This window comes from Bufo bufo, chromosome 6 (genome assembly GCF_905171765.1).
Source record: "Bufo bufo chromosome 6, aBufBuf1.1, whole genome shotgun sequence".
Lineage (NCBI taxonomy): Eukaryota > Metazoa > Chordata > Amphibia > Anura > Bufonidae > Bufo > Bufo bufo.
This window is the reverse complement of record NC_053394.1, coordinates 79,377,168-79,521,346: the sequence shown is the minus strand read 5'-3', so window position 1 is coordinate 79,521,346 and position 144,179 is coordinate 79,377,168. Positions and strand designations below refer to the sequence as shown.

Sequence of the window (144,179 nt, the reverse complement as noted above, 5' to 3'; positions counted from 1 at the left end):
CACCGGATCAGGGTGGAATTCAGGGCATACCTGCTGCTTTGCCACATTAAACTAGCTGCACTGAGGAGCTTATTTTACCTCTGTATGGACAGCCACTCGTGTCTGGGACCCATCTGCCTGCACAAACCACAGTAAAGTGTCCTAATTCATATCTTACATTTTGTGTATTACTGGTGCTTTATTACGGGTTATGAGAGACTTATGTTATTTACCATTGAAAATCCCTTCGGCTAGCCTGAAAAATAGTAACAGTGGCTTCATATCAACACCTAATAATTGATTGACACCCATTTTACATTTTATAGTTTGAATCTCCAGCATACAGTATCTTAATCTGCTCTACCATCTAGTGGCCAAAGCGCATAATTATATATTACCTCCCTTCAGGTTGCTACACAAAGTTGTCATATAAAGCATTGCACCTGCAGTATCCTGACTTTTGCTTGCTCACACTAAGCCTTCAGTGTTACTTTCATGCAACACATTTATTCTTGGTGGCCTAAATTCAGCTTTTCAACAGTTCCAACACTGCATTCTGTTAAGAATATCAATAACTACTTGCTAAGATGTGGTCAAGAAGACATAAAACCATCCAACTTCAGACATACCCAGTCCATCCACATTGACTAGAACCAATATGAATCCTTATGGCTCTTCTGGACAAGAGACTAGACCGCTTTCATAGTTCCATCAAGTCAGCCATTTCACAAATTACTGAAGTCATGCAGAGTTGGAAAACTGGAATTGTTCAGTACGATACAGACATAGCAATTACCTCCAATGCCACCGCATGTCATAATTCCACCTTTGGCCAGCTCTTGGACGAAATTGATGATGTGGAAACCAGAGCTGCAGGAGCATCTTTAATTTTGTTGGGATCCCACAGTCTATCCAGCTACAGGACTTAGTATAATATTTGACTTAAGATCTACAGCCCTTGGTCTCTACTTCCCTAAGGACCCAGTCCCCATTGAAAGAGCTTATCATTTAGACAAAAAAGTATCAAAGAAAAATGAATCACCACGTCTATCCATTGCCAAGTACCTTCAATGTCAAACAAAGAAAAACATTTTTCAGGCCTTCCACCAGCACCGTGTCATCACAGTCAGGCCTCGCCATGTTCTGATATTCTAAGGCTCTTCCAAAGTTGTTTTCCACCATTTGCAAATATTATTTTGACCTTAACATGAGGTTTGAACTGAAGTACCCTGCCCAATTCCAGATGACTGAAAATGGTCAGGTCACAGTGTACCCTGACCCTGAAGCTGCTAGAGCCCATTTCTTGCCAAATGAACCAAGCAGATAGAAAGGGCCTCTCTGGTTTCTTAAGAATTTCGCTACCTTAAGGTGCCCCTGCTATCAGCAGACTGTTGTTACCCAAATATCATTATTTACTGCTTTTTTTTTTGTCGTTTTCTCCCTTCAAGCTGTTGCTCACCCCCTTCCCTTGAAAACCTGCAGACGATCACCTTAATCTTCTTTCTTTTACTGGCCTGCTCACAGGGATGGGACATGTTGGATCTCAACCCATTTTAATCCTGCTGACCTGACCCTCCTTCACTGGAGTACTATAGGTTGAGTACCCAACCTTCTATCGGTGAGAGTCCACCATGCAGGATCCCCACGGATCAGCTGCTTGAAAAGACACCTGCACTCACAGTAGCGCTGGGATCTTTTAACAGCTTAGCCTAGGCCATGTGATGTCACACTCATTGGTCACATGGCATAGGAGCCGCTCTGCCCATTGAAATAAATGGTGCTGTGCTGCAATAACAAACACAGCCGCTATACAATGTACGGCACTGTGCTTAATGCACTAAGAGAAGGCCACAGCGCTGTTCCGAGATCAGGTGCCATCTCAAAAAGCTGATCAGTGGGTGTCCCAGGTGTCAGACACCCACCAATCAGATACCGATGACCTATCAAGAGGGTAGATCATCAGTATAAAAGTCTCGAAAAACTCATTTAATCTTAGTAAAGGTTGTGCTTTTTACATAATTTCCAAATCTGATCTGGTCCCAGAATTGTACTTTAAGTGGCAAACTCAGTGACTAACATACCTTATGGTGCAAATTATTGAAATGCCTTCAAAACTGTATGCACCAACTAATGTACTGTAAATCGATTTCCTGCACACCTGCAAATGGACACTAAAGTCTGGGGTAATTTTACTCTTTTACCTAGTTCAAACATCCTTTAATGGTAACATTCCTGAGACATTTACATTTATTTCAACCTCTGCCCATACATTTGTGCCTCAAACATGAGCACACTTAAGGGGGTTGTGCAGGCCATACATATTTATGACCTATCATCAGGATAGGTCATCATTATCTGATAGATGGACATCCTACACCCTCCCCCACCGATCAGCTGATTGCAGAGGAGGCAGCACTCCATGCAAGAGCTGCTTCCTGTTCATTAAACTATGTGTCGTCTCCTCTGGAACTGTGGCATAATCTAATTACAAGTACTGGCTCCATTCATGTGAGTGGAGTGAGTATGTGTCATTGCAATGCACCGCCGAAACTTTAAAGATGTTTGATTATTGTGTGTATCAATATGTATGGCCTCCACAACCATTCTTTCGCAAATTCATCTGGTGTGGAAAAAAATCTGGAACTGGATTAGATTTTTTTTAACAACACAAGCTGGCTTTACAATATATCTATAAATGCACACATCCTTCAGGACTGTCTGAATAACTATCTACCTGCACACCATCTCAATAGAATAAGCCCTATGCTCCCCCATAGTTCTCTTCAGACTATTACATCTTCCTGAGTACCATAAAAGACAATCCATTACTTTTATCCCCATGGCAAATATGGTCATTATCAGACATGGCCATATTTTTTCACCAAGGTTTCCTACTGCCATGCCCCTCAGGATTTCAGGGAGGTAAAACCCACCCTATTTTCCATAGATTAGCACTACAGGGCATATCAAGAGTAAAGGATCTAGTGTATTTCCTCTCATTTTCTGAAGCCTGTGCCAGATATGATTTCATACACCTGCATTTCTGTCAGTACGCACAAGCCCAAAGTTACCCAGCAAATGTGTTGAGCGAATCAAAGCATCCGAAGTGGAATTCGATCTAAAGTTTAGGAAAAATTTAATTCACAACAAATCCTAATTCCTCGCGCTTCAAATATTTTTTTCCCTAAAATGGTGGCTACACGTGTTACAGAGGTTTGCCATTAGTTATTGGAATGAACCACACAAATCTTTCCACCCACTTGACCCAAATTCATCATAGCTAATACGTTCATTTAGGAAAAAAAAATCTGGCGGTATTACCAGACTGAACGCTCCACCATATGGATCCAAATTCATCCTTCCTATCTACTATTTTCTGTTATGTAAAATGTTATTCTGCGTCACTCTAAGGGTCCATTCACTCGTCCGTAAGTGTTTTGCGGATCCACAGAGCCACAGATCCGTAAAACACGGACACCAGCAATGTGCATTCCGCATTTTGCGGACCTCACATCGCCGGCACTTAATAGAAAATGCCTATTCTTGTCCGCAATTGCGGACAAGAATAGGACATGTTCTATATTTTTCGGGAACGGAACTGTGGACCCGGAAGTGTGGATCCGCAATTCCAGATCCGGGCAGCACATCGTGCAGCCCCATAGAAATGAATGGGTCCGCAATTCCGTTCCGCAAAATGCGGAACGAAATTGCGGAAGTGTGAATGGACCCTAACAGCCACGACAAATTTTAAACAAATTCTACATCACTGTGCAGTGCAACTAAATTTACAAAGTGAAAGTAAGCTGCAAACTGGCTGTCCGCACGGCATTATGGGTGATCTTGTGTTCCCAGGCTTCTTACTTTCACTTTGTAAAATGTGGGCCGAACTTGCTGGATGGATCAAACATGGCAGATGGATTATTGCCATACGGGAGGAGTGTTGTGGTTATTGGAATGAACCAAACAAATCACTCCACTAATACATTCTTTACTCAGTGTTTGGCCAGTGTTTTGCTTCAGTATTTGAACAGAATTTGTAAGACAAAAGCAGGAGTGGGTCCAACACACAGATGAGATGCAAATAATTCCATTACATTTTATCTATGTTTTTTACCCACTACTGTTTTTAGCTTAGAATTACTGACAAAATACTGAACAGAAGAACAGAAACATAAACAGTGATGTTAACCCAGCCTTACTACCACTGCTGCTGCCCCCCCCCCTCTTCCCACTCTCTCATGGGGCCGCTTTTGTCAAGGTTACTGCCACTGCTGTTGATACCCTCCCCACTCTGTCATGGGGCCACTACTGCCACTGCTGCTGCCACCTTCCCCGCTCTGTCATGGTGCCACTACTTGAATCTTGGGGCACTGCTCGGTTAAGTCCACAGTGATAAATTAGACATGACGCTTTTATTGACCTGTAATACTGTCACACAGTAATTCCACATCTAACAGACGGGATTTGCTATGAATCTTGGTTCCCTGCACAGTGATGTAGACAGTGATAAATTACAACTACCTGTAATACTGACGGCACAGTACCTACAGAATGGATTAACTATGAATGTGGATGGACTAGAATGTAATGCACACGGTGATACCCTCTCCATGCACTGTCCCTGCAGTTTAAGTTCCAAGCCTTCACACTGAGATTGGGCCACAAAGTGGGATGAATAGGATTAAGCAGAGTGCCCTGGGTATACCAGATTTATCACGATTCATGCAGAATTAATTTGGAATGAATCGAATTTCGGCAAATTGTCCGAATCAAATTTTTAAAAACTTTGCTCATCTCTAGCTGGGATACATGAGGGAGAAGGACTTGGATGACAATTGTTGTCACAGACTTGTTACTCTGACTGAACCTCATAAGCAAATTTTGGTTTTCCACTTCCTCCATAAACACATAAGTTATGAAGTGCTTGGTTGGGGTCTGAGATGGTGAGTCTTTTATAACCCAGAACTTACTCCTGATCTGATTCTTCAAAGCTCTTTCTAAAACTTTTAAATTCATTCCATCCATCATCTACTGAAAGATGCGTCTGAAAATAGCATGCAGATATTATATTTCCCTACTATGGAATTTTAACATGGAAAATGTACCAACTTTTGCTTATTACAGGGGTAGAACAGACATAGCTGACATATACCATTGCTTGTTGGCCTGCTTAACAACTTAGTCCTTTTGGAACAGGATTTTAGTATTGCGCGCATACGTCTTAACATTTTCCCTAACACCTAGCCAAGTTCTTTTAAGGCCATGTGCCAGACACCAACTCTCCTATGCCTTATATACACAAATAGTTTATGTTATGTATTTCCACTGCTGCTCGTAAAACTATCCTGCCAACCTGTTTGGGCCCAGATATCCCATCCCTTCATCTGTTTTTTGAGAAGATGGCCTTCTTTCCAAAATTGGAGGGGGTGAATACTTCTTTGCAAAAAGAAGCTAAGGTTTAAAAATTAAAAGTTAAAATACATTTTTTCTAAATCATCAAAGATACGTAGCTGTCTGTTATTCAAATCTTTCCTGCTCATATTAACTCCAAAATATGAGAATGCTTCCGCCCCACAATCTGATTCATGGAGCATTCCTTGTTTGATGGAGACCCAGTCCAGTCGATTGGTATATTCAACTTTTTCAAGTTTTCTCATTTTTGATAAGTACATTTTTTATTTTGTTCATTTGGGGTGATTTTGGCCCGTGTATCCTCTCCTCCCTTCATTTCTCCCTCCCTTTCTCCATCATAACTCTCAGATGAACCGACCCTAAGAGACTTAATATTCCACTTGTGGTGGTTATCATAAGGGCTAGAAAAGACTGCCCCCTTCTTTGGCATCCACAGTACTGTGAACTAATCTGTTTGAAACTTGTAGATGGTTCTCTCCTGGCAGACCCTAACTCAGAACCATCAAGGGCATGGTGCAGTTTGCTGCCATCTTACTAATGGATTCCCCTTGACATAGTGAAGAGCCTTCACTGCTGCACCTGATGAGGCAACAGAGATCTCCTCTTGACTGTTTTCCTCTACCTTATACACGCCAACTGCTTTTTTTCTGTTTGTTGTGCTAATACATGACTGGTTAAAAAAGAACATGCAAGTCAATTAAAACATGTTGGTAAAAAAAGAAAAACATTATAAAAATTAGGCTACAATCTGTAAATGGGCCATTGTATCCCCCATGGATTCTTCTTGTAGAACTTGTCTAAAAGATTAGAGATTCTTATTTCATTTGCTCCGTGAAGGTCAATACATTGTCTATATGTCAGAATGCACTTCTGCATTACTATGAATTTCTCAAAGGGAAATATCCTCCTTCCTCCACATTGTGGCAATTATGTTTTCCTTTTACCTTGAAGAGATATTTTTTAACCATCAGCTGCTAATTCAAAAGTCTGCATGCTGTTGTCATTTTTGCAAAAATGATAGTTTCACATGATTTTACTTATATTTCTCCTATTGCTATGAAAGTGTAGGACTCACAATGAAAACAGTTAAGTACTTGCTTTATTGTTCAAAAATTTAAAATTTTCAGGAATTATTTTGTGCAATTTTCAATTATTTGTATTACTTTGCATTAGTTGTATCTTATATTTGGTAAAAATTAAACTAACGATAGAAGAGGAGGACGGCTGCTTCAGTTATTTCCTTGCTGACACTGGATTCTGTGTGTTTTCCATACCCATTCCAGTCAAAAGATGTAAAGTCTCCACACTGTCTGGGGTTTGCTTCTGGGAAGTAACCTCCTCCGATACAGTGCTGCAAATATGTAAAGAACAAATTATACAAACTGCTGTTACAGGAAACCAGAGCATATAGGGTCAGTATGTGTAAAAAACTGGCAAAAAAAAAACCCCACTCAACCCCTCAGCCACAGGACACTGCAGGTGCACGGACACCTGGAGCCAGGAAATACGTAATGGAAGAAGGTGAAGTCCAACACACGGTGTCTCTGTTAAAACATCATCATTTAATAAAGTCAATTTCAAATAATATCACATACCATGAGTACAGTACCACAGGATCGGTCTACACATGTCAAACTAAGCAGTTCATAATCATGATTCTTAAATAATGATGTTTTAAGGCTACTTTCACACTAGCGTTCGGGGCTCCGCTTGTGAGTTCCGTTTGAAGGGTCTCACAAGCGGCCCCGAGCGCATCCGTCCAGCCCTAATGCATTCTGAGTGGATGCGGATCCGCTCAGAATGCATCAGTCTGGCAGCGTTCAGCCTCCGCTCCGCTCAGCAAGCGGACACCTGAACACTGCTTGCAGCGTTCGGGTGTCCGCCTGCCCGTGCGGAGGCAAACGGATCCGTCCAGACTTACAATGTAAGTCAATGGGGACGGATCCGTTTGAAGTTGACACAATATGGCTCAATTTTCAAACGGATCCGTCCCAATCACAATGTAAAGTCTGGACGGATCCGTCTGAACAACTTTCACACTTAGAATTTTTTCTAAACTATAATGCAGACGGATCCGTTCTGAACGCTAGTGTGAAAGTAGCCTAAAAGAGACACCGTGTGCTATACTTCACCTTTTTCCATATAAGAACAGTATGGTTGGACCTTTTGCTGCCTTTCTTTGGTTCTGTAATGGGGAACAGAGGATCATGTGATACCAAATATACAACCCTCTTTTCCTCATACAGTTGGCCTGTATCCGTTGATGCTGTCCTTCCCTCCTTGTCTGTTGTTCTATGAGTACCACAGCTGGAACTCATAATTCAACCAGGGAAGGGAGCCACTGGTGAGTGACATATACTCATACAGTTCATGCAAATGTTTATAAATTGGTATTGTGAGCATCTTTTGTCAGGAATGACATGGCCCTTTCTGCAAACCACAGCCTTTTTGTGGGCTGTCTGTTCCTTATGCAACGATTCAGCACTTCCCCCTTAATGTGTGTTTGGATGACTGATCTGAGTCTGATCATGCATACACAGTTAAAGAATCATCCAGGGCTGATTTTCAGGAGTTAGTGTTTTTCCAACTCTTCTGGTAATCAAGATGTCTTCTTTTTTTTCAAGACATTCCAAGGAAGAAGACCATCTCATTAGAAACAACTTGTGAAAGTGGCTCCCTATTTTTCAAGCCTTGGAATATGGCAAGAGAAAATGCCAAGCCAGATATCCATCCACAGAAAGGTGTTTCAGGGCCTTGACCCTCATCAGTACAGAGTAGGATTCTGGATGGCTTAGTGTGATGCCATGAATGTGGCTTAGGCAGAGTGCTGGATCTCCTTAAAGAGACCAGTCCTGCATGGAGACTTACAGTACTTACTGATGGCGCTAGTGATATGGTTTTCTTCCTTGGGAGATACCTCTTTGAATATACAAATATCTGGCTTGGCATTTTCCTTTGACATTTTCTCAAAGTTTGTTCAGAAGTTGTAATTTGACTCATAGGGAGCCACTTCCACAAAATGGCACTAGTGAGATGGTTCTCTTCCTTGGGAGATACCTCTATGCATATTCCTTCCCCATGGAGCATGGCCAATAAGTCTCTTTACCATGTAGAACTTCCAGTAAGTCTCTATAATAGGGCAAATCTCTTTAAGGAGATCCAGCACCCCACCTAAGCTCCAGGACATTCCAGAAGAGCTTCCATTAACTATGATTCTGGCTGTTGGAATACTATGCACATCATTAAAGCATTATTCCCATTACAAGAAAGGACTCCCTTGAGCTGTTTCTGATTGGATTTGGTGGCCAAAGGTGGGAGAAACTACTTAGATAGACAACCAGGCTACACTACACTTTCTGTAACTCAGATACAAGTGGACAGTGAGCTACACTGTTCCTGTAGCCTGTGAGATGCAGGTCCCAAATCTACAGCAATAAAAGATTAAAGATTTGATCAAGACAAATGAACCATTTATCGAAATTCATTTGTTGCACACATTTACATGTGTTTTTTGACCATATCATAATTTTTATGGATATTTTTTAACTCTAAGCTGTATAAACTTGAATATTTATTGGACTGAAGCATATTATGTGCTTTGTTTATAAAAGGAAGGTGTGGCCTAAGGAGATTAAGTCTTTATATCAAGGTGTGTATAATTGTTAGGAAGCTCTGAAAAGTAAAAAATTGGTAAAAGTCATTTAGAGGCATGCATTATTCTTGAAATTGCTAAGATATTGGGGTATCATCACAGACCCATCAACTTTTGTTGCAAATAGTCAACAGGGTCGCAAGAAACGTGTTAAGAAAAAAATACACAAATTAACTGCTAAATATTTGAGAAGAATCAAACATGAAGCGACCAGGAACACATTATCCTCTAATGCTGTCAGAACTGCAACCTCCCTGGTGACAAGAAGTACAAGATGTTCAGTGCTCAGAGACATGGCTAAGGTAAGGAATCCTGAAACCCGACCTCCACTGAACAAGACACATAATGTCAAGACTGGGCCAAGAAATATCTGAAGACAGATTTTTTAAAGGTTTTTTATGAACTGATCAGATGAGAGTGATTCTTGACTGCGAGAACCATGGCTGGATCAGTAACGGGCACAGAGCTCCACTTCGTCTCAGAAGCCTGCAAGGTGGAGATGGGGTACTGCTATGGGCTGGTATCATTAAAGGGAACCTGGTTTTTAACTGTAAGAATCATCGGCATCCTGAAATAGTTCTCCCCTACCCTAATCATCCTATTTTTTTTTTTTTAAACACCCCCAAGTACATCTTTTACAGTCCACTTTCGCTTTCTTCAAGTAATGTAAATTAAATTCTTACCTCATCACTTCCCATTCCTAACCCCACCTCCCGTTATAAGAATCTAAAAATCCTACCTTCCTCCCGAACTCACGTCCCAAATCCCGCGCATGTGCAGAACCAGTCACCTCACTCACTGATGAAAAAAATCTAGAATATTTGCGATTACGAAAATATAGCACTGTATTCTAGATCTTCACAAATTCTCAAAGTGCCGATATTTGCGATAAAAATTCACGATTAGAATATTCGCAATTCATCTCACACTGATCATATAATGTATACTGCACAGTTGCAAGACTTGGAAGAGAAGGGGTGGAGATGAGCAATCGTAGAGAGTGTGCCTTATTCGTTTGTGGGCATGGCTGCACTCCAAGAGTCAGAGAACGCTGGACTCATCTCTGAAGCATGGAGGAGACAGGACTCATCTAAAGTACATTTACATATACGGCAGGAACATTTATTTTAGGTTTTTCTCTGAACTGATAGTTCGTTCAGAATTGATTTTAATATCATTATTAGTGTATTAAAAAGTATTTATAGAAAAGTGAGTGGATAAATAGGCTTAGAAAGTGCTGACAGATTTCCTTTAAAGATGAGCTAATTGGACCTTTTTGTGTTGAAGATGAACTCAAACTCAACTCCCAAACCTACTGCTAGTTTTTATAAAACACTTTATTCAAGCAGTGGTACAGGAAAAATAAATATCTATTTGTAAACTTTGAGGTGTTAGTTTATTCTTCTCACTCAGATGAAAATCGTTACATAATAATTCCGCACACTAATAGTTGCCCAATAATTATGCACACATAATACTCTCCTAAGAAAGCCATAACCTTACATTTCCTTTCTTAAATATTCAGATCTGAGGTTTATTAACATTTCGGATTCACTGACTACATTGTATTTGTTAAATAATAAATTCATTTAATAATAAAATGAATCCTCAAAAATACAACTTGCCTCATAATTGTGTACACTAGACAATGATTGTGAGTGATTGTTCAATTGAATGATCAGCCCTGTGTAAATGGTACTTAAAGGCGTTGTTCAGCTTTAGAGGTTTTTCTGCCAGTCCCCACCAACCTTACTAGACTTGCAGAGGGAAGCATTCGGTTGTGGCACCTTCGGTCCCCTGCTGCCACATCCACTGCTGCCACGTCTGCCGCATGGGAGACAGGTCTCTGCTGCAGTGGCAGACGTGACCCCCATCACATGTAAGTTTACACTAGGGATCAGAACATGCCAATGGAACGGTGGGGGGCAAAGGACCCAGAACTCATCAGTGGGGAGAAGTTAAGTGTGCTTCCCTAGGAAGGGAGGTGGTGGAGTCTGGCAGAAAAGCCCTCAAAGCTGTACATCCCCTTTAAGTGGCCTGATGCTAAAGATTAAGCTATGTACATACCCTGACCACATAATAATAGAAGATGGTTTATGAAAATGACTGTTGTCCTCAGTATGGGTCTGAGAAGACCTGGAGGGCTGAGATGAACCCTACTTTTTGACAAGTGCTGCTGAAATAAGGACTGAAGCTATCGTTTCTTTTGTTTGCCATAAAAACAGCAAGGCTCAAAATACAGTATATCAAGAGCCTTGAGTGAAACATGAATTGATACTCACGTGTTCTGCATTGCATCCTGTCACCTTCACTCCTGCACACAGAGCCAGGGCAGCTCTTTCATTATTAATAACCCGGAACTGGACATAACCAGCAGTGAACTCCTCTGCAGAGCAATACAGAAAATTAGAAAAATACAGAAAATTTGAAAATTGTGCATCTCCACATAGCTAACTGTCATAATACTGTTCAGTTGGAAATAATCTTACTTCGCCCAAGTGGTGAATAATACAGTTTTGTCTTCTCGGCACTACCGAAATCATACACAACAGGAACAGCCGGTCCATTATTTGTGAGGCAGGCCCCAGCGTTGTACACAACTGGATATATCTGAGAGGAAATCAACTGAATGTTATATTTATAACTCCCATACTGAATATTTGCAAAAATAATATTTCTTGAAGGGATTGTCCACACTTGATCAATGTGTATGTAAGACGACTATATGGCACTTACTATGCCCCTTGATGTCTGAGATTTTTGTGCTGTCCACTTAGACATTCTGTCCATTAAATGGCTGCTGATGGAGGATCGTGTGACCCGGAAAAAACTACTCCAGACACATTATTCAGCATTTTCTATTCAAATACACTGCACCTGCCATCAGCACTTGCACTGCTGGGTGTTTAGTGTGTGTCAGGTGAAGTGTGTCTGAATGGAGGCGGCTGAGTGACGTGTCTGGTCACATGAACCTCCATCAGCGGCCATTTTATGGACAGGACCTCTATGTGGACAGCACGGAAGACTTACAGTACAGACCAAAAGTTTGGACACACCTTCTCATTCAAAGAGTATTCTTTATTTTCATGACTATGAAAATTGTAAATTCACACTGAAGGCATTAAAACTATGAATTAACACATGTGGAATTATATACATAACAAACAAGTGTGAAACAACTGAAAATATGTCATATTCTAGGTTCTTCAAAGTAGCCACCTTTTGCTTTGATTACTGCTTTGCACACTCTTGGCATTCTCTTGATGAGCTTCAAGAGGTAGTCCCCTGAAATGGTTTTCACTTCACAGGTGTGCCCTGTCAGGTTTAATAAGTGGGATTTCTTGCCTTATAAATGGGGTTGGGACCATCAGTTGCGTTGAAGAGAAGTCAGGTGGATACACAGCTGATAGTCCTACTGAATAGACTGTTAGAATTTGTATTATGGCAAGAAAAAAGCAGCTAAGTAAAGAAAAACTAGTGGCCATCATTACTTTAAGAAATGAAGGTCAGTCAGTCAGCCGAAAAATTGGGAAAACTTTGAAAGTAAGGGCTATTTGACCATGAAGGAGAGTGATGGGGTGCTGCGCCAGATGACCTGGCCTCCACAGTCACCGGACCTGAACCCAATCGAGATGGTTTGGGGTGAGCTGGACCGCAGAGTGAAGGCAAAAGGGCCAACAAGTGCTAAGCATCTCTGGGAACACATTCAAGACTGTTGGAAGACCATTTCAGGGGACTACCTCTTGAAGCTCATCAAGAGAATGCCAAGAGTGTGCAAAGCAGTAATCAAAGCAAAAGGTGGCTACTTTGAAGAACCTAGAATATGACATATTTTCAGTTGTTTCACACTTGTTTGTTATGTATATAATTCCACATGTGTTAATTCATAGTTTTGATGCCTTCATAGTCATGAAAATAAAGAAAACTCTTTGAATGAGAAGGTGTGTCCAAACTTTTGGTCTGTACTGTATATAACAAGGGGACATAGCTTATGCAATATAGCAAAAGGCACAGGATAGATAATACAGTAGTACGGTAAGTGATATCTAGTCTTCTTACATACACATTGAACAGTAGCCAGAAAGTGGCCAACCCCTTTAATTGTAATAGTCCACATAGGTTTGTAGTGGCCTCTGGGAAAACCATTCTGTGTACAGATCACAAATAACTTCTGTATGCCACATAGCATCTAAATTTATAGCCATACAGTGTCCACATAATGCCCAAAAAGTTGTATAGTGTCTCAACGAAATACAGTGCTCTCTATAACCTGGTCATGCCTTAGAAAGGATATAGCATCAGGTGTTTTGATGTATACAGTATATAAGATACCATAGCCTGGAAAAGGTTACTAGTGCATCTCAATAAATATCAAAAAGTTAATTGATTTCAGTAATTCAATTCAAATGGTGAAGCTCATATATTCTACAGATTCATTACACACAGAGTAATTTGTTTCAAATGTTTAGTTAGGATACTTTCACATTAGCGTTTTCAATTGCGCTATTGAGCTCCGTCATAGGATCTCAATAGCGGAAGAAAACGCTTCAGTTTTGTCCCCATTCAATGTCAATGGGGACAAAACTGAACTGAACGAAACGGAATGCACCAAAATGCATTCCGTTTCATTTGGTTGCGTCCCCATCGCAGACAGAAGAACGCTGCAGGCAGCATTTTTCTTTCCGTGATGTGGTGCGGAGCATTACGGATCCATCCTGACACACAATGTAAGTCAATGGGGACATATCCGTTTTCTCTGTTACAATCTGACACAATAGAAAACTGATCTGTCCCCCATTGACTTTCAATGGTGTTCAAGACGGATCCGTCATGGCTAAAGAAAACCTAATACTGCCGGATCCATTCATGACGGGTGCATGCAATTGTATTATTGTAACGGAAGCATTTTTGCAGATCCATGACGAATCTGCAAAAAACGCTAGTGTGAAAGTAGCCTTATTTCAATGTTGATGATAATGTCTTACAGCCAGGGTTGAGTGAATTTCCTCGTGCTTCATGGTAACAAATTAAAGTTATTTGTCACAAAGCAAATTTCTTACTGAAATTTGGTGAAGCAGCTGAATCAAAGTTTTCATAACTTTCGCTCATCTCTACATAAGACCAATTCAGAAAAATTATTTATAATACAGAAATGTTGGCCTATTGAAAAGTATGTACAGTATATGCACTTAATACTTGTTCGGGGTTCCATTTGCATGAATTACTGCATCAATGCAGCATGGTATGGAGGCGATAAACCTGTGGCACTGCTGAGGTGTTATGGAAGTCCAGGATCTTGATAATGGCCTTCAGTTCGTCTGCATTGTTGGGTCTGGTGTATCTAATCTTCCTCTTGGCAATACCCAATATATTCTCTATGGCAGGGGTCAGCAACATCCGGCACTCCAGCTGTAGTGAAGCTACAACTCCCACCATGCTTCATTCATCACAGCTGGAGTGCCAAACATTGCTGATCCCTGCTCTATGGGGTATAGGTTAGGTGAGTTTGCTGGCCAAGAAAGCACAGTGATACTGTGGTTATTAAACCTGGATTTGGTACTTTTGGCAGTGTGGGCAGGTGCCAAGCCCTGCTGGAAAATGTAATCAGCATCTTCATAAAGATTGCCAGAAAAGGCAGTCATAAAGTGCTCAAAATCTCCTGGTAGACGGCTGCACAGACTTTGGACTTGATATAACACAGTGGACCAACACCAGCAGATAACATGGCTCCCCAAACCATCACTGAACCTCAAGCAACTTGGATTGCGTGCCTCTCCACTCTTCCTCCAGACTCTGGGACCTTGATTTCCAACTGAAATGCAAAATTTACTTTAATCTGAAAACAGGACTTTGGACCACTGAGCAACGGTCCAGCCCTTTTTCTCCTTAGCCCAGGTAAGATGCTTCTGATGTTGTCTCTGAGTTACTTGACACAAGGAATGTGACAGTTGTAACCCATGTTTTGGATATGTCTGTGTATAGTGACTCTTGAGGCACTGACTCCAGCAGTAGTCCACTCTTTGTAAATCTCCCCCAAATTATATGGCCTCTTCTAGGCAACCCAACTCAACTTTTCATTAATATGCTTGGATACAAAACATTGTGAACAGCCAGCTTCTTTAGCAATTACCTTTTGTGCCTTACCTTCCTTGTGGAGTGTTTCAATGACTTCTGGACAACTATCATGTCAGCAGTCTTCCTCATGATTGTGTAGCCTACTGGACCAAACCATTTAAAGGCTTAGGAAACCTTTTCAAGTGCTTTGTGTTGATTAGCTGATTAGAGTGTAACACCCTGAGTCTACAATATTGAACTTTTTCATAATATTCTAATTTTCTGAGATATTGACTTTTGGGTTTTCATTGGCTTTAAGCCATAATCATTAACATTAAAAGAAATAAACATTTGAAATAGATCACTCTGTGTGTAAGGAATATGTATAATACAGTGAGGAACAGAAGTATTTCAAGTTCTCCCACTTAGAAATCAAGGAGGGGTCTGAAATTCACAGTGTAGGTGCATTCCCACTCTGAGAGACAGAATAAAAAAAAAATTCAGGAAATCACATTGTATGATTTTTAAAGAATTTATTTGTCTTACACTGCCGAACATAAGTATTTGAACACCTGAGAAAATCAGTGTTAATATTTGGTACAGAAGCCTTTGTTCGCAATTACAGAGGTCAAACATTTCCTGTAGTTCTTGACCAGGTTTGCACACACCGACTCCTCCACACAAATCTCCTCTAGATTTGTCAGGTTTCGGGGCTGTCGCTGAGCAACACGGAGTTTCAGCTCCCTCCAAAGATGTTCTATTGGATTTAGGTCTGGAGACTGGCTAGGCCACGCCAGAACCTTGATATGCTTCTTACGGAGCCACTCCTTGGTTATCCTGGCTGTGTGCTTCGGCTCGTTGTCATGTTGGAAGACCCAGCCACGACCCATCTTCAATGCTCTGACTGAGGGAAGGAGTTGTTGCTCAAAATCTCACAATACATGGCCCCATTCATCCTCTCCTTAATACAGTGCAGTCGTCCTGAAAAGCATCCGCAAAGCATGATGTTACCACCCCCATGCTTCACAGTAGGGATGGTGTTCTTGGAATGCAACTCATCCTTCTTTTTCCTCCAAACATGACGAGTGAAGTTTAGACCAAAAAGTTCTACTTTGGTCTCATCTGACCACATGACTTTCTCCAATGCCTCCTCTGGATCATCCAGATGGTCATTGGCAAACTTTAGACGAGCCTGGACATGTGATGACTTGAGCATGAGAACCTTCCGTGCAATGCATGATTTGAAACCATGAAGGCGTAGTGTTCTACCAACAGTGACCTTTGAAACTGTGGTCCCAGCTCTCTTCATGTCATTGACCAGCTCCTCCCTTGTAGTTCTGGGCTAATTCCTCACCTTTCTTATCATCAGTAATACCCTGCGAGGTGAGATCTTGCATGGAGCCCCAGTCCGAGGGAGACTGACAGTAGTTTTTAGCCTCTTCCATTTTCTAACAATTGCTCCAACAGTTGATCTATTTTCACCAAGCTGCTTGGCAAATGCCCCGTAGCCCTTTCCAGCCTTGTGGAGGTCCAAAATGTTGTCTCTGGTGTCTTTTGACAGCTCTTTGGTCTTGCCCATGGTAGTTGGCATCTGACTGAATGTGGGTTGGACAGGTGTCTTTAAAGAGCTCAGACAGGTTCTACTAAGTTAGATTAATGAGTGGAGTAGAGGTGGACTTTTTAAAGGCACAGTAACAGGTCTTTGAGAGCCAGAATTCTTGCGGTTTCTCAGGTGTTCAAATACTTATGTTCAGCAGTGCAAGACAAATACATTCTTTAAAAATCATACAATGTGATTTCCTGTTTTTTTGGGGGGTTTTTTGTGCAAAATCGCAGGGTGTTCAAATACTTCTGATCCTCACTGTATATGAGTTTCACTTTTTGAATTGAATTACTGAAATAAATTAACTTTCACATGATATTCTAATGTATTGAGATGTATAAGCCACCGTAATGTATGAGTTTGGAAGTTACTTACTTTGTACAGCTGGAAGAGGTTACCACCTTCTCTAGAAAAGAAACCATTTTGTGTCCGGTATCTTAGAATAGCACTATATCTCCACCTAAACAAAGGTGTCTTGTTGGGAACGTGCCATATCCCCAAGTCTTTAGCAACAATATCATAATATCCCGGATTCTAGAGGTGAAATTAAAAAGATTGATGGTAACATTTGTAACATTCTGGGAATTGAAAATAAACAGAAAATACTGAACTAATGGACAGTATTCGGTATGGCAGCAAATGTAGACTGGTAATCTAAAAGCTTAGGACGTGGACAACACATTTTCATTTTAAAGGTCCATTCAGACGTCTGTAGTGCATTGCCGGCAACCCCATAGAAATGCCATTCAGACGTCTGTAGTGCATCTCAGGCTATGAGATGAGCGCTGCAATTGGCCAGCGCTACAGCATGGGAGAAAGAGACCCCGGCAGGCTCAACTGGGTGGAGCCTAACTATGAAGCTACCGCAGGCTTTATTTTGGGAGAACGGAGGGGCGCCCAGGTATAACAGTAAGTGCAGGGGGATCCCTGGGCGCCGCTCTCCATGTCTGTATACTTAGTTTAGATTTTCTATTCTAGTGAAAGGTCACTGCAGTGGAGTAGACACCTCAAAAACCAAGAAAGGTCTCTGGCTCCTCCTGCTTCCTCTTCTGCTGCAGTCGCGGCCTCTTCATCCATCTCTGCAGTGACAGTGCCACCTGCCACCCCGCAAACAGAGGATCTGCCAGCAACACCAACACCTGGGTCACCAAGCATCTCCACAATGTCCCATGGAAGCGTTCAGCTCTCCATATCCCAAACATTGGAGAGGAAGAGAAAGTACCCCCCTACCCACCCGCGATCCCTAGCCCTGAATACCAGCATTTCTAAATTACTGGCCTTTGAAATGTGTCATTCCGTCTGGCCAATAGGGATAGTTTTAAAGGCCTTATGGCGGTGGCTGTCCCACAGTATGTCGTGCCCAGCCGCCACTACTTTTCCATGTGAGCCATCCCTTCTCTGCACAACCAAGTAGGGGACAAAATTAGGTGTGCACTGCGCAACGCCATCTGTGGCTGTGGTTTGACGCACATCCCTTGCCTGGCACATGTGCTGAATTTGGTGGTATGGAGATTCCTCAAAAATTACCCCGATATGTCAGAGCTGCTGCATAAAGTATGGGCCGTCTGTGCGCACTTTCGGCGTTCTCACCCTGCTGCTGCTCGCCTGTCAGCGCTGCAGCGTTACTTCGGCCTTCCCGCTCACCGCCTCATATGCGACGTGCCCACAAGGTGGAATTCCACCTTGCACATGCTGGCCAGACTGTGCGAGCAGCAGCAGGCGATAGTGGAGTTTCAGCTGCAGCACGCACGGATGAGTCGCTCGGCGGAACAGCACCACTTCACCACCAATGACTGGGCCTCCATGCGAGACCTGTGTTCCTTGTTGCGCTGTTTCGAGTACTCCACTAACATGGCCAGTGCCGATAACGCCATTTTCAGCGTTACTATCCCACTTCTATGCCTCCTTGAAAAAACGCTACTGGCGATGATGGAAGAGGATGTGGCACAGGAGGAGGAGGAAGAGGGATCATTTCGTAGGGTTTCCGGCCAGTCATTCCCAAGTGGCTCCAAGGGTGGGTTCCTGCACCCACAAACACAAGGTACACAATTTTCCAGCCAGGGCACAGTTCTGGAGGATGAGGAGGAGGAGATGGAGGAGGAGGAACCATGTTCACAGCAGGGTGGCACCCAGACCAGCTCATGGCCATCACTGGTGCATGGATGGGGGGATACAGAGGACACAGACGATACACCTCCCACAGAGGACAGCTTTTCGTTGCCTCTGGGCAGCCTGGCACACATGAGCGATTACATGCTGCAGTGTCTCCGCAACGACCGCCGATTTGCCCACATTCTAACTTGTGCTGATTACTGGGTGGCCACTCTGCTGGATCCCTGATACAAGGACAACGTACCGTCCTTAATTCCATCACTGGAGCGTGATCGTAAGATGCGCGAGTACAAGTGCACGCTGGTAGACACGCTGCTGGTGGCATTCCCACCTGAAAGCGGGGGCACAGTGGAAGCACAAGGCGAAGGCAGAGGACGAGGAAGAGGTCGCCAACACAGCTAGGGCACCACCAGCACCTCAGAAGGCAGGGTCAGCATGGCCGAAATGTAGAAAAGCTTTGTCAGCACGCTACAACAACCAGCACCACCAGCTGATATGGAACGTCTTAGCAGGAGGCAGCATTTCACCAACATGGTGGAGCAGTATGTGTGCACACGCCTACACGTACTGAATGACGGGTCTGCCCCTTTTAACTTCTGGGTCTCCAAATTGGGCACATGGCCTGAGCTTGCCCTTTACGCCTTGGAGGTGCTGGCCTGCCCTGCAGCCAGTGTATTATCTGAACGTGTGTTTAGCACGGCAGGGGGCGTCATCACAGACAAGCGCATGCCGCCTGTCCACAGTTAATGTGGACAAGTTCACGTTCATTAAAATGAACCAGGCATGGATCCCTAAGGACTTGTCCGTACCTTGTCCAGAATAGACATGCATACCGGCACTAACCAGCCATTGTTATACTGCAAGCGCAATTGCTCATGTTTGTATTTTGGATATTTCACACTCTTTTGGAGTGTACCTTAATTTTTAAAAATTCAATTAAAACCAAAAACCTGTGTTGGCTATCTCGTCCTCCTCCACCGCCGCTTCCACCTACTCCGCTACGTCCACCGCCTCCTCAAACTCCTACTCCATATGGAACTCCACCTCATAAATCAATTATTTATTTTTTTTTGTACATGTTTTATTTTATATCATTTCACTTATTTGTCATTTACATTTTCTGGTGAAATTCACCAATTTTTGGGTGTATAGTACCACTGCTATACCTAGTAGGCCGGTTAAAAAAATAATAATAATTGTCATTAACATTTTCGGGTGAAATTCACCACTTTTTGGGTGTATAGTACCACTGCTATACCTAGTAGACAGGTTAAAAAAATAAAAATAAAATTGTCATTAACATTTTCTTGTGAAATTGACCAAATTTTGGGTGTACCACTGCTATACCTAGTAGACAGGTTAAACAATAAAAAAAAAAAGTGTGCTACATTTTATGGTGAAATTCAACAATTTTTGGGTGTGATGTACTACTGCTATAGCTATTAGACCAGTAAAAAAAAAAAAAACATTTGTCAGTTACATTTAATGGTCAAATTCACCAATTTTCGGGTGTAATATACCCCTCCTCTACCTAGTTGACAGCTTAATAAATTTCAATAATTTTTATTTTACATTTTCGGGTGACAATAAACAATTGTTTTCTGTCATAGACCTCTGCTCTACCAGGTAGACAGGTTAATAAATTTCTGTAATTTTTCTGTTACATTCTTGGGTTGACATTATACAATTTTAGACGTGAATAAACCCCTGCTCTGCATAGGTGACAGGGAATAACATTTCTGAAATGCTTCTTTAACCACCTCCCGACCGCCTAACGCACGGATGCGTCCGGAAGGTGGTTGATTCATTCCTCCTGGACGCATCCGTGCGTCATCATGCGAGACGCGAGATTTCCTGTGAACGCGCGCACACAGGCGCGCGCGCTCACAGGATTGGAAGGTAAGCGAGTGGATCTCCAGCCTGCCAGCGGCGATCGTTCGCTGGCAGGCTGGAGATGTGATTTTTTTAACCCCTAACAGGTATATTAGACGCTGTTATGATAACAGCGTCTAATATACCTGCTACCTGGTCCTCTGGTGGTCCCCTTTGTTTGGATCGACCACCAGAGGACACAGGTAGCTCAGTAAAGTAGCACCAAACACCACTACACTACACTACACCCCCCCCTGTCACTTATTAACCCCTTATGAACCACTAATCACCCCTGATCACCCCATATAGACTCCCTGATCACCCCCCTGTCATTGATCACCCCCCTGTCATTGATCACCCCCCTGTAGGGCTCCATTCTGAGGTCCGTATGAATTTTACGGATCCACTGATAGATGGATCGGATCCGCAAAACACATACGGACGTCTGAATGGAGCCTTACAGGGGAGTGATCAATGACGGAGGTGATCACCCCATATAGACTCCCTGATCACCCCCTGTCATTGATCACCCCCCTGTAAGGCTCCATTCAGACGTCCGTATGATTTTTACGGATCCACTGATAGATGGATCGGATCCGCAAAACACATACGGACGTCTGAATGGAGCCTTACAGGGGAGTGATCAATGACGGAGGTGATCACCCCATATAGACTCCCTGATCACCCCCCTGTCATTGATCACCCCCCTGTCATTGATCACCCCCCTGTAAGGCTCCATTCGGACGTCCGTATGATTTTTACGGATCCACTGATACATGGATCGGATCCGCAAAACACATACGGACATCTGAATGGAGCCTTACAGGGGGGTGATCACCCCATATAGACTCCCTGATCACCCCCCTGTCATTGATCACCCCCCTGTCATTGATCACCCACCTGTAAGGCTGCATTCAGATGTCTGTATGATTTTTACGGATCCACTGATACATGGATCGGATCCGCAAAACACATACGGACATCTGAATGGAGCCTTACAGGGGGGTGATCACCCCATATAGACTCCCTGATCACCCCCCTGTCATTGATCACCCCCCTGTCATTGATCACCCCCCTGTAAGGCTGCATTCAGATGTCCGTATGATTTTTACGGATCCACTGATACATGGTTCGGATCCGCAAAACACATACGGACATCTGAATGGAGCCTTATAGGGGGGTGATCAATGACAGGGGGGTGATCACCCCATATAGACTCCCTGATAACCCCCCTGTCATTGATCACCCCCCTGTCATTGATCACCCCCCTGTAAGGCTGCATTCAGATGTCCAAATGATTATTACGGATCCACTGATACATGATGATTTTTTATTTATTTTTTTTCCTTACAAAGTCTCATATTCCACTAACTTGTGACAAAAAATAAAAACTTCCATGAACTCACTATGCCCATCACGAAATACCTTGGGGTGTCTTCTTTCCAAAATGGGGTCACTTGTTATACTGCCCTGGCATTTTAGGGGCCGAATGCGTGAGAAGTGGTTTGAAATCAAAATCTGTAAAAAATGGCCGGTGAAATCCGAAAGGTGCTCTTTGGAATGTGGGCCCCTTTGCCCACCTAGGCTGCAAAAAAGTGTCACACATCTGGTATCCCCGTACTCAGGAGAAGTTGGGCAATGTGTTTTGGGGTGTCTTTTTAAATATACCCATGCTTGGTGAGAGAAATATCTTGGCAAAAGACAACTTTTCCCATTGTTTTATACAAAGTTGGCATTTGACCGAGATATTTATCTCACCCAGCATGGGTATATGTAAAATGACACCCCAAAACACATTGCCCAACTTCTCCTGAGTACGGGGATACCAGATGTGTGACACTTTTTTGCAGCCTAGGTGGGCAAAGGGGCCCATATTCCAAAGAGCACCTTTCGGATTTCACCGGCCATTTTTTACAGATTTTGATTTCAAACTACTTACCACACATTTGGGCCCCTAGAATGCCAGGGCAGTATAACTACCCCACAAGTGACCCCATTTTGGAAAGAAGACACCCCAAGGTATTCGCTGATGGGCATAGTGAGTTCATAGAAGTTTTTACTTTTTGTCACAAGTTAGTGGAATATGAGACTTTGTAAGAAAAAAAAAATCATCATTTTCCGCTAACTTGTGACAAAAAATAAAAAATTCTAGGAACTCGCCATGCCCCTCACGGAATACCTTGGGGTGTCTTCTTTCCAAAATGGGGTCACTTGTGGGGTAGTTATACTGCCCTGGCATTCTAGGGGCCCAAATGTGTGGTAAGAAGTTTGAAATCAAAATGTGTAAAAAATGACCGGTGAAATCCGAAAGGTGCTCTTTGAAATGTGGCCCCCTTTGCCCACCTAGGCTGCAAAAAAGTGTCACACATCTGGTATCCCCGTACTCAGGAGAAGTTGGGCAATGTGTTTTGGGGTGTCTTTTTAAATATACCCATGCTTGGTGAGAGAAATATCTTGGCAAAAGACAACTTTTCCCATTGTTTTATACAAAGTTGGCATTTGACCGAGATATTTATCTCACCCAGCATGGGTATATGTAAAATGACACCCCAAAACACATTGCCCAACTTCTCCTGAGTACGGGGATACCAGATGTGTGACACTTTTTTGCAGCCTAGGTGGGCAAAGGGGCCCATATTCCAAAGAGCACCTTTCGGATTTCACCGGCCATTTTTTACAGATTTTGATTTCAAACTACTTACCACACATTTGGGCCCCTAGAATGCCAGGGCAGTATAACTACCCCACAAGTGACCCCATTTTGGAAAGAAGACACCCCAAGGTATTCGCTGATGGGCAATAGTGAGTTCATAGAAGTTTTTATTTTTTGTCACAAGTTAGTGGAATATGAGACTTTGTAAGAAAAAAAAAATCATCATTTTCCGCTAACTTGTGACAAAAAATAAAAAATTCTAGGAACTCGCCATGCCCCTCACGGAATACCTTGGGGTGTCTTCTTTCCAAAATGGGGTCACTTGTGGGGTAGTTATACTGCCCTGGCATTCTAGGGGCCCAAATGTGTGGTAAGAAGTTTGAAATCAAAATGTGTAAAAAATGACCGGTGAAATCTGAAAGGTGCTCTTTGAAATGTGGGCCCCTTTGCCCACCTAGGCTGCAAAAAAGTGTCACAAATCTGGTATCTCCGTACTCAGGAGAAGTTGGGGAATGTGTTTTGGGGTGTCATTTTACATATACCCATGCTGGGTGAGAGAAATATCTTGGCAAAAGACAACTTTTCCCATTTTTTTATACAAAGTTGGCATTTGACCAAGATATTTATCTCACCCAGCATGGGTATATGTAAAATGACACCCCAAAACACATTGCCCAACTTCTCCTGAGTACAGAGATACCAGATGTGTGACACTTTTTTGCAGCCTAGGTGGGCAAAGGGGCCCATATTCCAAAGAGCACCTTTCGGATTTCACCGGCCATTTTTTACAGATTTTGATTTCAAACTACTTACCACACATTTGGGCCCCTAGAATGCCAGGGCAGTATAACTACCCCACAAGTGACCCCATTTTGGAAAGAAGACACCCCAAGGTATTCGCTGATGGGCATAGTGAGTTCATAGAAGTTTTTATTTTTTGTCACAAGTTAGTGGAATATGAGACTTTGTAAGAAAAAAATAAAATAAAAAAAAATCATAATTTTCCACTAACTTGTGACAAAAAATAAAAAGTTCTATGAACTCACTATGCCCATCAGCGAATACCTTAGGGTGTCTACTTTCCGAAATGGGGTCATTTGTGGGGTGTTTGTACTGTCTGGGCATTGTAGAACCTCAGGAAACATGACAGTTGCTCAGAAAGTCAGAGCTGCTTCAAAAAGCGGAAATTCACATTTTTGTACCATAGTTTGTAAACGCTATAACTTTTACCCTGAGGTGGTTAATGATGCGCTCCACCTCCTTTGATTCAATGCTTAAACTTAAACAAGTTGTACCACATTTAAGCTTCGATACTTTGTCCCACATTTCCGCTAAACTCTTTTGGACAATATTTGCTCCTCAATAGCTTTTCTCACAATTCCACTTGACTCTTTTGGCCCAAATTTGGACTTCTGTAATTTGTCCCACATTTGCGCCTCAATAGCTTTTCCCACATTTCTGCTCGATCCCAAATTATTTTTATACATTTATCTCCCTTAAATTTGGTCTCTTTTTCTCACGCTCACTCTCCGGCCTGGAACACTGATTCCCTGCCACCCGTGATCACCATGGTAGGTGCATAAAGAACATCGAAAGTTGATAGAGCAGATATCAAATTGGATCGTGAACATCACGGGGACGTGCGACATGGTGGGGCAGTAAGTATGCACACGCCTACACGAACTAACTGATAGGGGTCAGTCCCTGCAACTTCTGGGTCTCCAAATTGGGCACATGGCCTGAGCTTGCCCTTTACGCCTTGGAGGTGCTAGCCTGCCCTGCAGCTGGTGTATTGTCTGAACGTGTGTTTAGCACAACTGGAGGGTTATATTTCCCAATGTTTTGGGGTGTACCCCAATTTAAAAAATAAAAATAAATTTTAAACCAAAAAGCAGTGTAGGCTACCTCCTCCTCCTCCACCGCCACTTCCACCTACACCGCCACATCCACCGCCTCCTTAACCTCCTACTCCATATGGACCTGGTCTTCCTAGATCAAGATTATTATTTTTTATTTTTACATATTTTATGTTATTTTAAGTCATTTCCCTATCCACATTTGTTTGCGGAGCACTTGCCATGCTCTTAACCACATTTTGACGACATTTGCAGCCCTCTAGCCCTTTTCATGACATTTTTTCAGCCATTTTAGTGCTCAAAAGTTCGGGTCCCCATTGACTTCAATGGGGTTCGGGTTCGGGGTCAAGTTCGGGTCAAGTTCGGGTACCGAACTAGAAATTTTTTCCGAAGTTCAGCTGAACCCGTCGAACCCGAACATCCAGGTGTCCGCTCAACTCTACACATGATCCGATCCGTGTGAAAGTTAACAGACAGGGACTGTCAACTGAAGGAAGCCCGGGAGCCATAGGGTTGGAATACAGTGTCAGGGAGCAGGTACTATAAGTATGGATATCTTCACAGGTACAGGACATTTAACCCCTTAGGGACCCATGACGTACCGGTACGGCATGGTTCCCGAGTCCTTAAGGACCCATGACGTACCGGTACGTCGTGTATAGTTCAAAATTTTGAGCAGGCACCTCGGCTAAATGCGCGGGGGGGTCCCGTGACCCCCTTCCCCCCCCCGTGTCGGCGATCGCCGCAAACCGCAGGTCAATTCAGACCTGCGGCTTGCGGCTTTTACCTGGTGCGGCGGCGGCAGTGGTGCCATCGGGTCCCCATGGGGCTGTAGGGGGGACCCGATGGCATGGAAGGCAGCACGACGCCTTCCTTAGGCATCTGCGCTGCCTTCCGGTGATGAGCCTGTGAGATCCAGCCCCCTGGATCTCACAGGCCGGAAGCTGTATGAGTAATACACACAGTATTACTCATACAGCCAATGCATTCCAATACAGAAGTATTGGAATGCATTGTAAAGGATTAGACCCCCAAAAGTCCAAGTCCCAAAGTAGGACAAAAAATAAAGTGAAAAAAAAAGTAGACAAAATAAAGTTTTCCCCCCAAAAATTGAAAGTTTCAAGTAAAAATAAACAAAAAAGTCATTTTCCCCAAATAAAGTGAAAAAAAATTGGTAACAAAATAGGGGGGGGGGAGTATACATATTAGGTATCACCGCGTCCGTATCGACCGGCTCTATAAACATATCACATGAACTAACCCCTCAGATGAACACCGTAAAAAATAAAAACTGTGCTAAATAAACAATTTTTTTGTCACCTTACATCACAAAAAGTACAACAGCAAGCGATCAAAAAGGTGTTTGCCGACCAAAATAGTACCAATCTAACCGTAACCTCATCCCGCAAAAAATGAGCCCCTACCTGAGACAATCGCCTAAAAAATAAAAAAACTATGGCTCAGAATATGGAGACACTAAAACATTTTTTTTTTTTTTAAAAGCTGTTATTGTGTAAAACTTACATAAATAAATAAAAAGTATACATATTTGGTATCGCCCCGTTCGTATCGAACGGCTCTATAAAAATATCACATGACTTAACCCCTCAGATGAACACCGTAAAAAATAAAAAATAAAAACTGTGCTAAATCAACCATTTTTTGTCACCTTACATCACAAAAAGTGTAATAGTAAGCGATCAAAAATCACACGCACCCCAAAATAGTGCCAATAAAACCATCATCTCATCCCGCAAAAATCATACCCTACCCAAGGTAATCGCCCAAAAACTGAAAAAATTATGGCTTTCAGACTATGGAAACACTAAAACATGATTTTTTTTGCTTCAAAAAAGAAATCATTGTGTAAAACTTACATAAAAAAAAAAGTATACATATTAGGTATCGCAGCATCCGTGACAACCTGGTCTATAAAAATATCACATGATCTAACCTGTCAGATGAATAGTGTAAATAACAAAAAATAAAAACGGTGCCAAAACAGCAATTTCTTGTTATCTTGCCTCACAAAAAGTGTAATATAGAGCAACCAAAAATCATATGTACCCTAAACTAGTACCAACAATACTGCCACCCTATCCCGTAGTTTCTAAAATGGGGCCACTTTTTTGGAGTTTCTACTCTAGGGGTGCATCAGGGGGGCTTCAAATGGAACATGGTGTCAAAAAAACCAGTCCAGCAAAATCTGCCTTCTAAAAACCGTATGGCATTTCTTTCCTTCTGCGCCCTGCCGTGTGTCCGTACAGTAGTTTACGACCACATATGGGGTGTTTCTGTAAACTATGGAAAATCTGCCAAAAAAGGGAAATTTTGAAATTGTATCTCTATTTTCCATTAATTCTTGTGGAACACCTGAAGGGTTAACAAAGTTTGTAAAATCAGTTTTGAATACCTTGAGGGGTGTAGTTTATAGAATGGGGTCATTTTTGGGTGGTTTCTATTATGTAAGCCTCGCAAAGTGACTTCAGACCTGAACTGGTCCCTAAAAATTGGGTTTTTGAAAATTTCTGAAAAATTTCAAGATTTGCTTCTAAACTTCTAAGCCCCAAAAAATAAAATATCATTCCCAAAATGATCCAAACATGAAGTAAACATATGGGGAATGTAAAGTAATAACTATTTTTGGAGGTATTACTATGTATTATAGAAGTAGAGAAATTGAAACTTGGAAATTTGCAATTTTAAAAAAAAATTGGTAAATTTGGTGTTTTTTTTTAAATAAAAATTGTTTTTTTTACTTCATTTTACCAGTGTCATGAAGTACAATATGTGACGAAAAAACAATCTCAGAATGGCCTGGATAAGTCAAAGCGTTTTAAAGTTAAAGTGACTCTGGTCAGATTTGCAAAAAATGGCCAAGTCCTTAAGGTGAAATAGGGCCGAGTCCTTAAGGGGTTAAAAAAAAAGCCTTTAAAAAACAATTAGAAATAACAATGGAAAATAAAGCAACTTTACAGTTAGTCTTGATTAATAAAGTTCTTATTGCTCTATATCCTTAGCTTCTTTTTGTCAACATAGTAACAGACTACAAATAATCTGTGTTGTCTGATTGTGCATTCATGTTCCCTTCTATATGTTTCCTACTTGTTTCTGGCCTAACAAATATACTGTAAATTTGCAAGTAGGGAATGTTAAGACTATGATATAAAAATGTGTTTGTAGTCTGTTACCATGAAGACACTTAGGTCTACATAGGACTATAGATATGATCCGTTTTTTTGAGATATGCACTTGCACTTTGATATAACCTAGATATCTGTGATATTTATGTGTGATATATACTTCTACATACCAGCACACTTGGTATATATTCTAGCCATTTGTGGTTTCCTTTTTGCCCTCCATCTTTTGGTGTATCATGTTATGTCCCCTCAGGTGTAGTCTACTTTTTATCTGATGTATTACATCATACTTACTTTTTTTTTTGAGGATTATTGAATAAAGTATATTTAGATTTCATTACTAAACCCGTCTAGTCTCAGTTTATCTTTCGTTTGTGTATGTTGATGTACACTGAGTGGGTACGTTACTGTAGGGTACTCTTTTTCGTATAAGATTACCCGTGTGAATAGTAATTCATGCGTATTTTGTGACCGATATTGTTTATTCCTTTGTCATTACCATTATATAAACTGCCATAAACTTGTATAATTCTCACCTAGAATCATTGCAAATAGGGTATAATATACAAACCATACATGCACAGCCCAACAGAGCCTGCCATAGAGGCACCATGCCAAAGGTTTTGCTCTGTGCATGTACCCTTAGATTTCCATGTCCTATATTCATAGTGAGTACCTTGTAGTCATCACTGGTAGCTCCATCGGGAAGACCAAATGTGGCATAGTTGGCCCAGTTGTCATCTCCTCTTGGGTTGTTGGCATTGTTTCCTCCCTGGCTGGACCAGCGATCTCCCACTGTACATTTACCATTCATGTTATTTTCATGGATACTGGCCACCAGTGTCCAACCTCCACCATTGGTTGTCATGTCACAGTAGGTCTGATATATTAGCCCATCTTTTGTGGTCAGAGTGTATAATCCATCTAATTGGAAAAAGAAATAGGCCATGCATAATGCAGTTAAATGAGTTGTGTCATTAAATGATATTTTATTATATACAGAATTAAAAAATAGTGACTTTTGTCATTTACTTTCTGTTACAAAAATGTCCTAGTTGTAAGATATTGTCTGTACTTCATTATAATGGTCCCCCTGGTGTTTAATCCGTATAGTAATGTGCACGTTCACCTATTAAAGTGGTCGTACATGCTCAGGTCGATCCTTAAAGGGGTTATCCGACCCCTGAAATGCCCCTCCCATATGTCCGGGCCACTTACACACAATGTACTTACCTGGCTCCCCATGCACGGATGAAAACATCTGGTGTCGGGGGAAGGGGGGGCAGCCAATCACAGACGGTGACGAGCCTCCCTAGCATCATGGGTGAGGCTAGGGAGGCTCATCCCTTTCACTGCCTGCCCCCCCTCCGAAACTGAATCTTTTCATCTACGCATGGGGAGAAGCAACGACAGCCATGTGGGGACCAGTGGCGACGTGGGAGCCAGGTAAGTACATTGTGTGTGAGGGGCCTGGGTATATGGGGGGGGGGGGCATTTCAGGGGGCGGATAATCCTTCAGGATAGGTCATCAGTATCAGGGTGTCGGACTCCCGCCAATCAGCTGTTTGAAGGCAAGGCACCCTAAACAGCATAATGGAAATCATATTATTAAACTATATAGCACCATAAATTGCAGGCCACTAGGGGTCTCCATTCCTGCCAAGTTGCTGTTAACAGCTGGTTAGTAGGAGAAGTCTGTTCCTAGCAGCACAGACCTGAGATGGGTTTCAGGAAGTACGGGCATGACCTTTGTGCTCCTGCATTACCACACTTACCAATGTTTCAGTTGGTAAATTTGGGGCATATAAGCACAGCCACGGGAACACCGGGGCTACCCAACGCCGCTCAAAAATGCCCACTTTTTTTTTTGGGGGGGGGGGATGCATCCGTTCCGTTAGGATGCGGTTGTGTGAAATCTAAATGGAAAAAATGGATCTGGCACTAAATACATTGAAAGTCAATGGGTGACAGATCTGTTTTTTAGGCTCCTAAAAAACGGATCTGTTACCATTGACTTACATTGTTTTCAGAATATGTGCGGATTCCCATGCAGAAAAAACACTGTATTACAGTACCAGTAAAGTGTATGAGATGACACTAATCTCATGTACACTTTGCAGATTTTTTCTGTGCAGAAATTGACCTGCCGTATGGATTTCAAAATCTGCAGCATGTCAGCTATGTTTGTGGTTTTAGCTGCGGATGTCAGCTTTTTCAATGGAAGGGTGAGATCTGCAGCAAAATAGCATCAAATCGGCACCAAAATCCGCAATTAGAAATTGTGGATTTTGGTACGGATATGCTGCAGAAACTCACATAAATCCTCACAGAAATTTGTGCGGATCTTATGTGCGTTTACCTGCACCAGTGTGCAGGTGACATCCACTATACAGCTCACCTTTAGCATAATTATATGCATCCTTGATTTCTTTGCAACTGTTGTATCCCATGTTTGTCCTTCCAGTAGGATTTCTAGAGCTTGACAGGAGAATATCTTCAGTGTCCTTGTCCAAAGAATTCTGAGTGTTTTCTTTCATCTCATCATTAGACTTCCCTAAGAACACAGAGATATGTTATACCATCCAAAAGAAAAGATTTTCCATAATCTTACAATTATTCCAATGTAAAATGATAATTTTTATAGCAAAATAGTAAAATAAACTTTTCATGCATAAGGTTTTCTTGCTGATTACAGGAGATTTCTGCCCATCTTGGCAGTAAACAGGATTACAGAACAGCTTTTTTCCAACATTTTTATCACAAATTGGAAAAAAATAATAGCCCTGATTTATCAATACCGGTATGTGCCACCCTGATTCTGGTGGGACCTACGATGTCAGAGGAGGCATTTAATTTATTAAAAAAAACATTAAAAATTCCACATGCGTTTTTTTGCAACAATATAACTATGGTTATGGTGCATTTTCTTCCAGCAAGGGAAAACAGGCAGAACACTTAAATTACATTAATGTTCCTTATTTTTCGGACTAAAAGATGCACCAGACTATAAGAGCTACCTAGGATTTGGAGGGGGAAAATAAGAAAAAAAAAATTTCATCAGACCTCAGAACAGACCTCCAATCTTCATCAGAACCCCAAAATAGACCAAAACAGACCACCATTATTAATCAGACCTCAGATCAGACCACCTAACCACCATCAGCCTCAGATCAGACCCCATCAGCCTCAAATCAGACCCCATCAGTCTCAGATTGGGTCTGATTTGAGGCTGATGGGGTCTCGGTGACTTGAGCCAGCACAGCCCTCACTGATCCACGCACCTCCCGTATGCTGACCATAATGGAAGTAGTCATTAGCATTCGGACTATAAGACGCACTGCCAAAAAAGTGCATCTTATAGTCCGAAAAATATGGGAACTTAATTTTGCAATTAATGTCATTCAGTTTTCCTGTGTGCCTTTTTTACCATTTGCTGAAAGAAAAGGCACGTTAACTGCAGGTATGTTGTTACAAAAACTACATTTTTTTTAATTTTTTTTTTTTTTTTTTGCCGCATCCAAAATGCAGTACAGCCGCAACGGTTGGCAGCACCCTCACATATTGCTAATTAGAGTCATAATAAACACAAGTTCAAGCTGCAAGCTCATACAAGCTACTCCAACTTTCAAATAATGGGTACATTATTATTATTATTATTAATATTATTTTTTATTATTATTACTTTAACCTCTTAAGGACACATGACGTACCGGTACGTCATGATGTCCTGGTACTTAAGGACACATGACGTACCGGTACGTCATGTGTTGTTCCGATCACTGCCGCCCGGCCGGCAGTGATCGGAACCCGGTGCCTGCTCAAATCATCGAGCAGGCACCTAGGCTAAATGCGCGGGGGGGTCCCGTGACCCCCCCATGTCGGCGATCGCGGCAAACCGCAGGTCAATTCAGACCTGCGGTTTGCTGCGATTTCTGCAGTTTCTGATCCAAGCGGTCCCTGACCGCGGGGATCAGAAACTTTAGTATTCCTAAAATAGATCTGTATCCCTCCCCCTGCACCCCCCGAGTGATTTTAGCCCGGTGGGAGGTGCAGGGGGAGGGTTGCGGGCAGTGCGGGCGGTGCGGGAGGCGGGCGGTGCGGCAGGCGGGATCGCGATCCCCCGCCCGCCTCCCCTTGTATAATCGTTGGTTTCTAGTGGGTATACCAGGGTGCCAGCACATTGCTGGCACCCTGGTATAAACGGCTGACATCTGCGATGCGATGTCAGCCGTTAACCCTTTCCATACAGCGGTCCGTACGGACCGCTGTATGGAAAAGGTTAACAGCGCAGGGAGCTCCCTCCCTCTCCCATCGGGGGGCTGCTGTGCCTTTGCAGCCCCCCGATGGGAGAGGGAGAGAGCCCCCAGAGAGCGCCCCCCAGCCCTGTGCTTACCCTTCCCCGTCTGCGCAGTTCTGAGCAGACGGGGAAGGTTCCCATGGCAACAGGACGCCTCTCAGGAGTCCTGCTGTCCATGGTGCTGAACAGATCTGTGCTAAAAGCATAGATCTGTTCAGTGTAAGTAAAATACAGTACAGAACAATATATATTGTACTGTACTGTATTATACAGACATCAGACCCACTGGATCTCCAAGAACCAAGTGGGTCTGGGTCAAAAAAAAAGTTTAAAAAAGTGAAAAAAAAGTAAAAATCAAAAAACACATTTATCACTGATTAAAAATGAAAAAAATAAAATTCCCTACACATGTTTGGTATCGCCGCGTCCGTAACGACCTGATCTATAAAACGGTTATGTTACTTTACCCGAACGGTGAACGCCATAAAAATAAAAAATAAAAAACTATGATGAAATTGAAATTTTGCCCACCTTACTTCCCAAAAAAGGTAATAAAAGTGATCAAAAAAGTCGCATGTACGCCAAAATAGTACTAATCAAACCGTCATCTCATCCCGCAAAAATCATACCCTACCCAAGATAATCGCCCAAAAACTGAAAAAACTATGGCTCTTAGACTATGGAAACACTAAAACATGATTTTTTTTGTTTCAAAAATGAAATCATTGTGTAAAACTTACATAAATAAAAAAAAAAGTATACATATTAGGTATCGCCGCGTCCGTATCGACCGGCTCTATAAAAATTTCACATGATCTAACCCCTCAGATGACCACCGTAAAAAAATTAAAATAAAAACGGTGTAAAAAAAGCCATTTTTTGTCATCTTACGTCACAAAAAGTGTAATAGCAAGCAATCAAAAAGTCATATGCACCCCAAAATAGATGCCAATCAAACCATCATTTCATCCCGCAAAAAATGAGACCCTACTTAAGATAATCGCCCAAAAACTGAAAAAACTATGGCTCTTAGACTATGGAGACACAAACATTTTTTTTGTTTTAAAAATGAAATCATTGTGTAAAACTTACATAAATAAAAAAAATAGTATACATATTAGGTATCGCCGCGTCCGTGACAACCTGCTCTATAAAATTACCACATGATCTAACCTGTCAGATGAATGTTGTCAATAACAAAAAATAAAAACGTGCCAAAAAATCTATTTCTTGTTACCTTGCCGCACAAAAAGTGTAATATAGAGCAACCAAAAATCATATGTACCCTAAACTAGTACCAACAAAACTGCCACCCTATCCCGTAGTTTCTAAAATGGGGTCACTTTTTTGGAGTTTCTACTCTAGGGGTGCATCAGGGGGGCTTCAAATGGGACATGGTGTAAAAAAAAACTGTCCAGCAAAATCTGCCTTCCAAAAACCGTATGGCGTTCCTTTCCTTCTGCGCCCTGCCGTGTGCCCGTACAGCAGTTTACGACCACATATGGGGTGTTTCTGTAAACTACAGAATCAGGGCCATAAATAATGAGTTTTGTTTGGCTGTTAACCCTTGCTTTGTAACTGGAAAAAAAATATTAAAATGGAAAATCTGCCAAAAAAGTGAAATTTTGAAATTGTATCTCTATTTTCCATTAAATCTTGTGCAACACCTAAAGGGTTAACAAAGTTTGTAAAATCAGTTTTGAATACCTTGAGGGGTGTAGTTTCTTAGATGGGGTCACTTTTATGGAGTTTCTACTCCAGGGGTGCATCAGGGGGGCTTCAAATGGGACATGGTGCCAAAAAAACAGTCCAGCAAAATCAGCCCTCCAAAAACCAAACGGCGCACCTTTCACTCTACGCCCCGCTGTGTGCCCGTACAGTAGTTTACGGCCACATAAGGGGTGTTTCTGTAAACAGCAGAGTCAGGGCAATAAAGATACAGTCTTGTTTGGCTGTTAACCCTTGCTTTGTTAGTGGAAAAAATGGGTTAAAATGGAAAATTAGGCAAAAAAATGAAATTCTCAAATTTCATCGCCATTTGCCAATAACTCCTGTGCAACACCTAAAGGGTTAACGATGTATGTAAAATCAGTTTTGAATAGCTTGAGGGGTGTAGTTTCTTAGATGGGGTCACTTTTAGGGAGTTTCTCCTCTAGGGGTGCATCAGGGGGCTTCAAATGGGACATGGTGTAAATAAACCAGTCCATAAAAATCAGCCCTCCAAAAACCATACGGCGCACCTTTCACTCTACGCCCCGCTGTGTGGCCGTACAGTAGTTTACGGCCACATATTGGGTGTTTCTGTAAACGGCAGAGTCAGGGCAATAAAGATACAGTCTTGTTTGGCTGTTAACCCTTGATTTGTTAGTGGAAAAAATGGGTTAAAATGAAAAATTAGACAAAAAAATGAAATTCTCAAATTTCCTCCCCATTTGCCAATAACTCTTGTGCAACACCTAAAGGGTTAACAACGTATGCAAAATCAGTTTTGAATACCTTGAGGGGTGTAGTTTCTTAGATGGGGTCATTTTTGGGTGGTTTCTATAATGTAAGCCTCGCAAAGTGACTTGAGACCTGAACTGGTCCCTAAAAATTGAGTTTTTGTAAATTTCTGAAAAATTTCAAGATTTGCTTCTAAACTTCTAAGCCTTATAACATCCCCAAAAAATAAAATATCATTCCCAAATCAATTCTAACATGAAGTAGACATATGGGGAATGTAAAGTCATCACAATTTTTGGGGGTATTACTATGTATTACAGAAGTAGAGAAACTGAAACTTTGAAATTTGCAAATTTTTCCAAATTTTTTGTTAAATTAGGTATTTTTTGGTGCAAAAAAAATAATTTTTTTGACTTCATTTTACCAGTGTCATGAAGTACAATATGTGATGAAAAAACTATCTCAGAACGGCCTGGATAAGTCAAAGCGTTTTAAAGTTATCAGCACTTAAAGGGACTCTGGTCAGATTTTCAAAAAATGGCCTGGTCCTAAGGTGTAAAAAGGCTGTGTCCTTAAGGGGTTAAAGAAAAAGTCTTATTTTTTACATTGCCCAGGAAATTATGGGCAGTTGGCAACCTGGGCCATGGAATACGGATCCATGACTCCATAAGAAAAGCAAAAGTTTAAATCAGACATCCCCATTAAGGGCTCATGCTCACAAGAGTGTGTGCCCCCTGTCTGTATTGTGGACCACAGTGGGTCCGCAATCCTCAAGATACGGAGAGGTGTGGAGCAGAGGCACAGATCAAAAGTGATTCGTAGTTCTTTAGTGGGATTTCGGTTCATGCCTCCGCACCGCAAAAAAATAGAACATGTCCTTTTTTTTGCGGTCCAGACCGTCTCTTGCAGATCGCAGACACATTCAAGTCAATGGGTGCCCATCCACACACAGCACGCATATGGACTTGTGTGCATGAGTCCTAAGGCAACATCTGTTCCTCATCCTAGAAATGCATGACTAAGTTGATGGATGGTATTACCATTCCACATGTCATTAGGATTAGGGATGAGCGAATCAACTTCGGATGACACATCCAAAGTCGATTCACATAAAACTTTGTTTCAATACTGTACGGAGCGAGTGCTCTGTACAGTATTAGAATGTATTGGCGCTGATGAGCCGAAGTTATTACTTTGCGAAGTCTCGCGAGACTTTGCATAATAACTTCAGAAATTGATTTATACTGTAAAAATCCATTTCCCGAACTTGGGTTTGGTTCCAAGTGGTACCTTGGAACCGAACCCCAGTTCGGGAAATGTTTTTTTTACAATATAAATCAATTTCTGAAGTTATTATGCGAAGTCTCGTGAGACTTCGTGAAGTAATAACTTCAGCTCTTCAGAGCCAATGCATTCTAATACTGTACGGAGCACTCGCTCCGTATAGTATTGAAACATAGTTTTATGCGAATTGACTTCGGATGTTTCATCCGAAGTTGATTCGCTCATCCCTAATCCCAATGACAAGTGGAGACTTTGCAAAGTAATAACTTGGGCTCATTGGAGCCAATACATTGTAATACTGTACGGAGCTCCTTTATATGTACAGTACAGACCAAAAGTTTGGACACACCTTCTCATCCAAAGAGTTTTCTTTATTTTTATGACTATGAAAATTGTAGATTCACACTGAAGGCATCAAAACTATGAATTAACACATGTGGAATTATATACATAACAAACAAGTGTGAAACAACTGAAAATATGTCATATTCTAGGTTCTTCAAAGTAGCCACCTTTTGCTTTGATTACTGCTTTGCACACTCTTGGCATTCTCTTGATGAGCTTCAAGAGGTAGTCCCCTGAAATGTTTTTCACTTCACAGGTGTGCCCTGTCAGGCTTAATAAGTGGGATTTCTTGCCTTATAAATGGGGTTGGGACCATCAGTGGCGTTGAGGAGAAGTCAGGTGGATACACAGCTGATAGTCCTACTGAATAGACTGTTAGAATTTGTATTATGGCAAGAAAAAAGCAGCTAAGTAAAGAAAAACGAGTGGCCATCATTACTTTAAGAAATGAAGGTCAGTCAGTCAGCCGAAAAATTGGGAAAACTTTGAAAGTAAGGGCTATTTGACCATGAAGGAGAGTGATGGGGTGCTGCGCCAGATGACCTGGCCTCCACATTCACCGAACCTGAACCCAATCGAGATGGTTTGGGGTGAGCTGGACCGCAGAGTGAAGGCAAAAGGGCCAACAAGTGCTAAGCATCTCTGGGAACTCCTTCAAGACTGTTGGAAGACCATTTCAGTGGACTACCTCTTGAAGCTCATCAAGAGAATGCCAAGAGTGTGCAAAGCAGTAATCAAAGCAAAAGGTGGCTACTTTGAAGAACCTAGAATATGACATATTTTCAGTTGTTTCACACTTGTTTGTTATGAATATAATTCCACATGTCCTAATTCATAGTTTTGATGCCTTCATAGTCATAAAAATAAAGAAAACTCATTGAATGAGAAGGTGTGTCCAAACTTTTGGTCTGTACTGTATGCTTAAAGGGCTTCTGTCACCCCCAAAACACATTTTTCATTTTTGGGCTTGTTAAAATCCTTTTATAACGACTATTCCCTATATAGGGCTCTTACCTTGGTCTGTGGCTTTGTTTCATTAAAAATCGATCTTTTAAAATATGCAAATGACTTCACTACCAGCAAGTAGGGCGTCTACTTGCTGGTAGCCGCCGCATCCTCCTTTTAAAAAAACGCCCCCTCCTCCTGTTGATTGACAGGGCCAGCGAGCGCTCTCCTCCTCCGGCTGGCCCTGTCAGCATTTCAAATCCCGCGCCTGTCTTCATTCGGCGCAGGCTCTCTGAGAGAAGGACGCTCACCTCCTCAGCACTCCCTCAGTGCGCCTGCGCCGATGACGTCTTCTCTTTCGGTGACGTCATCGGCGCAGGCGCACTGAGAAAGTGCTGAGGAGGCGAGCCTCCTTCTCTCAGAGCGCCTACGCAGAATGAAGACAGGCGCTGGATTTGAAATGCTGACAGGGCCAGCCGGAGGAGGAGAGCGCTTGCTGGCCCTGTCAATCAACTGGAGGAGGGGGCGTTTTTTTAAAAGGAGGATGCGGCGGCTACCAGCAAGTAGATGCCCTACTTGCTGGTAGTGAAGTCATTTGCATATTTTAAAAGATCGATTTTTAATGAAACAAAACCACAGACCAAGGTAAGAGCCCTATATAGGGAATAGTTGTTCAATAAGGATTTTAACAAGCCCAACAATGAAAAATGTGTTTTTGGGGGTGACAGAAGCCCTTTAAACAATCTGAAACTGTCCGATTACTGCTGAGACACACCCTTATGACAAGAGCCATGGCAACACCCATCTGACAATTTATTCATAGATTTCCTGGAGGAATAACACAGGGATGGCCCAAGTAGACATTATCTGAAAATAGCAATAAATTAACATTGTCAATGTCAATTATTTTGTCTAAACTGTTAAGGAACTGTTAAAATACATGTTTATGTGTCATATTCATTATGTATTTCATGTTTGATCAGGCAATCTACTATATATCTGACTGTATTATTTTACATGTAAAAGCACTCACCAGATTGGTCACACTTCACTCCAAGAGCGATAGAGATTATTAAGAGGCTACGCACCAACATTTTCCTTGATGATTTAGGCCAAAACTAAAATAAAAGCATAGAAAAGCATGTACTGCATATGATAGTCAGTGTTAATCACGAATATTCGAATTGCAAATTTTAATCGCGAATATCAGCTTTTCGAGAATTCGCGAATATTTAGAATATCGCTAAATATATTCGTAATCGCGAATATTCGTTTTTTTCTTAAATAACAGTGTATGTGAATTTTTATGCGATTTTTTATGCGATTTTTTATGCGATTTTTATGCGAATTTTCGCAATCAAGAAAATAATGCCTGCAGATCACAAATTCGCAAATTCTCGAATATATGGCGAATATTCGCCCAAATATTTGCGAAATATCGCGAATTCGAATATTGCCCCTGCCGCTCATCACTAATGATAGTACACACACATGATGACTGTGACCAGCCAACAGACAAGAACTGACAGCATTATAAATCATTGTGATGTTGTGAGCTCTGGTCAGATTAGCCATGGTCAGACCCAGGCGATGCAACTAACAAGTGGACCACCCTGGCACCGGCCGAATACCGTCCACCTCTTGGTAGACACCATTGTAGCAAAATAGATGTATACATCACCAGTAGTTGAATGCTACCATTATAAGGGGATGTTCACAGGCGGCAGTGTCGAGATTTCTGGTTGGAAAATCCATAGCATATTACCAGCAGACTCCACAGCAGACATTGACATGCATCGGATATTTTAAATTTGTAGCAAGTCAATTTATGCCGAGAATGTTCGAAATTTTTTAATCCTTTGCAATACATAAATGAGTGAATTCTGTGACACACCAGCAACAAACTCTGCAACATATCTACACATAAAAAATGCCGATTTTACTGTGGATTTTATTTATTGCAGCAAAACCTGAAGTGAAAAAACCTGCTAAAGCAAATAAAAACGCATAATATAGAAGATGCTGCAATTTTTCTGAAAGCGGAAATTATGCGTGATCAGAGATCCGAATTTGATTCGTTCAAACACTTTTTTCTTAATGCTGTCTCTGTACAGCATTAAAATGTATGATATCCGCATAGGCAAAATTAGCATAATCCAAAGTCGCGCGAGACTTCAGTGAATTTATTCGGTATTCTTATCTGTGTCTTTACCGAACCCGACTTCGGGTTCCTATTTTAAAATGTTTTTAAAGGCTATTGACACCTTTGGGGGCAATTTTTTTTTATTGTTGCATTGTACTTATTTTGAGCTAAAAATATTATTTCAATTGGTCTGTGACGGTCACGTACACTACACACAGGGGGGAGGATAGTGACCACTGCGCTCCACCCTCACCCCTGGCCCTGCCTACTTGCCTCGCAAGTCCTAATGACAGGGGACAACTAGACGGCAGTCCCTAACTTAGGATACGTGCTGGGAAGACAGACAAGACAAATAACGGAATGTGAACGGACCGGGTCAGAACCAAGAGAGCTACGCAGTACAAAGGGTTAAGCAAATAATGGTCAGGAGAAGCCGGGGTCAAATACCAGGAGAGTAGAGAAGTACCAGAGGAGTCCGCAAAGAGTAGTCAGGTGGGAGCCGAGGTCACAATACCAGGAGGGATGCGCAGTACAGGAAGAGCAGGCAAAGGATCATCAGGGAACAGGATCAGGTGAGTAATCAGTAGTCCAACAAATAGCCAGGAACCTAGAATTAACAGGCAACCTGTGGCCAGCAGGCTGCCTGTATTTATAGTGGGGTCTGAGGGTCATGTGACGTGGCCAGCGTCACATGACCGACAGACAGACAAGTTGAGCACGGAGTGATCAGCTCGGCGCTCAAGGCAGACCTAGGAGCAGGGAGCCTCCCAGCTAGCAAAGCCGCCTTAGGAACAAGGCCAAACACAGATCCTCGCTCCCGAAGCTAAGCAGCAGGTCTGCGGCTGATGGGAGACCGAGTGCGCCTTTGGCGCCCCGTGACAGTACTCCCCCCCTTTTACGAGTGGCCACCGGACCCAAGACTTCAGGCGATGGCCTTTCAGGGTGTTCTAAATGAAATTTTTGAACCAGTCTAGGAGCATGAACCTCCCTAGCAGGAACCCAAGATCTCTCTTTAGGTCCATACCCCTTCCAGTGAATCAGGTACTGTAAGGAATTACGCACTCTCCTGACATCCACTATCTTAGACACCACATATTCGACAGCATCATTAACAAGAACCGGCGGAGGCGAGGCTTTTAACGGTTCAACAGGTTCAAAATATTTTTTAAGTAGAGATTTATGAAATACATTATGAATGTGGAACGACTCGGGCAGCTCTAACTTAAACGATACCGGATTAATCACCTCTGTGATCTTATACGGTCCAATAGAACGAGGAGCAAATTTTCTAGAAGCTACCTTGAGAGATAGATTCTTGGAGGACAACCATACTTTATCCCCAACCTGAAAGTTCACCCCCTTGGAACGTCTCCTATCGGCCTTAAGTTTTTGGGAACTTTGAGCCTTTTCTAGGTTCGATTGAACCCGGGCCCAAACTGTGCACAGTTCGGAGGAGAGTTTATCCGCTTCAGGGTTAGAGGAGGAGACGGACGACCCAGAATGAAAACGGGGATGAAAACCCTGGTTACAAAAGAAAGGGGAGACCCCAGCAGAAGAATTAACACGGTTATTCAAAGCAAAGTCTGCCAACGGAAGTTATTTAACCCATAATTTCTGGTCATCAGCAACATACGACCTCAGGAATTGTTCCACAGACTGATTAAGGTGTTCAGTCTGCCCATTACTCTCAGGGTGGTAGGCGGAGGAAAAAGACAACAAAATCTGACATCTTTGACAGAAAGCCCTCCAAAATTTGGACACAAACTGCACACCCCTGTCAGATACAATATTTTCCGGGATACCATGCAACCGTACAATTTCTTTCACAAAAATAGACGCCAGGGTCTTGGCATTCGGGAGTTTAGACAGATGAATGAAATGAACCATCTTGCTAAACCTATCGACCACTACCCAAACCACAGTCTTACCCTCCGCCGGCGGCAGGTCAGTAATAAAGTCCATCGAGATATGGGACCAGGGTCTACTGGGAATGGGTAGGGGTTGTAGGTTACCAGCAGGGCGAGTCCTAGGTGTCTTATACCTAGCACAAACCTCACAGGCTGACAAGTAGGACTTGACATCCCTAAATAGAGTGGGCCACCAATAAGATCTAGAAACCTGCTCTCTAGTGCCCTCAAAACCAGGATGTCCAGAAAAGCCAGAATCATGACATTCGCCCAACAGCTGGAGACGAAATTGTATGGGGACAAACAACTTATCTTTTGGGGTGGTTGCCGGTGCCAGATGTTGTTCAGCCTTGATGAGAGCCAAGATATCTTGGGTTAAGGCTGCTACGAAGATATTTGCTGGTAGGATGGATTCAGGAGGTGCCTCTGTAGGCTGAAAAGCATGGAAGCTCCGAGATAATGCATCAGCCTTCACGTTTTTACTTCCAGGCCTGAAAGTAATGGAGAATTCAAAATGAGTAAAAAACAGTGCCCATCTAGCCTGACGGGGATTCAACCTCTTAGCAGATTCGAGAAACATAAGGTTCTTATGGTCAGTGACAACAGTTACACAATGCCTTGCCCCCTCCAGAAAATGCCTCCACTCCTCAAATGCCCACTTAATGGTCAGCAATTCGCTATTCCCTATGTCGTAGTTTCTCTCGGTGGAAGAAAATTTTCTGGAAAAGAATGCACAAGGTCTCAGGTTAGTTAGACTAGCAGGACCTTGTGAAAGGACTGCTCCTGCGCCTTCCTCAGTCGCATCCACCTCCACAATAAAAGGTCTCTCCTGATCTGGCTGGATCAGAATGGGAGCGCTACTGAATGCCTTTTTTAGTGTTTCAAACGAAGTAATGGCCTCAGTAGACCAGTTCTCCAAATCCGCCCCTTTCTTAGTAAAGTCGGTCAACGGTTTAGCAATTACTGAAAAATTCTTAATAAATTTACGGTAGTAATTGGCAAAACCTAAGAACCGTTGTAAGGCCTTTAAGGATAAAGGCCTTACCCATTCCTTAAAAGCTAGTACCTTACCAGGATCTATCTTGAAGGCATGAGGGGTCAGGACATGCCCTAGAAACAGTATCTCCTGTACACCAAAGACACATTTCTCTTGTTTAGCGGGCAACTGATTCTCCCTCAATACCTCTAATACTTGTCTAACAGGAGACACATGAGATTTGAAATCAGGAGAAAATATCAAAATGTCGTCAAGATAGACAATGACAAATTTAACTAAAAACTCTCAAAGAATATCATTCATAAAGTCTTGGAACACAGCTGGGGCATTGCTGAGTCCAAAAGGCATAACCTGATATTCAAAGTGTCCTGCCGGAGTATTGAACGCCGTCTTCCATTCGTCTCCCTCCTTGATTCGGATTAGATTATATGCCCCTTTAAGGTCAATCTTAGAAAACCAGGTTGCCCCCAGAACCTGGTTAAATAAATCCGGAATCAATGGGAGAGAGTATCTATTCTGGATAGTGATCTTATTCAATTTCCGGTAATCGATACAAGGCCTAAGACCACCATCCTTCTTCTTAACGAAGAAAAACCCCGCTCCCATAGGAGAGACAGAAGGTCTAATGTGCCCCTTACCGAGGCTTTCCTTAATATAATCCTCCATGGCCTTGCGTTTGGGCTTAGAGAGATTATAAATACGCCCCTTAGGATACCTGGCACCTTCTACTAACTCTATGGAGCAATCATAAGGTCTATGGGGTGGTAGAACCTCCGGGGTAGGTGATGAGAACACATCAGAATATTCCCTAATGACCGTGGGTAATATATCAGATTCTACTGAGACCCCAGCTTGTACCACAGACAAGCACGAGTCACACTTAGGTCCCCATTTCGCCAACTTTCCCCTGGACCAATCAATAGTGGGGTTGTGTAATCGGAGCCAAGGCAACCCTAGTACCACCTCGACCGGTAAGTTCTCCAGGACTAAGAGGGAACATTTCTCAGAGTGGCACACCCCCACGGTTAAAGAAATCTCCGAGGTACATGACCTCACCATACCACCTACCAGGGGAGTGGCGTCAATAGCCATGACATGGATAGGTGTAGGAAGAGAAAAAATTGGAATACCCAGTCTAATGGCGTACTCAGAGTCAATAAAGCTGGCCGCTGAACCAGAGTCAATAAAGGCCTTACCCGGCCATTTATTAACCCCCAGAGATATTTTTATAGGTACCAAAAGCTTACATTTCGTAATATCAGGGTGTACCTGGTCTTTAGGTTGCCTTTCCTTGGGAGACTTAACGGAGAGGGCCTTCTTAGGACACTGGTTGATCCAATGGTCAGGATCTCCTCAGTAAAAACACACTCCACGTCTGAGGCACAGATTCCCTTGAGTCATGCCAACCTGCATGGGTTCCTCGGTAGAGACCTCAGCGTTGTTTCTGGGATAGACCTCAGGCTGGACCACCATCTGAGAAGAGAACTGTCATTCCTGTCGTCTCTCTCTAACCTGTCGATCAAATCGGACTACAAGGGTCATCATCTCCTCTAGAGTCTCTGGAAGCTGATAACTCACTAGAAGATCCTTTAAGTTATCAGACAGACCTGACCTGAACTGACTCTTAAGTGCTGGTTCATTCCATCCTGAGGGAACACACCACCTTCTGAATTGGGTGCAATACTCCTCCTCAGGTAGATCGCCCTGAACCAGAACCTTTAGAGCAGTCTCGGCTACCAGTGTCCTGTCTGGTTCATCATACAGGTAAAGAAAATGCCCAGTCCTGGGCATCACCCTGTAACCGGGAAATGACAATGCCCATGCGTTGACTCTCGGGGCCAGAGGATACGGGGCGCAAACGGAAAGTTTACAATTTTCTTTAAAGGAAAGAAACTTCTTCCGATCTCCAGAAAAGGGCTCAGGAAGCTTAATCTGGGGCTCTAAATGTGGACTGGAGGCCTGAGGGATGAAAGTACCTTGTCCTGGCTCAAAAGAACAGAGTTTCTCCCCTAGCTCTGGCACCATCTGCGTCAGGTTAGAGACATGGTCAGTCAGGGTCACCAGAGGATTCATGATACAGTGGTTAGGTTATGGCCTGTTAATCAGTGACGGTCACGTACACTACACACAGGGGGGGATAGTGACCACTGCGCTCCACCCTCACCCCTGGCCCTGCCTACTTGCCTCGCAAGTCCTAATGACAGGGGACAACTAGACGGCAGTCCCTAACTTAGGATACGTGCTGGGAAGACAGACAAGACAAATAACGGAATTTGAACGGACCGGGTCAGAACCAAGAGAGCTACGCAGTACAAAGGGTTAAGCAAATAATGGTCAGGAGAAGCCGGGGTCAAATACCAGGAGAGTAGAGAAGTACCAGAGGAGTCCGCAAAGAGTAGTCAGGTGGGAGCCGAGGTCACAATACCAGGAGGGATGCGCAGTACAGGAAGAGCAGGCAAAGGATCATCAGGGAACAGTATCAGGTGAGTAATCAGTAGTCCAACAAGTCCCGAAGCTAAGCAGCAGGTCTGCGGCTGATGGGAGACCAAGTGCGCCTTTGGCGCCCCGTGACATGGTCTTTATTAAAAAGATGGATCATCAGGGAACAGGATCAGGTGAGTAATCAGTAGTCCAACAAATAGCCAGGAACCTAGAATTAACAGGCAACCTGTGGCCAGCAGGCTGCCTGTATTTATAGTGGGGTCTGAGGGTCATGTGACGTGGCCAGCGGCACATGACCGACAGACAGACAAGTCGAGCACCGAGTGATCAGCTCGGCGCTCAAGGCAGACCTAGGAGCAGGGAGCCTCCCAGCTAGCAAAGCCGCCCTGGGAACGAGGCCAAACACAGATCCTCGCTCCCGAAGCTAAGCAGCAGGTCTGCGGCTGATGGGAGACCAAGTGCGCCTTTGGCGCCCCGTGACATGGTCTTTATTAAAAAGATGGAATTTTTTTGGTGTACAGAGATGCTGAGATGCTGAGATGCTGTAGTAGCAGCCTGTGGATTTTCTGTCTTTTCCGTCAGACCAGGAGCTGACGGACTCCTTATGTCTGCTCTTTGACATTCTAAACACTCATTATAGCTCAATTATTTTACTGATAAGAATGTGTTTATGACCTCTTAGTAATTTACAGATAAGGTTTATTACATGAGTGGTACAAATCAAAAGTGAAAGTACCAGTCACACAATAAAAAAAACAGCTAACCCTTTGTGACAGAATGGCTCAATATTTTAAAAAGAATGGCAATTGAAAATATGATTTTTAGGTAAAAATGAGTAAAATGCATTCATAAACAAAAATTCCTTCCGAAGGGGTATATAGCCTTTAACCTGTTACGGACACAGGGGGTCCTGGTACTTAAGGACACAGGGCGTACCTGTACGCCCTTTGTATTTCCGATCACCGCTGCACAGCGGTGATCAGAACAAGGTGCCTGCTCAAATCATTGAGCAGGCACCTTGGGTCAATGCCGAGGGGGGTCCTGTGACCCCCCCCCCCCCCGTATCAGCGATCGCGGCGGATTAACCCCTATAGAAGGGGTTTGTGTTTGAGGGAGCCCATCGAGTCCCCGCGCTGCTGTGGCGGGGACTCGATGTCTCACAAGGCAGCCCGATGCCGTGCAGAGGCTGCCCAATGCCTTGCACGGCATCCGGACCTGCCTTCTACGGGAGCCGAGGAGATTCAGCCTCAGGCTGGGTCTCCTAGGCAACCTGTTTGTGTACTACTCACTGTAGTACACGAACAGGCAATGCATTACAATACAAATGTATTGTAATGCATTGCAGAGGGGATCAGACCCCCAAAAGTGAACATTAGAAATAACGTAAAGAAAAAAAATGTTTTTAATAAACTTTTTTTTTTTTTATGTTTTTCATAAAATTAATAAAGTAATAAAATTTAAGTAAAAAAAAAAAAAAACCTCCCTTTCCCCTTATTTTATAATAAAAAACAGAAAAAAAAAAGCACATATTAGGTATCGCCGCGTCCGTAATGACCGGCTCTATAAATATATCACATGATCCACCCTGTCCGATAAATACCATAAAAAAATAAAATAAAAACGGTGTAAAAAAAAGCAATTTTTGTCACCTTACATCACAAAAAGTGATCAAAAAGGCGTATGCCCCCCAAAATAGTGCCAATTTAACGTCACCTCATCCCGCAAAAAATTAGCCCCTACCTAAGCCGTCCGCCCAAAAAATTAAAAAACTATGGTTTAGAATATGGAGACACTAAAACATCATTTTTTTTGTTTTAAAAAAGCTGTTATTGTGTAAAACTTAAGTAAATTTAAAAAAGTATACATATTAGGCATCGCTGCATCCATAAAAACCTGCTCTATAAAAATATCACCCCTTAGGTGAACACCATAAAAAAAATAAAAAAAGGTGTAAAAAAAGCAATTTTATGTCACCTTACATCACAAAAAGTGTAATAGCAAGTGATCAAAGAGTCATACGCACCCCAAAATAGTGCCTATCAAACCGTCATCTCATCCCGCAAAAATCATACCCTACCCAAGATAATCACCCAAAAACTGAAAAAACTATGGCTCCCAGACTATGGAGACACTAAAACATGATTTTTTTTGTTTCAAAAATGAAATCATTGTGTAAAACTTACATAAATAAAAAAAAAAGTAGACATATTAGATATCGCCGCGTCCGTAAGAACCTGCTCTATAAAAATATCACATGACCTAACCCCTAAGGTGAACACCGTAAAAAAAAAAAAAAAAAGGTGTAAAAAAAGCAATTTTATGTCACCTTACATCACAAAAAGTGTAATAGCAAGTGATCAAAAAGTCATACGCACCCCAAAATAGTGCCAATCAAACCGTCATCTCATCCCGCAAAAATCATACCCTACCCAACATAATCACCCAAAAACTGAAAAAACTATGGCTCTCAGACTATGGAGACACTAAAACATTATTTGTTTTTTTTCTAAAATGAAATCATTGTGTAAAACTTACATAAATAAAAAAAAGTAGACATATTAGGTATCACCGCATCTGTAAGAACCTGCTCTATAAAAATATCACATGATCTAACCTGTCAGATGAATGTTGTAAATAACAAAAAATAAAAACGGTGCCAAAACAGCTATTTCTTGTTACCTTGCCTCACAAAACGTGTAATATAGAGCAACCAAAAATTATATGTACCCTAAAATAGTACCAACAAAACTGCCACTCTATCCCGTAGTTTCCAAAATGGGGTCACTTTTTTGGAGTTTCTACTCTAGGGGTGCATCAGGGGGGCTTCAAATGGAACATGGTGTCAAAAAAAACAGTCCAGCAAAATCTGCCTTCCAAAAACCGTATGGCATTTCTTTCCTTCTGCGCCCTGCCGTGTGCCCGTACAGTAGTTTACGACCACATATGGGGTGTTTCTGTAAACTACAGAATCAGGGCCATAAATATTGAGTTTGGTTTGGCTGTTAACCCTTGCTTTGTAACTGGAAAAAAAATTATTAAAATGGAAAATCTGCCAAAAAATTTTGAAATTTTGAAATTTTATCTCTATTTTCCATTAATTCTTGTGGAACACCTAAAGGGTTAACAAAGTCAGTAAAATCAGTTTTGAATACCTTGAGGGGTGTAGTTTGTAAAATGGGGTAATTTTTGGGTGGTTTCTATTATGTAAGCCTCACAAAGTGACTTCAGATCTGAACTGGTCCTGAAAAAGTGGGTTTTAGAAATTTTCAGAAAAATTTCATGATTTGCTTCTAAACTTCTAAGCCTTGTAACATCCCCAAAAAATAAAATGGCATTCCCAAAATGATCCAAACATAAAGTAGATATATGGGGAATGTAGAATAATAACTATTTTTGGAGGTATTACTATCTATCATAAAAGTAGAGAGATAGAAATTTGGAAATTTGTTAATTTTTCAAAATTTTGGGTAAATTTGGTATTTTTTATAAATAAAAATGAAATTATTTGACTCCATTTTACCACTGTCATGAAGTACAATATGTGACGAAAAAGCAGTCTCAGAATGGCCTGGATAAGTAAATGCGTTTTAAAGTTATTCACACATAAAGTGACTCTGGTCAGATTTGCAAAGAATGGCCTGGTCCTTAAGGTGAAATATGGCCGTGTCCTTAAGGGGTTAAAGACGCAGATAGGAATATCGAATTAACTTACCGAAGTCTCACGCGACTTTGGACGATACAGATTTTGCCTACAAGGAGACCATACATTTTAATGTTGTATGGAGACAGTGTTTGAACGAATTGACTTCATATCTCTGATCCGAAGCTCTATTTGCTCATCCCTAGGACGGACCCATTGAAATGAATGGGTCAGGATTCCATCCGGATACTATGCATTCACAACACTCATTGCACCCGGATGTAAAACTCGCTTGTGTGAAAGAAGCCTAATAGAAGAGACCAGAAGACGTATAATAATTTACCTTAATTTCTAAGCAGGTTCTGTATCATGTTCAAGAGAGAATCCAAATCTACAGCATATGTCAAGAAAGAACTGCTCACAAGTGTGAGAATCCTAGAATCGTAAATAATGGCTGTGCAACAGTTTCACCATATACAAGCTAAAAGCATTTCACAAGCCCATTCCCAGGTAAAAGGTCCATCTTACCAGTCCTAGGCTTGTGCAGTATGTCCGGTCTCTTGTCCGTAGGCCAGCCTGCGAACATTTATAGGGCCTTTCACTTTCAAGGAAGTAGGGGGGGGGGGAAATTATGTGAGTCAATTAGAGCAACACACCTGACAAGTGCAACGCTCTGCTGTGGACATCTTTATCTAGGCTTATCAGGAGAGCAATAGAGCGGTCATACTTTTATCTATTATAGTGAGAATTACCCTTCAGATAAGATCTTCCAGCAGTAGTAAACTGTCCTATCTACTGGATATAGGAGTTTTATGGTGCACTATAGACCAGAACTACATCATAGTATGTGGTTACAAATAATACAAGAAAGCTAATATTAACGTTACATTTGTCTTGATGCCAAATATAATAAAATCTACCCCTTAATGACCAGCTATTTATTTCAGTTTTTGTGTCTCCATATTTAAGCAGCCATAATTTTTATTTTTTTTATGGTTGGTATGGTTGTATAAGTACAAGGTTTAGTTTTATGCAGGAGAAATAGCATTGTTTTGTACTGTTTGAGAACACATAAAATTGTAATTTACATTACTGTTTTTTGCATTGCAAATAAAAATTCGATTTTTCAACCTTGATTTTCTTTCCTTTATTGTTTACACTGTAAATATTTCACACTGAATAACCGGATAAGTATTAAGGCAGATTGCCTGGATTTGTGGGAGGGGCTGAGGTCCGCCTCCAGCCTATTTAGGGCACTCCCCTTACCTGGCTCCTGCATCATTGAGGTCTGAGCTTTTGAGAGAGGAGGTCGCTTGTGGAGTTCCTGGGGAGTTGCCTGCGAGTCGCTGGATTTCTGGGAGTTTTCGTTGCCATCCGTTCTGGATTTGGAGCATTTCGGTTCTATTTTTTCCGGCTTTACTCAGGTTCACTGTGGGTCACGTTTGCCCGTTAAACTGCGAGTCATCCATACGATGCAGCCGGGGCCTCACGGTTGCCCTCTGTACCGGTTCAATTCATTTCACCAAACGCTGCACCAATGTCACTGTTTTCTCGTACAAGTCACCAGTATTTCATTTCTGTCACGCCTTGTTCATGCACAAATTTGTCTACACCGTACCACTATTCCGGTCAGTACCCCTGCGGCAGACATGCAGTAGTTTCCTGGGCAATCCCCCATTTCTGTTCATTTCATTTCACCAAATGCTGCACTAATATCACAGCTTTCTCGCCCAGGTCACCAGCATTTCATTTCTGTCATGTCTTGTTCATACATAAGTTTATCTACACCGTATCACCACTCCGGTCAACACCCCTGCGGCATGCAGGCAGTGGTTCTGAGTCATACATACGGTGCAGCCGGGGCCTCACGGTTGCCCCTGTACCGGTTCATTTCATTTCATCATACGCTGCACCATGTCACGGTTTTTCTCATACAAGTCACCAGTATTCATTTCTGTCACGCCTTGTTCATGCGCAATTTGTCCACACCGTACTACGATTCCGGTCAACACCTCTGCAGCATGCGGCAATGGTTTCTGGCCTAATCCCCCATTTCTGTTTCATTGCATTTCATAGACGCTGCGCTAATGTTACGGCTTTCTCACAGTTACCAGCATCTCATTTTGTCATGTCTTGTTCAAGCAATCTTCCCACAGTAACAACACTGCGGTCAGCACCCCTGTGGTTCCAGGCTCGTTCCCCATTGCTTTTTCAGTCCTTATCACCCCACAATCATCCACATTCATGCCCCCCCCCCTTCTCATGTTCATGTGCACGGCTGCAGGAGCACAAATGCGTATGAGTCACTCATACGGTACAGCCGGGGCCTCACGGTTGCCCCCGTACCGGTTCATTTCATTTCATCAAACGCGCACCAATGTCACGGATTTTCATACAAGTCACCAGTATTCATTTCTGTCACGCCTTGTTCATGCACAATTTGTTCACAACCGTACTACCATTCCGGTCAACAGCTCTACAGCAGGCGGCCAATGGTTCCTGGGCTAATCCCACATTTCTGTTTGTTTCATCTCATACACGCTGCACCAATGTCACGGCTTTCTCGCATCAAATCACCGGCATCTCATTTCTCTCATGTTTTATTCTGGCGTCTTCCCACAGTACCAACACTCCGGTTAGCACCCTGGTGGTTCCGGCCCCATTCCCCATTTCTGGGTTAGTTAATTTCACCCCTCATCATCCAACATTCATGCCCTCCCCCCCCCCCTCCTCCTCGTATTCAGGTGCACGGCTACAGGGGCCAGCTGTGGTGCACCCGGCACACCCTCTATTCATGTCAACCTCCACTGGGCTCACCGCTGCACAAACATCCCCTCCCCACCACCTCCTGCCTGTTCTGCCGCTCCTCCTGCCGTGCGGCCGATGGCGCCCGGCCGCGTCCTGGTGCCTGGTCTGCGCATGCGCGGCCGGGGTTCTGCGCATGCGCGGCGATTCCGTCGGCGCATGCGCGGTGTCCCGGCGGCCGTGCGCGCCGCATCTGATACGGGGGGCTGCCGTCGGACGGTCCGGCCCGGCTGGTCGCCTGAGCTCAGGGGGCGCTGGTCACACAGCGGGCCCCGCCTGCGCAGGTTGCAGGGGGGGCTTCTAGCACGCCCCACTAAAGTCAAACATCACCCCAGCAGCCCCACACAATGATAAAAAAAAAGAAAAACACAGGGGGGAGGAGTTATCGTCTGGTTACTAATAAAGGAAAAAAAGAGAAAATTTACAAGGACACAGACCAATACGTTCCATTGGATTGCAAAACGCACATTCCCACTTGGGCATGGCCATGCGGCACGCGCTGGTCTCTTTTCACACCAGGCGCAAGCTATCATTTCATGAACAACCGTCATGATCTCATTTCATCACACTATTTTATGTCTACCCTCCCCCTTTTTCAGGCGGTCAACCTATATTGTATTTTGCACTACCGTGTATCCGGAGAATTTTTCTTACTACCAGGTACGTTCACCTGCTCATTAACAAAAGTCTTCCTTACATTTCGGATGATCCCGTTAGGGTCAGCGTGCTGGCTTTAGGGGCACCATCATCCCACTAGGTTACCCCCCTTCTTGGCTCCGCCAGCAGTTAGTGGTCCCGCGAGGCCGACACCCCGCCTCAAACGTACAGAGGCACCCGCTCAACGCGCCACCTCGTTAGTAAGCCGCCTCGCGTGTTGCATAGAGAGGGCCTCACCTGTCACTCCCTTCCCCTAGTCCTGTCTTACAGTCACCGAGAGGCCAACGCTCCTGCCACTACCACAAGTGGCCTCATTAACCCCTCGCGCCAAATCATAGGTAGAGCCTCTCAAGCCGCTTGGCAAATTAGCAGGGCCTCATCTGTCACCATGCAAGTATAATTTTTTCGCCGTCCGGCCTAGCTAGCTTGCCAGCACGATCCTGTGTTTCCCCAAGCTAATCAACTGTTTTGTTTTACTATGTCTCTGGAAGGGATAGAGAACTTCTCCCTACCTGGCACCCCTGCTAGATCCGTCACTGCTACCCAGGGAGACGATCTAGCCAGTCCAGCACCCATCAGATCCTGGACAATCCCGCGCATAACGATGGAGTTAAGGTGACGGCATGTTCCCTTCCCCGCCACGGCGAGGGAGGCAGAGCTTTTCCGGCTGCTGCGCTCGCCAACCGATAACAGGGAGGCAGGGGAAGGACCTAGCCAGTCCAGCACAGGGGATATACATACCATGCTGTCCTCTCTAATGACATCCATGTCTAAAGTCAACGCCAGGTTGGAGAGGCTGGAATCGGTCCTCCTTGGCAGGGCTACCTCCGGCAGCGTCACCGGCGCCGGCCGGATTGCCAGTGATCACGCCGACCGTAAGCCTGGAGGGCCAAGAAGTCAGCCCGGCGCGCATAATACCGGAGGAGGAACCTGGGGTACCCATCGCCACCAAGAAGACAGAAGGGCCAGACATGGCCATCACCTTTCCTGGGTACCCAGTTGGATTCAGCCTCAATGCAAGCCAGTTTGCCATCCGGGAAGATCCAGGACATTCTCGCCCACATAGACAACTACCTTCAACTCGGCACCGGCAACCGCAAAGAACTGCAGTCCCTGCTGGGCTCCCTGAACTTTGCCATGCGCATCCACCTCAGGGTCGCTCATTTATATCACGGCTCCTGCACCTCTCCCCTTTTTTCCTACACGACTCGCACAGATTGTCCCTGGATGCCCACGCTGCGGCAGGTCTGGGCATGTGGGGGAGATTTCTGTCCACCTGGAATGGCGGGAGCTTGTTTCTCCCTCAGCTGTCGGACTCTTCCCCCTCTATCTGGTCAGATGCGGCATCTACCACAGGCTTCGCGGCCATTTTGGGAACGATTGGCTGTGGGGCAGCTGGCCTCCTGCGGCCCGGGGTTTGGAAGGATTCTCCACTACCTCAGCGCTTTTCAAGATCCACCCCATCGTGGCGGCTGCCGTGGCGTAGGGTCATTCATGGGCAAACATGTCGGTCCGGTGCTATTCAGACAACCAGGCGACCTGCCAGATCATCAACAGGACCGTTCCACATCTCTCACAATCGTGAGGTTTCTGCGGAGACTTCCTTGGTTGGCCGCTTACAATAATTTTTTCTTACATTGTTTCCATGTCCCGGGGGTGTGCAATACGACAGCTGACAATCTGTCTCGCGTCAAATTTCAGGCAATTCATCAAGCTCTCTCATCAGCGTCACCCACGGCCTCCATCACTCCATCATTTCAACAGCTCATTCTGGATTAGAAGGCATCATGCGGCATAGCCAGTCTTTGTCCCGCTTAGCACTGTCAGACAAATACACATAGAACATACGACAGAGCGTTCACACTATTCAACAGGTCCTGTTGGAACACAACATCACGCCCCCTTTTTGTCATGACGTCTCTTCCGGGGTTTGCTTCCTTTTGCCACCTCAAACTCAAATGTCATACAACACCATCAAATTATATCTCACTGGCATTTCAACATCATATGCAATCATACACCCCAATAACATCAGCTTCATGTCCTCGCACCAGATCAAATCCATACTCAGAGGTATTCAGGAAACGGAACCCGCACGTCCAGCCCAGAGGCCACCCATAAAACAATCATATCTTCAAAGCATTATCCGACTTACTGGACGCCACGCCTCTTGAAACAGATACCAACTCCATCATCAAAACGGCAATTTACTTGGCCTTCTACGGATTCCTGAGTCCCGGGAAATTCACTACAGCCTCCACGACCCAAACCTCACCTTTGTCTTCTTGTCTTCCACTTGTCGAAACACATGGATCACTACATCCTGTCCTTACCTCACTCCAGAATAGTCAGCACTTACCCGTCAACATTTCATATTACCCCACGCACAACAGATGGTGTCCAGTCAGGGTTCTGGATGCTTACAGCCAGCGTCACAAGTTCTACCCTCTCAACCGCTACTTCAACTACATGGTTCGGTACTCACCACCACCACCTTCATGACCCATGCCAGGTCATCCCTCACACAACTAGGCCTCAACGCAGCCAACTACTCAGGGCACTCCTTTCACATTGGAGCCACGGCCTCCAGTGCCAACATCCTCACTCATGTCATCAGGAAATTGGGGCGCTGGAAGTCATCCGCTTACGCGCAATACATTCCCAATCCAACACAAGAGTTAAGAGTGGCTTTCCAAAACATGTCGGGTTGAGCTATTGATATATCAATTGGCTACAATAAACTGGTTTATTTCCATTTTTGCCCTCTTCTTTCTCAGGCCTACCTCATCCTCGGTTTCGGCACACCACAACCGACTGCACTCATTCCCTGCTTTCCCAGGGCTCTTCACTGTACTACCGTAAGCCCCTTACACAAGTATTAAGGCAAGTTGCCTGGATTTGTGGGAGGGGCTGAGGTCCGCCTCCAGCCTATTTAGGGCACTCCCCTTACCTGGCTCCTGCATCATTGAGGTCTGAGCTTTTGACCCTCCCACCACTCCACTCAATTACAACTCATTTCTTCCATATCTTTTCCTTGGGTGGGCCCTCTTCTTTCTCAGGCCTACCTCATCCTCGGTTTCAGCACACCACAACCGACTACACTCATTCCCTGCTTTCCCAGGGCTCTTCACTGTACTACCGTAAGCCCCTTACACAAGGGTGGGTTCACATCTGTGTTCTGGATTCCGTTATGGCTTTCCGTTGTAACATGGTTATAATGGAAAATAACGGAATCCATGAGACAGACGTCAAAAACCAGGATGGATCCATTCTGCTGCCCCTAGACTTGTATTATTACGGAAGTCAAAATGGAAGCCTTTATAAGGCATTCTGTTTTGCTTTCCGTCCTAATAGAAGTCTATGGGCAGCATAACGGATCCGTCCTGGTTTCCGTTATGCAGAACAGAGAAAAAAGTCCTGTCGACAGGACTTTGTTTTCCGTCTTGCATAATGGAAACCAGACGGATCCATTATGATTCCCATAGACTTCTATTAGGACGGATCAAAATGGAATTCCTCTTAAAGGCTTCCGTTTTGACATCCGTCTCATGGATTCCATCATTTTCCGTTTTAACATGTTATAACGGAAAGCCATAACGCAGGGATGGACAACCTGAGGCTCTCTAGCTGTTGCAAAACTACAACTACCAGCATGCCCACACTGCCTACAGGTATCAGCCTACAGCAGAGTATAGTGGGAGTTGTAGTTTTACAACAGCTGGAGAGCCACAGGTTGGCCATCCCTGCCATAACGGAATCCAGAATGCAGATGTGAACCCACCCTAAGTGAGTTGTTTTGGTTGTGTGGATACCTAATAAATTAGTTTTTTGCTTTTTCGTAATACGGAATAATGAAATGTATTTTACGGAAAATAATCACTTTTTTCAAATTATTTAAACTATTTTATTGCAATTTTTTTAAAGGGCATCTGTCAGCAGATTTGTACCTATGACACTGTCTGACCTGTTACATGGGCGCTTGGCAGCTGAAGACATCTGTGTTGGTCCCATGTTCCTATCTGCCTGCAATGCTGAGAAAAATGATGTTTTAACATATGAAAATGAGCCTTTAGGAGCAATAGGGGCGTTGATGTTACACCTAGAGGCTCAGCTCTCTCTGCATCTGCTGTGCCCACAATTGACATTTTTCAGATTTTAAAATCCGCACTGCAAGTTAATTTCTACATGGAACGAAAAAGTATAGTGTACATGAGATTGGTCTAATCTCATACACTTTGTGGTACTGTACAGTATAGCATAGTTTTTCCACATGAGCATCCACATGGAAAACGTTTGCATAATTCACAATGTGTGCAGGTAGCCTAAGGGTGCTTGATATCCGAAACAGGCCAGTTATATTATTTTTCATTGTTTCAGTCGTTTTTTTAAATCGACAGAATGTCAATTATTCGATTTTTCTGTCCAGATTTCGCTCTTTTCAGTGCAAGGGTGAGACCTGCGGTAAAACCATATCAAATCCACACCAAAAACTGCAAGTAACACATGCAGTTTTTGGTGCAGATTTGACGTGGAAATGCGCAGAAATCTGAACAGAAATGTGTGCAGAATTTCTGCAAGACAGCCCGCACCTGTGTGCAGATAGCCTTAAAGTGACACTATCATCAGCCAAAATGTGCATGTTCTATGTCTTTTATTATTATTATTATTATTATTATTATTATTATTATTACAAAAAAATAGAATTTTTTGAAGTCACTCCAAGTATTTTACTTCCTGTCCTGGTTCTTCACTTCCTCCTTTGTTTGTAATTTTAGCACGGCAAACAGCCTCGCTTGACCTTCTTAGTCAGACCATTCACTCTGAACAGAGAGAGCGCCCCCTGTAGTGCCATTTTATTAGGATATATGCTACAAACTACTTTCACATTGCATACTGGTGGGCAGAGAGCCCAGAGAAGGAAGCTGCCAGCAGCTGGCATACTATTTATCTTCTGAGCTGTTGTGCCTTGGCTAGTGAACAGGCTCATTTGAGGGGAAGCAGTACCATGCCATCCACACCCTGGGTGTTTGTTTCACTAGGAGGTTGTGCTGTGAAGCACAATTTCTTTATTTTTCCAGACGCTTCATAGGCCAATTTTTTGACATCTTAGTCTCTTATGTAATGCCAACGAAACCTTTCTAAATTTGGGAAAACAGGGGTGGACTGGACATAAACTCAACAGGGAAATTTCCCAGTGGACGATGCCAAGGGGGCTGCCCAAGTCCTCCTCATGGTCCCCCGATCAGGTACATAATGATCTGATGATCTCAACATTAATTAATGCTAGGAGCATCAGATATTTATGGACCTGTTTGGTGGCCGCAGGTCCCCTCTTCAATTCAACTGTACTGCCATCCTCAGGACGGTAGTTGAATACTACAGCGGGGGTGGCAGTATTTTGTGCTGCACTGTGGTATTCGGTTCTGCTGGGGCTGTATTTTGTGCTGGACAAAGGTGTTGCTGGTCCCACCTACTTCTGCTGCCACCCCTATCAATTTGGACCTTCCTACAACATGGGCCACTTTTTGTTATTTTTTTCCAGGGCCACAATTGCTTGGTCCAATATATTCTAAAATTACAGTCCAATTATGTCATTTCTATATTTATACCACACTCCCACAAATCAGCAGTAAAATGCATTGAGAGGACTCCTCCTGAAGACCGTCAGATTATGTGCATGCTCTTGGGAGTCCTCTCAATGCATTTTGTGGCCGGTCTGCAGGATCCCTGCATCAGAATGCCAGTAATTAGGGATGAGCAAATCGACTTCGGATAAAAACTTCAGAAATTAATTTCGGGTTTGGTTCCAAGGTACCACTTGGAATGGGGGTCTGATTTGGGTGGTCTAATTTGAGGTCTGATGAGGAATGGAGGTCTGATGAGGATTGGGGTCTGATCTGAGGTCTGATGAAGATGGGGTCTGATGAAAAATATTTAGTTTTTATTTTCTTCCTCTAAATCCTAGCTCACACGAACGTTTTTTGCGTTCTGCATACGGGCTGTTTATTACGTTCCGTATACCGTCCGTATACGGAACCATTCATTTCTATGGGTCCGCAAAAAAAAACGGAGTGTACTCCGTGAGCATTCCGTTTCCGTATGTCCGCATTTCCGTTCCACTACATTTTGAGTCTTGTCCTATTATTGTCCGCAAATCACGTTCTGTGGCTCCATTCAAGTCAATGGGTCCGCAAAAAAAACGGAACACATACGGAAATGTATCCATTCCGTTTTTGCGAAACCATCTATTGAGAATTTTATGCCCAGCCCAATTTTTCGATGTAATTACTGTATACTGCATATGCCATACGGAAAAATGGAATGGAAAAATGGAAGAGAAGCGGTAACACAACGGAAACAAAAAACGGAACAACGGATCCTTGAAAAACGGTCCGCAAAACACTGAAAAAGCCATACGGTCGTGCGTACAAGCCCTTATGGAACAAAAAATATGGTATACAATTGACGTAATCAAACTCTTAAAGGGCTTCTGTCACCCCCCAAAAGTCATTTAATCCTTATATCCTTATAAGTCAATCCTTATAGTGCGATTATTCAATATATAGTGCTCTTACCCTTATCTGTTGTCTAGTTTCTTTAAAAAACGCACTTTTATAATATGTTAATTACCTGGCTACCAGCAAGTAGGGTGGTTACTTGCTGTTAGCCGCCGCATCCTCCTTTCAAAAAAACGCCCCCTCCTCTTGTTGATTGACAGGGCCAGCGAGCGCTCTCCTCCTCTGGCTGGCCCTGTCTGCGTTCTAAATCTCGCGCCTGCGCCGTACCGGTCTTCAGTCAGTGCAGGCGCACTGATAGGAGGACGCTCGCTCGGCCGCCCCTTCCTCAGTGCGCCAGGGTCGATGACGTCACATCTACACCCGGCGCAGGCGCACTGAGGAAGGAGCAGCCGAGCGAGCGTCCTCCTATCAGTGCGCCTGCGCCGACTGAAGATCGCTGGCCCTGTCAATCAACAAGAGGAGGGGGCGTTTTTTTGAAAGGAGGATGCGGCGGCTAACAGCAAGTAACCGCCCTACTTGCTGGTAGCCAGGTAATTAACATATTATAAAAGTGCGTTTTTTAAAGAAACTAGACAACAGATAAGGGTAAGAGCACTATATATTGAATAATCGCACTATAAGGATTTTAATTAGCCCAAAAATGAAAAATGACTTTTGGGGGGTGACAGAAGCCCTTTAAATCTTTACACTCTACAATGTTACTGTAGTTTGGAATTGTTTTGAAGCTGACAGATTCCTCTTAATTATTTTGTTCTTAGGAAGGTGGAATATCGTTTGGCATGCAAAACGCATTACAATGTTTTGCACTCGGGTGGAAAAATCGCGGGTGTTCCCGTAACGCACCCGCACATTTTCCCGCAACCCCCGTGTGAAAGAGGCCTAACAGTCTGGCAAGTTGGCTGCAGATTTAGCTCAGCGGAAAATCCTGTGCAGATCTGGCCAAGATCTATATCAAATTATACCGATTTTGGTGTGGAAACGCTGTGGATTTGCTGCAGATTTAACCATTCTCATTGCAAAAAGTGAAATCCGCAGCAGATATTCACAACATAAAATGATATGCTGCGGATTTCTTAAAATTTCATCCAATTTGTTGCTGTAAATGATGTGGATTTTCCACATGCAATTTTGATGTGCAAAATCTGCAGCAGGTGGCTGGAGGTATGATGTGCGATTTGGGATGCTTGATAATGCCCAATAGACGCAATGTCTATTGGGCCCAGCTTTCCCATACACTGCGTGCAGAATTATTAGGCAAATGAGTATTTTGACCACATCATCCTCTTTATGCATGTTGTCTTACTCCAAGCTGTATAGGCTCGAAAGCCTACTACCAATTAAGCATATTAGGTGATGTGCATCTCTGTAATGAGAAGGGGTGTGGTCTAATGACATCAACACCCTATATTAGGTGTGCATAATTATTAGGCAACTTCCTTTCCTTTGGCAAAATGGGTCAAAAGAAGGACTTGACAGGCTCAGAAAAGTCAAAAATAGTGAGATATCTTGCAGAGGGATGCAGCACTCTTAAAATTGCAAAGCTTCTGAAGCGTGATCATCGAACAATCAAGCGTTTCATTCAAAATAGTCAACAGGGTCGCAAGAAGCGTGTGGAAAAACCAAGGCGCAAAATAACTGCCCATGAACTGAGAAAAGTCAAGCGTGCAGCTGCCAAGATGCCACTTGCCACCAGTTTGGCCATATTTCAGAGCTGCAACATCACTGGAGTGCCCAAAAGCACAAGGTGTGCAATACTCAGAGACATGGCCAAGGTAAGAAAGGCTGAAAGACGACCACCACTGAACAAGACACACAAGCTGAAACGTCAAGACTGGGCCAAGAAATATCTCAAGACTGATTTTTCAAAGGTTTTATGGACTGATGAAATGAGAGTGAGTCTTGATGGGCCAGATGGATGGGCCCGTGGCTGGATTGGTAAAGGGCAGAGAGCTCCAGTCCGACTCAGACGCCAGCAAGGTGGAGGTGGAGTACTGGTTTGGGCTGGTATCATCAAAGATGAGCTTGTGGGGCCTTTTCGGGTTGAGGATGGAGTCAAGCTCAACTCCCAGTCCTACTGCCAGTTTCTGGAAGACACCTTCTTCAAGCAGTGGTACAGGAAGAAGTCTGCATCCTTCAAGAAAAACATGATTTTCATGCAGGACAATGCTCCATCACACGCGTCCAAGTACTCCACAGCGTGGCTGGCAAGAAAGGGTATAAAAGAAGAAAATCTAATGACATGGCCTCCTTGTTCACCTGATCTGAACCCCATTGAGAACCTGTGGTCCATCATCAAATGTGAGATTTACAAGGAGGGAAAACAGTACACCTCTCTGAACAGTGTCTGAGAGGCTGTGGTTGCTGCTGCACGCAATGTTGATGGTGAACAGATCAAAACACTGACAGAATCCATGGATGGCAGGCTTTTGAGTGTCCTTGCAAAGAAAGGTGGCTATGTTGGTCACTGATTTGTTTTTGTTTTGTTTTTGAATGTCAGAAATGTATATTTGTGAATGTTGAGATGTTATATTGGTTTCACTGGTAAAAATAAATAATTGAAATGGGTATATATTTGTTTTTTGTTAAGTTGCCTAATAATTATGCACAGTAATAGTCACCTGCACACACAGATATCCCCCTAAAATAGCTAAAACTAAAAACAAACTAAAAACTACTTCCAAAAATATTCAGCTTTGATATTAATGAGTTTTTTGGGTTCATTGAGAACATGGTTGTTGTTCAATAATAAAATGAATCCTCAAAAATGCAACTTGCCTAATAATTCTGCACTCCCTGTATATTTATGCCTATACAAGGAGGACGTGTTGACTCTCAGGATTCCTCCCCCTGTTAAAGGGGTTGTCCGGGCTTCATATTATAGATGACATATCCTCAGGATAAGTCCTCAATATCAGATCTGCGGGGTCCGACACGCGGCAACCCGCCGATCAGCTGTTTAAGGAGACGGTGCGCATGTGTCGTCTCCCTTGTCTTTTCCTGCCCGCTGCTGCTGTCCCATAGATATACAGCAGCAGAAAGGAAGAGAGAAAGGAGACGGCACGTGCGCACTGCATGCGCCATCTCCCCATACAGCTGATTGGCAGGGGTGCCGGGTGTCGGACCCCCGCCGATCTGATATTGATTACCTATCCTGTGGATAGGTCATCAATATTAAAAAGCCCGAACAACCTCTTTAATAAAACATTGCATGATGTGCAAGAACTGGGTACAAAAGAAGAGGTAAATCATCTGGACACTTGTGGTGTATCGTTATTTTGCATCTCTGCCTGACAGTGAGAAAAATGGACCCTTATGATGAGAAAAGTGTAAAAGCACCAAATTCTTAAGGCTACTTTCACACTAGTGTTTAAGTTTTCCGGTATTGAGTTCCATCATAGGGGCTCAATACCGGGGAAAAAAAGCTTCACTTTTGTCCCCATTTATTGTCAATGGGGACAAAACTGAACTGAACAGAACGGAATCCTCCTAAATGCATTCCATTCCGTTTAGTTGCGTTCCCAGACCGGAGAGCAAACCGCAACATGTTGTATTTTGCTTTCTATCCTGGGATGAGGAGCAAGACGGATACAGCATTACCCCCAATGCAAGTCAATGGGGACGGATCCGTTTTCTCTGCCACAATAGAAAACAGATCCGTCCTCCATTGACTTTCAATGGAGTTAATGACGGATCGGTCTTGGCAATGTTAAAGATAATACAACCAGATCCGTTCATAACGGATGCAGACATTGTACTATCAGTAACGGAAGCGTTTTTGCTGGACCCTGCTGGATCCAGAAAAAACACTAGTGTGAAAGTAGCCTAAGTCATTTTCACACATTACAGCCTGACACAGGGTTTTGATGTGTTCCCTAAACAGAGGAACCATTAGGGTAGCTTTAGTTTTTTGGATGTTTTGAGGCAGATTTTCCTGCAGGTTTTTCAGCCATCGCCAGAAGTGAATTTGAAAGGATTTGGAAATCTAAATGAAGGACTTAGGGCTGTTTCACACGAGCGAGTCCATTGCGGGAATCGCGCTCAGTGTGTGAGTGTGATCCTCCGCTCTGGACTTGCAGGAGCGCACGGCATTATCATGATATGTATTAAGGCAGATTGCCTGGATTTGTGGGAGGGGCTGAGGTCCGCCTCCAGCCTATTTAGGGCACTCCCCTTACCTGGCTCCTGCATCATTGAGGTCTGAGCTTTTGAGAGAGGAGGTCGCTTGTGGAGTGTCTGGAGAGTTGCCTGCGAGTCGCTGAATTCCTGGGAGTTTTTCGTTGCCATCGGTTCTGGATTTGGAGCATTTCGGTTCTATTTTTCCGGCTTTACTCAGGTTCACTGTGGGTCACGTTTGCCCGTTAAACTGCGAGTCATCCATACGGTACAGCCGGGGCCTCACGGTTGCCCCCTGTACCGGTTCAATTCATTTCACCAAACGCTGCACCAATGTCACTGTTTTCTCATACAAGTCACCAGTATTTCATTTCTGTCACGCCTTGTTCATGCACAATTTGTCTACATGGTACCATTATTCCAGTCAGCACCCCTGCGGCAAGCATGCAGTCGGTTCCTGGGCAATCCCCCATTTCTGTTCATTTCATTTCACCGAATGCTGCACTAATGTCACAGCTTCTCGCCCAGGTCACCAGCATTTCATTTCTGTCATGTCTCGTTCATGCATAAATTTATCTGCACCGTATCACCACTCCGGTCAACACCCCTGCGGCATGCGGGCAGTGGTTTCTGAGTCATCCATACGGTACAGCCGGGGCCTCACGGTTGCCCCTGTACCGGTTCATTTCATTTCATCATACGCTGCACCAATGTCACGGTTTTCTCATACAAGTCACCAGTATTCATTTCTGTCACGCCTTGTTCATGCGCAATTTGTCCACACCGTACTACCATTCCGGTCAACACCTCTGCAGCATGCGGCAATGGTTTCTGGCCTAATCCCCCATTTCAGTTTCATTTCATTTCATAGACGCTGCGCTAATGTCACGGCTTTCTCACAGTCACCAGCATCTCTTTTTGTCATGTCTTGTTCAGCAATCTTCCCACAGGCACAACACTGCGGTCAGCACCCCTGGGGTCCAGGCTCGTTCCCCATTTCTTTTTCAGTCCATATCACCCCACAATCATCCACATTCATGCCCCCCCCCTCCTCATGTTCATGTGCACGGCTGCAGGAGCACAAATGCGTATGAGTTATTTCATACGGTACAGCCGGGGCCTCACGGTTGCCCCTGTACCGGTTCATCTCACTTCATCAATGCGCACCAATGTCACGGTTTTCATGCAAGTCACCAGCATTCATTTCTGTCACACCTGTTTCATGCATATTCATTCACAAACCGCACCACCATTCCGGTCAACAGCTCTGGCAGCATGCGACCAATGGTTCGTGGATTAAATCCCCCCCCCCCTTTTTTTCCATGGTTCTTTTCACACACACTGCACCCATGTCACGGCTGCTCGCAGCAATCACCGGCAGCTCATTGCTCATGCCTATTCTGGCGTCTCCCCACAGGACCGTCACTCCGGTCAGCCCCCTGATGGTTCTAGCCCCATTCCCCATTTCTGGGTTTCACCCCTCAAACATCCAACATTCATGCCCTCCCCCCCCCTCCCCTCCCCTACCCTCCCCTCCTCTACCCTCCCCTCCTCGTTTTCCAGGTACACAGCGCAGGGGCCAGCTGCGGTACACCCGGCACACCCCCCATTCATTTCAAACTTCACTGGGCTTGCCGCGGCGCGGACATCCCCTCCCCACCGCCTCCTGCCTGTTTGCCACTCCTCCTGCCGCGCGTCCTGGGGCCTGGTCTGCGCATGCGCGGCCGGGGTTCTGCGCATGCGCGGCGATTTCATCGGCGCATGCGCGGTGTCCCGGCGGCCGTGGGGGGACTCAGGACGAATGGGTTCAAAAATAAATGGCTTTCATTTTTCCTATGCTCCAAAATGTCACTCCTTACAAACAGTCACATAATCCTCCAAGCATGTTCCACATGATTCATTTTCACTTCACCAACAACGTTCATGGGCCCCCCCCCCCCCCCGGTCATTTAGGTGCGCTGTCACGGGGGCAGCGGCGGTGCAACCTGCACCCCCCCCCCCATTCATTTCACCTCCACTGGGCTTACTGCTGCCCTGACATCCCCTCCCCACCACCTCCTGCCTGGTTACCGCTCCTCCTGCCGCGCGGCCGATGGCGCCCGGCCGCGTCCTGGTGCCTGGTCTGCGCATGCGCGGCCGGGGTTCTGCGCATGCGCGGCGATTCCGTCGGCGCGTGCGCGGTGTCCCGGCGGCCGTGCGCGCCGCTTCTGTTGCGGGGGGGCGCCGTCGGACGGCAGGGGAGCCTTCCAGCACGCCCCTTACAGTCATATAACACCCCAGCAGCCCACACAAAGAAAAGAAAAAAAAATTAAAAAAAACGCCATCAAACACCTTTTGGAATAAACATCAAGATTATAAGCCAGGCCCTCTTGTCCAAAATCAATGCATGATCTTATAAATGCTCTTCTGGCTGAAAGGGCATAACTTCCCATACACACACTCAGCTGCAAAGAGACTGTCTCAAAAGGGTTCTTCACCTTTTGCTAATAATGATCTACCCTTTGGATAGGTCATCAGCTTAAAAAAAAAAAAAAAAATTTAATAATGGAAGCACTGGGGGGAGGAGTCATCGTCTGGTCTTCCGGAAAAAAAATTAAAAAAAATAAAATAAAAATAAAAATAAATATATATTATAATTGTTTCATCATAATCAATAAATAGGTGGAAATTGCAGGGACACGGTCCAAATATTCCATTAAATTGCCGGCACGCGCTTTCCGCCTGGGCATGGCCACACGGCACGCACTGGTCTCTTTTCACACCAGGCGCAAGCTGTCGTTTCATGAACAACCGCCATGATCCTCCCGGTCGTGTATATGTACCATATGCATTTGCACATTTCATCACACTATTTTATGTCTATCCTCCCCCTTTCTTTTTTCAGGCGGTCAACCTATATTGTATTTTGCACTACCATGTATCCGGAGAATTTTTCTTACCACCAGGTACGTTCACCTGCTCATTAACAAAAGTCTTCCTTACATTTCGAATAATCCCGTTAGGGTCAGCGTGCTGGCTTTAGGGGCACCATCATCCCACTAGGTTACCCCCTTCTTGGCTTCGCCAGCAGTTAGTGGTCCCGCGAGGCCGACACCCCGCCTCAAACGTACAGAGGCACCCGCCCAACGCGCCACCTCGTTAGTAAGCCGCCTCGCGTGTTGCATAGAGAGGGCCTCACCTGTCACTCCCTTCCCCTAGTCCTGTCTTACAGTCACCGAGAGGCCAACGCTCCTGCCACTACCACAAGTGGCCTCATTAACCCCTCGTGCCAAATCATAGGTAGAGCCTCTCAAGCCGCTTGGCAATTAGCAGGGCCTCATCTGTCACCATGCAAGTATAATTTTTTCGCCGGCCTAGCTAGCCAGCACGATCCTGTGTTTCCCCAAGCTAATCAACTGTTTTATTTTACTATGTCTCTGGAAGGGAAAGAGAACTTCTCCCTACCTGGCACCCCTGCTAGATCCGTCACTGCTACCCAGGGAGACGGTCTAGCCAGTCCAGCACCCATCAGATCCTGGGCAATCCCGCGCATAACGACGGAGTCAAGGTGACGGCATGTTCCCTTCCCCGCCACGGCGAGGGAAGCAGAGCTTTTCCGGCTGCTGCGCACGCCAATCGATAACAGGGAGGCAGGGGAGGACCTAGCCAGTCCAGCACAGGGGATATACATACCATGCTGTCCTCCCTAAATGTCATCCATGTCTAAAGTCAACGCCAGGTTGGAGAGGCTGGAATCGGTCACTGCGACCCTCTCCTTGGCGGGGCCACCACCGGCAGCATCACCGGCCGGATTGCCAGTGATCACGTCGACCGTTAGCCTGGAGGACCAAGAAGTCAGCCCGACGCACATAATACCGGAGGAGGAACCGGGGGTACCCATCGCCACCAAGAAGACAGAAGGGCCAGACACGGTCATCACCTTTCCTGGGTACCCAGTTGGATTCAGCCAGTTTGCCCTCCGGGAAGATCCAGGACATTCTCGCCCACATAGGCAACTACCTTCAACTCAGCACCGGCAACCGCAAAGAACTGCAGTCCCTGCTGGGCTCCCTGATCTTTGCCATGCGCATCCACCTCAGTGTCGCTCATTTATATCACGGCTCCTGCACCTCTCCCCTTTTCCTACACGACTCGCACAGGTTGTCCCTGGATGCCCACGCTGCAGGCAGGTCTGGGCATGTGGGGGAGATTTCTGCCCACCTGGAATGGCGGGAGCTTGTTTCTCCCTCAGCCGTCGGACTCTTCCCCCTCTATCTGGTCAGATGCGGCATCTACCACAGGCTTCGCGGCCATTTTTGGGAACGATTGGCTGTGGGGCAGCTGGCCTCCTGCGGTCCGGGGTTGGAAGGATTCTCCACTGCCTCAGCGCTTTTCAAGATCTACCCCATCGTGGCGGCGGCCGTAGCGTTGGGTCATTCATGGGCAACATGTCGGTCCGGTGCTATTCAGACAACCATACGACCTGCCAGTTCATCAACAGGATTGTTCCAAATCTCTCACAACCGTGAGGTTTCTGCGGAGACTTCCTTGGTTGGCCGCTTGCAATATTTTCTTCTTGCATTGTTTCTATGTCCCGGGGGTGGGCAATACGGCAGCTGACAGTCTGTCTCGCGTCAAATTTCAGGCATTTTATCAAGCTCTCCCATCAGCGTTACCCATGGCCTCCATCACTCCATCATTTCAAACAGCTCATTCTGGATTAGAAGGCATCATGCGGCATAGCCAGTCTTTGTCCCGCTTAGCACTATCAGACGATACACATAGAACATACGACAGAGCGTTCACACTATTCAACAGGTCCTGTTGGAACACAACATCACGCACCCTTTTTGTCATGACGTCTCTTCCGGGGTTGGCTTCTTTTTGCCACCTCAAACTCATGTCATACAACACCATCAAACCATATCTCACTGGCATTTCAACATCATATGCCAATCATACACCCCAATAACATCAGCTTCATGTCCTCGCACCAGATCAAATCCATACTCAGAGGTATTCAGGAAACGGAACCCGCACGTCCAGCCCCAAAGGCTACCCATAATCAATCATATCTTCAAAGCATTATCCGACTTACTGGACGCCACGCCTCTGGAAACAGATACCAACCCCATCATCAATACGGCATTTACTTGACCTTCTACGGATTCCTGATTTCCGGGAAATTCACTACAGCCTCCTCGACCCGAACCTCACCTTGTCTTCTTGTCTCCCACTTGTCAAAACACATGGTTCACTACATTCTGTCCTTACCTCACTCCAAGAATAGTCAGCACTTACCCGTCAACATTTCATATTACCCCACGCACAACAGATGGTGTCCAGTCAGGGTCCTGGATGCTCACAATCAGCGTCACAAGTTCTACCCTCTCAACCGCTACTTCAACTACATGGTTCGGTACTCACCACCACCACCTTCATGACCCATGTCGGGTCATCCCTCACACAACTAGGCCTCAACGCAGCCAACTACTCAGGGCACTCCTTTCGCATTGGAGCCACGTCCACGGCCTCCAGTACCAACATCCTCACTCATGGCATCAGGGGATTGGGGCGCTGGGAGTCATCCGCTTACGCGCAATACATTCCCCAATCCAACACAAGAGTTTAAGAGTGGCTTTCCAAAACATGTCGGGTTAAGCTATTGATACATCAATTGGCTACAATAAACTGGTTATTTCCATTTTTGCCCTCTTCTTTCTCAGGCCTACCTCATCCTCGGTTTAGGCACACCACAACCGACTACACTCATTCCCTGCTTTCCCAGGGCTCTTCACTGTACTACCGTAAGCCCCTTACACAAGTATTAAGGCAGATTGCCTGGATTTGTGGGAGGGGCTGAGGTCCGCCTCCAGCCTATTTAGGGCACTCCCCTTACCTGGCTCCTGCATCATTGAGGTCTGAGCTTTGACCCTCCCACCACTCCACTCATTTACAACTCATTTCTTCCATATCTTTTCCTTGGGTAGGCCCTCTTCTTTCTCAGGCCTACCTCATCCTCGGTTTCGGCACACCACAACCGACTACACTCATTCCCTGCTTTCCCAGGGCTCTTCACTGTACTACCGTAAGCCCCTTACACAAATAATGCTGTGTGTCTCTGCTTGACCTTATTTTTACAGAATTATACTGACAGCTTTAGGTCACTAGGATTCTGTGGAAAAAAGTAGTTTGTGGTTAAGATGTGTCTTTCCACCATCACCTCTCTTTGTATCATATGGACGTTGGGCGAGTACCATGTAAGGCGCTGATTGAGGTGGAGCTCGCTCATTTGTTTTGACGACTCTCGGTGACTGTTACTTTACTTTATCTTTGTATATCTTTCTATGTATATCTTTTATCATAGTCATGTTAAGTCTATTTTTTCCCGCACCTCAGATTTCACAATAATACAGATGCTAAAGACTTAGGCCTCTTTCACACGGGCGTTGCGGGAAAATGTGCGGGTGCGTTACGGGAACACCCGCGATTTTTCCACGCGAGTGCAAAACATTGTAATGCGTTTTTCACTCGCGTGAGAAAAATCGCGCATGTTTGGTACCCAGGCACGAACTTCTTCACAGAAGTTCGGGCTTGGGTTAGGTGTTCTGTAGATTGTATTATTTCCCCTTATAACATAGTTATAAGGGAAAATAATAGCATTCTGAATAAGGAATGCTTAGTAAAACATCGCTGGAGGGGTTAAAAAAAATTAATAAAATAATTTAACTCACCTTAGTCCACTTGATCGCGATGCCCGGCATCTCCTTCTGTCTCCTTTACTGAACAGGACCTGTGGTGAGCATTCTTTACATGAACAGGACCTTTGGTGACATCACTCCGGTCATCACATGATCCATCACCATGGTAAAAGATCATGTGATGGATCATGTGATGACCAGAGTGACGTCACCAAAGGTCCTGTTCATGTAATGAATGCTCACCACAGGTCCTGTTCAGTAAAGGAGACAGAAGGAGATGCTGGCATCACGATCAAGTGGACTAAGGTAAGTTAAATTATTATTATTATTTTTTTTAACCCCATCCAGCGCTATTTTACTATGCATTCTGTATTCAGAATGCTATTATTTTCCCTTATAACCATGTTATAAGGGAAAATAATAATGATCGGGTCTCCATCCCGATCGTCTCCTAGCAACCGTGCGTGAAAATCGCACCGCATCCGCACTTGCTTGCGGATGCTTGCGATTTTCACGCAACCCCATTCACTTCTATGGGGCCTGCGTTGCGTGAAAAACGCAGAATATAGAGCATGCTGCGATTTTCACGCAACGCACAAGGGATGCGTGAAAATCACTGCTCATGTGAACAGCCCCATAGAAATGAATAGGTCAGTATTCAGTGCGGGCGCAATGCGTTCAACTCGCGCATCGCATCCGCGCGGAATACTCGCCCGTGTGAAAGGGGCCTAAGGGTCCTTTCGTACACGGCCAATTATGTTAGATATTTATGCAACTGAAAATGAGTTCCATTCATCTGAATAGAGTTGTTCTAGAGTGAAGTGAAAGGATTTCTGCAAGACCTATCCAAATGAACAGAACTGAATTTCAGTAGCAGAAAGAGTGTTAAAGAGTAACTAAACTTTCAATGAAGTTTTTTTTTTTTTTAAATGTCCCAAATGCCCTAATAATAATTTTTATAATGTATTTTATTTATTGATTTTGCATTTTTTACTAAAGATATCCCCCCCCCCATAAATCACAGATTTCCTGTGCGCTTTAAATTCTCTATTCTTCACACCGCTGACTTCTCAGTGGTATACGGAGTACGGATGCTACAGTTTATCAATGGGGCCGCAGAGAATGGAGTACGGACAGGAGTACACATTGCTGCTCCTGCCTGTGCCCCCCTGAGGTTTACTAAATGCAATGTGTGCTCCTGTCCGTACTCCGTTCTCTGCAGCCCCATTCATAAAGAGTAGATTCCGTACTTCATACACCGCTGAGAAGTCAGTGGCGTGGAGAAAATGAAATGCGGACAGGAAAATCTGCGCTTTAGGCCTCATGCACACGACCGGGTTTTTTTGCGGTCCGCCAAAACGGGTTCCGTAGTTCTGTGATCTGTGTCCGTTTTTTCTTCGGTGGGTCTTCCTTGATTTTTGGAGGATCCACGGACATGAAGGAAAAACTCATTTTGGTGTCCGCCTGGCCGTGCAGAGCCAAACGGATCCGTCTTGACTTACAATGCAAGTCAATGGGGACGGATCCGTTTGACGTTGACACAATATGGTGCTATTGCAAACGGATCCATCCCCCATTGACTTTCAATGTAAAGTCAAGAGTCCCTATTATACCATCGGATAGCTGGAAGAGGAGTGTGAGGAAGAGGAGTCAGAGGAGGAATGTGGCTTTGAGGAGGAGGAAGACCAACCACAGCAGGCATCCCAGGGTGCTCGTTGTCACCTATCTGGTACCCGTGGTGTTGTACGTGGCTGGGGGGAACAACATACCTTCAGTGAGATCACTGAGGACGAGGAACGGGACATGAGTATTCAACCTTGTGCAAATGGGGTCTTTCATGCTGTCGTGCCTGTTGAGGGACCCTCGTATAAAAAGGCTGAAGAAGAACGACCTGTACTGGGTGGCCACGCTACTAGACTCCCAGTATAAGCAGAAAGTGCCTGAAATGTTACCGAATTACCGCAAGTCGGAAAGGATGCAGCAATGCCAAAATAAATTAAAAAGTATGCTTTACACAGCATATAAGGGTGATGTCACAGCACAACGGGAATCTAACAGGGGAAGAGGTGAAACTAATCCTCCTCCTACCACGACCACGCCGGCAAGAACAGGACGCTTTACAGACGTGTCTTGTTAATGGAGCTTTTTAAGTCCTACGCATCGCCACAGCCCTTCGGGGTCCACCCTCAGAACGACTCGACCGACAGGTAGCAGTCTACCTCGCCTTAACTGCAGATATCGACACTGAGGAGCGATGAACCCCTTGACTACTGGGTCTGCAGGCTTGACCTGTGGCCTGAGCTATCCCAATTTGCGATAGAACTTCTGGCCTGTCCCGCTTCAAGTGTCCTGTCAGAAAGGACCTTCAGTGCAGCAGGAGGTATTGTCACTGAGAAAAGAAGTCGCCTAGGTCAAAAAAGTCTAGATTACTTCACCTTTATTAAGATGAATGAGGCATGGATCCCAGCAGCGGCTGCAACAATACCTAATTTTTCAGGCATGTGTACATACCTAATTTTTCTGGCCTCTGGTGCTGCACTGTGGCTGTAAAAAAAAAAAAAAAAAGGCACATACATGTGTCAATTCCCCTTCGTGATCATTACCTTGTTGTGGTGAAGGGGCTTTCGTATCACAATGAAGCGATCACCTCTATAAGTGTTGGCAATGGCAATGTTGGCACACCCCAGATGATAAGGTCGTTGCTTCATTGTGAACAGACCAAAAGCGATCGGCTGGATAATTTTGCATAGAAAAAACATTAATTTTCTTTGTGATCATCTAAGGTGATCATTAAAGTCTACTAGGCCAACAATGGGCCCACACTGCAGAATCCTTGTTTTCTGGGTCACTTAACTGTCACTGAACTACCTCAGCACGACCATAGGCTTTGAAACACCCCCTTGGTGTTGTATGTGGCTGGGTGGAGGAAGAGACCTTCAATGACATCAGTGAGGACAAGGAACGGGACATGGCTAGCTTGGTATCCAACCTTGTGCAAATGGGGAGTTTGCGGTTGTTTGCGGTGCGTTAAACGGGGAGTTTGGTCTGTCACTGTGAAGCGTGCGTAACCCTTACACTACCTGATCGATACAACATCATACCTGATGTTTTAAAGCAGGTTATTCCAAACAATTTAGGAATGTTAGGTGATTTATGCCCTTTATGGATTAACCCGACTCTGCGTCAACTACGTAATTTTACATGGGAGTTTTGCCATGGATCCCCCTCCGGCATGCCACAGTCAAGGTGTTAGTCCCCTTGAAACAACTTTTCATTCACTATTGTGGCCAGAAAAAGTCCCTGTGGGTTTTAAAATTCGCCTGCCTATTGAAGTCTATGGCGGTTCGCCCGTTCGCGAACATTTGCGGAAATTCGCGTTCGCTGTTCGCGAATGGAAAATTTTATGTTCGACATCTCTATTGGCCAAGGAAGTACAGACTCTGCCGCCAGCGTTACTACAAGAAGATTTAGACTGGCACATTCTTATTCATAGTCATAGGTGCATATCCATAATGCAAATATGGTTGATAAAAAAAATAATGGCTGCACACACATATGAACAATAAAGCTGACTATGAATAAGAATGTGCTAGTCCAAATCTTCTTGTAGTATTTATTGCGGGAAGCACCTCTTTTAGACTGAGCAAACGCCCATCTGCTGGTTCCTACACTGCCCTAAAAATGTAGACTTAGGTAAGTCCAAGAGATGCGGTATATTAGTGTTAGGGACCCGTCTGCGGAAGCCACCTTGACGCGTGGTGGATGGGCCCGACACAAGTTTGATCAAAATGTGCGCTAAGAGCTTCCATTGATCCATTTATAGTATAATACCGCTTGAAATTAGAATAATCCCCATTTCTCAGCTTTATTGTTCATATGTGTGTGCAGCCATTATTTTTTTATCTGCAGCCAGCGTTGCCAGATGGAAAATTTTTGAGCAATTTTCCAACAAGGATCTTCTGGTATTGCACCATTTTGCTCGTCCTCTCCACCAGAGGAATGAGAGATGAGAAGTTCTCTTTGTAGAGAGGGTCGAGAAGGGTGAACAACCAGTAATCCGTGTTGTTTAAAATGCGTATAACTCGCGGGTCGCGGGAAAGGCCGTCTAACATGAAGTCATCCATGTGTGCCAGAGTACCAACAGGCGAGACTTCGCTGTCGTCATCAGGAGGATCACTCCCAATCTCCTCATCCTCTTCCTCCTCTTCTGCCCACCTACGCAGAACAAATTAAACTTCCATTGGTACTACCCGCTGTAGCGGAGGCAACTGTCTCCTGCTCCTCCTCCTCTTCAGCCTCCAATTCGCGCTGAGAAGACGAACTGAGGGTGGTCTGGCTATCACCCTGTGTAATGTCTTCCCCCATTTCCACATGCACAGCTTCGTCCTTAATTGTGAGCAGCGAGCGTTTGAGAAGACACAGAAGTAGGATGGTGACGCTGATAATAGCGTTGTCGCCGCTCACCCTCTGTGTTGATTCCTCAAAGTTCACTACCACAGCAGACTCCCTATGCTTGTTACTGCAAGCCACAGTGTTCTACACCACTATAAAGGCTCTCTGCAGCCAGGAAATAGCTGTTTTTTAATGCTATTCGCCACAAATGAATTCGGATCGAACCCAAAAAATTTTTTTGATTCGACGAACCAGCCGGGTTAACTTTTTGAAAAATTCGCTCATCTCTACTCAATATATTTAAAGATTATGTAATATTTTAGTTTTATTGATTTCTTACAAGGACATTCCAGCATACATTGTATGAAGCCTTTCTACGCATTACAATTGTGTGTAAATTATTAGCGATAGAAGAGGAGAATGGAAGATTCGATGATTTCCTTGCTGTTACTCCCCGCAACGAGTGTTCTATACCCATCTCAGGCAGTAGCGTCTCAACACTGTCTGGGGTCTCCATCTGGGATGTAGCCTCCTCCTCCAATGCAGTGCTGCAAATATATCATGACCAAATGAAATAAAGGTAAATTCATAAATCTACAGTGTTATTTGTACAGTGGTAGTCACTGCATAACGATGTATGGTTTTGTTTTTCTCCTTAGAGGCTATTATATCAAGCCAAGGGCAAGTGTGTGGTGGGTGGATGGCAGTGACGGAAGCTGGAAAATGTTTCCCCACTATCAAAAGTTCTTATTGAATACATTATTCACATTATTATAATTACATGCTCTGGATTGCATCATGTCACCTTCACTCCTGGACACGGAGCCAGGGCAGCTCTTTCATTATTAATAGCCCGGAACTGGACAAATCCAGGAACAAACTGTTCTGCAAACAGAAAGAAAATAATTAGTCTTGTACCCATCTCTATGAAGATCATTGCAATCTATCTGTACAAATAAGAATGACTTTACAATGTCCATTAGGTGAATAACATGATTTTGTCCTCTCAGCGCATCCAAAGTCATACACTACAGGAACAGCAGGTCCATTATTAGTGAGCAGGCCCCAGCGCTGTACACCACCGGGGATATCTTTCATACGGCACAAAAACCATTGTTTGTTGGCAGACCATCACCCTGTACAAGCAGGGCGTCCTGACAATATGTAAACTGAACTACAAATGATAGTAGCGAGGCTACATTCACGCAGATTATTTTAGGCGAGGAAAAAAAATTCCATGTATTTTTTTTCTGATGTGTTTTATTATGCGGTTTTGGTTGAGGTTTCCACGAGGATTTTCATTCATTCTTAATGGAATTCTGGATTCGTAAGAATACTTTTTTTCTGCAGTGCCGTTTTTAAAGCAATGGGGAAGTTCAGCATGTGTTTTTGGCTGAGAATTTTTGGAGTGGAATCTACTTCAAAATCCTCGCCCGAAATACTCCCTGTGAACCAAGCCTTAGGCCACTTGCGCACATTGCAGAATATGTGCGTTTTTTTCCGTGCAGAAATAACACAGCGTAGTAAAAGCACAAGCAAAGTGTATAAGATTACACAAATGTCATGTACACTTTAAAGAATTTACTTGTGGGGAAATTGACCTGCCGTGAGGATTTCCAAATCTGCAGCATGTCAATTATGTTTGCGGTTTTAGCTGCTGATTTCATCTTTTTGTAATGAAGGGTGAGATCTGTGGCAAAACCGCATCAAATTTGCAACAAAAACTGCTGTTAGAAATTGTGGATTTTGGGGCGGATGTGATGCATAAACGCACATAAATTCGCACGGAAATCTGTATGGATCTTACTCTCGTTCATCCCCCATTCAGTGTGCATCAAGCTGTGTAAAAAGAAAAAAAGTGCCAATCAACTTGATCAACACTAGTTCAGGGCTGAAATTGCTGTCTGTAAAGCTCTCCAAAGCTGATCACAAGTCGACCACTGCAGGGAAAATTAAGCATTAGGCTACATTCACACGACCGTATGAATGAGTCCGCATCAGCATGTGCGCACACGAGCCGGTATCCGGGTTTTGTGGATCCACAATTAGCTGATCTTCACTACGATCATCGCTACTAGCTGAAACACTACAGTCGTGTGAATGTAGCCTTAAACAGTACTAATTAGAATAAATGAATTAGCTGTCCATGTAATTTTCATTTGAAGACCTTATTTTACTTATTTACTGCTAAAATTACTTATTTGTAAACATTAATAGGTCTATCTGTTTCACTTTTTATATAACTATCTCCTTTTATTATAAGCAAAAGTACGCACCACATTTATAAGAACACACTCCAGCAACTATTATGGAGAGCACTAATAGACTGTGCACCAACATTTTAGCCGAGGCACCAAAAACACAGAAATTATTTACAATAAGGCCTATTTCACACGGGCGTTGCGGGAAAATGTGTGGGTGCGTTGCGGGAACACCCGCGATTTTTCCGCGCGAGTGCAAAACATTGTAATGCGTTTTGCACTCGTGTGAGAAAAATCACGCATGTTTGGTACCCAAACCCGAACTTCCAAACACAAACAAGTTTTCAGACATAATAACAGAGCTAAATCAGACATTCAAAAGGTCAGTATGTCTGGCTTTTTCCAAAAACATGCTCTTCTTTAAACCTAATGGTATCTGTGGAAAATTACCAGCATCTTATTCAAAGTCCCATAAGTCTCTCAGTATTCATTAACCCTTTCCACAAAGCCTCCCAAATACAGTGCAAATTAACAGGATATATATCACAAAATCACAGAAAAAAAAAGATAATAATGCACTAACAAAATAGATGCAAGCATTATATATGGATTATGCCCTCACTCTGATGTAATAAAATCTGAGACCTTAGCCAATATATTTTTATCAAAACACATCTGTGCCCACCTACCCCGCCAAGGTGGTCTCAGGTCAGGCAGGTCCTACGCTAAACTTACCTAAGCCATTGGGCTTCTATGTTCAGGAGCGCAGACTCTGCACATATAATGTGCTGCTCCTAGTCACCTCTATGTGCATCCAGCAACCAATGGGAGGAGGAGAAAGCACACCCATATGTACCACCTAATCAAGGCGTTCTGTTTGAGGGGGGGGGGGGGGGGAGTGTGTATCTTATGGGGCGAAAAATACGGTACATCAGAGTGAGGGCTTAGTCCATATATAATGCTTGCATCTATTTTGTTAGTGCATTATTATCATTATTATTTTTTTTATTGTGATTTTTTTTTCATAAATGTAGCCAGGGACATCCGCATATTTATTTATCATATCGTGCAGGATGTTTTTATCTTTGTTTTTTTTTCTCTTCTGTGAATTTTGTTTATTATATATCACAACATATAAAATGCAGTAACACAATTTTAAACAGTTCAAGTTAACCCTTTCAAGTGAAATAAAGTAAGAAGTTTATAAATTTGCATTGGAGAAATAGGCACATGTCCACAAATGTCCAGAATTCAAGGGTTTCTGTCACCAGAAATACCTAAATTAAACTGGCTAACATTATGCGATGTGCTAATGTCAACTGAACCTAATTAGCCTATTCCTAGTTTCCTCCATAAATGTAACTTTTATCATATGCAAATTAGCCTCTAGGAGCAGGTGGGGGGGTTGTTCCTGCTCCTAGAGGCTCCGTTCTCCCACCTCTGTCACCTCCCTCCAAGTCTTGATTGACAGGGCCAGGCAGCGTTCGCATCCTCCTGACGGCCCTGAGTGCATGGTAAATCTTGCGCCTGCGCCGTGCCATTCAGTATTCAGCGCAGGCGCAGTAAGAAAGTCGGCAGCCAATGAGAATCCTTCCTTCACTTTGCCTGCTCCGAATACTGAACGGCACGGAGCAGGCGCGAGATTTACCATGCACTCAGGGCCGGAAGGAGGAAGCGAACGCTGCCTGGCCCTGTCAATCAAGACTTGGAGGGAGGTGACAGAGGTGGGAGAACGGAGCCTCTAGGAGCAGGAGCAATGCCCCCCCTCCCTGCTCCTAGAGGCTAATTTGCATATTATAAAAGTTACATTTATGGAGTAACGGGGGCATGGATAAAACTAGGAATAGGCTAGTTAGGTTCAGCTGACATTAGCACATCGCTAATGTCAGCCAGCTTCATTTTAGTATTTTTGGTGACAGAAACCCTTTCAAAGTACCCCTGTTCCAGGGCACTACATATGCAATATTAAATGGTAGCATTAAAAAGTACAACCTATCCAGCAAAAAACGCACCTTTATATGGCTATGCGACCGAAAAAATAAAAAAGTTATGGCTCCGGGTTAAGGGTCTATTCACACGTCAGTTTTTTCTTTCCTGATCTGTTCCGTTTTTTGCTGAACAGATCTGGACCAGATCTGGACCCATTCATTTTCAATGGGTCCTGAAAAAAATCAGACATTGAGCTGTCCGTTTTTTTTCCAGGACCCATTGAAAATGAATGGGTCCAGATCTGGTCCAGATCTGTTCAGCAAAAAATGGAACAGATCTGGAAAGAAAAAACGGATGTGTGAATAGACCCTAACAGGGAAGAAAAAAACTAAAAGACAAGGCAAGAAAGGCAAAAAAAACCTCCGGTATCCAAGAGTTTAGAGTCAGAGCGCCTAGACTTGTTTCATTAGTCATCCGAATGGCTTTCTCAATAGCTGTACAAAGAGAAAGCCGAAAGCTGAGAAAGCCAGTCAGATGACTAGTGAAATGTCCACCTATTACTCCTGATACACCATGACCTGGATGAATGAGAACCTTCACAGATGGTTAGCTAATATTATAATAGTAATAAAATGGATCTTCATTTAGTGGCAACATATTCAGCTGCACTGTACAAACGATATGTTCCTTATCTGTATTTAGCAAGGAAATGCCAAAAGGAAATGGACTGAATTCTCAAGAACTAATGCAAATGAGTAGACAATGATGATTTGATAAAGTACCAACAGCAGATGGCATCCACCAGTCCTAGTATTTGGTCAGGGAGGACAATGCTGCACACATTTTGAGAAACAGCAACTGAGCTCTGTTTTTACTCAGAAGTCAGATTAACTCCTTCCTCCTCAGCAGCATTATCTGTTAGGGATGGCAGGATGGTATAGAATGTTGGGGGCTCAATGAGATCTGTGAACGCCCCTATTCAAAGGATGTTATTTTAGGCCCTAAGCATCATAAACATTTCCTTAAAAAATGAATCAATAATATAAAGAATAAGAAGGACATTTCCACTATTTACAGATTCCTTATTAGGCTACATCCACAAGACCGTATTTTGGATCTGCGCCCGACCTGCATTTTTTGGGCACTGCAGACGGACCAATTAATTTCTATGGGTCGGCAAAAAATACAGACAGCACACGGATGTCCATATCCGGGTGGCTGTTCCGCAAATGACAGAACATGTCCTTTTCTTGTCCATGCGTGGAAAAGAATAGCCGGTTCTAGTGAAGGGAGTAGGAAAAATGCAGCATGCACCAGGGCGGTATCCGTATTTTGTGGATCCACGGTTTGCAGACCGCGAAACTGATATGGGCATGTGCATGAAGCCTAAATGGCTATAGCTTGGAAAAAGTTGTTACATTGCAAAATGGGACAAAAAGCTGGAAAAACTATTTTCTCTAGAAGAAAATTTCAAAAACGGTATTTACTGTAGGTACCATGGATAGCATTTTTTCAAACTGCTCCTATGATGGTGCCGGAATTTATCTCCTATAAAACTCCGCTGTGTCTTCCCAGACTACCTAACATATTGCTGGTAAGGAAGGCACTTTGATACATACCTTTGGAATTAAGTTCTTGGCCATACTGGATGATATGATATTACATTTATTGTTGGGTTCTGATTAATATCTGTACAATATAAGTTACAACTGGAAACTGAATACATAGAGTCAGCACAGCCCTGTATAGCAAACACAATAAAAGCAGAATCAGCATCTCCACCCAAGAGACATCATGCTGACCTAGGTTTTGCTGACAGTGAAAGATGCCATCACTGTCCTCTTTTTACATTCTCCACCTTTCATATTTCCATTGTTCTGCACAGTTATAGGGGCAGAAAAACATTGGAAGCACTGGGTCAGCTGCATGGCTGAGGGCACTTTCACACTAGCATTTTTGTTTTCCGGTATTGAGTTCCGTCACAGGGGCTCAATTCCGGAAAAAAAAACTGATCAGTTTTATCCTAAGGCTCCATTCACACGTCCGCGATTCTGTTCCGCATTTTCATTTAATTTCACCCATGCACTTCCGGGTCCGCAATTCCGTTCCTTTCCGCAATTGCGGACAAGATTAGGCATTTTCTATTAAGTGCCGGCGATGTGCGGTCCGCAAAATTCAGAACGCACATTGCCAGTGTCTGTGTTTTGCAGATCCGCAAGACCCTTACGGACGTGTGAATGGACCCTAATGCCTTCTGAATGGAGAGAATTCTGTTCAGTATGCATCAGGATGCATCAGTTCAGTCCCTCTTACGTTTTTTGGCCGGAGAAAATACCGCAGCATGTGGATCCGGCATTAATTTCCATTGAAATGCATCAATGCCCGATCCGGCCCCGGCAAAATGGATCCGGTTTTGCGGTCTGCGCATGCGCAGACCTTTAAAAGTGAGAAAAAAAAATACTGGATCCGTTTTTCCGGATGACAACTGGAAAGACAGATCCAGTATTGCAATACATTTGTGAGACGGATCCGCATCCGGATCCGTCTCACAAATGCATTCGTTTGCGACGGAACTGCCTGCCTGAATCCTCTGCTGCAAGTGTGAAAGTACCCTGAATATAAACAGCACGTAATGGAACCCATTCACTATAATAATAATAATAATAATTTTGTTCAACACTTTTAATGGAATATGCGATGGAGCTGCCAATACAGATGTGAACGAAGCCTTATACAACCTTGTTTCTTTCATATGTAAAATATCCAAGCTTGCATATGCATCTGAAAATGTAGCTATTGTTCATTAGTTACAGTATGTAGCTTTTATCCTTAAAGGATAAGTGTCATATATATATATTCTTTTTTTTTGCTAAAGTGTAGGGCAAGTGATGGGTAACAATTTTGCAATAGACTTTATTTAGCCAAAACGTTTATTTTTGGTAGAAAACTGGGGCGGAAATGGCCCTTAGCAGCACTCTTCAAAAGAGCGTTGCTAAGGGCCATCCGTCTCCTATTAGAAAAGACGGGCTGTGCAGACGCTGTGCTTCTGCCTCCCGTGATTCCCTGGGAGACAGAAGGCTGGGCACAGGAGTCTTAGGAGTTAAAATTACATTTATATTCCCCCTTTCTATGCAATCTAATGCTCCGTTACATTCACTGACCTGCGATCCCTGTGATAATAATTCATGAAGCAGCAGCCGGCTCACTGCGCACAGTGCTGCTGCTTCATGCCGGAGCAAGGTAAGTACAACCTCTGTGAGGGGCCCGTAAGTATGGGGAGGCAGAATGGGGAGCAGAATGCCTTCCCATATGACACACACAAGTGTTACTTGTCAGAAGGAACAGAGTCTTTTTGGGACCAAGGCTTGCAAAAATTAAGCGTTAATGTGGGCAGAATGCTTGCCCGTATTTATACACCTATAAGTGATAATTGTCAGAAGAGAAAGTATCTTCTCTGGACGAGTCTAGAAATATTCACCCTTTTAATGGAGAGCAGCAGGAGTACAGTGTGGAATGGGTAAGGTAACAGCAGCATTTGGCAGCAGTAGCAGCATAGCATGGAACATGAAAGACAGTAGATTGGTTGTTTATAGCTAGTGGTAGTAGTAGTGGTGGATGTGTAGCGTTAATAGTGGTGGCAGTAGGGAATTAGCATAGAGGAGTTGCAGCTCCAGCGGGAGACGGCTGCAGCAGCCATATGGTACATATTGGCAGACAGATGTGGCATGATGGTGGCAGTAGCGTGACAGCATCAGCAGCCGTACAGAACATAATGGTAGGCAAGCAGGCGGAGAGCAATAGTGACAATATGAGGCACCATCAGCAAGGCCAAATCTGATCATCAGCCTCAGGCCTCATGCACAAACGTATTTTCTTTCCGTGTCCGTTCGGTTTTTTTTGCGGACAGTATGCGGAACCATTCATTTCAAAGTTATTCCGTGTGCATTCCGTTTCCGTATGTCCTTATTTCCGTTCTGTAAAAAAATAGAACATGTCCTATTGTCCGCATTACGGACAAGGATAGTACATGGACGTCATCCGTATTTTTTGCGGAACGCAAAATACATACGGTCGTGTGCATGAGACCTCAGTCGAAGGATTGTAAAAATCCATGCCTAGTTCATTTTGACAAAAGTAATGTTTTGGACACTGGCAGAGGACAACTTGGTCGCTTTGGGTGTCACCACGCCCCCTGCCATGCTGAAAGCCCTCTCCGAAATGACACAGGAGGCTAGGCAAGAAAGAACAGAGAGAGTATACTTGGACAATTTGGGCCACTGTTCTAACCTGCCTGTCTAAAAGTCCATGGGGTCAGGGAACATGATATGTGCCGGAGAAAGAAGAGAGACCAGGTAGGACTGAACCTGGGTGTTGAGGTGGTAGCTCTAAGACTAGTGCGACAGGTAAAAAACTTCCATCATATTGAGGTATTGAGGAGACTGAACTGGCGCAGTGGCGGCGGCTTCTGCTGCTTGTGGCAGTGTAGACGGTGGGAGGTGGTTAACTTTGCAGGGGGCAGAGAGAGGCTTCCCTTTCAGACACACTGGTGGCAGGGTTTCCTGGTAATAAAATAATTTTGTCTCCATTTTGGCAGAAGGAAAACATTCCCCTATTTTGCTTTGATAGCGAGGGTGTAAAAGTATGGCTATCCAGTAATCATCAGACTGCTTGGTGTGAATGATACGTCTGTCAGTACGTAAGAAAGCATACATACAGCTTGCCACTCTGGCCAGCATGCCTGAGGAGCAAGTTCTTTCCGGCTCCGCACCCCACTGAGATGATTGGGTGTTGTGGCTGGAGTCATCATCATCATCATCATCCTGCTCCATTTTCTACTGCTCTACTACGGATGCAGTCGTCCTGCACTGGCGTCTTTCTTGAAGATACGGACAATAGTCATCTATCTACAACTCAGGAGGAGGCACTGGGTTCACCACATTGTCTCCCATCATTCCAGGAAAGGGCACTTCCGCACTCTGAATGACTACCTACTCCTGTCGTATGTCGGTGCCTGCGTTAACATCTTCCTGCTTGAGCTCTTGCGTCCTGGCCCTACCTTTCAGGACACCTCGTTGAGGCGCAATGTTTCTCCAGAGGAAAGGCATATCATTACTCTGAGGTAAGAATACGTAGCATCACCCTTTCAATCTTTGGTGCATTGACATCTTGTTTGCAAGTTTCCTCCCATGTTGACATCTCCTCATCTTATTTGTTTTCTAGATTCTTAGCAGTAGGAAGGATCAGGCAGTCGCAAAAGGATGACATCATCACAACTGCCTAAGCCAGGGAACGGGACTCAGGTGAGTATTAGTGTTTTTTGTTTTTTTTTCTGGGGAAGGCATTCTAGCCGAAACGTGCATCGGGGTACGTGGCTCTCCTGAGGTGGACATTACTGCTTTATGGGTATGTCACTTTATGGTGTGAGGTCGTTTCTTGTATAAATGGTATATGTTACTTTTGGTACACTTGGCCACTTGCTATATGTTATAGGAAGATCGATATTTGTATTTACTTTGAGATCTCTCCTCCTTATAGATTTTGTGTCCACTGACAGTGGGCACGGCCACTTAAGTGACCGATCTTTATACATATACCTCTATTTACAGCTCCATTCTTAGGGTATCGATAGTTATTCTCTGTGTACTTATAGAGATATGTACTTGTGCCTTGATATGATCTGGATATTTGTGATATTTATCTGCTGTATTACATCAGATATATTTTTTATGAGAATTATTGAATAAAGTATATTTGCATTTTTCTACTAAACCCGTTTAGTCTCAGTTTATTCTTTGTTTGTGTATCCTGTCAGTTATAGCAGAGAGGGCACCGCAGCCTGGGTGGCCCTGCGGGTGATGCCTGCCATGGTCCGGCTCTTCTTGGAGGGTGAGGCTTTGAGTGGGACTTTCTTGAACACTGTGTTACACATGAAGCGCTGGAAACGTTCAGCATAGAAGCCGGGCCTGTGAACCAAGACCATGTCCCCATCGTGGACCAGCGCCTTCCAGGAGTGCTCCAGCTTCTTAATGAACCTGTAAGACTGCAGGACGTCCATGACCCCGATGTACAGCAGCAGACGCTCTCCTTTTGCATTTTACGAGCTGGAATACCGCCCATCTGATCCTCCTTCTCTATGGGGCCCCCTCGCTGAACCTTGCCCCGGATGGATTTCATAGCGGTGGAGCAGAGCGCCTTCTGTGCAGCCTGTTTCCACGTATCGGCCTGCGTCTGGCCGTCCACCACGGTATTCGCCTTCTAGGAGTGGTCCATATTGTGGACGCCCACTAGTAAGCTGTAGTCCATGATCTTGAAGCTCTGCAGAACCAGACAGTCCCTCTAGATCAGGCATGCTCAACCTGCGGCCCTCCAGCTGTTGCTAAACTACAACTCCCAGCATGCCCGAACAGCCTACAGCTATCAGCCTACAGCAGGGCATTGTGGGAGTTGTAGTTTTACAACAGCTGGAGGGCCGCAGGTTGAGCATGCCTGCTCTAGATGGTCTTGCACAGGGCGCTGTACATGTCGGGGTCCAGGAAGAGTCCGTCAGGCATGTCCTGCATGAAGTCCAGGTCATGGTAGGTAGGGAAGCTCTTCTCCAGCTCCTTGTGGGATATGTGCCTCTTGTAGGTGGAGCTCTTCAGGTCGAAAGTCAGGCGCTTTTCACGGAGCGGGGGAGCAGATTATTCCTCACCACGATATGGATGTTCTTGCCCCTGGCTTGGACGCAGTACAGTCCGTAGAACTTGGGTATCATAGTGTTTTATGATGCAGTCAGTTCATTTACGATCCCGGATGTTGTAGTGTACTTACGGTATATCACCATGTGAGGTCAGTACAAGAGATGTGAACTGACTGTATCATAAAACACCATGATACAATCAGTTCAGTTTGGGAGAGTGCGGTCAGCCCGAGAGATCCTGGGCCGATCACATTCATGTGAAACAGCCATTACTGTAATCTCCTTTATGACCAGGCAGGGTGCTGAAGGTAGGGCTTGCTCAGTGCTGTGGCCCACATCTCACCTCCTCAGTTATATGTAAATTAGAGGCAACTAGAGGAGGAGGACAGAACGTGGCAACTGGCGCTGGGCACCACAGTGGGGCAGATTCTGGGGAGGTACTTTGTGCTGCTGGGGCAGTATATTGTGCTGCACTGTTGCATTTGATTCTGCTGGGGCAGTGTATTCTGCTGCACCGTTGTATTTGATTCTGCTGGGGCAGTGTATTGTGCTGCACCGTTGTATTTGATTCTGCTGGGGCAGTGTATTTTGCTGCACCGTTGTATTTGATTCTGCTGGGGCAGTGTATTGTGCTGTGGTATTTTGTGCTCCTGGGGCAGTGTATTGTGCTCCAATTGTTAATATAGATGAATAAATATAATAGCCTTCAGCCTTTAGTCCATTAAACTATGGCAAACTTTAAAAGGGTTATCCGGTAATAAATATTGCTGACCTATCCTCAGATCAGCTGAGGTCCGACACCCAGGATCCCCACTGATCAGCTGTTAGAACAGGCTGGTGCTGCGTTGTCTCCCTAGGTCATGTAACGTCACTGTACATTGGTCACATGGCCTGTGGCTGAGCTGCAATACCAAGCACAGCCACTATAATATGTACGGCGCTGTGCTTGGGAGTGATGTCGTTGAGTGCGGTGGCTCCCCGTAACAGCTGATCGGCGGGGGTGCCTGGACTCGGACACCCGCCAATGTGATAATGATGACCTAGGCTATCGTTATATGTTAAAGGGGTATTCCCATCACAATGATCACTGTTAAATCTGTTAATGATTTGACAGTGATCATTTTTGTAAATACATTTAATTACCCAATTCCCACCCTTTTTGAGAAAATAAGTCCCCTCTTACCTGATCGTTGTCTTTCGTCTCCAATGGTTACGGCCAACTCTCCTGTCGAAACCCGCCGGGTCGTGCTTGCGTAGAAGACTGAAGATTTTCTCCAGGCCGGGCAATGTCCTAAACGCGCACGCCACCGCGCATGCGCCATGATGACTTCTTCCTGACCAGTTTAGTACAGAGCCGCGAATGCGCACGCCGGCTGTGTACTATACAGGCCAGTAAAAAGTCACCATGGCGCATGCGCGGCGGCGTGCGCGTTCAGGACATTGCGCGGCCTGGAGAAAATCTTCAGTCTTCTGCGCAAACGCGGCCCGGCCAGGGGAAGACGTCAATCAAGCCCAGCCGAATCCAGGAAGTGAACGTCGCGCTCAACGAAGGTAAGTATGAAAAGTGAAGATGGGAATACCCCTTTAATGAAACCACTTACTGTTCTGGCAATAGGAACTATTATCTGGTCCCTGTATTGTTATTTTCAGCAAAAAGCTAGATGTGTTAATAAACAGCAGAACTGAGGTCATTTCTATATCCTGGCATCAGGCGTGCTGTACAGATAATGAGGTGATTTATTCCGTTGTTGGACTTTTCTTTTTAGCGAATGACTTCTTCAGCTGCTGATTTTCATCCATCTGTATCGGCTTTAGAGCTGCTCCTCTCCCACACTCCGCAGCTGCGCTGCTTTTTAGTGCAGAACAAGAAGCATACGGTTTTTGCAACAAAATACCTGCGTTCATGGTGCATTTTCTACCAACAAAAACACACAGCAAAACTGAATTACATTAATTATTACTCAGTGGTGACCTGAGGAAGGGGAAAGAAGATTCCCGAAACGCGTTTGGTGCTTTTCAAAGACATCCCCAATAAGAGACCCCCACTGGAAGTTTGTTTATTAATATCCGGATACAGATAAAAAAATCGGAGCGCTCCAAAGACAAAGATCTGAAATTTCAGCCATTCAAACTGGTCAGTACAAGTACAAGTTCACCTCTCGCGATATTACACTCTGATCGTATGACCAGATCCGAGATTTGTGGATAACGATCGAGAGAGACCAGTGACGAACGAACCAGGTGGGACGCTAAACATCGAGAACCACGGGAATATGAACAAATACCGTGAGTAAAAATCAAAAGGATCGAATATTGGGACTGCAGGATAATCGACATTCACCTGTGAGTAATAACTTTGTGTCCGATTGGATACTTTATCGAATATTTATATCGGACAATTCTGAATATTTGAAAAAGTGCCTTGCATGGATTTTCATATTGCACATAAGAAAGAAATGCCAATACTATTATAAGGAATAGACTGACACTTTTGGCTTGCGATATTTTTGCACATCCAGGATGTATGGTCCCCTTCTTTTTGGACTTTTTTTGAGTTTTTATTGAAGTTTTAGATTTTAGGCAGTTTTAGGAATTGATATTGTCATTGTGTGTCTGCTGCAGCGACTGTTAAGTATTTTAACATATTATGCCAAATTAAATATTGTGTAGTAACACTACTATCCATGCGAGGGAGTGCCAGTCTCATAATATATATATTTTCTATGAACCACTTTTCGTTTTTGTTTCCAGGGGCACTTTAAATTTCCAGTCTGCCCCTTGGATCAGCCCTATTAAACCAGGCATGGTAGGGTTGATCCTGCTCATTAGGGTCAGACACATACGAGCAAGTTGCGAGGTGCTGTTCTGGCCTCTGCTCCTCGGACAGGATCGCACAGCATTATAATGACTTATGTTGTGGAATCTGCTGAATTACACATAATGCTGTCAGTGTAAGGCCTCATGTTTTTTGGCTCCACAAAAAAATAGAACATGTCTCATTCTTGTTCGTATTACGCACAAGGATAGGATTGTTCTCTAGAGGGCAGGACGTTCTGTTCCACAAAATGCTGGTATTCGTGTGTTGCGGATTCACAATTTGCTGAGCGCAAAACAGGTAACGGTCATGTGCACGAGCCCTTACACAGCATTATAAATCACTATAAGGCCTCATGCACACGACCGTATTTTTTTGCGGTCCGCAAAACGGGGTTCCGTTTTTCCGTGACCGTTTTTTCGTCCGTGGGTCTTCCTTGATTTTTGGAGGATCCACGGACATGAAAAAAAAGTCGTTTTGGTGTCCGCCTGGCCGTGCGGAGCCAAACGGATCCGTCCTGAATTACAATGCAAGTCAATGGGGACGGATCCGTTTGACGTTGACACAATATGGTGCAATTTCAAACGGATCCGTCCCCCATTGACTTTCAATGTAAAGTCAGGAGTTAATATACCATCGGATTGGAGTTTTCTCCAATCCGATGGTATATTTTAACTTGAAGCGTCCCCATCACCATGGGAACGCCTCTATGTTAGAATATACCGTCGGATTTGAGTTACATCGTGAAACTCAAATCCGACAGCATATTCTAACACAGAGGCGTTCCCATGGTGATGGGGACGCTTCAGGTTAGAATATACTAAAAGAACTGTGTACATGACTGCCCCCTGCTGCCTGGCAGGTGCTGCCAGGCAGCAGGGGGCAGCCCCCCCCCCCGTAGTTAACACATTGGTGGCCAGTGTGGCCGGCCCCCCCCTCCCTCCCCTGTAGTTAACTCATTGGTGGCCAGTGCGGCCGGCCCCCCCCCTCCCCTGTAGTTAACTCATTGGTGGCCAGTGGGCCCCCCCTCCCCTGTAGTTAACTCATTGGTGGCCAGTGGGCCCCCCCCCTCCCCTGTAGTTAACTCATTGGTGGCCAGTGTGGCCAGCCCCCCTCCCTCCCCTGTAGTTAACTCGTTGGTGGCCAGTGGGCCTTCTCCCCTCCCTCCCCCTCCTAATTAAAATCTCCCCCCTATCATTGGTGGCAGCGGAGTGTACTGATCGGAGTCCCAGTTTAATCGCTGGGGCTCCGATCGGTAACCATGGCAACCAGGACGCTACTGCAGTCCCGGTTGCCATGGTTACTTAGCAATTTGTAGAACCATTATACTTACCTGCGATGGTCTGCGTCCGGTCGGGAGCTCCTCCTACTGGTAAGTGACAGGTCCGGCCGGGAGCTCCTCCTACTGGTAAGTGACATGACCTGTCACTTACCAGTAGGAGGAGCTCCCGGCCGGACCTGTCACTTACCAGTAGGAGGAGCTCCCGACCGGACGTAGACCATCGCAGCTCGCAGGTAAGTATAATGGTTCTACAAATTGCTAAATAACCATGGCAACCAGGACTGCAGTAGCGTCCTGGTTGCCATGGTTACCGATCGGAGCCCCAGCGATTAAACTGGGACTCCGATCGGTACACTCCGCTGCCACCAATGATAGGGGGGAGATTTTAATTAGGAGGGGGAGGGAGGGGAGAAGGCCCACTGGCCACCAATGAGTTAACTACAGGGGAGGGAGGGGGGGCCCACTGGCCACCAATGTGTTAACTACAGGGGGGGGGGGGCGGCCACACTGGCCACCAATGTGTTAACTACAGGGGGGGGGGGCTGCCCCCTGCTGCCTGGCAGCACCTTCCAGGCAGCAGGGGGCAGTCAGGTACACAGTTCTGTTAGTATATTCTAACCTGAAGCGTCCCCATCACCATGGGAACGCCTCTGTGTTAGAATATACTGTCGGTTCTGAGTTTTCACGAAAACTCATCTCTGAAAAAGCTTTTATGCAGACGGATCTTCGGATCCGTCTGTATAAAAACTAACCTACAGCCACGGATGCCAATCTTGTGTGCATCCGTGTTCTTTCACGGACCCATTGACTTGAATGGGTCCTTGAACCGTTGGCCGTGAAAAAAATAGGACAGGTCATATTTTTTTCACGGCCAGGAAACACGGATCACGGATGCGGCTGCAAAACGGTGCATTTTCCGATTTTTCCACGGACCCATTGAAAGTCAATGGGTCCGCGAAAAAAAACGGAAAACGGCACAACGGCCACGGGTGCACACAACGGTCGTGTGCAGGAGGCCTAAGGCTGAGTTCACACGGGCGAGATTTCCGCGCGGGTGCAATGCGTGAGGTGAACGCATTGCACCCGCACTGAATCCGGACCCATTCATTTCAATGGGGCTGTGCACATGAGCGGTGATTTTCACGCATCACTTGTGCGTTGCGTGAAAATCGCAGCATGCTCTATATTGTGCGTTTATCACGCAACGCAGGCCCCATAGAAGTGAATGGGGCTGAGTGAAAATCGCAAGCATCCGCAAGCAAGTGCCGGCTAAGGGACCTGTGGTGACATCACATCACATGGTCCAATCACATGGTCCATCACCATGGTGATGGGTCATGTGATTGGACCATGTGATGAGCTCAGTGACGTCACCACAAGTCCTTTGACAGGTCCTGAAGAATGAACAGGAGACCGGCAGCTACGCGATCAATTGGAGGAGGTGAGTTATTTTTTTAATATTTTTTAACCCCTACAGCGCTAGTTTACTATGCATTCTGTATTAAAGAATGCTATTATTTTCCCTTATAACCATGTTATAAGGGAAAATAATTACATCTACACAACACCGAACCCAAACCTGAACTTCTGTGAAGAAGTTCGGGTCTGGATACCAAATTCAATTTTTTATCACGCGCGTGCAAAACACATTGCACCCGTGCGATAAAAACTGAACAACTGAACGCAATCGCAGTCAAAACTGACTGCAATTGCGTACCTACTCGCGCAGGTTGTAATGGGGGCATTATTGTAACTGGGGACACTAATAGGGGCATTAATCTTCCTGGGTGGCACTATTCTTCCTGGGGGGCGCTAATGGGGGCATTATTCTTCCTGGGGGGCACAAATGGGGGGCATTATTCTTCCTGGGGGGCACTATTCTTCCTGGGGGCACAAATAGGGGCATTAATCTTCCTGGGGGGCGCTAATGGGGGCATTATTCTTCCTGGGGGGCACTAATGGGGGCATTATTCTTCCTGGGGGCACAAATGGAGGGCATTATTCTTCCTGGGGGCACAAATAGGGGCATTAATCTTCCTGGGGGACACTATTCTTCCTGGGGGCATTAATTCTGGGGTGCACTAATGTGGACAGTATTAATTCTGGGGGCATTACTATTACTGGGGGCACTAATGTGGGCATTATTAATTCTGGGGGCACTAATGGGGGCATTAATATTATTGGGAGCCACAGTATGATAGCGACTTAACACCCCGTGTTAGGCCATGCCCCCACAACAACCCCTTTGGGGTGTGGCTTAACTTGACCAATATTTTTTGTTGGGAAAGCTGGCAACCCTAACTGCAGCCTGCACACAGCACCCATTCACACAGAGAGTTAGGACCCACTCATTGCTGCACTGAAGCCCTGATAAGTATACAGAATACAAATTCTAGAACTGCCTTGTTATGGTTGTGATCAGCAGGATCAACCCTACCAGGCAGCACGCCTGGTTTAATAGGGTTGATCCTGCCCCACGGGTCCTCTTTAAAAAAAAAATGCTACAGAAGTTAAAACATATTAAAAAAAAATATAATAATATGATATGATTATATATTTCTGCTGGTGGTTGGAATAGGGAAGAAAAGAACACTGTGCTTTCACTTTAAGATCCGAGCTTCCCCACATCCACAGCTCCACACTTTCCAGTACGGCTCACGCGCAGACACCCGGAAGTAATCGCTTTTTACAGATCTAATCACGTGCTTCAGCTACACCAATAACGGTGTTTTTTTAAAAAGGACAGCAGAGCGAGGGTTAACAGCATACAGGCCAAAAGTAATATTACCCACTAGCGAATCTCGAACGCGCTCACGTAATGTACTGTCCAAGCAGAGTCAGTCAACCCAGGGAAACTACCAATCCTACCACAAACCCCGCCCCCTCCCCGTTGCTGAGCCCTGGTTGGTTGGACCCGGAGCTAGGAGCACATGGTCACTGCTGGGAGAAAGCTCATCATCTGAGAGGTAAGGTGCTGGGGAGCCGGACCCCGTCCTCTGCTCTCCCTATATAATGAGCCGACACCCAGCTCCTTTACTTCTGTCTCTGGCAGGAGTGACGACCCATATCAACCATTGCAGCTGTCTGCACAGCAGATCTTCTGGACTAAGGAAACTTGTAAAGGGTTCATTCACACGACTGTATTTTGCGGTCCGCGTTGCATCCGTTTTTTTTGGTGGACCCCTTGTAACAATGCCTACCATTGTATGCAAAATGGAGAAGAATAGGACACGTTCTATATTTTTTATGTGACTGCGGAACGGACATAGGAATGCAGAGTGCAGTCCCGTTGAAATGCAAAAAATGTGGATCGGATGCGGACCAAAAATACGGTCATGTGAAAGGGGCGTAATGATCTGCATGGGCACATTTCTGCCCCCTAAGGGGGTTTTACGGTAATACTGATATTTAAAGGGGTATTCTGGTTATAGAATGTATCCCCTATTCACAGGAGAGGGCACAACTATCATGAGAACGGGGCCCCTGAAATGGCCGGAGCGGCTGATTGGAAAAGCACATCACCACTCCATTCATTTCTATGGGACTGCTGGAAATAGCCTAGAGTTCTCTTGATCGAAGGGGGTCCCAGTGGTAGGACCTCCACCAGTTATTGGGATCAGCAACCTTCAGTACTTCAGTTGTGAAACTACAACTCCCTGCATGCAAGCACTCTTGGGTGTTCTTTCAACTCCCATAGAAGTAAATGAAGCATTCTGGGAGTTGTAGTTTCTGAACAGCCGGAGTGCCGGTGGTTGCTGATCCCTGTCCTATCTGGTGGATGAGGGATAACTATAACCAGGATACCCTTTTAAGCAGGTGTCCGCGGCCTGACCCCTGAAATAGATGATTCATACCTGCTCCAGTCCTCCGCTATTTACATCCGGCTGGTCATGGTCACATTCAGCATGTCACCTCTGAAGCCAGCCATTGGCTGGAGCGGTGCATGTGACCATGGCCAGCCGGATGTAAACAGTGAGGGCAGGAGACCCGGAGCAGGCAGGTATTGAATCTTCTATCGACACTTGCTTAAAGGGATTCTGTCATGAGATTTGAGGCCTAAACCTAAACATATGGCCAGGTCCCTACTAATACCCTGAATCCGAAACTGACCTTATTAAATGTGCCTGTGGCTCTATTAGCATATAAAACAGGTTTTTATAACCTGTCACTCACGTCCCAAATGTGTCCAAGGGGACGTCTCATCATGCAGGGTGCCCGGCTGCAGCCTCCTTCCGACTAGAAATCGCCGCCCTCCCTTTCAATAGAGCCGCCTACCTCACCTCAGCACCGCCTCCGAAATCGTCCGCTCTCCTCAGCCAGATCCCGTGCGGCTGTAAGAGGATGGTTGCAATAGGGCGGTCAAGGCAGGTTTGAGCGGAGTGCGCCGGACGGCGCATGCGCACTTCGCTCAACGAGGCCGCACGGGCGCATCAGGTTATACATAGTGCGCACGCGCGGGATCTGGCTGAGGAGAGAGGACGATTTTGGAGGCGGCGATGACATGAGGTAGCCTGTCTCCTGCCGCTAGGAAAGAGAGTGCGATATGTGATCGCTTCTCTCCCCTCGTTCTAACTATCCGTGGGGGTCCCAGCACTATGAGCCCCCCGACCAATCAAAACTTTGGATTTGTCTCTGTGACATATCAAAAGTGTTATAAAATCTTGGTGACCCTTTAAGGAACGCTTTCGTCCAACCCATACGCTTCATGTGTCGGCAGAACATCCCTTTTAGGCCATGGCCCGTATTGCGGCCCGCAATATGTAGGCACCAGCCGCATGCTCACCACATAACAGATGCGGAGCCATTCGCTTGAATGTGTCCGGAATCCGGAAGGTGCTGTGAGGAACCTTTTTTTTTTTTTTTTTTTTTTACGGTGCCGAGAGATCACAGACCCAATCAAGTTGAATGGATCTGGATCCGTTGCGGCAGCCACACGGATAGGGCCCGTGCATTGGGGACTGCAAGCTGTGGTCACCAATGCATGGAACGGCCGGGGCGTAGGGAGATGTGATGCCAGCAACCAATGACTTATCTGGCGCCGGGTGATCGGTGTATTGTTTGCACAGGGCAATGACTTAGCGCTGATTGCTCCCGATCAAAGGCCCCTAAGGGCTCATGTCGTGTAGAGTGGGGAGCTGCGCCTCCTTAGCTTCATCTTCTGGACCTGCAGCCTCTTATGGTGCATGAACCTTCATAACACTGCATGATGCTACTGGCTGTATGGGCCAAAGCATAGATTCATACATCGAGGATCCACTACAAAGAGCGTGGTGATAACAGATGTTGTATGTGTTAGAGCTGCAGCTATCGAGTATCTTAGTAATCAAGTATTCTACCGATTAATTCAACGATTACTCGAGTACTCTAATAAGAAAAAGCTAATTAAAATAATGTTTTCTATAAAAACTCAGCTCCCCCCCCCCCCCCAGTGCCATTAGTTCCTCCCCAGTGCCACCAGCCCCCCCCCGTGACATCAGTTCCCCCTTCAATGCCACCAGCTCCTCCCCCAATGCTACCAGTGCCACCAGCTTCCCCATGTCGTCAGTTGTTGCCCCTCCCAGTGCCACCAGTTGCCCCCACTCCCCCTCCTAGCCATCAGTGCACTGCCGACACTCCAGAGATCTTCCATTCGCTTCTTCACGCACTGCCCTGGGAGCTGACGGCACACAGCATCAGGTCCTAGTGCGTGCTTACGTACACACATCGTCAGGACACAGTGCACATCAGGATCCAGTGCAGCACTGTGCGGGCAGGCGGGTGACCTCCGAGCATAAGTAATAGCAAGCTCTTCACTCACTCAGTGGTCACATGGCACAAACGAATCATTGATGCAAAAAATTTTTACCCGACAGCTCCTGCACTCTCCTGGCTCCGGCGGTCACATGACCACCGGGACAGGAAGTGCGTAGCGCTTCCTGCTCTGTTTTCACAGTGCTATACAGAGATCTAGAAGGCAGGGACACCTGGGAACTGTCCCTGCCTTCTCTAAGGGTTGCCCTTCTGTCACTGACAGCGGGCAACCCGCTCTGCAGCTGCACAATTAGCGTGCAGCTGCGATCTCTGAATGGACCTTCAGAAACATCTATTCTGAGATGGAGAACCACCTCCAGGACGTCACCACGTGCGGATGGGAGGTGGTTAAAAAGGATTTTCTGAAATTTGAATACCGATGACCTATCCTCTGGATCGGATGTTGGAGAAGGCATCGGCACTCTCTCTCTATGAGCGCTGCGGCCTTCTCTGTGCTTCCCAATCACAGCGCCGTACATTGTATAGTGGCTGTGCTTGGTATTGCAGCTCAGCTCCATTCACTTCTATGGGACAGAGCTGCCCCTATAGGTCATGTGACAGATGGACATGTCGTCACAGGCCTAGGAAAAGCTGTGAGAAGGCTGTGACGCTACTGTGAGTGACGGTGCCTTCTCAAACATCTGATCGGTGAGGGTCCCGAGTGTCGGACCCCCACCGAGCAGATACTGATGACCCCTTATATATGTACAGAGGGTAGGTCATCAGTATTAAAATCTCGGAAAACCCCTTTAAAGGTTTTCTGTCATCAGAAAAATGGGTATTAACCTGTCTGACATTAGCAATGTGCTAATATCAGCTGAACATAACTATATTAGTCCCATCTCACTATGTGCTGCCGTTATTTAGGAAGACAAACTTTTATAATATGCAAATGGACCTCTAGGAGCGGGGGGGGGGGAAGGAAAGCGTTGCACCTGCTCCTAGAGACTCTGTTCGCTTACCTCTTTCCACGCCCTTCTACACTTGATTGACAGGGCTAGGCTAGCGTTGGTCTCCTGTCTGCCTGGGAAATCTTGCGCCTGCGCCGTCCTGTTCAGTAATCGGCGCAGTGAGGGAAGGACGTTCGCCGGCAGCTGGCTTCCTCACTGCGACGTATTGAGCGCAGGTGCAGTGAGAAAGCCGGCTGTCGGCGAACGTCCTTCCCTCACCGCGCCTGCGCCGAATACTGAACAAGACGGCGCAGGTTGCGAGATTTCCCCGGCAGACAGGAGACCAACGCTGGCCCTGTCAATCAAGTGTAGAAGGGCGCGGAAAGAGGTAAGCGAACAGAGTCTCTAGGACCAGGTGCAACGCTTTCCTCCCCCCCCGGCTCATTTGCATATTATAAAAGTTTGTTTTTCTAAATAACGTCGTCACATGGGACTAATATAGTTCTGTTCAGCTGACATTAGCCAATCACTAATGTCATCCATGTTAATACCCATTTTTCTGATGACATAAACCCTTTAAGTGCAGATGTTGGACTTGATCCTTTTTGTTTTTTTTATATACAGGTCAGGCAAAAAATGCTAAATACTGGACTCCTTCATAACTTATTTTCCAGCAGAAATCCTATTACTTTCCAGTTGTCGCAGACTCGGGACGGACTTTTTTCCTGTTTCTGTATAGTTGATGCATCTACTGTACCTTTGCCACGTACACATTAACCTCTGTTCTAATTTATCTTCATCTGCCCGGGTTCTCATTTCAGGATGGCAGTGTTCGTAGATCTCAACCTTACAAACTGTATGACAGTAAAGAAGTTGCAAAGCGTTATAGAAATGGCGGCGCATCGTAAGTACAGCGTGGGTCGTGCATCTGAGAGGAGAGATTTATCAGGCGCCTTTTGCAAGGGGCCTTTAGTCAAACTTTCCCTTTAATATCTGTGTCAGTGCTGATGTGACTGCTTGACGTTCCAGGCCTAAAGCCTTAGAACGTCTGACCATGTGTGGATTGAAATCACCATCTACATCCAAGCCCTCATGTATATTAATCCCCATTTTTTTCAAGCCAGTTGAGGTGTAGATTTGGATAACAGAGCAGCTAATAAATCAGAAGGGGGCACATCATGAGAGTTTCTCTGACATACATGATATTGGAATATATCTAGGCATATATGTAAGAAGTCTACATTCTCCTTCATCAGGGCTGGACAAACCAAGGGCACTGTGGTTGAGAACATGAGGACTTTTGCTTCCTCATATAATGATTGCACTGTGTACCCCTCCTGTTTGAGGAGACTGTTGCAGGACATGACTGCCGCATGTGACTTTTTGCCAGCAGAGGACGCCTCGTGGGAGAATGGTGTAAGTGACTACTTGTGGCGTGCTGCTGTGACCACTGGTTGAATGGGGGTGTTGTGCCAAATCTCTATACCTTGCCAAAAGTCTATACCGGAAGTGACGAGATATCAAGGAATCAGCTGGAGGAGGGTGTGCGCGGCGCTGCGCAAGCGCACATCCACCGGCTTAGCAAAGAATTATTGCAGCGCCGCGATAGAAGTACTTCGCACACCGCGCGTGCGCACTTTGGGGTATAGAGATTTTGCAGCGCAAAATGTTTCATCAGATCTCCCTACCCCTGAGTGCGCAGGCGCCCACAAATCATCAGTTGCATTTCATCTTTACCGCAGAGCTGAGTGCTGGATACCGAGCTCGCCACATAATAGAGCTGAACTGCAACTGATGATTTGTGGGCGCCTGCGCACTCAGGGGTAGGGAGATCTGATGAAACATTTTGCGCTGCAAAATCTCTATACCCCTAAGTGCGCACGCGCGGTGTACGAAGTACTTCTATCGCTGTGCTGCAATAATTCTTTGCTAAGCCAGTGGATGTGCTCTTGCGCAGCGCCGCGCACACCCTCCTCCAGCTGATTCCTTGGCGATCTTGTCACTTCCGGTATAGACTTTTGGCAAGGTATAGAGATTTGGCAGAACAGGGGCGTGCCACGGTGCCTATTGGACAATTGGCTTAGCTATCATCTTGGTCATGGTTCTAGGCCTGTTTAAAAGGTAGAGCATTGACTTATACTAGCTAACTTACATCTGGTGGCATCAGAGGTTTAGCTTTGGAAATAGAGCTAATTGGCATAGATTTTCCTCAGAATCCCGAGGAGCATGACCTGGCCTATAAGACTCCTTACTCCTTCTAGGCGCTCTCCATAAGGAGAAATAGTATCTCCCGAATATTAGACAAATGGGAAGGAGGCTGCTCTGATGACTGGGGAAGTAGAGGGGAAATTGTGGGTCAACACTTTTACTGCTAGAGGAGGGCACTATTCGGACTGCTAGGAGAGGGCATGTAATGTGCAAGACTCTCACATCCCCAGTTTACATTTTTATCAGCCCCCAAAATAAAAAATTTCATAGAAATGAATGTAGAGTAACCTAAAAATGTAGGGCTGCAGTAATAAGTCTCTAGGCACGACGGCCACTTGGCTTTTAGTATTTATCTCACATACTTGGGATAGGTGGACAGGCAAGCTGATCCCAGACCCCAGCATATATGTGGAGGAGATTGCGTTGTAAAGGTTTGCCAGGATTTCTTAATCAATTTGTAATAATAGTGGCAAGGATACAACTGGATTGTATATTGGTTGTTAACCAAAACTGTTGGCACAAGAGGACTTCAGGAGGTAACCTATGGTAGCCCTCATGGCTTCGCCAGTCCTATTAACCAAGCACCTTATTTCTAGGTGGGGAACGTGCTTCTTCGCCTCGCCAAATATTAGCAATGTTGTTTGCCATAGTGAAAGTTTCATTAGCTCAAATGTTCCATTTCAGAAAGAGAGAGATGTGAATGCACAGGCCGACCAGCAAAGGCTCTCATCTCTGCTGACAGAAATAGATTAGTTCTGCTGATTAAAATATTTTGGGAAATTGCTCTAAAGTGGTCCTAAACTTCAAGCTGACAAGAGTGTTCTGATATAGTTCTCTGTGTTACACAAATGTTTTAAATGGGTTTTCTGGTTGTTTAATATTGATGACCTATCCTCAGGATAGGTCATCAATACCGATTTGTGAGGATCCGGCACCCCAGCCACACCTGAGGTCATGGAAAAATCTCCCCAACTTGTACTGTATTCGCTGCAGATTTTTCTGGCACAGATCCCCCAGAAACAATCTGCAGCATTTCTGTCCCACTTGGATGTGCCCTAATATGTTGAGGGGGTTGTGCCGATCTCTAAAGTTATCCTGTGTATCCCAAGGATAGGGGATAACTGATTGGTGGGCACCCGACCTCCAGGACCCCTCCAAGCTAGAGAACAGGGGTCTCGGGCCCCTGTACTGAAGGAGCAGCAAATTGAGCATGTGTCCTGCTGCTCCTTTCATTCTCTGAGACTGCTGGAGATGGCCAAGTCCTGTACACACTTATCTCCTTTAAAGGGGTTGTTCACCCTTGATGGTTTTTTCAGACCCACTCCCCAGCGTGACTAGACCCAAGGTGGTGAGCATACTTCCCTGATCCTTACTGCTCGGTTTCAGCTCCATCGCTTCTCCATGGGCGCCGCAGGTACAGGGACACGTTCCTGTTTGATGCGGGTCACATGGCTGATCTAGCCACGACGTATCACTGATGTGTCACGTGAACTAAATAGGAGGCCAACCTAGAATGTACGGAGCCCGAAGCTTAGAGATGAAGCCAGAACCCAGCTGCAGGGATCAGGTAAGTATGGTAACCACCTCCGGAGGGGTCTGAAAAAAAGTCCAACAAAGGTGAACAACCCATGTAGTGTCAGACAGGCATTTTCTTTTCAAACAAGACCTCGAAGTCAAGAACTCCACAAGTTGTTGTTATCATTACTGCAAGCTGTAGAACCAATAAGATCACCCCATGAAACAGTTTTCTTTTCTATTATCAGCCAGACAAAAATTAGTTTCAATAGGTATCCGTAGAAAACCCCTCAAGTTTTGGAGCACATTGCCTACCTGGTTCTTGAAATTTGTCCAGGCCTACCTTGAAATGAATGGCGTTTTTTGGCCCACCACTCCTGTCACTGGGATTGACCAAAGAAAGATTAGCTGAGTGGTCATGCCCTGACCTTTCCTGTGTGTAGAGCCAGAGCCCAAGAAGGAGAGAGCAGTGGCCGCTGGAGCAGTGAGGATCAGTAAGGGGAGTAATGCTTGCCTAAAAAAATAAAATATATATATATATATATATATATATATATATATATATATATATATATATATATAATGTGTTTTTAAATTTTCCCCCAGACGACTCTTCTAATGTGGTCAGATGTAGGCTCTGTTTTAAACTAGGTTCAGATCCAGATGTTGCAAGATCTTAACCAATTCCTATTCCTGTTTTTTCAACCTTTTAGTTGGTTACTCGGCTGTTGCCATCAACCATATCGCAGAGTTTGAAAATAAGAAACCGGTAAGATTTAATTTTATTAAGAAGCAATGTAGTTGTTCATCCCAGTTCAGTTGCATCCATACATTTTGGACCCTTTCATTATGGGCACCTGTGTTATTTGATCTCAGTCTGAGCACCAGTCCAGCACTTGCTCTTCTGGATACACAATAGGTCAGTCTCTCCTTTGTGGCTGACTTCCTGTGAACTACAGGATTACCTCAGCATCTATCACATACCGCCTGGCAGCTCTGAGACACCTCCCCACCAAGCTCTGCCCTCCTCGTGCCTCTCTATGTTCCTCCATTCATAAAGTACTGCTAAATATATCATTTCTGCCCTATATAGGGGAGCAGAAGAATGGTGACATAGTCTCCTAAAACTTCCCTGACCTATACTATCTCCCTCTTCTTTCTTTGAGTTCTGTGTGCATAATTTCCAGTGTATTTCGGAGATCGTGATTCACACTGGTCTTATCTGCTTTTAAGGTCACAAGCAGGAGGCATGAAAACATGCTGAAGCTGCACCACATAGGAATACACTGTGTAGTGTGAGTTTGGGTACAGATAGTATTATGTCTCTGATCTACACTTGCTGGTCTTCCATAGAACTTCGTGGGCTGGATTTATGAAAAGTGTCTAAATCAAAAACTGTCTTTCTCGTTAATATAATTGGCGGATGCAGCTTCATGGATATAGGCCCGGGCCGCTAGGCGCCTGACACTAGGAATACAAAAAAAGTATTGGCTTCGTCCAAGTGAGCTGTACCCTCTCCATAGACGCTAGGCCACTTTGTACCAATAGCAGCAGCAGAGAGTCAATAAAAAGAGAGGCAACACAAGACAGAACAGTCTGGAAAAGGGAACACAAAAGTTAACTCTTATCAAACTTGTGTTTATGAAGTCAGGAGATCAGAGATGAGGCTTTACATGAGCCATCAGCTGAAGCAACTCAGGTGGAACGGTCTGCAAATAGACTGATTATTAACTTTACGTATCACAAAAACTGCTCCAAATTTTTAATAAAGACCAAATGAAAAAATGATTTTTTTTAACCCAAAATGAACAAAATGCAATAATAAAAAAATTGTCCCTAAGGTGTCCCTAGCCTATGTTGCAACATAGACAAAATGTGGCAATTCTCCAAGAAGTGGTCTACTAGTAATACAGATTGCAACATGTTACAGTAAAAACTATTTATTTCGGGACAAACCGAGCCGTACTAATGTTCTCTGTTTTTCAATTTTCTTTTAGGAAATTGTGAAACCGATATCTACTAAGGATCTGTTTGCATCGCCACCAACTGTACAGGTATTGTATATAGGTATACGCCTTGCAATAGTAACAAGGCTTGCTTGATGAAATACATAGTTTTTGATTATTAGCTGTCGAAGAGAGGTCTCGAGTACCGTACTCCGCTACTCTGAAGATGGCCATAACTGTTGGCTGAACGATCGTTTAGTGGACAACCAACCATCTACCGACTCCCACATACATGTTCAGTTCAGCCAAACATAAAGAGAGGATAAAGCAACTGCCGAATGGCGACCTGGGAAAACAAAAGGATCACTTGCCCTGATCCATCTCTCCCCTGATATCATCTGTGTTGTTCAGTCTGTGTTGTTCAGGGACGTAGAGGTGAATAATCGCTGACCTGCACATAGGACAACTTCCACTATGAATACAAGTCACATTGTCAGGCATGGAGACACTGCTGTATACTGGGTGGCAAGTTGCCAAGGGAACTGTACAACACCCATGGAGTATCATGCACGTGTCCTATTCCAATTAATAGGAGCCGTGCACGATACTCGCCGGGCTTCAGATGTTTGCCTTGACAACTGTATTGTCCAGCGTGCAATTACTGTATGTTTCTTCAAGTCTGTCAGATTGTAGGAGGGTATGCCGGGAGGAACGCTTTAAATTTCTGTTTTTTCAAGAGTGTAGCTACTTTTACTAAAAAAGTAACATATGTTTCGCTTCAACCCCCCAAAAAATTAGGGAGAAAATGGAAGTGTGTTTTATAAAGCAAATACTAATGAGCTCTTCCATTATGGAACACTTATTAGTATGCAGAAGGCGTGGAGACCAGTGACTGTAGCACTGCTAGAGCTTGCTGTACTCACCGCTCCCTGGTCTTCTGCCAGGCCCCGCACTGCGTATAGCCTCAGGACATAGTGCATGTGGGCGTGCACTATGACCTGATACGTTGCTTGGAAGAAGACCAGGGATCGGTGAGTGCAAGAAGAGCGCGCCATCCGTATTGTAATGCATTGGCTGTAAGTGTATTACCAGTGTAATATTACAGCCTTCCTGCTTGTGAGATCCAGGGGCCGGGGCTGGATCTCACAGGCTGACACGTCCAAGCCATTGGGTCCCCGTCACGGCAGTGCAAGGGTTAATGTGCCGGCATCTATGTTTCTCGCCCATATTCCTTGGGGGACACAGGAAACCATGGGTATAGCTCTGCTCCCTAGGAGGCGTGACACTAAGCGAAAGCTGTAAGCCCCTCCTCCATCAGCTATACCCTTCAGCCTGGAGAAGAGACTGCCAGTTTTTGCTTAGTGTCCAAGGAGGCAAGACACCCCCTGCTTATGCAGGGTTGTTATCCTATGATTTTTATTTTTTACGTATTTGTTGTTTTTAACTCGGTTTTTTTCTACCTACAGGGACAACAGAGGCGCATTGACCCCTCTGTTTCTCCCGGGGTTGAGTTGCGCCAGTGCCGGTAATTCCGCACTGCCGCCTCCCCCACAGAAGACAAGGTGGACCAGGGCAGCCTCGCTCCCCTGCGTCCCGCCAGCTCAGGGTCGCCCGCACGCCAAGTCCCTCCCCCGGCTTCCTGCCACCGCGGTGCCAGGAGCTGAAGGGGCGACCCCGCTGGATGGACTGAGGGCGAAGACAGCGTATGGTGAGAGTGGCTGCTCCAGCCTCCCCTTCCTCCCTCCCACCGCTGCTACCAACATGGCCACTGTTACATGACCACTGCAAACCCCCCCCCCGCCCCCCCCCCCCCCCCCCCCCCCCCCCCCGCATATCGGGACGTTACCGGGCATAGTTGGAGGGCAGTCTATCTGGGCAAGTCCTAGAACGCTGCCTTACAGGGGACGGCTGCAGACTTGCAAGCAGTCTGCTACATCTAGGCGCGGTGGGAGCCGTTCTCCTGGCATGAACGGCGCCATGTCATGGCCGGCACTTCAACATCCTTGGGGGTTAAAATCATTTTGCCGCGCGCGCGCGGCTCTGCTTCGGCTTCAGCGCGGCAGAGGGGGGGCGGAGCTTCCTTACACATTCAGCTCCGTGCTGCTGCGCTCCGCTACTTCCGGGTTCATCTCTCTGCCGTGCGATCCTGAAGCCTTTCAGCTCCGTGCTGCTGCCTCTCCTCCACAGCCTCAGTCTGTTCCCCTTACAGCTGCCGCTTGTATCATCGGGTCTGGTAGGACTGTTTAACCCCCTCCGTGCCACAGTACTGTTGCCTTAAAGTGCAACATCTTTCCACCATGTCAGACCCTTCTGCAGCCGCCAAGCCATGGTACCATGCCTGTACCGCTTGTAGGGAACCCTTTCCCCGGGGGCAGTCCGATCCGCACTGTACTGCATGCCGAGCCCCACCGCAGCCTCAGTCGCCCGCTGTGTCGCTCCCTGCTTCCTCTGACCCGCCTGACTGGGCTAGATCCCTGTCCCAGGCCGTGGAAAGCCTCACTCATGTCGTGGGCCGCCTAATAGATAGGCCACCTACCCCGCAGGACGCCACTCTGACTGTCGCGCCCTCCGGGTCCACTGCTTCTGCCGCTGCAGCGGGTTCATCCTCTCCTAGTGACCCCTCCCGAGCTAGGCACTCTCAGAAGCGTATTAGAGTAGAGCGAGCCTCCTCCTCGGATGCCTCCCTCTCCCCGCCACGCGTGCGCACCCAGACGAGCCTCTCCTCTCCAAAGGATTCGCTCTCTGAAGGTGAATTGGCGGCTTCAGATTTGGAAATGGACTCGGCCCTGCCGTCCAAGCTAGCCTCAGCGATGGCTCAACTCATCTCTGATATACGTGACACCTTTAAGGTGCAGGATGACCCCCCTAGCTCGGACGCAGCTAGCGTCTCCTTTATCAGACCCAGGCAGGCCTCAAAAGTCTTTCCAATCCACTCTGATTTCTCCTCCGTGGTGTCTAAGGCTTGGGCTCGCCCGGACGCCCGTTTTGTCAACCCAAAGAAGCTGGACATTTGCTATCCTTTTCCAGCCGATGTCGTGGCCACCTGGTCTTCCCCACCCAAGGTAGACCCCCCTGTGGCCCGGCTGTCAAAGAACACGGCCATCCCTGTTCCCGACGGGTCCTCTCTTCAGTCAGCGGAGGACCGTCGCATGGAGACCCTGTCCAAGGGCATTTTTGCTGCCTCCGGTTCTGCCCTCAGGCCGGTTTTTGCCTCTGCTTGGGCAGGGAAAGCAATGTCTGCTTGGGGTACGCAGCTGGAACAGGAGTTGGACTCGGACATCCCCATCCAGGACCTACGTTCCTTGGCCCAGCTTATTATTCGGGCCGGGAATTTTGTCTGTGAGGCCTCCCTTGATGCGGGAGCCCTTATTGCGCGCTCCTCCGCCCTGGCAGTTGCCGTCAGGAGGGAGCTCTGGCTGAAGGTCTGGAAAGCGGACGCTGCCTCCAAACGTTCCTTGGCGGGGCTACCGTTTGCGGGTTCCCGCCTTTTCGGGGTCCGCTTAGACGAACTTATTTCAGAGGCCACGGGTGGTAAAAGCACCCATCTTCCTCAACCCCAAGCCAGGGGCGCCCCCCGCGGACGCCCTGGTGCGTCTCGTTTTCGGTCCTCCCGCAGGGCCTCTGGGGCTCCCACCACAGCTGCCGCTTCGGCTCCTCCCCAGGACAAGCGTAGGAAGCCGTTTTTTCGGGCGCAGCCCTCCTGGCGCAAGCCGCAGGCTGCCCGCACACCCGCAGCAAAACAGTCCTCTGCCTGAAGGCGCGCCCCCACCCACCCGGGTGGGGGGCCGGCTCCTCCTTTTCAAGGACGTCTGGATGGCTCACGTCTCCGACGCCTGGGCCCTCGAAATTGTGTCCTCCGGATACAAAATCGAATTTGCATCCTTCCCTCCGGATCGGTTCTTTCGCTCCCGCCCCACGCGAGACCCGAAAGACGCGGCCGCGTTCTCCGCGGCCGTTCAAGCTTTACTGGACAGGGGGGTGATTACCCCCGTTCCTCTAGAGGAAAGATTCCAAGGGTTCTACTCGAACCTCTTTGTAGTTCCCAAGAAGGGAGGTTCGGTGCGGCCCATTTTGGACCTCAAAAAGCTCAACCGTTTTCTCCTCCTTCGACGGTTTCGGATGGAGTCCCTCCGCTCCGCGGTGGCTTCCCTGGAGCAGGGAGATTTCATGTCTTCCATCGATATACAGGATGCCTACCTCCATGTTCCGGTAGCCCAGTGTCACCATCGCTTCCTTCGATTCGCCGTGGGGGACCTCCACTTCCAATTTGTCGCCCTTCCCTTTGGACTGGCAACAGCCCCCCGGGTGTTCACCAAGGTCCTGGCCCCGGTTTTAGCCTTACTCCGTTCCAGGGGTGTTTTTCTGCTACCGTACTTGGACGATATCCTCATCAAGGCTCCGTCCCTTTCTCAAGCGGTTGCCAGCGTGGATCTCACTCTAGAGACTCTGGCGAGGTTTGGTTGGGTCATCAACTTCCCCAAGTCCTCCCTTCCCCCCTCCAGACAACTCGTCTTCCTGGGAATGCTTTTAGACACGGGAACGGCGGAGGTACGTCTTCCCTCGGAAAAACGTCTGATCCTCCGTGGGGCGGTTCGGGGTCTCCTTCTCCACCGTCGACCGTCCTTCCGCTTCTGCATGCGGGTATTGGGGCAGATGGTTGCCTGCTTCGAGGCGATCCCATTTGCGCAGTTTCACTCCCGCCCTCTCCAACGGGCGATCCTCTCCTCCTGGGACAAATCGCCGCAGTCTCTGGATCATCCCTTCCATCTGTCGCCTCCGGTGCGGTCATCTCTCCGCTGGTGGTTACAGTCCCCTCTTCTGGGCAGGTCCTTTCTGCCACTCAACTGGTTGGTGGTTACAACCGATGCCAGTCTCTCGGGCTGGGGAGGCGTGTTTCCTCCCCGATCCGTCCAGGGCATTTGGTCTCCATCGGAGTCCAAACTCTCGATCAATGTCCTGGAACTGAGAGCGGCCCTTCTGTCTCTACGACACTGGACTCATCTGCTGAAGGGTCATCCAGTTCGTGTACAATCAGACAACGCCACGGCCGTGGCGTACATAAACCACCAGGGGGGCACTCGCAGCGCTGCAGCGATGCGGGAGGTCACCAGCATTCTCCGTTGGGCGGAAGCCCACGTCCCGGCCCTATCTGCAATTTTTATTCCAGGGGTGGACAATTGGGCGGCGGACTTCCTCAGTCGCACCACCGTCGACCCCGGCGAGTGGTCTCTTCACCCGGAGGTATTCGAGGCCATTTGCCTTCGTTGGGGCATTCCGGACGTGGACCTCATGGCCTCAAAATTCAATCACAAGGTCCCCGCCTATCTGTCCAGGGCCAGGGATCCGGGAGCTTGCGGAGCCGACGCCCTCGTTCTTCCTTGGCGAGGCTTCGCGCGCCCATACATATTCCCTCCCATCCCTCTCCTGCCCAAGGTCCTTCGGAAGATCGCGGTGGAAGGCGTCTCGGTGATTCTGGTCGCTCCGGACTGGCCCCGCCGGTCTTGGTATGCCGACCTCATGCTGCTCCTGGCAGACGCGCCCTGGCCACTGCCCGCCAGGGAAGATCTTCTCTCTCAGGGACCGATCTTCCACCCGCGTTTAGGGTCCCTACGTTTGACGGCGTGGTTGTTGAGACCACCGTCCTGACACGTAGGGGTTTTTCTGCGGATGTCGTCCGCACCATGATCCGCGCCCGTAAGCCGTCCTCTTCTAGGATCTATTATAGGACCTGGAGGACTTTTTTGGGGTTCTGTACCGATCTGGGGATTCCTCCGCTCCGCTTTTCTCTCCCCACCGTTTTGTCCTTCCTGCAGAGCGGACTGGCCCAAGGTCTAGGCCTTAGTTCTTTGAAGGGTCAGGTATCTGCGCTGTCCATTTTGTTTCAGCGCCCACTGGCCCCCCTTGGTCCTGTCAAGACCTTCCTTCAGGGCGTGGCTCACGCGGTTCCTCCGTATCGCCCTCCGGTACCGCCCTGGGACCTGAACCTGGTTCTCTCAGCGCTCCAGGCTTCTCCTTTCGAGCCTCTGCGGACGGTTTCCTTGCGACTTCTGTCCTGCAAGGTTATTTTCCTTGTAGCCATCACCTCTCTTCGGAGGGTGTCCGAATTGGCTGCACTCTCCTGTCTGGAACCTTTCCTAGTGTTCCACCAGGACAAGGTGGTTCTTCGTCCGGTCCCTTCCTTCCTTCCTAAGGTGGTCTCCGCCTTTCATCTGAACGAGGACATCGTTCTCCCCTCTTTGTGTCCTTCCCCTTCCCATCCGCGGGAGAGGAAGCTTCATCGCCTGGACGTTGTCAGGGCGCTCAAGATTTACCTGGAAGTAACCAGCTCTTTCAGGCATACTGACTCGCTCTTTGTGGTCCCGGAAGGGTCGCGCAGAGGGATGGCGGCATCCAAAGTTGCTATCGCTCGTTTTGTCAAGATGGCTGTTACTGAGGCTTATCTCGCCAAGGGCAGGGTTCCTCCCCTTGGTGTTACCGCTCACTCCACTAGAGCGGTCGGGGCTTCCTGGGCTCAGAGAAATCGGGCTTCTTCGGAGCAGATTTGCAAGGCGGCCACTTGGTCCTCCTTGCACACCTTCACCAAGTTCTACAGGGTGCATACTCATGCGTCGGCTGACGCTGCTTTAGGCCGTCTGGTGTTGCAGGCGGCAGTTGATTGATGCCTCTGGCGTTGGTTGAGTTTGTTCTGGTCCCTCCCTTCTGGGACTGCTCTGGAACGTCCCATGGTTTCCTGTGTCCCCCAAGGAATATGGGCGAGAAAAGGAGACTTTTGTATTACTTACCAGTAAAGTCTCTTTCTCGCTCTTCCTTGGGGGACACAGCACCCGCCCTTCATTGGGTTACAGTTGTGGTTCCGGCTTGGTTGCCCCCGTTGGGGCCCGACGGTTCTTTTTCCGGTTGGTGGTTATCTTTCACTACTTGGACACGCAACTGGCAGTCTCTTCTCCAGGCTGAAGGGTATAGCTGATGGAGGAGGGGCTTACAGCTTTCGCTTAGTGTCACGCCTCCTAGGGAGCAGAGCTATACCCATGGTTTCCTGTGTCCCCCAAGGAAGAGCGAGAAAGAGACTTTACTGGTAAGTAATACAAAAGTCTCCTTTTTCACCGATGCCAGCGCATACAGCAGGGGTCTGGGTATCAGTGACTGCCGGACCCCTGCAGCTGATCAGGCGGGCACAGCTTCTGAGCCTGCCCGATCAGCGAGCCGTAGCTGTACGGCGCTGGGATTTCTGAGCCAGTTCCCAGCGCCGTACATATATGGCGCTGGTATCCTACGGGTTAAAGAGGTCAAAAAATGGCAGAGCTAATAGTGACAATACATGCTAGTTGAGCACAGTCTCCTTGCTGCCAATTTACTATTCGTTGCGTCTTTAGTGCCCTTTTGTTCAGTGCCTCTTTGGTGTTCTCTTGCCAGTCATTCCATATTTTGTGTGACAGAAAAAACTTAAGGACCAGCGCATGGGAAATGAGCATCCAGTGGGCACTGAAGGGGCAAGGAGCGGCAAATGGCACTAAAGAGGCACTGACGTATGTGGCCATTTATAGTTCCTCAATTTCTTCCAAATTGCCATTCCTTGCTTCTTTAGTGCCCTACAGGTAAAAATGGCCACCAAGGGGGCACTGAACAGAAAAACACTAAAGGGACAATGAAGGAGTAATTATTAAAGCTCAGTGATTCTCTGCCACTTTTCTGTACAGAGAGTGCTGGCAAAAGTTTGTAAGTCAAATTAAAGAGGACCTGTCACCACTCCTGACATTCCTGTTTTAATAGCTTCATACATTCCCCATGTAATAACAATTCTGTGTCATCTATTCTTATGGCTCTATGTTGTGCCGTTCCTTTATTATTTCTACTAGAAGTTATGAATGAATTGCTAGCAGTCTGCAGTAAGGGGACAGAAGGGAGGTAACCAGTTTGGGGGTGTGTACCTGCATAGTCTAAAAAAGGCAGCACTGATTGGATAGAGTGAGTCAGTGCAGGGACACCCCCCCCCCCCCAACTGGTTACCTCCCCTCTGTACCCTTACTGCAGACTGCTAGCAATTCATCCATAACTTCTAGTAGAAATAATACAGGAAAGGCACAACATAGAGCCATAAGAATAGATGACACAGAATTGTTATTACATGGGGAATGCATGAAGCTATTAAAATAGACGTCAGAAGTGGTGAAAGTTCCTCTTTAAATCAAGTAAGGGCTCATTCACACGACTGTAGGCCGTCTGTGCCCATATTGCAGACCGCAAATCCATTGACTAGCATGGGTACACAATCTGCAGGATGGGAAGAGGCACAGATCTGAAGCACTGCAAAGGCTTTTTGGTCCATGCCTCCGCACCGCCAAAGATAGGACATGTCCTATCTTTTGCCGTATTTTGCGGATTGCAGACCCATTCATGTCATCGGGTCTGCGCCGCTATACGGGATTCACACGGCCGGTGCATGTGCATTGGGGTCCACAGCAGGGACAGCCTACGGTCGTGTGAATGAGCCCTAAGTCAAAGAATAAATTGAGAAAATAATGAATGAGTTGGTTGGGATTCCCCAAAATAAAAATATGTTTTCAGGGTTACCCCAGTGCTAAAAAGACTAGGAATCACTGCACTAAGCCAGATGCTGGGGGAAGGGATGGGATGAGTATTGGATAGAACATAATTAGATTTGCTTTCCACTTTGTATTACCTGCAGGGTAAATCTACACCAATCCAAATTCTTAAGAGGCTAACCGTCATAGCGTCAGACCCATCCCATTTCAATGTACTGGTACGTGGTGTTTCTTTTTCTTTTGATTTTATAATATTTAAAGTGTCCATCTTGTTGAAGAGAACGGGAGCGTTCAGAGGATTTAGTTTTTAGTTGACTATGTTGCAGAAAGCTGCATTCTTTCTCTTAGGCTCCCATATTCACAATGACCTAAATAAACCGTACTGGCCCTCACTGGTCTTCCCTCCCACGCTGCTGGTTATTTCCTGGTCCATCTTGGCACACTGGAAACGGGTCACGCAGACGGCCAATAAATGGCTGAGCGGGCCTTTTCTGGCATTTCCGGCATGTCCAGCTGGGAGCATGAGGCTGGCCAGTGTTGAAATGGCCGCAGCTTCTTATTTGGCTGGATACACACATTTACCGTCTGTGTCACTGCCGCTGATACCGAATGACTGCAGGTTTTAAGAGGTTGTCTGAGAATTACTATTGATGACCTATCCTCTGGGCTGGGGGTCCGAGGTGTTAGTAGAGGCCAGCTACTCCCTGAGTGCTGCGGCCTCTTCCTAGGCCATGTGATGTCACCGTACATTGATCACTTGGCTTACAGGGCTACACGTGAGTGCTGTGCTCCTTATGCTACGCGTGTATGTAAAAATATCAAATCGGCAGGGGTCCGACACCTGGGACCTCTTCCTAGGCCATGTGACCTCGCCATACAAAAGTCACATGAACTAGTTGTATCTCAGCCCCATTGATTTGCAGTAGAGAAAAAGGTTTCTGATCAGGCGCAAACACACAGGCTCCAATCCGTCTCTTATAGGTGAATCTTCTTTAATTGCATAAAATGTATAGAACAACGCGTTTCGGGGCTCAAAATGTCCCCTTCATCAGGTTAACAGTAGTCACCGGTGACTACTGTTAACCTGATGAAGGGGACATTTTGAGCCCTGAAACGCGTTGTTCTATACATTTTATGCAATTAAAGAAGATTCACCTATAAGAGACGGATTGGAGCCTGTGTGTTTGCGCCTGATCAGAAACCTTTTTCTCTACAAGCATCCTTTGGGGGATTGGGCCTCCGATCCCAAAGATACCTCTTCTGCGGCTGCATCCACGGATCCGGAAAGTCTCTCTTTTACTTACATACCTACAATAGAGTTGTGTCTATTATTGCACACCCTAAAAAGGTGAGCACCTTAACTTGTTAAACAATTAAGTTTGTACTGTACATACTACCCTATTGTGCGCCCCCCATACCCTTTCTTTTGTCTCTATGTTCCCCTCCTAACCGAGGGGTACTCTAGACTCGCCCGTGGTTACCAAGACCATTGATTTGCAGGGTGGTCTGTAACCATGGAAACTAGCAGTGTATAATGTGATGGCAAAATGAATCCAGCCAGCAAAGGAGGCAATATGGACAATCACAATACATTAGTAAGTGCCTTGTATTAACTTTCTCTACATGATAAATGCCACTTGATGAAGTGACCCAACCCCTTTAAGGGAAGTGCCTGGTTTAGTTTTCAGTCCAGTGACAGGTCCTCTTTGAGTAGTCGTTTTCCAATCTGTATATATGTGGTGTTTTATTAATCATTTATTCTAGTTGTTTGTGCTCTTTTGACAGAGATCCACTTCCCCTGTCACCAGACTGTATGATATTGTGGCCGTCTATCCGAAAACAGAAAAGCTGTTCCATGTAAGTACTTCACCTGGAAGGTCTTCTTTATAAATGGTTCCTTAAAGGGGTATTCCCATCTGAAACACGTATGGCATATCCAGGGAACATGTCATAAATGCCTGTCCCCCATTCTGCCCACACTCAGTATCTGCATCGTATGGATCCTGAATACTGCGTCCATACCTCTCGGTGGATATATTGTTCTTTTTATGGTGATTGTACAATGTCCGAATCCGATCTCTTACCGTATTCACTCCTGGAAGCCTTGATCCCCAGGTCAGTCCTATCTACCGATTCAGGGCGAAATGCAGATGTACAGTACATAGGAGCAGTTATTCTTTGTTACCTGATTGGTAGTTTTGTTGCTAAAATAAAAGGATTTTCACCTCGGACGACCCCTATAAACTACAGTAAGGCATTAGTAGTGTGAAGGACTCACAAACCAGCCATGTACTGGAGTCCTCTTCATTTAGGAGCCCTGTCTATGCATTGCATCTCCTATCTGCAGTGAATATTTTCTTCCTTTTATACTGTGCTTGTATCTGGAGTAAACCTGCAGTTTCTTGCAGGCTCTATCATGTGGTTTAAAGCCCATCTGTCAGCAGATTTGTACCTATGACACTGGCTGACCTGTTACATGTGCACTTGGCAGCTGAAGACATCTGTGTTGGTCCCATGTCCATATGTGCCTGCATTGCTGAGAAAAATGATGTTTTAATATATGCAAATGAGCCTCTAGGAGCAACGGGGGCGTTGTCATTACACCTAGAGGCTCTGCTGTCTCTGCAACTGCTGCGCCCTCTGCACTATGATTGACAGGGCCAGGTGTGATGATATTTTCAATGCCTGGCCCTGTCAAAGTGCAGAGAGAGCAGAGCCTCTAGGTGTAATGACAACGCCCCCGTTGCTCCTAGAGGCTCATTTGCATATATTAAAACATCATTTTTCTCAGCAATGTGAGCACATATGAACATGGGACCAACACAGATGCCTTCAGCTGCCAAGCGCACATGTAACAGGTCAGACAGTTTCATGGGTACAGATCTGCTGACAGATGCACTTTAAAGGATTTGTGCCACTAGTAACACAAATCCGGCCTCTACATACAGTAACTTCGTTGTATCCAGCGTCACTTCTGAAACGGGCGTAGAAAACGGTAAAAGCCTCCGCACGCCGCTCCAACTTTTTAGACCTGGCGTGAGCGGAAAAAAGTCTCATATAGGCGTCTTTCAGCTTCATAAATGGCCCCCTAAGTGTTATTAGTGACACAACCCCTTCAGTGATGTATAGTGACAGCAGCATTTCCGTATTTTCCATTACTAATGTCTTCTGTCTCTTTGTGTCAGGCTGCGTGCACCGCCATCGATGTGGATATCATATGCATCAATGTAACGGAAAAGTATCCATTTTTCTTCAGAAGGCCACCTGTCAATGCTGTAAGAAATGTGTCCCATTCTGCAAAATGGATACGGTTTGCTTTGTTTTTGTTGTGTGTTGTTTTTTTTTTAAACATAGGAGCCTATGGGCCATGTGTGCCACGTGTGTTCATTCAGTCCCAATCCCCTCCCCCGCTGCTGTTTTACCTTCACACATCCAAATCTAGTGGGAATGCACCCGACTATTTCACATCTTTTGTAGAGTACAGTCTATATACCTGTGGAGTTAATAAAATGTCTGATTATAAGAATGTTGAGGTCTCCAGGTTAATATTACATGTAACATCAGAAATATTGTATTCAGCGTAGCGGCCCCTTCATTCCCGAGTTTGTATGAATTGTGCACCAATGCTGTGTATACCCCTCTATTCCAGGCCATCGAGAGAGGCATCTTTTTTGAGCTGATTTATACACCGTCAATCAAAGATTCCACCTTAAGACGGTATACGATTTCTAATGCGCTCAGTTTAATGGAGATCTGCAAAGGAAAAGTAAGTAACGGTCCAGAACTGCAGTGTACGTTGCAATGGTTTGGAGAGGTACAGCAGTTATGTGATGTGCTTTTAGGTTCTATTAAATGTAAAAAACTGAAGTCCCCCCCTTGTGATAGGTTCCAGCCAGGTACCCCCCAAGGAAGTGATGCATGACAAATGTTAACAAAATAAGCGCTTTCTTTAGCCGCTGTCGTAGGGTCTGTTCTGAGCCTTAGTCAGCAGTTCCTTCAGATTTGACAGACTAGCGCAGCATGCAGCACTGATCTTCCTGACCCATGATGGATGGCTTATTGCTTTTCAAATTACATTCCATACTACCAAGCATGCCAGAGAATTCAGCGCAACATACCTGTTAGATCCAGCGATGTCTTATCTGATTGTAGACTTTCTCATTCCTCTTCTCCGTTCGGCCCAGACCGCCATCACAACTTTTTTTCCAGCCACGTTCCATCTGTACAGATATTGCTGCACAGACTTCTTAACTTTTCCATCAGCTTTCTCAACACAAACTTCATATCCTGGTTGGGGTTGTTTCGATACGAAAATTTTGATTCGGTTTCGATACCATAAAAAGTATTGCGATGCTCGAAACCATTTGACACCACGCGAAAAAATAAAACGCCCAAAAAAGCTGCATGCATTCCGCATTTTATGCAACGTCCGGCTCATAATAGAACAGTCCGATCCTATTTTTTGGGGGAACAAGGTGACTAAAAAAAAATGGCGAATCGCGCAGTTTTTATTTTATCTTTTTTCTGTTACGGCATTCACTGAATAGGACATTTTTTTATATTTTAAGTTTGGACTTTTCAGACGTGGCGATATGTAATATGTTTTATTTATCTATTGTTTATACATTTTATATGTATAATTGGGAAAGGGGGTGATTTATACTTAATATTTTGTTTGTTTGTTTTTTACTTTTTATTTAATAACTATTTCCCCCCTTAGGGGCTAGAACCTGGGATCTTTTCATCCCTTGTCCTATTCACCCTGATAGATCTCTATTAGGGTGAATAGGACCTCACACTCTCCCTGCTGCCCTGTGCATAGTACACACAGCAGCAGGGAGATTACCATGGCAGCCAGGGATCCGTAGCATCCTGGCTGCCATGGTAACATATCGGAGCCCCAGGATTACACTGCTGGGGCTCCGATCACAACTGCCACTGTACCACCAATGAAGAGGGGACCCTGTGGCCACTGCCACCAATGATTTTAATCCTAGGGGGAGGGGGCGCACTGCGCCACAAATGATTTTAATACTGGGGGGTTGAGGGGAGGGGGCACACTGCACCACCAATGATTTTAATACTGGGGGGGTTGAGGGGAGGGGGTGCACTGCGCCACCAATGATTTTAATACTGGGGGGTCGAGGGGAGGGGGCGCACTGCGCCACCAATGATAATTAACATTTAATACAGGAGTCGGGTGCGGCACCTGAGGGGTTAAGTGCCGCTGATCGCAGCTCCCCGCCAGCACCTGCCTCCTGGATTTGTATTAAACGTTTATTTTCATTGGTGGCGCAGTGCGCCCGCCCCTCTCTTCTCATTGGTGGCAGCGGCACAGTGGGAAGGGAGAGACTGCTTCCTGCTACCGAGGAGAACACGGAGCGCGCTGAGAGCAGCGCGCTCCATGTTCTGATATTAGACAGCGCAAAAAGGCAAATCCTGGTATCGAAGTCGATTACAGACAAAAGTATTGAAAATTCGATACCCGAAACGACCCTAATCCTGGTGCCACACTTTGTCATCCTGCTAGGGAAACACAAAAGGGGTTGGTCAGCATATCCCAATGCGCAGGTGCACGCTGCTATGACTGAAAACACAAAACAACACCACATATAATGCAACAGCTCTCTGCGAACCAAATAAAGTACAAAAACATATTGTACTGCTAATTTTGGTGCCAAAAATGATAACTTTATTTGGTTCGCAGAGAGCTGTTGCATTATATTTTGTTACTTTGTCATCCTGCTGCCAGCACCAATACTGCCCGCAGTGCTCCTCAATGCTGCCAGATACTTGACTGCATTAACCGATCTACCAGAAAATACTAGTACCACACAAATGGTGCCACCTTCAATAATTGCCATACAATGCCCTTTAAAATAATGGTGCCCCTGACAGTAATAGTGCCACAAATAGTGGCCCCCAGAAATAACTGTGCTAGGGTGCCTCCTCCCACACAATAGTAGTGCTCCCAAAAGTATCACCAGTAGTATATAGCCACCATAGTGCCCAGAATAGTAATAATGTCCCCCTTTGTGCCCCAGTAGTAATAATTCCCCCCCCCCCCCCATTGTGACCCAGTAGTAGTAAAACCTACCATGGTGCCCCCAGTAATAGTAAAGCCCACCATAATATCCTCAATAGTAAACCCACCATAGTGCCTGCATTAGTACTAATGCCTCAATATAAACCCCCATAGTGTGCGCCAGTAGTAAAAATGCCCCCCAATAGTAATAATGACCTACAGTGGCCCAATAGTGTGCTCCCCCCAAAGTGGCAAAGGAAAATAACAAAATTTAAGTACACATCTCTCATTCCAGTCTGCGACTGTCTGAGTCCTGAGCTGCCAGCATCCTCAGGTAGTCGCTATGACGTCATCATGACCCCCGCACCATCTTGTCATAGGCTTCAGATATAGTGGCCTATGACGGTGAATTACTGGGCAGAGAAACATTGGCTCCCATGCTCTGACTCAGTATTCAACTGTATCGCTGTACTGAGGATGGCAATACAGTTGAATGTGGAGCAGGCGCATGTCAGTGCCCAATGAAATATTGCAGGATGGTAGAGCATCCAAGGGGTAACACAGGTCGAGAACCACTGGCCAAGGCCGATCTCTGCAAAATAACTCTATAGCATTATCCCACCTCCACCAGACTTGGCAGCTGGCACAGTGCAGTCAGGCAGGTAACGTTCTCCTGGCATCTCGTCCATCAGAAAGCCAGATGGAGGAGTGCGATTCATCACTCCAGAGCCCAGTAGTGGCATGCTTTACACCACTCCATCTAACGCTTGGCATTGTGCTTGGTGATGTAAGGTTTGCATGCAGCTGCTCGGCCATGGAAACCCATGTCATGAAGCTCCCGGCGCAGCACGGTTTTGATAACGATATCGTCAGAGGAGGTTTGGACTCAGCAAAGCATCGGTGAAGACATGGCTGCAGCCTAAGAGAAGAATACACTGCTTTTCCATTTTAATTGTCGTGGTTTGCAGTTGTGATACTGGACAGAAGAGAAGCAAGATAATAAGGACATAGATTTTTTTACGGTTTGAATTCTGTTTTTAGTGGCCCTTTAAATAATGCTTTTCATCCTCCAGTCGTCATTTGGACGACACTATTAAAATGTGCTTCAACCCTTGTGCTCGTACAGCCATGCTGATATTTCCAGCAGCAGGTGAAAACCACAGGCTGAAAAGAATGGAATTCCATCGTAGTCCTAATGTCCTACTGTGGGATCCAATTAGCGGATTAGAGACCCCCCCGATGCACGTTTTCAACAGCAACCTGTACATTCCCACTACAGATTTTTATATATTCGAGCCAAAGAACCTTTCAGACACTTCTGTAGGTTTCTGCCTAGGGCAAATACATTTTTACATCATGTCCTCTATGTGCAGAACCTTGTAAAGGAATCGCATTCATCATTAACCACGCTACACGCCGGATAAACTGTACTGCCCATTATTGGCACTTGTAGTTGGCATGGGATAAAGATTTCTTCCTTATTGGAGATCACATATGGTGTTGGATAATAATAACCTGTACCTGCAGATATTGGAAGGATTTCCCAGAGCTATCCGTTATACCCCTACAATGAGGAGCACGTCTACGTCTGACAGCTGCAGAATGGTGGCAAGTTAAAGGGCATCCTTTAAACTATTTGATCTCCTGGAAAATACCAGTGTAATATTCAGTTGTGTCGGCTACAGTGAACCCCTCAGTGACCACGCAATTTTTATTTATTTTTTCATCGTCGATTCGATGATTGCTTGAAAAAAGTAGATTTCGCTACTTTTGCACAATAAAACCTAAAAAAAAACAACTTTCATTATTCTTTCGACAAAGCTGTGTGAGGGCTTTATTTTTGCGGCACGACTTGAAGTTCAGATTTTTTTTACCCTTTTGGTACAGACTACGAATTTTTTGTGTGTGTAATATATAAGCAAAAACAGCAGTTCTGGCCCTTTTTTTTTTTTTAAACGCCATTCATTGTGTCGGAGAAGTTAAGTGATCTTTCAGAGTGGGGAAATGAATGGAGGGTGCACTGGGCATGCGCAGCCTCCCTTAATTCATTTCAATGGGGCCGTCGAAAATAGCCGAGTGCTGGCTCGGATATTTCCATCTGCCCCATCGAAATAAATGGGAGCAGTGGGGAGCAGCGCTTGGTGGTGGACGGACGAAACGGTCCTCCAGCCACAGCTCTACCCATTTCGTTCTCGTAGATGCTGGTCCTCGAGGTGGGAATCTTAGCGATATGCCCCCATTGTATGTGATGGGAATACCCCTCTACTAGTCTCACAAGGGGATTTTGACATGTGATTATTTGATCACTTCCATAATACACTGTACTACATATGTAGTACAGTGTATCATGCTGACAGTGTGCCTAATAGACATACACTGAAGGCAGACCTGGGGGCGTTCAATAGGTCATAAAGGAATGAAAAGGTCTATCTGTCCTCTTAAAGGGAGTTTTTCACCAGCGACCTCCCAGTCCAACTGTTTACGTTATTTTCTTGATCTGAGGTTCAGTTCCCGAGTATATGCAAATTATACGCAGCGGGGGCATCACTGTTGCTCTTTTTTCTCTCCTTTCTGTGACTAGCCCCTCTATTGCTGCATTGCCACTGCCTGGCACTGTCAATCCAAGCAGCAAGAGAGGGGCAAACCACAGAAAGGAGTACAGCTGGAGTGCAAAAAGAGCAAGGGTGCCATGCACATTGCACCAAAGGCGTTTTGGAGATGTGTTCATGTATCAGACATTTATGCTATGTTTAAAGGGTTTATCCAGGATTTTGATATTACTGGCCTATCATAAGGAAAGGTCCTTAATATCAGATCAGGTCCAACTCCTGGCAGCCCTGCAGATCAGCTCTGGTGATCTCTGCAGCCTCCTTGCAGCCTACCAATCACAGTGCCTTCCATTGAATAGTGGCTGTGCTTGGTATTGCAGCTCATGCCTATTCACTTGAATGGGACTGTGCTGCGCCAAGCCATGTGACCGATGTACGGTGATGTCACTGACCTAGGAAGAGACTTAAGCACTCATGATAGCAGCCTCCTCGAACAGCTGATCAGATATTGATGACCCTTCCTGACAATAGGCCATCAATACCAAAATCCCTGAAAATCCCTTAAGTATTTAGGAGGAAACTATTTCAACATGTGACGTTCATAAACTCATCCGGTTTGTTTTTCTGTTTTTTATATTGTAGAACATTATTATATCTAGTGGTGCAGAAAAGGTAAGTTACCTTTCTTCCTTCACAAAATATATGTCTGCACTGCTCCCCAGTGTTTATTACCAAGTGAACTGATTTACCGTACATTTTAAAAGGAACACTGTCTCTTTAAAGGCACGTTACCCTTTCCCATCCTTTGGTGTACATGTACGCCCTCAGCTGGAGCTATTTTCTACATTACTTTGTACACATATGGCCCTGTGATTACCAGAGTTTCCAGGGTTCATTGTTATACATAAAGAACTTAGGGGCCAGTAAGCTATAGTTAAAAAAAAAAAAAAGTTAGAAAAAGTTATAGTTAGTATAATCATTTAATATATAAACATCGAATGCAACTCAGTAAGGCGTAAAAACGTATGTAGTACATATTAGATGGTCACATACTCAAGAGACGGTATTAAGATTGAAAATGAATAGCATACAATAAGAAAAAAAAAATGAAACCAAAAAAAAAATAAAACATCTAGCAGGATATGAAGGTTTAAAGGGGTTGTCTGGGATTTGATATTAATGGCCAATCGGCTGTTTGAACAGGCTGGTGAGCGCTGCAGCCTCTTTCTAGGCCGTTCATTGGTCACATGGCCTGGGCACAGTGAATGGACATGGCTGCAGTACCGAGCATAGCCGCTAGCCAATGTTCAGCCTGCGAGGAGGCTGCAGCGCTCGCTAGAGCTCCCCGGCCTCTTCAAGCAGCTGATCGGCGGGCTGCCGGGAGTTGGACTCGCACCGCTCAGATATTTCTGACCTATCCCGATAGGGAATCAATATTAAAATCCGAACAACTGCTTTAATGATGCACATGTAGATTTTGGAGAAAACGCCGTGGAATTGCGTAGGCAGAAGACTTGGAAGTACTGATTTCATTGGCGGTTCGTTCCTATTAAACGGCACCCACACAGTGTTTGTCCTCGTCTCGCATCTTACACACATCCAGTTACTGAGAAATCTTCCAGCCATAAAAAAATGTCCTTGTCATAATATTAATATGCAGTAAAATTCCCGTGAAAAGTGATTTATGATTTCTTTCTGTTTTGTAGCCATTGGAACTGAGAGGTCCGTATGACGTCGCCACCTTGTATCCTTATAAAACTGATGTACAGGTGAAACTCGAAAAAATAGAATATCGTGCAAAGTTCATTTATTTCAGTAATGCAACTTAAAAGGTGAAACTAACATGAGATCGACTCATTACATGCAAAGCGAGATATTTCAAGCCTTTATTCTAATTTGGATGATTATGGCTTACAGTTTATGAAATCCCAAAGTCACAATCTAAGGTCCCCTTTGCTCAGGGGGTATGGATTAATTAGCTGACTAGAGGGTGACACTTTGAGCCTAGAATATGGAACTTTTTCACAAATTTTAAGCTGCATTAATGCAATTCCTTTTAATTTGCGTTACTGAAATAAATGGACTTTTGCTCGATATTCAAATTTTTCGAGTTTCACCTGTATATGGAACTGATTAATCATATTTTCAGCAAAACTTCTACATTGAAATTTTGCGTTTATTATTGAAAATGCAGACATTGGGGGAGGTGTACTAATCAAAATATGGCTAAAACTGGCACTAAAGCGTTTTTCCAGAATTATCAATATCTGATTGGCAGGGATCTGACACCCTGCAACCCCCCTGAGTAGCTTAGGTGCCGAAACTACACAGCGCTGTGCATTGTGTTTCCACCAGGATAGGAGATAAGTGCATGAAGAGTGGCGGTCCGACCACTGGCACCACCACCAATCATGAGGACGGGTATGCCTTATTCCCCTGTGTGAATGGAGCAGAGTGGTGTATGTTCATGAACACCGGTCCATTCGCTCTCCATCTGTGGGACCACCCAGTACAGCGCTCGGCTCTCCATCTGTGGGACCACCAAGTACAGCGCTCGGCTCTCCATCTGTGGGACCACCAAGTACAGCGCTCGGCTCTCCATCTGTGGGACCACCAAGTACAGCGCTCGGCTCTCCATCTGTGGGACCACCAAGTACAGTGCTCGGCTCTCTCCATCTGTGGGACCACCAAGTACAGTGCTCGGCTCTCTCCATCTGTGGGACCACCAAGTATAGCGCTCGGCTCTCTCCATCTGTGGGACCACCAAGTACAGTGCTCGGCTCTCTCCATCTGTGGGACCACCAAGTATAGCGCTCGGCTCTCTCCATCTGTGGGACCACCAAGTATAGCGCTCGGCTCTCTCCATCTGTGGGACCACCAAGTATAGCGCTCGGCTCTCTCCATCTGTGGGACCACCAAGTATAGCGCTCGGCTCGCTCCATCTGTGGGACCACCAAGTACAGTGCTCGGCTCTCTCCATCTGTGGGACCAGCAAGTACAGCGCTCGGCTCTCTCCATCAGTCCCATAGAAGTGGATGGAGCTTAGGTCACATGTACACACGACCACTTGGAGAAGGGTCACACTCTCTCGGCGTTCAGGTTGCACACCAATCTGCAAGTGACATTATAGAAAATCACAAGTTAGACAAAAATGAAAGAAAATGATGCTTCAGAATATATGAACGTTCTACAGTTCAACAATTATTAAAGCACTTTTGGTGATAGATACTCTTTGAATCTGAAAGATGCCCCTTGACAGACTTTTTCATTCCTTTATGACCTATATGTCCCCTTAAAGGGAGTCTGTCACCAGCGACCACCCAGTCCAACGGTTTGCATTATTTTGTTGATCTGAGACTCCGTTCTCAAGTTATGATACTTGAGACGGCCATATGTGTTTTGAGGTCCGCAAATTGCGGATCTGCAAAACACGGTTACCAGCCTGTGAAGGGCTGCAGCTATCGATTATTTTAGTAATCAAGTATTATTTCTATTAATCCAACAATTACTCGAGTACTCTAATAAGAAAAAAACTAATTAAAAGAACGTTTTCCTGTATAAAAACTCATCAGACCCCCGTGCTATCCAGTCCTGTGTGCCATCAACTCCCCCAGTGCCAACATCTCCAGCTCATAGGAAGCAGCCCCCAGCGCCAGTGAAATACTTACCTCTCCTGTAGGGGCACTGCCGACACTCCACAGATCTTCCATGCTCTTCTTCACGTGCTGCGCTGTTCTCCTGGCGTCACACGGCATCAGGTCATAGTTCTCGTTTATGTGCACTATGTCCTGACGATGTGCGGGCCGGGCGGATGACCACGGACTGGTGAGTAATAGCAAGCGCTTCACTCCCGCTCCGTGGTCACATGACACAAACGAATCCTGGATGCAAAAAATTTGCACAGAATATTTTTCTGTGTCGAGTTACTCGATTTAATCAAGTTATCGTTGCAGCCCTAAGCCCATGTGCTTTCTGCATTTTGCGGAACGCCCACTGCCAGTCCTATGGTCGAAATGCCTATTTTCTGCTATTGCAGACAAGAATAGGACATGTTCTATCTTTTTTGCGGGGCTGCGGAATGGAAGTGCGGATGCAGACAGCACAAGGGGGGCTGTTCGCCTCTTTTTGCGGCCCAGTTCAAATGAATGGATCCATATTCGTTCCACAAAATTGTGGAACGGATGCAGACCCATAAATGTGGTCGTGTGAATGAGCCCTTATGCAAATTATATGAAATGAGGGCGTCACCTTTGCACTTTTTTCACTCATTTCTGTGGCCAGCCCCTCCCTCACTGCTTTTCTTTGGGAGGGGTTGGCGTTCGGTGCAATGAGGGTGTCACCGTTTCTCTTTTTGCACCCAAAGTCCTAATTTACTTAATAGGAAACAGTGTCATAACTCAGGAATGGAGCCTCGGATCAACAAGAGAAAAATGGCTAATTATTCAGGTGAACCACTGCTATGTGTCTATGCAAACAGCTGGATATGGAGGTCACTGGGGACAGATTCCCTTTAAAGGGGTTGTCTCATCTCGGACATTGGGGGCATATCGCTAGGATATGCCCCCCAATGTCTGATAGGTCTGGGTCCCACCTCTGGGACACGCACCTATCCTTAGAACGGAGCCCGCAAAGTGATGGAGCACGCACCGTGCATGCGCAGGCCGCCCTCCATTCATTTCTATGGGAGTGCCTTTCCATAAGTTCCATAGAAGTGAATAGAGCGGTGGCTGCGCTTCCCATTCATTTCAATGGGACTTCTAAAAATAGCCGAGTGTGATGCACGCCTATTTTCAACAGTCTCATAGAAATGAATAGAGGATGGCCCGCGTGCCTAGTGTGCCCTCCGTCACTTTGCGGGCTCCGTTCTAAGGATAGGTGCGGGTCTCAGCGATAAGCAACCCCTTTAATAACAGAGAATGCCCCGGGTCCCCAGTACGTTGTGTCTGCATCCACTTGCCCGGCTGAGCCGCGCACCATGAGGAGGAAAGTCTCTTAATATATAAGCATAACTCATGTCGGCTCCATGGAGTTTCTTAGAGGCGCAGAGTGCACGGACAACAATGTCCTCCTTCTGCCCCACAAAGGGATTGGCCAGGTTGTAAAACTATTTTCCAAAAGCCCCTAAACAATTTTTTGCTTTGCATGCATCCATATGTCATCATTTATTCCGGCACACAGAAATAGGCCCCTTACTATCCTGGGCTGCTGCGTTCATGGGGCAGTGCTGTCCCTGGACGGATCACCTTCTGCGCATGCGCTGAACAGTAAATGAACATGTTCACGGCAAACGGATTAGGGGCTGTTGGAAAATATTTTAACGGCTTTGTCAATCCCTTTAACTGACCAAATTGTCAGGTAGGTGATACTAGCGACCAGCCCTGTAAATAGCCGATTAGGGCATGGCTGCGGATCGGGGGCTATTAGTTCCAGCTGGTTTGTGGACATTTTACTATCGAATTGTACAAAGAGCAGATTTCATACTTGACTCATCCTGAACCCGATATTAGAGGCTTGCTGTTTGGATTGTCTGAAAGATCTGCCAAGGCTGCCCTGTCTACCAACTGCCGCGCTGCCCTTCTACATGGTGGTAAGTTGGTTTTAGGCAGCATTGTGAGACATCCAGTCAAAGGTTTTTTGATAACTAATTAATATGCATTATTTTGTAATATTGAATTCACTTTTTATTTGCTTTCTCTATGGCTTTTACATTTTATTACTAACATTTATTAATGTCAGCAGGGGGAGCCATAATCACACATTACAAATGCTGCAAGTACATTACATCCTTTATTTTGTGACATTAATTGAAGAATCATTTTTTTTCTCTACTTTTAAAGGGAACCAGTCATCTCTGTTTTAGTAAATACTTGTATACCCCATGAAATATCAACAGTTGTGGAGCATCTCTCTTCTTCATTGTGCCTCTGTTATTCCTCCCAGAAATTACAGATAAGTTGACAGCTGGGTGCTACCAGTTGGGGGAGGGGGGGGGGTCTATGCATCTTGGGAAACTGTCCAATCAGTGCTGACTGTATAGAGACCCACCCTATGACAAAGGGTGACATGCAGTTGTCAATTTACGTATTCAGGTGGAATAACAGAGGAACCGTACAATACAGAGTAATGAGAAAAGATGGTCCAGAATCATTATTTTATGGCGAGTATGAATAATTTTTACTAAAACATGTCTGAAGTGGTGACGAGTCATGTTTAAATAGGTAATTGTCCTCTGTCTATTGAATTGGGGCTGTTAGATTGGTGGAGGTCCCAATGGTCACACCCCAGCGATCTAACAGTCATCACAGGAATGGGGGTCCCGTTTCTCCAGTTTGAATGGAGCAACTGTCGAGCATGCATCCCTCCAAGAATAGGACTTGTTCTATCTTTTTTTGCGTGATGGACATACGGAGGCGGACAGCCCACGGTGCACTGTCCGCATTTATTGCGGTCCAATAGAAATGAATGGGTCAATGTCCAATCTGTAGATCAGACCCGGGCTGAAAATACTGTCCTGTGAATAAGGCCTAAAGGAGCATTTTTTTTATTTTATTTTTTCCATTGGCATACTCGCTACCTTTCCCAGCCAGCAGGTGTATGGTCCTAGTGACTGCCATGACTCTTTCAAAGTGTATCCAGACAGAGGCACATTTGTAGGCGCTGATGAGCATAGTACTGCAACACCTCCCCATTTAATTCAGTGCAGTGAGCTTTGCACCCCTTCATTCTGCTGATTGTTGTAGTTCCTGGAAGTCACACTCCTCATTGATGGCTAAGCATACACCATGTATGTTTCTTCTAAAAATCTGTAATAAACATATTGAAGCTAGACACATAAGAAAACCTTCCTGCGTTACTAGCTTTGATTTATATTTCTAGTTGGGGCCAGCAGATGGCAGCATACTCACACATTATGGCTGCTGCATCGGTTATGCACCCATACCTGCTTCTCTATGCCGCCATCAATAGTCCTGCTCCCTGTCTCATGGGAAGATTTCCTCCTTTGTATGCTCGGTGCACACTTGCCCATCTCCTTGCTATAGGGTGCTCCATTCACACTATACTGTAGGTCAGGGATCAGCAACCTCTGGCACTCCAGCTGAGGTGAAACTACAACTCCCAGCTGGAAAGCCTGAGCCCCTACAGTATAGTGTGAATGAAGCACCCTATAGCAAGGAGATGGGCATGATGGCAGCATGTTATAAAAACTCTTATAGAAGTTAATGGAGCATGCTGGGAGTTGTAGTTTCACCACGGCTGGAGCGCTGAAGGTTGCTGACCCACAGCACAATAGGTGCACAATAAGTGATATTTCTTTAAATGGGTTGCCCAGACTTTCACAATTAATAACCTATCCTCAGGATAGGTCATCAATATCAGATTGGCGGGGGTCCGACACCTGGCACCCCCGCTGATCAGCTGGGTGAGGAGACGGCGCGCAGTGTCCTCGTGCTTTCTCCCTTCCTGCTCTCCACTTTATGTCTATGGGACTGCAGCAGCGGACAGGAAGAGAGAAGTTAGACGGCAAGTGCGCGCGTCGTCTCCGATCTGCTTCCGCTTTAATCTAAATATCTGGAAAATACAAAGCAAGTTTTGTGCACGATGTCCTAAGGGCGCGATCTGTTTGCCTCTTCGTATTGTGCCTTGTACCTTAGCCTTATCCTTTTATGCAAAATTTCCATAAGGATGTCCCAAATTGTTAGGCCGATGTCAAACTATATTAAATGGTGTGATTTAATTTCAGAAACAAGAAAGACTGCCTTTGGCATCACTCATACTGTGAAGAAACCTCAAACTCTAGAAGATGAAGGGGAAGCGGCAGAACCAGCGTCCAAGAAAGCAAAGAAGGAGTGAAGTTCGTCCATCGTACAGCATGCGATCGCCCACCATTAAGATTTGTCCTTTATTCCTTTCAAAGACTCGGTAAATCAATTTTCCCATTACGGTCTGTGAGCTGACAGATTGGATGAGCCGTTTCCTAATCTGCGTCTGCAATGTGTCTTGTGCTCGACAGAATCAAAGAGGCTCACACAAAGAAAAGTTGAACAAATTTATTGCTAAACAGAATATATATATTTTTTTTTTCTGATGAAACCATAAAACATGGAATTGTTGAGATTTCTTTCCAATTAAATACTTTACTCAAAAATCCCTCCCATGCACTGGCTTAGTTTTGTGGCTTCGGTCCGTCAGAGTTCTGCAGTAACAAGTTTGTCCAGGATTAGAAATACATGGCCGCATTCTTCCTCCCTGTCCATGCATTGGGCTTGGTATTGCAGCACATGGCCATTGGGTTGGGCTTAAGCTGCAATCACAGACGAAACCTGTGGACAGATAGGATGCTGCTTTTGAAAGAAAACAGCCATGTTTTACTAAACCCATACATTCCCTTTAAGGGTGGACGATCGAGCAGTTCTAACATATTTCTGTATGTTGTGCCCTTATTATACGTGCACAGCTTGGTCAGTGGCTGGTGAGCAGCAAGTGCACATTGAGTTGTTGTAGCTTTGCACAAATACAGGTTTAAAGGTTTGTCTCACTTCAAGTGGCATTTATCATGTAGAGAAAGTTATTACAAGGCACTTACTAATGCATTGTGATTCTCCATATTGCTTCCTCTACTGGCTGGATTAATTTTTCCATCACAGTGTACACTGCTCCTATCCAGGGGTAATGACCACCCTGCAATCCATCAGTGGTCGTGCTTGTACACTGTAGGAAAAATCACAGACCCCTCTGGTGTCTGGGACCATAGAAGCGCACTTAGGCAAACATGCGCATCAGATCCCGTCCCTGTCACCTCGTATCTGCGCTGCAGCGGTGGTTGTAGCCCTTAGAAATGATCCGTGTATAATAATGTGATGGAAAAATGAATCCAGCCAGCAAAGGAGGCAATATGGACAATCACAATACTTTAGTAAGTGCCTTGTATTCACTTTACCTACATGATAAATGCCATTTGCTGAAGTGACACAACCTCTTTTAATGCTGTTTTTAAACACTTAGTTCCATAGTCTTCTATAGTACAGGAAAGCAACATGATACAAGGTAGGCACCACTAGGCGGCGCACATTAGTCATCCTTCGTCTTGTCGCTCATCATCCATACTATTATTTTAGTTTTGGCCTTTCCAACAATCAATCACCGCTATGCAGGATCTCTACTCAAGGTCACAGGCTTACTGAGTGCAAGGTAATCACACGCCAAGCGCCAGAGGCCCTCTGTGATACTGGGAGATCCATGCTAGTTTGATTCATTATAAGACCTTGTCAAATCTGATATATAAGTTACTCTGTATTAGAAAGAATCAGTATGACTCCCTTTGTTCCATTACTCGGTACAGTATATAAAGTCAAGACCTTTGTCATCCATTACGTCATAAATACAGGAAATCAAATACAAAATGTACAGAAACTACAATACAAATATACAAAAGGACCTTCTAAGTACAAACTTTTCCAGTTGCAATGCATTGCATTTCCTTCCAGTGACATCTGGTGTCTCAACCACCATACTGTGACCATCATTCCTTCTGGCTCAGAACCCCGATGTCGCTAAGGACATTAGATGGGGGGGGTCCTAAACCGTTTCTTTGCCATAATAGCTTGTAGAGCATTCTGCTTGTGTGCACTAAAGTCATTGGGGAACACAGACCTGTCAGAGTCCATGTCTATTCCCATTGTTCAGTTATAGGGGAAAATGTTAACCGAGGATAAATGGCCTTCTTTTAAAGTAACTCTCCATACAAAAGAACTATACTGTCCTATGCATGGTGCGGGGCCCCAGGGAGTGATGTATGAGTGATTCATGAAAAACATAAGTGATTCCCTGCGGCGTGCACTAGACATAAGTGTATTCAGCAAAGTGTGTCTTTAGAGAACGAGTACATAAGTTAAGAGGTCATCATCGTAGGGGTCTACCCAATGTGCTTCTTGGAAATTGGAGAAAAAGGCCTGATGTACTTTCACGTATCCCTTTTGCTACACTGTTCCCAAGATGAAGAAGCACAACAATGACTCTTGTGACACAAATACCTTCATTACAAGCTACAGACAGGGGTTAATAAGACCAGAAAATGTATTTTCTGTGTTCGATCAGCTCAGTGTTCTGGACACATCTGGGGCTTCTACTCAAACTCAATAGACTTCATGAGTGAGCCAAAGCAACACAAAGATGTTGTCCACGTCTTAAGATCACCGGCTCAACAGATGACGCCCCCTCTGTTTACTGACGTTACGTTTGTCTCCGATGGGTGGGAAGCCACAAATGAATTGGGCCTGACCCTCGGCAGAAGCGTTACATTTCTAAACATACAGCCAGGAACACTTCCCAGCTTTACCCGCTGCAAGTCATGTCTTTGTAGTCCAACAGAAATGGTAAAGGCCATAGTCTGAAGCATTTACACATAACTTCTGTATGTACGTCATCTATATATGTTTAAAAGAACTATATCAATCTGGCAAGAAAAGTGTCTTTTTTTTGTTTTTTGTTTTTTTGTTAGTGCAGACACCAGATTTTTTGCCTTCGTGGCATTTAGTATAAAACGCAATAGTAATGTAGAACTACTAAACATACATCAATAAATTAATACATATAATAAAACATTGAAAAGTGCAAGAAGTTTCAAATAAATAATATGGAATAGTCCGTCTCATAGCGTGTAGCAAAAACAAGAAAAAGTGCCTGGCAAATGCCTTCTCAGAGTGATGACGTCTGGCCGCTCTGTCAGAACTGCTGTATATCGGAGGAGCCCTTGTATGACTTGTCCTGGAGGCCACTGAATATCTCTTTTGTGCCATTCTGCCACTGAAGAACAAGTTCCATCGGTGTCTTTCCCGCCTGTCAGCGCAATAGGAAAGTAATGCGGTTACACGGGAAAATATAAAAATGTATCAAATGTTTAAAATCAAGTGTAAAGATGAGTGAGATGTATCTGTAATATGTCCGCGCACAATGGACTGTCTTGAAAGTTCCATAGGAACCACATACTGCTCTTAAAGGGCTTCTGTCACCCCACTAAAGTCTTTTTTTTTTTTTGGGCTAGTTAAATTACTTATACTGCGATATATGAAAATATAATGGTCTTACTTACTTTGATTCAGCAGTTTCTTCTAAAAACGAAGTTTTATAATATGTAAATTAGGTCTCTACCAGCAAGTAGGGCGTCTACTTGCTGGTAGCAGCTGCAGAAAACCGCCCCCTCGTCGTGTTGATTGACAGGGCCAGCCGGGATCTCCTCCGGCCGGCCCTGTCTGCATTTCAAAAATCGCGCGCCTGTGTTCATTCGGCGCAGTCGCTCTGAGGTAAGGAGGCTCGCCTCCTCAGCACTCCCTTAGTGCGCCTGCGCCGATGACGTCTTCTATTTCGGTGATGTCATCGGCGCAGGCGCACTGAGGGAGTTCTGAAGGGCGAGCCTCCTCATCTCAGAGCGCCTGCGCCGAATGAACACAGGCGCGCGATTTTTGAAATGCCGACAGGGCTGGCCGGAGGAGGAGATCCCGGCTGGCCCTGTCAATCAACACGACGAGGGGGCGGTTTTCTGCAGCTGCTACCAGCAAGTAGCCGCCCTACTTGCTGGTAGAGACCTAATTTACATATTATAAAACTTCGTTTTTAGAAGAAACTGCTGAATCAAAGTAAGACCATTATATTTTCATATATCGCAATATAAGTAATTTAACTAGCCCAAAAAAAAAATGACTTTAGTGGGGTGACAGAAGCCCTTTTAAAGTTGCCTTATTTTAAAACCTTCTCCATGCTATCTTCAGTAGCATGCCCGCTTGACGACCACTCCATTCAGACGTCTCCTCAGTCGTGCAATGAACTGGGGGCTCTGCTTTAGTGATTGTAGGGGGTCCACAGCGATCAGACATTTATCCACTATACTGGGACTGGGTGACAAATTTTAATTATCAAATTACCCCTTTAAAGAGCTTATCTTATAGACAATGGGGCAGTTTTACCAATCCTATAGATCAGGGGTAGGCAACCTCTGACACTCCAGGTGTTGTGAAACTACAACTCCCAGCATGCACACTTGCTCTGCTCTTCTCATAACTCCCATAGAAATGAATGGTGCATGCTGGGAATTGTAGTTTCACAGCAGCTGGAGTGCCAAAAGTTGCTGACCCCTGCTATAGATGGTGTGATTTAGACATATACGCCAAATGACACGTTTGGCTAACTTTATACTAACTACTGGTTGGCTTCATTTAAGACCGGACACTGTTTAAGAATTGTGGCACTGTTTTGGCACAAAATGTGGCCTATTTAAAGTAAATACACACTCTTTCCTTTTCGGCCACCCCACTAGATGCAAATAATTTCACTAAGCCTAGATGCCACACACTGCAGTTTACACCACAATCTAGGTGTGCTCGCATTACTAAACGTGAGCCAATGTCTTCAATGATCACCATGGGTCCAGCTCCCAAGACCTCCGCAAGCAGTGGCCATTACAGGAAATGTATGACTACATGCAGCCATTAAAATGAATGGCCACCAACGCCAATACATGGAGGGACCACATGTGTTAGAGCAAGAGCCACTCACTGTCCAACTTTAAAATATCATTTAGATTTGAAGAACTTACACAATTTTTGATGGATAAGTTGGCTCCATACAGGATCAAGAGTCTTATCATCTTGTAGCGGTTTAGTCTCACTGCGTCATGCATTGGTGTGTCTCCTTCCTGCAGAATACATAATGGTTACCTGAGCTGCAATATTTTATTGCAAATATCTTATGTTTAAAGAGTCACCAGACAATACTGATAAACTGAGGGAGATTTATCAAGACTGGTGTTTCCGACGCCAATCTTGATCTCCTGAATGCCAGAGTGAGATGTGCCTAATTTATTAAGAGGCAGATGCCTTATCCTTGGCCCTCCTGTGCACCAGCTAGGGTCAAGCAATAACTGTGCACCAGGTAGGGTCAAGCAATAACTGTGCACCAGCTAGGGTCAAGCAATAACTGTGCACCAGATAGGGTCAAGCTATGCCTTACACCAATTTCTGGGTGATATTACAGAAAATCTGGAGGGCTGCGAAGGCTCCAACCCTCCAGTAAGCCCTTCCTCTTTTCTTAGCACTTTCAAAAAGAAATTATGGGGCAAATATGGTGAACACCATAATCTGTGACTTTTTGACCCCCACTATTGTAACGTAAAAGGCTTATTAAATCTCCTCCGCTGTGTTAAAGAATGTTCCCACAATGAACCCAGAAAGATCATCCTTCACCCTATGTCATTGCATCTGTATGGGTAGTATGAATGACTGTAAAGGCTAATATGGACTAAAATGTGTATGGCTGCGTCACCATAATGATTGTTCCCGAGGTGTTCATTCAACCTTCAACCTACTTCTGTCTTAGGCTACTTTCACACCGGCGTTTTGGCTTTCCGTTTGTGAGATCCGTCATGGGCTCTCACACGCGGTCCAAAACGGATCAGTTTTGCCCTAATGCATTCTGAATGGAAAAGGAACCGCTCAGAAAGCATCAGTTTGCCTCTGATCAGTCTCTGGAGGCGGACACCAAAACGTTGCCTGCAGCATTTTGCTGTCCGCTTGACGAAAATGGATCCGTCCTGGCACACAATGTAAGTCAATGGGGACGGATCCGTTTTCTCTGACTCAATCTGGCAAACGGATCCGTCTTGGATATGTTACAGATAATACAAACGGATCTGTTCATGACTGATCCATGCGGTTGTATTATTGTAACAGATCCGTTTTTGCAGATCCATGACGGATCCGCCCAAAACACGAGTGTGAAAGTAACCTAATGTGTATGGCCACCCTAGGGGGGGGTGGGGATATAATTAATAAAGGGAAGCGCTGGATCTCCCAATAGAACACAATAGTGATGTGGGGATTCTCACAGAGACGGAGTTCATGTAGCCACTTTGCATATCTTTGCCCGGTTTCAGGATAGAATTTGCCAAATGCAAATAATAATGTGGTGACTGAGGATAGGTCATCAATATTATGCTACATTTACAGGACCGTATGAATGAGTCCGCATCCGTTCCACAATTTTGCGGAATGGGTGCGGACCCATTCATTTCAATGGGGCCGCAAAAGATGCAGACAGCACACCGTGTACCGTCCGCATCCGTAGTTCCATTCCGTGGCCCTGCAACAAAAAAAAAAATAGAACATGTCCTATTCTTGTCCGCAATTGCAGACAAGAATAGGCATTTTCTGTGATAGCGGTGGCATGTGCGGTCCGCAAATTGCAGAACGCACACGTTTTGCAGATGCACAAAACACCACGGTCATGTGAATGTAGCCTTAATAAAATCCCAGAAGACCCTTTTAAGGTAAAGCCAATCACCGAATGAAAGCTTGCTCCATGACTGGTGGAGACATCGAAATCATCGTCTATGGGCAGCAGAACGTGCTGGGTAGACAGCCATCTGCTGCCCAGAAACAATGATTCTCTATGGGGATGAGCAATCACAGTAGCAATCAATGTCCCCATAATGCTGTGATTGCTGCATGTAAATGTAGCTCTCACCTCCAATGAGCAGGCAATCAATGAACGAACTGATGGTTCCCAATAATTGCCTGCCGTCGGCCCATGTAAAGGAGGATCACTCTTCCCATCGTCTAGCCTACTTTTACAACTATCAACTGTTTGCTTTGAGTCACTGCTCTCAATAAATAAGCTCCAAGTTTACAATCATGAGACATGAAGAGGAGAGCTTTCTCACCCGATCTTTGGCATTTAGGTCGGCTTCACATGCAATGAGATGTTCTGCGCAGTCATACTGTCCTGTTCTCACCGCAACGTGTAGGGGAGTGCTCAACAACTGCAGAGGGGGAAAGAGCAGACAGACGTATGACCAAATTGTGCCTAGGCACCAGTAGGGAGAAAATAGATGCTGCGGGATATCCATAGCACATGAGTTTGCAAATATATAAATAACTAAATATCAAAGCATATGAGCAGTTATTTTGAGAGTTCTACATTTCCCGCTGTAACGCCATCTGGCCGAGGAGTATGTTCACACACAGATTTCACGGAAAAATCCTATTCATACTTGTAAATGGGATTGATTTTGCAGAAGGTGCACAGATTTCTGCAAGTCCCATACATATGGAATGTGACTGTAGAAGTATTTGCAACAAATCTGGGTGAACAGTAATGTTAGGCGGATTTCCCACAAGGGACACTTCCATTCGGATGCTGGTCGGCAGCACCTGGATCGAGCACTGACCCGTTAAATTCAATGGGTATGTACACGCCAGTCCATACAGAGAAAATTGCCACATGTTCCACCTTTGTCAAATACCTTTTCAAATGAATGGGTCTGCAGGAAAAATGGATTGCACATAGACTCCATCCATGTGCAGTCGATTTAAAAACTCATTCAGATGGAATATGGTTAATGGGGTTCTCTCACTTCAGCAAAGGACATTTATCATGTAGAGAGAGGTAATACAAGGCACTTTCTAACTTTCCTTTTCTGGCTGGGTTAATTTTTCCATCACACTACACATTGCTCGTTTCAATGGTTACAACCACCCTGCAATCCAGGGGCAGTGGTCGTGCTTGCACACTATAGGAAAAAGCACCAGCCTCTCTGTTGGCCGGGACCTTGAGAATGAGCATAGGCACGCATGTGCAGCAGCTCCCGTCCTGGCCATCCCATATCTGTGATGCAGGGGTGGCTGTAACCTCTGGAAAGGAGCAGCGTATAATGTGATGAAAAAATGAATTACCATATTTTTCCCTTTATAAGACGCACCTGATGATAAGACGCACCTAGGTTTTTGTGGAGGAAATTAAGAAAAGAAAATATTTTGAACCAAATGGTGTGCTTTTGGTGGGTTTTAAACTAATGGGAGGTCTGTGGTTGGCGCACTGTTATGGGGGATCTGTGGATGACACTGTTATGGTGATCTGTGGATGACACTTATAGGGGGATCTGTAGAGGACACTTGTAGGGGGATCTGTAGAGGACACTGTTATGGGGATCTGTGGATGACACTTATAGGGGGATCTGTAGAGGACACTTATTGGGGGACGGGTGGAGGACACTTATAGGTTGATCTGTAGAGGACACTTCTAGGGGGATCTGTAGAGGACACTTATAGGGGGATCTGTGGAGGACAGTGTTATAGGGGGATCTGTGGAGGACACTGTTATGGGATCTGTGGAGGACAGTGTTATAGGGGGATCTGTGGAGGACACTTATTTGGGGATATGTGGATGACTCTGTTATGGGGGGATCTGACCCCATTACATAGGGTCCCAGTTATAGCAGCCCAGCCATCACATATAAAGTGTATGCAGCAGCCCCTATCAGAGCTGCTTTGCTAAACTAGCTGTAATCGCTTCTCTGCAGTACTCACTATGCACGCAGCGGGCCGGCTGGCAGCACACGTCACTCAATGAAATGGGCGGGGCCAGAGTGTGACTGAGTGAGTGACGTGTGCGCTGCCGGCCGGCCCGCTGCGTGCATAGTGAGTACTGCAGAGAAGCGATTACAGCTAGTTTAGCAAAGCAGCACTGATAGGGGCTGCTGCATACACTTTATATGTGATGGCTGCTCTGACCGGGGCCTGTCTTAATGAACTTCAGTGACTGCACCGGGCCCCGCTATGTGCGATGTGCTGGCCATGTAATACTGCTCTATTCGCTTTATAAGAACCACGGCCACTTTCCCCCCACTTTTGGGGGGGAAAAAGTGCGTCTTAAAGCAAAAAAATACTGTAAGTAAGCAAAGTAGGCAATATGGACAATCACAATACATTAGTACGTGGCTTGTATTCCCTTTGTCTACATGATAAATGCCATTTGCTGAAGTGAGACCGCCCCTTTAAGTTTGCTGTCGTTCAGAATACTTTAAAGGTCTGTCATAAATTGGCCTTTAGTCCTATATCAGAGGGACACATGTAGTATAGGACTAAAACTTGTTATGGGACCTGAGGGACAATATATTATACCTAAACACAATTTCTAATCTGGGGTTAATTGTGCTGATCACGGCCCCCTGTAAGAGACCAGGGCTGCCAGGCAGCAGGGGGCAGACCCTCCCCCCCTCCCCAGTTTGAATATCATTGGTGGCCAGTGCGGCCCCCCCCCCTCCCTCTATTGTAATAATTCGTTGGTGGCACAGTGTGCGCCCCCCCCTCCCTCCCTCTATTGTAATAATTCGTTGGTGGCACAGTGTGCGCCCCCCCCCCCTCCCTCCCTCTATTGTAATAATTAGTTGGTGGCACAGTGTGCGCCCCCCATCGGCCCCCCCTCCCTCTATAGCATTAACAACATTGGTGGCCAGTGTGCGGCCTCCCATCTCCCCCCCCCCCCCCCCCCCCCCCATCATTGGTGGCAGCGGAGTTCCGATCGGAGTCCCAGTTTAATCGCTGGGGCTCCGATCGGTAACCATGGCAACCGGGACGCTACTACAGTCCTGGTTGCCATGGTTACTTAGCAATAGTACAATAGTAGAAGATTCATACTTACCTGCTGCTGGCTGCTGCTGCGATGTTCGTGTCCGGCCGGGAGCTCCACCTACTGGTAAGTGACAGGGTCTGTGCGGCGCATTGCTAAATGAACTGTCACTTACTAGTAGGAGGAGCTCCCGCCCGGACACGAACATCGCAGCTCCCAGGTAAGTATGAGGGGGGGGGGGGGGAGATGGGAGGCCGCACACTGGCCACCAATGTTGTTAATGCTATAGAGGGAGGGGGGCCAATGGGGGGCGCACACTGTGCCACCAACGATTTATTACAATAGAGGGAGGAAGGGGGGGGCGCGCACACTGTGCCACCAACGAATTATTACAATAGAGGGAGGAAGGGGGGGGGCACACTATGCCACCAACGATTTATTACAATAGAGGGAGGAAGGGGGGGGGCGCACACTGTGCCACCAACGATTTATTACAATAGAGGGAGGAAGGGGGGGGGCGCACACTGTGCCACCAACGAATTATTACAATAGAGGGAGGAAGGGGGGGGGCACACTGTGCCACCAACGAATTATTACAATAGAGGGAGGAAGGGGGGGGGCACACTGTGCCACCAACGAATTATTACAATAGAGGGAGGAAGGGGGGGGCACACTGTGCCACCAACGAATTATTACAATAGAGGGGGGGGGGCCGCACTGGCCACCAATGATATTCAAACTGGGGGGGAGGGGAGGGTCTGCCCCCTGCTGCCTGGCAGCCCTGATCTCTTACAGGGGGATATGATAGTACAATTAACCCCTTCAGGTGCGGCACCTGAGGGGTTAATTGTGCTGATCAAGGCCCCCTGTAAGAGATCGGATGCTGCTAGGCAGCAGGGGGCAGTCATGTACACAGTTTGTAGTATATTCTAACTAGAAGCGTCCCCATCACCATGGGAACGCCTCTGTGTTAGAATATACTGTCGGAAATGAGGTTTCACGATCTAACTCATATCCGACAGTATATTCTAACATAGAGGCGTTCCCATGGTGATGGGGACGCTTCAAGTTAAAATATACCATCGGATTGGAGAAAACTCTGATCTGATGGTATAAAAGGGACTCCAGACTTTACATTGAAAGTCAATGGGGACGGATCCGTTTGAAATGGCACCATATTGTGTCAACGTCAAACGGATCCGTCCCCATTGACTTGCATTGTAATTCAGGACGGATCCGTTTGGCTCCGCACGGCCAGGCGGACACCAAAACGACTTTTTTTTTCATGTCCGTGGATCCTCCAAAAAACAAGGAAGACCCACGGACGAAAAAACGGTCACGGATCACGGTAAAACGGAACCCCGTTTTGCGGACCGCAAAAAAATACGGTCGTGTGCATGAGGCCTAAATCATAAGAACTTCCAACTTTTTCCAGTGCTCTTGGACTTCACAATTTGGATTTAAAGGAAACCTGTCACCAAAAAATCGCTTATTAAGCTGTTCAGAGTACCTTATAGTGCTACATAGTTGTGTCCTATTGCACTTTTTCTTTGTTTTCCAGCATTTAGCCTCATTGAGAAATCAATGTTTTATTCAGCTGCTGCCCCCTGCTTCAAGTCAGGCTTGAGTGAAGGGGGGCAGCGGCCTAGGCGTCTCCAATCCTGCTCTCCCCGCCTCCCGCCGCCTTGATTGACACGCCGCATCTCAGTGCCGGGACTGCGCTCTCAGCCCGCATGCGCAGTAAAGGGCTGCTGTAGCGCGATCCCAGCTACGGCTCGTACACTCAGCCGGCTTCAGTCTCGCTACAGCGCATGCGCCCGCCAGCCTTACATACTCGCGCCCGGCATCTTCTCTACCTGCGCATACAGAGCGGGCGCATGCGCTGTAGCGAGACTGAAGCCGGCTGAGTGTACGAGCCGGAGCATGCTACAGCAGCCCTTTACTGTGCATGCGTGCTGAGAGCGCGGTCCCGGCACTGAGATGCGGCGTGTCAATCAAGGCGTCGGGAGGCGGGGAGAGCAGGATTGGAGACGCCTAGGCCGCTGCCCCCTTGACTTCAAGCCTGACTTGAAGCACGGGGCAGCAGCTGAATAAAACATCGATTTCTCAATGAGGCTAAATGCTGGAAAACGAAGAAAAAGTGCAATAGGACACAACTATGTAGCACTATAAGGTACTCTGAACAGCTTAATAAGCGATTTTTTTTGGGGCAGATGGGTTAGCATGACCCTCCATGGCCAACATACCTTGTCTTTGGCGTTGATTTTTGCTCCTTTATTAAGCAGTAATTTTAAAACATCAACACTTCCACCACGGCAGGCCCAATGAATTGCTGAGGATTCAAGCTGGGAAGGAACCAAATGATATCATGGGACATGTGCATAGAGGCTTGAATTTGCATGCACGCATATGATTCATAGACCTAACGACAAATGCTGGGATGTCTCTATCTTGTCCATGTATTGTTGAAAGGGGTTCTCCAGGACTTTAACAGGTAATGTCGGGGGACAGAAGGATCGAGTGAAATTAATATTTTCACCTGACCTTTTGTTCTCCCAGGAGAAGCTGCTGCCAGTGCTCCAGTTTCTCCCCTCACTCCATTAAATACACATTCAGCCAAGTTGAACGTACGCGTGTATGAGGGAGTCCTGATAGATAGGTGTTGGCTGTTGCCTTCTCACTGTTTACCGCTGGCCCAGTGATCTCACGACTAGTATCAACTGGCCTGAGCGCCGCACCCAGGCTAGTTGATACTAGTCGTGACGACACTGGGCCAGCGGTAAACAGTGAGAAGGCCGTGGCGCTGCTGGAGCGCCGCTGCCTTCTCAAACAGATGATCGGCGGGAGTCCCGGGTGTCGGATCCCCGCCAATCAGAAGTTGATGATCTATCCAGAGGATAGATCATCAGTTTAAACAAACTGCAGAACCCCTTTAGAGGAGTAGATAAAGTTAACACAAGCCACTTACTAATATACTGTGATTGAACATATTGCCTCCTTTGGGGCTTGATTCATTTTTCCAGCACATTTGGGGAGTTACGACCACCCTCCAATCCAGCAGTGGTCATGCTTGCACACTAAAGAAAAAGGCGCCAGCAGCTCCCCTCCCTGCCACCTTGTATCTGCGCTGCAGAGGTGGTCGCAACCCCTGGAAACGAGCAGCGTATAATGTGATGGAAAAATGGATCAAGCCAGCCAAGGAGGCGATATGGACAATCACAGTACATTAGTAAGTGCCTGGTATTAACTTGATAAATGCCATTTGCTGAAGTGAGACAACCCCTTCAAAGAACACAACTTATCAGGTATTGAAAAGATTAAAGAACAAAGGGTTTATGCAAAGTGATATTACCCCAGTTTCTATATGCAGAAATAATGTTTCATGGATGAGAAACATCCCCCGTGCATTTCCCTCCAAGCGCCCTGTCTGTACATGTTAAACCCAAGAGATAAATCACTTGTTTTACTGTATCTCACACTTGTCTGAAAATAAATGACCAAAATGATAGATTTTGCTTTGTGGTTTGCATTTATTATTTTGATTTAAAGGCACCTGTCGCCCTTTCTGGTTGGACGTACAAACTGATTTCACTTTGGTTGAATGTGACCCACCTACTGAGCCATCCTGCCATCTAATCCCCGTTTTCTTGGACCCACTGATACACTTGACTGAAGCTGAACCATAGAACAAGTAGATAATGTTTGACATCTACAAGCTTCTAGGTAGCGATGTTGCTGTTTTTTTTCTTTTTTTTTGCTTATTCAATGTCTTTTTTCTGCCAGAAACAGGAGGGAAATAAATGCTACCCAGGTTACATTTTCCACACTGAAGTAGCATTAAATTCATTTCTAATTTGATATTTTCGTGACTAAATGGTATCATGATTTTGCTCTTTCTGTAGATAATTGCAGGGCAAGGGATGTGGCATTTAATAGACTTTCCTGGCAGGAGGTCACAGAAGTAACTGTCCATTGTCTGCTGCTTTGCTTTTTTATAAAATTGAGCAGCTTTGTGTGACTAGAATGATTACTCGTAATCTAGCAGCATTTTCCAGTGAAATCTCCAGCCTTGGGGCTCATGCCCATGAACGTAAGGGCTCCGTGCCCATGCTGCGGACTGCAAATTGTGGTCCGCAATGCACGGGCACCGACCGTGGGGCAGCCGCATATGGATCGCGGACCCATTCACGGTCCGCACCACAAAAAAGTAGTGCATGCACCACTTTTTTGCGGTGCGGAGGCACGGCCAGAAACACCACGGAAGCACACCGTAGTGCTTCCGTGGGGTTCCGAACCATGCTTCTGCACCACATCTCCAGTTTTGCGGATGGGTACGCATCCGTGATGCAGGGTGAAAACGGCCGGTGCCCCGTGTATTGCGGACCCGCAGTATGTAGGCTGCAATACGGCCATGGCGGGGCAACGGCCGGGTGCATGAGCCCTAACTCTAGTCCCTCTGTTGTGATTCTTTTTCATTGTGCGTACTGGAAAAATCTACATACCATGTCGCGGAATCCAAGATCTGCTCCAGCTTCAATTAGCTTCTCGACAATGGCAAGGTGTCCTTCTGAGCATGCTCTGTGCAGCGCCGTGCGCCTGTACTGTGGAGAGCATAGGAAAAACATTGTTACAACTATGAACATTCTTCCTAATCTGCTACTGATTTATCATTTCCATATCAGGGGAATAATTACCACTTAGGACCATACAAGGACAAAATAAACATATAGGGGTAATTTGTTATTTGAGTTGGTTTAGGTGTCAGTTTTAAGTCTGTCTTTGCTTTGTGAGGTTCTAGCAAATTTATCAAATGGTGTAGACTGAGTAATAATATATTTGCAATGTGGAGTGCAACCATGCCTGTAAATGGTTGCTCGGTTTGAAGATGCAACTTTTTTGTCACTTTTTAAAAAGTCACATAAAAATGAGAGTTAAAGGTGTTCTAATCTGAAATCCTGACCTACTTATCACTCCACAGTGACCAGGATCCCCAAAATTGATGCACACACCTGTATTACAGCTTTATGCAAGCTCCCATAGCAGCACTGAAGTCCAAGGGGCAATACTAAACCTCCATATGCCTCCAGCGTATACAGAGACATACGCAGATTTTTTTGTTGTAGGTTGGATTCCTATGGATTTGAGGCTTTATACAGTGGCACATGGAGGAAGACTGTGAGCCTTGCTGCACGTGAAGTCTATAAAATGCATCTGTCGGTCAGTAGATAGTAGGATAGAGAACTCCAGAGATAATCTGCTAGAACATGAATCTGTCAAGGTGGATTTTAGAAGTGTCAGTCCTAGCCCATTATCTAAATACTCTGGCCTGAGCTGGCTGGCTTGTTAATGTTCCTCCTGATACTTAGCTCCTGGGGCACAGGCCCTACCGGCATCCCCAACTATTAAACAGTAGTGGCATCCATGCACATCTTTGCATAGCTACTGCAACAAATTGTTGAGAACACACAAATAGCATATACAAAGATATGTATTACCCTGATATACTCATTAACTTATTTCCTGATTAAAGAGCATACATTATTAAAATCATAGTACGTGCAGATTGTGATATTTAGGTATGTACAATTAGTATTCATGTTGGTGTCGTGATATAATGCCCAGCCACCACCTGTACTTCAGCTGTTGCTGATCTGCAACTTTCATGAAGCTGGACTGATCTCCGGCATGCCAAGCATGATGTCAATTGTAGCCCGGTGCCAACCGGGATGCTGTGACTTGTCAGAGTCTATTTCAAAACTGTATTTAGTTTAACAAAAGAGAAAACAAGCACAATACCTCATCACAGGCATTTGGATCACCACCATCAGCCAAGTATTTCTCCACTACAGGCAGCTTGTTTTCCAGGGCAGCTTTTAAGAATGTCTCTTCATCCACATGTTCAATCTGAACAAGAGATGTAATTTTAACATTAGTTCTCTAGTGTCAGGTTGATATATTTTGTATATGGTTCTTCTATCAACGTCACACCCTTACCACTGGTTCTGGTTCCGGTTCCTTCACCACCAGCACTCTTACTTTTTTGCATTTTTTTTGTTTTCTCAGCTTTATTATAGCTTGCAGATCTTCCAAGCTATCAAGCTTTGGGCGTTCATCTAGTTTCTTCTTAACGATCTGAATGCAAAGCAGAAGATCAACGTTAGGCGGCATGAACTAGTCTTTAGAAAAACAAGCAATTATTTTTCAGAAGTGAGAATTGTATGCCATATTGTATATTATGTGCTGCTACATGCAACAGGGATTGGTTTGGTCCATTCAAGTACTAACATTAGGCTTGTCTATAGATGTCAAACCAGATTATGTATAAGCACTTATTGGTCAATGTTGATGTGATCCACATAGAATAAAATTTCAACTTTGAGATGTTGCTTGAGTAGGAAGAGTTCTGGCTGAGAGCTGTAGTAGTAAATAGAGGGCTATGTAACAACCTCTTAAGGCTGGGATTCCACGGTCAGCTTTTTAATGCAGTTTTTGAAGATAAAGCCATGCGTGGATGAAAAAAGATGAAAAGCCCCGCTATTTCATCTGTATGTGTCTTCGGTATGATCCATTCCTGACTTTGTCTTCAAAAACTGCATCAAGAAACCTGAATATGGGAACCCAGCCTTACATTCAAGTCCAAGCAGGACCACTAGTAGCTGAATAGACGAAAGTCCATCATTGCCAGTTTTCTACAGACATACACTTGCTGTAGCACAATAAAGGAACATCACATTTGATGTCAGTAAAGAAGGTAACATCTATTTCTTAAGTGTCCACAAATACTAAGGAGAATGCATTAGAAGAAACTAGTGTATGATTATTACCTCAGCTTTAAGCTGTTTCTGTCTTGCTTGTTCCTCCTCTTCTTGATCAATCAATGATTTGGAAGTTGTCCTCAAGTCATCTTGCTTTTCTAAGGTTACAGAAGTTTCATATTCTCCATGTTCTCCAGACACAAAATCTCCAGTGTCTTTGGTTGTACTTTTCTTTCCAGTCACCTGTTGAGAAATGCTTTAATGTACTTACTTCCTTACTAGAAATACTAAGATGTCTTGATCATGTCTCATATTTTACTCAACTGAAAAATAGGACCACTTGTTTAATGAAGAATAAAATAAAATATAACTAACCTTACCGTTTAATAGTCTATATATCATATGGATCTACGTTCATCACTTCCTTATCAAAGTACATGTTTTCGTGTTGAGTAAAGATCATCTCAAGACCCCCAACTTAATACAGTTTAGAAATTTTATTTATGTAATCCAAACCAAGACAATTCATCCATGGCCATGACTTACAGTTACAATATCTACTGTACACTTTACAGATTTTTTAATAATTACTGTAGGTTGTTTTATTTTTTGATACACATTCACAAAATTAAAGTGTGAATATAATTAATAAACATATTGCAGGTTAAACTGTTTTTGTCTATATTAATTGTGGTTAGATCAGATTATAAAATTGATTAATGATTACAATGTTTTAAATAATATGTGGTGATATCTAATAAAAGAATGGAGAGAAACATACCAGATCTTCTACTTTCATCAACATTTTGCCTTCTGTAAAGTCTTCAAATGTCCTTTCCTGATGTTAACCTTATTGAAGACAAGCTAGCTCCCTGTTCTCCAGGTTCAGTTCTGCCTTGCGTTATATACCCCGTCTCTGGCAAGGTTGGATGAGGTAATGTTCCAACCTGGGAACCAACATCTATGGACCTTGCTCAGACACAGAGATAGGTGCTCACTCATTCCAGACATGCTAACTTGCCAGATCTTGTGTCATGTGAGGGGAGGGTAAGTGTAGCAATGGGCCTTATGATTAAAAAAAAATGCCATACACTAACTACATTGCATATCCCCCCTGGTATGAAATGTGAGATGACCATTTCGTTGGCAATGACTAAAGGGCTCAGCAATGCGAGTCATTCTATCTGTACCAGTATGACAGCTGTCTGTTGGTCTTGCACTACATTTTTCTACTGACAGTCCAATGACTAAAGGATGCTGGAAAAGAACTTATATGAGAAACGGTATTCAATAAAAAGGGGAACTGGCTTGGCTAACTTGAGACAGGGTGTTTTATTTAATTTATAGCTTAACCATAAAGTTGGGGGGAGAATAATTCCTACCACGTTCTATATTTGTTCTCTCGAAGTCCCTGGAGGATTATAGCGTAAGACCCATGTCTCCTAAACTAAAAATGACATTGATATAATTGTAAACAACTGGCTTTGTGAATACTTCACACGTTTAGGTAGTAAACAAGTGTGGGGTATAAATATACATATGTTTACAGGGCAAGAACAGAGGAAGTTGTTTGGGTTCAAATGAGGGAAAACAATAATCTCAGCTTCTTTAAGGGCACCTCCATGCAAGCAGTAACCAATCTGCTTTCTTGCGGTTTTCTTTACCATTGGAAAACGGTTATGGATTCAGCTGTGGTGAAGGTCTTGTCACTT

The 144,179-nt window shown here is 45.3% G+C and overlaps 3 protein-coding genes, 1 long non-coding RNA gene and 1 pseudogene across 4 annotated transcripts; 1 reads left to right on the top strand and 4 right to left on the bottom strand.

Annotated features, from left to right (window-relative positions):
- Nucleotides 1-6,592: 6,592 nt before the first annotated feature.
- On the bottom strand, nucleotides 6,593-39,304 carry LOC121005535 (intelectin-1-like). Its single transcript, XM_040438306.1, has 8 exons — nucleotides 39,281-39,304; nucleotides 38,683-38,767; nucleotides 30,735-30,890; nucleotides 29,013-29,260; nucleotides 17,076-17,234; nucleotides 11,533-11,653; nucleotides 11,326-11,429; nucleotides 6,593-6,742 (listed from the first exon to the last, which is right to left on the bottom strand). The coding sequence occupies exons 1-8, from the start codon at nucleotides 39,302-39,304 to the stop codon at nucleotides 6,593-6,595; spliced, it is 1,047 nt and encodes a 348-aa protein (XP_040294240.1).
- A 34,951-nt stretch (nucleotides 39,305-74,255) lies between these two features.
- LOC121003671 lies at nucleotides 74,256-76,326 on the bottom strand. Its single transcript, XR_005779577.1, has 3 exons — nucleotides 76,220-76,326; nucleotides 74,725-74,828; nucleotides 74,256-74,491 (listed from the first exon to the last, which is right to left on the bottom strand). It is a non-coding gene; the product is annotated as an uncharacterized LOC121003671 (long non-coding RNA).
- Nucleotides 76,327-83,885: 7,559 nt separating this feature from the next.
- Nucleotides 83,886-84,827, bottom strand: LOC121005534 (annotated as a pseudogene).
- Nucleotides 84,828-91,667: 6,840 nt separating this feature from the next.
- RPP30 (ribonuclease P/MRP subunit p30) lies at nucleotides 91,668-128,991 on the top strand. The gene is made up of 13 exons (XM_040435537.1): nucleotides 91,668-91,815; nucleotides 96,351-96,433; nucleotides 99,966-100,021; nucleotides 101,250-101,306; nucleotides 109,885-109,959; nucleotides 111,527-111,598; nucleotides 112,927-113,016; nucleotides 113,391-113,507; nucleotides 118,958-118,987; nucleotides 120,022-120,059; nucleotides 123,823-123,902; nucleotides 126,057-128,793; nucleotides 128,826-128,991. Exons 2-12 carry the CDS (start codon nucleotides 96,352-96,354, stop codon nucleotides 126,164-126,166), a joined length of 807 nt encoding a protein of 268 aa, XP_040291471.1. The 5' UTR covers nucleotides 91,668-91,815; nucleotide 96,351; the 3' UTR covers nucleotides 126,167-128,793; nucleotides 128,826-128,991.
- Nucleotides 128,825-143,452, bottom strand: ANKRD1 (ankyrin repeat domain 1). The gene is made up of 9 exons (XM_040435536.1): nucleotides 143,249-143,452; nucleotides 142,537-142,710; nucleotides 141,707-141,844; nucleotides 141,509-141,616; nucleotides 140,215-140,313; nucleotides 137,959-138,057; nucleotides 133,026-133,124; nucleotides 130,905-131,003; nucleotides 128,825-129,151 (listed from the first exon to the last, which is right to left on the bottom strand). The coding sequence occupies exons 1-9, from the start codon at nucleotides 143,270-143,272 to the stop codon at nucleotides 129,038-129,040; spliced, it is 954 nt and encodes a 317-aa protein (XP_040291470.1). The 5' UTR covers nucleotides 143,273-143,452; the 3' UTR covers nucleotides 128,825-129,037.
- Between the last annotated feature and the right edge of the window lie 727 nt (nucleotides 143,453-144,179).

Excerpts from the sequence above, each read along its gene's own strand:
- LOC121005535 (XM_040438306.1), bottom strand. The coding sequence starts at position 39,304 with ATGGTGTCTACCAAGAGGTGGACG. Across the intron at positions 30,891-38,682 it reads AGTGAAGTGTGACCAATCTG|GGAAGTCTAATGATGAGATG; the intron begins GTGAGTGCTTTT and ends CTGTGTTCTTAG. Across the intron at positions 11,654-17,075 it reads ACCTCTTCCAGCTGTACAAA|ATATATCCAGTTGTGTACAA; the intron begins GTAAGTAACTTC and ends ATTTCCTCTCAG.
- RPP30 (XM_040435537.1), top strand. The coding sequence starts at position 96,352 with ATGGCAGTGTTCGTAGATCTCAACCTTACAAACTGTATGACAGTAAAG. Across the intron at positions 101,307-109,884 it reads CATCGCCACCAACTGTACAG|GGTAAATCTACACCAATCCA; the intron begins GTATTGTATATA and ends TATTACCTGCAG. Across the intron at positions 109,960-111,526 it reads CATCCCATTTCAATGTACTG|AGATCCACTTCCCCTGTCAC; the intron begins GTACGTGGTGTT and ends CTCTTTTGACAG.
- ANKRD1 (XM_040435536.1), bottom strand. The coding sequence starts at position 143,272 with ATGTTGATGAAAGTAGAAGATCTG. Across the intron at positions 142,711-143,248 it reads TGATGAAAGTAGAAGATCTG|GTGACTGGAAAGAAAAGTAC; the intron begins GTATGTTTCTCT and ends ATTTCTCAACAG. Across the intron at positions 141,617-141,706 it reads AACCGGAACCAGAACCAGTG|ATTGAACATGTGGATGAAGA; the intron begins GTAAGGGTGTGA and ends TCTCTTGTTCAG.